The 140,809-nt window shown below is 44.1% G+C and overlaps 23 protein-coding genes across 23 annotated transcripts in view; 14 read left to right on the plus strand and 9 right to left on the minus strand.

Annotated features, from left to right (window-relative positions):
- Positions 1-2,822: 2,822 nt before the first annotated feature.
- Positions 2,823-4,028, minus strand: MYCFIDRAFT_109808 (uncharacterized protein; the record flags this gene model as incomplete). Its single annotated transcript, XM_007932968.1, has 2 exons — positions 2,823-3,699; positions 3,817-4,028. Coding segments are annotated over 2 exons (1,089 nt in total), but the record flags the coding sequence as incomplete, so codon positions are not given.
- Positions 4,029-4,944: 916 nt separating this feature from the next.
- Positions 4,945-6,311, plus strand: MYCFIDRAFT_178997 (uncharacterized protein; the record flags this gene model as incomplete). Its single annotated transcript, XM_007932969.1, has 12 exons — positions 4,945-4,969; positions 5,000-5,085; positions 5,118-5,190; positions 5,225-5,276; positions 5,301-5,335; positions 5,365-5,408; positions 5,442-5,737; positions 5,765-5,878; positions 5,922-5,978; positions 6,002-6,168; positions 6,216-6,253; positions 6,285-6,311. The coding sequence occupies 12 exons, from the start codon at positions 4,945-4,947 to the stop codon at positions 6,309-6,311; spliced, it is 1,014 nt and encodes a 337-aa protein (XP_007931160.1).
- A 2,731-nt stretch (positions 6,312-9,042) lies between these two features.
- Positions 9,043-13,194, minus strand: IPK (inositol polyphosphate kinase; the record flags this gene model as incomplete). Its single annotated transcript, XM_007933003.1, has 1 exon — positions 9,043-13,194. One exon carries the CDS (start codon positions 13,192-13,194, stop codon positions 9,043-9,045), a length of 4,152 nt encoding a protein of 1,383 aa, XP_007931194.1.
- Positions 13,195-20,910: 7,716 nt separating this feature from the next.
- On the plus strand, positions 20,911-44,420 carry MYCFIDRAFT_178999 (uncharacterized protein; the record flags this gene model as incomplete). The annotated part of the gene is made up of 18 exons (XM_007932970.1): positions 20,911-20,916; positions 27,784-27,789; positions 36,916-36,965; positions 37,016-37,064; positions 37,088-37,436; positions 37,465-37,686; positions 37,745-37,804; positions 41,390-41,474; positions 41,519-41,771; positions 41,807-41,918; positions 41,952-42,003; positions 42,033-43,554; positions 43,582-43,597; positions 43,626-43,807; positions 43,842-43,989; positions 44,054-44,115; positions 44,159-44,309; positions 44,341-44,420. 18 exons carry the CDS (start codon positions 20,911-20,913, stop codon positions 44,418-44,420), a joined length of 3,405 nt encoding a protein of 1,134 aa, XP_007931161.1.
- A 26-nt stretch (positions 44,421-44,446) lies between these two features.
- On the minus strand, positions 44,447-46,826 carry MYCFIDRAFT_179000 (uncharacterized protein; the record flags this gene model as incomplete). Its single annotated transcript, XM_007932971.1, has 23 exons — positions 44,447-44,493; positions 44,525-44,542; positions 44,582-44,655; positions 44,694-44,723; positions 44,759-44,783; positions 44,822-44,836; positions 44,887-44,955; positions 44,991-45,004; positions 45,039-45,106; positions 45,144-45,157; positions 45,198-45,392; positions 45,477-45,753; positions 45,781-45,813; positions 45,847-45,915; positions 45,948-45,962; positions 46,058-46,186; positions 46,238-46,296; positions 46,359-46,412; positions 46,452-46,486; positions 46,535-46,562; positions 46,592-46,658; positions 46,691-46,708; positions 46,740-46,826. 23 exons carry the CDS (start codon positions 46,824-46,826, stop codon positions 44,447-44,449), a joined length of 1,440 nt encoding a protein of 479 aa, XP_007931162.1.
- A 398-nt stretch (positions 46,827-47,224) lies between these two features.
- Positions 47,225-48,057, plus strand: MYCFIDRAFT_212491 (glycoside hydrolase family 18 protein). The gene has a single exon (XM_007932972.1). The coding sequence runs from the start codon at positions 47,230-47,232 to the stop codon at positions 47,947-47,949; it is 720 nt and encodes a 239-aa protein (XP_007931163.1). The 5' UTR covers positions 47,225-47,229; the 3' UTR covers positions 47,950-48,057.
- Positions 48,058-48,210: 153 nt separating this feature from the next.
- Positions 48,211-49,246, minus strand: MYCFIDRAFT_179002 (uncharacterized protein; the record flags this gene model as incomplete). Its single annotated transcript, XM_007932973.1, has 7 exons — positions 48,211-48,252; positions 48,281-48,326; positions 48,361-48,374; positions 48,412-48,680; positions 48,708-49,112; positions 49,144-49,183; positions 49,214-49,246. The coding sequence occupies 7 exons, from the start codon at positions 49,244-49,246 to the stop codon at positions 48,211-48,213; spliced, it is 849 nt and encodes a 282-aa protein (XP_007931164.1).
- A 163-nt stretch (positions 49,247-49,409) lies between these two features.
- On the plus strand, positions 49,410-50,954 carry MYCFIDRAFT_43675 (uncharacterized protein; the record flags this gene model as incomplete). The annotated part of the gene is made up of 1 exon (XM_007932364.1): positions 49,410-50,954. The coding sequence occupies one exon, from the start codon at positions 49,410-49,412 to the stop codon at positions 50,952-50,954; it is 1,545 nt and encodes a 514-aa protein (XP_007930555.1).
- A 2,074-nt stretch (positions 50,955-53,028) lies between these two features.
- Positions 53,029-54,012, minus strand: MYCFIDRAFT_200009 (uncharacterized protein; the record flags this gene model as incomplete). Its single annotated transcript, XM_007932974.1, has 1 exon — positions 53,029-54,012. The coding sequence occupies one exon, from the start codon at positions 54,010-54,012 to the stop codon at positions 53,029-53,031; it is 984 nt and encodes a 327-aa protein (XP_007931165.1).
- A 25,908-nt stretch (positions 54,013-79,920) lies between these two features.
- Positions 79,921-81,518, plus strand: MYCFIDRAFT_205205 (uncharacterized protein; the record flags this gene model as incomplete). The annotated part of the gene is made up of 2 exons (XM_007932975.1): positions 79,921-79,966; positions 80,043-81,518. The coding sequence occupies 2 exons, from the start codon at positions 79,921-79,923 to the stop codon at positions 81,389-81,391; spliced, it is 1,395 nt and encodes a 464-aa protein (XP_007931166.1). The 3' UTR covers positions 81,392-81,518.
- A 1,180-nt stretch (positions 81,519-82,698) lies between these two features.
- Positions 82,699-84,981, plus strand: MYCFIDRAFT_200011 (uncharacterized protein; the record flags this gene model as incomplete). The annotated part of the gene is made up of 3 exons (XM_007932976.1): positions 82,699-83,215; positions 83,567-83,579; positions 84,162-84,981. 3 exons carry the CDS (start codon positions 82,699-82,701, stop codon positions 84,979-84,981), a joined length of 1,350 nt encoding a protein of 449 aa, XP_007931167.1.
- A 653-nt stretch (positions 84,982-85,634) lies between these two features.
- Positions 85,635-86,429, plus strand: MYCFIDRAFT_200012 (uncharacterized protein; the record flags this gene model as incomplete). The annotated part of the gene is made up of 1 exon (XM_007932977.1): positions 85,635-86,429. One exon carries the CDS (start codon positions 85,635-85,637, stop codon positions 86,427-86,429), a length of 795 nt encoding a protein of 264 aa, XP_007931168.1.
- A 1,266-nt stretch (positions 86,430-87,695) lies between these two features.
- MYCFIDRAFT_43455 (uncharacterized protein) lies at positions 87,696-88,928 on the minus strand (the record flags this gene model as incomplete). Its single annotated transcript, XM_007932343.1, has 2 exons — positions 87,696-88,786; positions 88,838-88,928. 2 exons carry the CDS (start codon positions 88,926-88,928, stop codon positions 87,696-87,698), a joined length of 1,182 nt encoding a protein of 393 aa, XP_007930534.1.
- A 313-nt stretch (positions 88,929-89,241) lies between these two features.
- MYCFIDRAFT_212492 (uncharacterized protein) lies at positions 89,242-90,915 on the plus strand. The gene is made up of 5 exons (XM_007932978.1): positions 89,242-89,462; positions 89,517-89,651; positions 89,798-89,901; positions 89,992-90,095; positions 90,150-90,915. The coding sequence occupies exons 1-5, from the start codon at positions 89,437-89,439 to the stop codon at positions 90,876-90,878; spliced, it is 1,098 nt and encodes a 365-aa protein (XP_007931169.1). The 5' UTR covers positions 89,242-89,436; the 3' UTR covers positions 90,879-90,915.
- A 221-nt stretch (positions 90,916-91,136) lies between these two features.
- On the plus strand, positions 91,137-92,261 carry MYCFIDRAFT_88866 (uncharacterized protein). Its single transcript, XM_007932979.1, has 7 exons — positions 91,137-91,255; positions 91,308-91,382; positions 91,439-91,482; positions 91,541-91,555; positions 91,612-91,680; positions 91,734-91,869; positions 91,920-92,261. Exons 1-7 carry the CDS (start codon positions 91,236-91,238, stop codon positions 91,954-91,956), a joined length of 396 nt encoding a protein of 131 aa, XP_007931170.1. The 5' UTR covers positions 91,137-91,235; the 3' UTR covers positions 91,957-92,261.
- A 242-nt stretch (positions 92,262-92,503) lies between these two features.
- Positions 92,504-93,524, minus strand: MYCFIDRAFT_212494 (uncharacterized protein). Its single transcript, XM_007932980.1, has one exon. It carries the CDS (start codon positions 93,238-93,240, stop codon positions 92,968-92,970), a length of 273 nt encoding a protein of 90 aa, XP_007931171.1. The 5' UTR covers positions 93,241-93,524; the 3' UTR covers positions 92,504-92,967.
- Positions 93,525-93,757: 233 nt separating this feature from the next.
- Positions 93,758-96,456, plus strand: MYCFIDRAFT_216796 (uncharacterized protein). The gene is made up of 2 exons (XM_007932981.1): positions 93,758-94,509; positions 94,557-96,456. Exons 1-2 carry the CDS (start codon positions 94,154-94,156, stop codon positions 95,503-95,505), a joined length of 1,305 nt encoding a protein of 434 aa, XP_007931172.1. The 5' UTR covers positions 93,758-94,153; the 3' UTR covers positions 95,506-96,456.
- MYCFIDRAFT_53594 (uncharacterized protein) lies at positions 95,106-97,214 on the minus strand. Its single transcript, XM_007932391.1, has one exon. It carries the CDS (start codon positions 97,125-97,127, stop codon positions 96,081-96,083), a length of 1,047 nt encoding a protein of 348 aa, XP_007930582.1. The 5' UTR covers positions 97,128-97,214; the 3' UTR covers positions 95,106-96,080.
- A 426-nt stretch (positions 97,215-97,640) lies between these two features.
- On the plus strand, positions 97,641-98,422 carry MYCFIDRAFT_205210 (uncharacterized protein). The gene is made up of 2 exons (XM_007932982.1): positions 97,641-98,005; positions 98,056-98,422. The coding sequence occupies exon 1, from the start codon at positions 97,657-97,659 to the stop codon at positions 97,942-97,944; it is 288 nt and encodes a 95-aa protein (XP_007931173.1). The 5' UTR covers positions 97,641-97,656; the 3' UTR covers positions 97,945-98,005; positions 98,056-98,422.
- Positions 98,423-104,426: 6,004 nt separating this feature from the next.
- MYCFIDRAFT_83727 (uncharacterized protein) lies at positions 104,427-105,216 on the plus strand (the record flags this gene model as incomplete). The annotated part of the gene is made up of 3 exons (XM_007932983.1): positions 104,427-104,669; positions 104,723-104,917; positions 104,992-105,216. The coding sequence occupies 3 exons, from the start codon at positions 104,427-104,429 to the stop codon at positions 105,214-105,216; spliced, it is 663 nt and encodes a 220-aa protein (XP_007931174.1).
- Positions 105,217-105,582: 366 nt separating this feature from the next.
- On the plus strand, positions 105,583-108,438 carry MYCFIDRAFT_216798 (uncharacterized protein; the record flags this gene model as incomplete). Its single annotated transcript, XM_007932984.1, has 7 exons — positions 105,583-106,361; positions 106,458-106,777; positions 106,927-106,994; positions 107,044-107,446; positions 107,567-107,880; positions 108,287-108,366; positions 108,430-108,438. The coding sequence occupies exons 1-7, from the start codon at positions 105,786-105,788 to the stop codon at positions 108,436-108,438; spliced, it is 1,770 nt and encodes a 589-aa protein (XP_007931175.1). The 5' UTR covers positions 105,583-105,785.
- A 5,306-nt stretch (positions 108,439-113,744) lies between these two features.
- On the minus strand, positions 113,745-114,687 carry MYCFIDRAFT_179012 (uncharacterized protein; the record flags this gene model as incomplete). The annotated part of the gene is made up of 4 exons (XM_007932985.1): positions 113,745-113,985; positions 114,012-114,469; positions 114,508-114,547; positions 114,578-114,687. 4 exons carry the CDS (start codon positions 114,685-114,687, stop codon positions 113,745-113,747), a joined length of 849 nt encoding a protein of 282 aa, XP_007931176.1.
- Positions 114,688-139,045: 24,358 nt separating this feature from the next.
- The window catches only part of MYCFIDRAFT_216799 (uncharacterized protein), a gene marked incomplete at its 5' end in the record, with an annotated part of 7,819 nt that continues 6,055 nt past the window's right edge, over positions 139,046-140,809 (plus strand). Inside the window, 2 exons of the mRNA XM_007932986.1 lie at positions 139,046-140,359; positions 140,487-140,638. Of these exons, the coding sequence (XP_007931177.1) occupies positions 139,046-140,359; positions 140,487-140,638 (1,466 nt within the window). The remainder of the gene's footprint in view (positions 140,360-140,486; positions 140,639-140,809) is intronic.

Here is a 140,809-nt window from a genome sequence, read left to right on the forward strand (position 1 = left end):
AGCTCCTATCGCTTCCGATACGCTTACTACCTTTGCCCGCTCTATAGAAAAATACTATAGGCGCCTATAGATAATACTAATATAATACGACGGCAATTAGTATACGTACGCTTAACTTACAAGCTCTCTACTATATACGCTAGTCCGAGTTAGTAGCAACCGAGGTATACTAGCTTTAATAGATACTAGCTAAGGCATAGATCCGCGAAGCAACTAAGCGCTAGATAGCCTAGTAGTATCGTCTTTCCGCTACGGTCTTAAAGGAGTCGCTTACGCTATCGCTAACCTATCTTTACTACGATTTCTTACGCGTCGCGCTATAATAGGCAATCCCTATACTATACTTAATTAATAAGGACGCTTTTAAGCTACTCGGCGGCGTATAAGGCAATACTACTAAGGATAAGATCGCTAAGCTTAACGTATAGATAGCCGACTACTTTAAGCTATACGGTACTATACGCGACGCCGATACGCTACTATTACTAGGTACCGACTTCTCTAATATCCCTATCGATTAGTTAGACCGCGCTACTACTATAGCGGACGTAGTTAATACCTCGCTATCCGATAACAAGACTATAAAGACTATCGCGCCTTAGCCGTAGCTAAAGGCGGTTTAGACTATACCGACTAGCTTACGCGACGCCCTTCGTAACCGTCGCAACAAGTAAGTATAAAACCGACGCAGTTATTACTAGAGAGACACGATTCTATACCTAGTATTACCGTTCTAGTATACTGTTTAGGTTTAGCCTTTATACGACGCTATTACGCTCTTTTGCCTTAAACCTTCCTATAGTGCGGCCTACTAAGGACCTTTGTTTTAGGACACTATAGACAGTGCCGACCTTTTTTATAGAAGGGGAGGCTATTACGATATAACACTATTGTATATACGATAGCAGGCAGCGGTTACTATCGACCGCTACGGTCGCTATTGCTACTAATAGTAGGACTATTATATAGATAGCTTGCCTCGCGGCACCTTAGAGAATATATCAACTTTTGTACTGCATAACTGTTACGATACCTTCGTACTGTAACCGTATACCTAGCACTATTACTACTTACCGGCCTTAATAATAGCCTAGTAGTAGATTATACCGTTATACTAAGCAAACTCTAGTTTTCTATAGAATATTAGAAATTAAAACAGTCCTTACTAGTACGGTCCTTAGTCTAAGAGGCTTTAATCTTAAACTACGGCTCCTACTAGGCTATTAGTAAAGCGGCATCTAGGTAGAGCTAGGTAGACGTCTATATATAGGTTTAGAGAGTAGGACAAGTACGCTGTACCGTCTACCTACTAGCTATTTCTTTAGTATTATCGAATAAGCCTCTTCTATCCTCGAAGTATTAGGCTATCTATAGAATAGAAAGACGTACTAATAAAAGCAGTAGGCAGTCGTCTTCTTATAAGACTAGTATTAACGCTTAATATAGGTCTATAGGCTACGGAAGTAAGGGTTTAAGTTCTTATACTTAGATAGGAAGGTATTCTTCTTATCGAATTCGGCGACTATCTTAGCTTTAATATAGGCGTAAAAAGCGGCTATAAACGACTCGTAATTAGCTTAATCTTCGTTATATAGAAAGGTACCTATTTTACCGTTATAAAAGGCTTATTATAGTACTAATTTACTAGCCTATAGCTATATATTCTTAAAGGTATACTAGGCGTAGACAAGTAGAGGTATTAAAAAGCATATCTTGTCTAGTAGATTTATATAGCTATAGTCTTAATTAACAACCTATAGGCCTAGATCTAGTAGGATATTAACGTAGTAGTCTATAGAGCTTCTTAAAGGCTTTAAATGCCTATATAAAGCCGGTTTTATCTTCTTTGCTTATAGTAGCGTATTCTAATAGAACTATAGTACTACTACTAGTACTACTAGAGATATTAAAAAGAGGTCGGTTATAGTAGTTAGTCTTATATATACTACCGTAGACAAGGTATACTAGATATAGGGCGTAGAACTATACTATAAGTAGATAGATTATAAATTTATAAGTAATCTACTAACTATACCTTCGCTATCTAGGATCGTATCTAAGTCCTAGTCGTCGTAGTAGTAGTATCTACCTCTTTCTAGAAGCCGTAAAAGTATATTAGAAGCCGATATAATACCCTAGTAGACCCTTTAAGCTATCTTTTAGATATTATAAATATCTTATATCGTTTATATATCTATAGATAGTATATTATTAGAATTAGAATATAGTAAGAAGGGGAGGAACTAATAGTATAGAATCCGGCCGAAACTCGGCTAGTTAGTAACTTATAATCTTCCTTTTTCTATAGACGCGCTAACGTCGATATAGTACTTATATTCGCTATTAGATCTTCCTCCGATAGAATAAAAGTACCTTAGGTATTATATAGTTTAATATAGATTTGTAATATACGATAATATTAATAGCTGTAAGAACCTGTTTTGCAGCTCTAGGTCGAGGTAATGAGGTAATAAGCGAAGTGAGCAACGGAACCCGTTCGGCAGGGACGAGGGCCCTCACCGTGCGTCTCTCGATCAAGGCCGCGCTATATGCATGTGAGTCGCGTGGATAGACATGGGACGAGAGAGAATGAAAGACGGTGAGAGTATGGCATCGATATGTAGATCGAAGCCGCGATCTTGCGCATGCCTCATGAAAACATTTGGCGGTCTAGCCACCGTCGTAATGTACACTCGAACTCCTCGCTAATGCCACTCATGCCTTGATGGTATCCTTGATCACGTGTCTCGAACGCCTGCTCATGCCCCTGCACCCAAAGTAATCCGAACTCCGTACTAGTACCCATTCGCGCTCAATCGTCCAAGCACGAGCTGAGTAACACCTTCTCTGCACTCTCCGACCTGGCCTGCGACCTGCAAAATTCCCTCTTCGAAAATACGCAGAGTAGATGCAATCATGCGGACGCTGTCCTCGCCGGAGCTCTGATCGCCCATACCAGCTCCCTGTTGTGCCAGTCGCTGGGCTTGCATGACCGTCGAGTCTTCGATAACACGCAGATGGGCCTCGATTTCTGAAAGCGTGCCTGCGTAATTTGCCATCGTCTTTTGCAGTTCAGAAGCCATCGGCATGAAGTAGTTGCCGACCAGATCGGTGTCGTAGTTGCTTGGATCCTCGCCTTCGGGTGCTGTCTGTGGCTGCTGTAGCCGTTGCTGAGAAGCATAAATGCCGCCAAATCCACTCAAGCTCGAGTTGGGGTACTGATAACCTTGTGGCAGCGACAAATTCGTTGCTACGCGCTCGATTCGCTGGAAATCCATCTTGTCTTTCTCGGTCAGCTGACGTTGTGCATCGACACCTCGAGCACCCGAAGCGAGCGCCTGCTCGACATCCTCAGTCTTGTCCCTGATCAACTCGATATCCGGCTGCAAAGAGTTCAGATTCGCCTCGTGCTTTGGAAGGAATGCCTCGATCTGTCTGGCAAACTCTTCTTGTTTCCTGATCATCTTGTCGATCTCTTCTAGCTCTTGTCTGACATTGTCTGCGCAATCCTCGAATCGTGTGGTTGGCCGCAGGTTGTCGACAGTGACTTGCGATGCCGCTTGCGGCTGTGCGCCGGCTGTCTGTCCCATGCCGAGTCGACCAAAAGGGCCGGGCTGGGACATTTGCGCGTGCTGGGTCGCACCGAGTAACGAAGGTGTCTGCTGTGCAGGTCGTGTAGAAGATGATGCGCCAAAGAGACTAGCACCGCCGCTTGTGTTGGTGGTAGGATTCACCGATGCGCCAAAAAGGTTACTTGGAGGTGCAGGTTGTGCTGGTTTTGCGAAGAGATTGTTGGACATGCTGTTGTTGCCAAACAGGCTGGGCTGATTGTTGCCAAAGAGACTCGTCCCGCCTGCGGGTTGCGTAGTGTTTGACTGTGTATTGCTTGTGCCGCCGAACAAATTCGAGGCGTTTCCAGTCGTGTTTGACTGGGCATTGTTTCCGCCGCCAAAGAGACTCGAGGTGTTCGCAGGTTGACTGGTCTGCGCATTGTTATTCGTATTTCCGAAGAGGCTCGCCGTCTGATTCGTCGAAGATGCGTTGTTTGCAGTACCGAACAAGCTGTTGCCTGCCGGTGCCTGACTCTGCTGCTGTTGGGCACTGTTGTTGCCGGCATTGTTAGCTCGGTGTGCATCTAGCATGCTCTGCATAGCACTTGTCGACGTCGGCGCTGGGACCGAGCTTGAGGCAGCTGCGGAAGACGAAGCGGAGAACATAATAGATGCCAGAGCACTTGAAGCAGGAGTGTTGGTGAATGTGCTGCCTCCTACGCCGTTGTTGGCGACGTCTGCTGGCATTTCTGCGAAGAGAGGTTCTTCGGCCGACTCCCGGTCGAATCTCTTCTGCTCTTTCGCGCTCAACTTGGGCTGGCGCATCTTGCTTTTGTGGCTCATGCTGGGCAACGGGCAATGCAAGGGGTATGGCGAAAGATGCAGATGCGGACGGGTTCTGGTTTGTGATGGTGTAGAGAAATGAGATGAGATGGATACTTACAAGAGACTGTTCGTCGCTCCAGTGTTTAAGGAGAGTGAGTTTGATCGTCCGAATGCCATATTGTCGGTTTGCTACTGTGCTGCAGTGGTGGACAATGGACAATAGCTGCTATTGTTGATTGTTGATGCGCAAAGCTCTGAAGTGAAGTTCGCGACGCGAGAACGAACGCCTGCAGAAGCCGGCTTGGCATTCTTGGCATGCTAGGACTGCCTTGCCTCAACCTTAGGCAGCTTTCTCACCTTCTCTCCCCTCTCCTGTAAGCGCAACTCCTCCTGTATTGTCTCAAGGCGGGGCGTTTGCATACTCCGCCTTCCATACCATCTCACGCTCAACATAGACGTACACCCATTGTAGACCGTTGTTCCGCGTCCACATCCCGAGCGGAGTCATGCAATCAACGAGAATACAACTCGGGCACCGTCAAGTCAACGCATCATCAGAACCATCGGCATGAAGAGTACGACTGACCTTAGTCGTGCTCAGCAATTGTCGGAATGTTGTTGAGGAGAAGAGAAAGACTACCAAGCACTTCTTTGCTCATCCGGCGCTTCCGAATCTTCAACCCCTCTCAGTCAATGGGAGAACCAGACGGTACACCAACCTTCTGGTGCAGAAACTGCGAGGAGCTTCATTGTATGACACCCAGTCGTGTTGATGGCAATACAAAGCACTATCTACCATCGGGAAACCCGACACGTCTCGGCAACGCAAATGTAACAACACGATGAAGAAGGTTCAGCCGTCATGTTTGCGTATCAGTGCTTCTACAAGCCTCCACCTTTGTGACAGTTGAGGAATTTGCAGAGCATAGGCAGGTGGAGAACGCCGGCGAACAAGAGCGGTATATAGTATCGGCCGCCCTGTGGTGAGTTGTCTTCATCCGTATCACGACACACTCGTTCTTGCTCTCATTCGTTCAACGCTTAACAACAAGGAACACATTCAAGATGCAGTTCTTCGTTCCCCTTCTGGCCATCACTGGCATTGCAGCAGCTCTTCCGAATGGCGGTGGAGAGCCAGCTTACGGCAATGGTTACAGCAAGCCAGACTGCATTACCAAGAGCACGTGCTCCGCTGTCTACCACACCAAGACCAAGACAGTCCCATACCAGCACACCAAGACCTTGACTGTCACCAAGTACACGCCATTCTCCTATACCTCCGAGGAGAAGCAGTACATCACTCTTACCGACTTTGGTGATTTGAATGGCCCTCTCATGTTGACTCGTGCTGACTTTCCCCAGTCAACAAGGTCCATAATGTGACCAAGACTGTGCCATGGACCACCACCATCACCAAGCCAGTCGTCCACTCTAATGTGGTCTGCAAGACCCACTACTCCACCGACTACAAGACCACCTGCCTCACTACCCAGACTGAAAGCGTCTGCCCTGAGACCAAGAAGATCCCGAAGACCACGACGCAAGTACCTCATTGACAGCTACCCAAACACATATTGACTTCCATATAGATCGTGCAAGACTGTGCCAACTGTCATCACCACCAGCAAGCCATGCCCGGTCACCACCACCTCTGTATGCACTGAGAGCTCCACCACTGTCTGCACCGAGACCTCCAAGGAGTGCCACCCATACACCACCTGCGCCTCCAGCGAAAAGGGCTACCCAACCCACGAGCCAAAGTACGAGCCAAAGCCACAGTACGGCGATGAGGGTGAGGGCGGGAAGCAGTAAGCTACTGCTTGTCTGATGGGTCGCAAGGCACGAAGACGAGATCATGGCTCATGACTGAAGTCGGAGTTTCGGAGTAAGTGGCTGCGAGGAGGCCAGCCAAAGCGATTACTGCGAGACTGGTAACCAGAATGTCCAAAGAAAAACTAGTCTGGCTTTTAGTAGTATTAATAGCTAATAGCTAATTGGTAATAATAGCTCTCGACGAGCGATGAAAAAGCATCCATCATTCACTTCACGCTTCCTGGCTGCGTCGGCATGTGAGAGCACTGACCAGGTATTTGCCTCACCTCGATAACGCACATGCATTTCAAAAGACCTTACACTTGTACTCGCTTGCGCACTACACTTCCACGACACAACTCGACAGTTCGTAACTAGACCACACCATCAACACTCTGCGCACAATTACAGTCTTGCCTCTTTATACCGCCTGTCAAAGATAACTGCTTTCAAGGGTTGCCATCGAGTCGCCCAAGTGCGAAGGTGCGCACTCTCTCATTCTTCTTCTCGAATGCACTAACACTGATATTCAGTAAATATGGCCACCACGACCGCCTGCTGGCGCGTCATCCACGCCGCGGAACTACTCGAGCAGATCCTCCTGGACGTCGTCCCACTACTAGCCCTACCTCCATTCAGGCGCCCCGCTTTGTAGGCTTGTATGGACCTTCTACCCAAATTTAGTACCTTCTACCTTCCACCTTCTACCTTCTACCTTCTACCTTCTACTCTGTCTCTACGTCCTTATATCATCTCTCCGCCAAGCACACTAACACATATCCGGCTTAGCGGTCCATACCGAGCCTATAGCGAAGCGCCTAAAAGAAAACCGTACGGCTCCTATACAACCGTCTAGTATACAAACGAGAATTCGAATTTATAGAAGTATAACTATATATTAGATAGATAAACCCAAAAAAGCTGTTCTACGCAATAATACGATCTTTTAAAATAGCTATATAAAGTATACGTCAAAATATTAAATTAAAGCTATAGATACGATCTTCTAAGACAGGTCTTCCGGTAACTGCGTTTGTTCTACCCTCCTTTGTATTACTTATATATAAACGGTATATAAAACGCTAAGTAAATTACGAGCGGACCCTTAGATTAACCGCCGCTCGTACCTCCGACTCTTAGAATACCTATATTCTTAACCCTTTGCCTTTATCTTGCTACCGAGGGCTACACTATACTACTAGCATATATTGTAGTCGAGTCGGCTTAGCAGAATAGCGAAAACTTAACGCGCTAACGTCGTATAGACTTGTTTAATAGGTAGAATAAAGCGCAATTAGCAGGGCTACAACCTCCGCTATTTAGAATGTCTTATATACGTTGTAGTGTTATATTAGTGTTTAGCAGGCTAGTTTCGTACGGGTTTATATTAGGCTCGTAGGCGAAGAATTAGGTAGAGTGCTCGTAATTGGTTGTCGGTAAGTTCGGAAGCTAGCCCTAATTACTAATCTATCACGTGCACTCGGTCGCAATATAATCCCCATTCATCACCTTCACGCAACTCAATTCTTCATGCCCACGAGCCTGAATGGAGGTAGTACTAGCCGGACCCGACTAGAATCCGGACCCATTGCACCTCGACTTCATTGCACGACGAACACTGCTCTGCTCACAACGCGTCTGCACAGCATTCAGAGACACAATCACCTCGTCCTCAAAGTGACAAGAAAAGCTCCTCCTCTCACCACCGAAATCCCAAATTCCGTACCTCAATCCATTTTTTTTTTCACGGAGGAGTACTTCCGGACCTACAAATTCTCAACATTCAGATGCAGAGCCTTCTCGGACACGGCACACATTTTTTCTGCATTCGACTTCGTGGCCAGCAGATCCGCTACTGGTCATGGCAGCGACTCGTGATGCGTCTTTCTTCAAACTGCATCTTATTCTCAAAATCTTCGCTTATCTTCGAAGGGGGTGAGGTGACCGGTAGTGCTTCCGGTCACCATGTCTAATCGTTTGAGGCTGTTGGAGTGCTTCTGAAGAGCAGTCGAGAGATCGGCGAGGTTGAGTGTGCCAAGCCAAGGAGCCAGAGGTTTCGCAGAAGAGCGTCCGTCTGGTTTGAAGGGTCCGTGTAGGCTGTGACGTCGTATATGATGTTTGCTGATTGCACCGCGCACTTCACCACTCCGTGGTCTGCACGTCGTATGAGCCTAACGAGCGCTGAGCGATCGCTGTGGCGGCGATGAAGAGCAAGCTCTGGCGAAGGCAGCTGGAGAGAGGTTGTTGCAAAGGTAGCGCGAGCATTGACGAGTGGGTTGTGGATAGAACATGCGGCGCGGGTGGTGATTGCTAAGTGTCTTGCCAGGTGTAGTGTGGAATAGTGGCCACTGAACACCTACAACTTTCAGGCGCTAAAGCTGTAGAAGTGATGCCACTGACTCCGCAACATGTCCCAGGGCGCGGCGGCGAGAACGAAGTACAGTCGATTCCGGGGCGGACCTTCCTAAAAATCGCACTCCTCACAGAGCACGCATATCCATACATCCACACTACCTAATCGAATGAAGAAGCTGCAAGAGTGGTATATTCGCCGAGGAAAACGACGTCAGAAAAGCAGCCAGGTCCCAGTTTCCATCCATCCATCCATCCAATTCCAGTCCAGTCCAGTCCAGTCCCATCCATGCCGCTCTCAGAAAACAAAGCAAAAACACCGGCCAGCGCCATGCTTAAAAGTCCCGTAGCACTTCCCGAAGCAAACGCCTTCCAGAAAAATATCAAGTCGCGGCGAGCAGTGAAGCCCGCGCGCGACACCGCATGAGGACTTTTGGATGTCCCGTCTCTTACACTCTATTCCCGATCCCATTCCATTCCGATGCTTCCTCTTTCAACGCCGTTAAACACTGACTTCCCCCGGGTCGTCTTCCATGACGTGCTCGCTCCAACCCTGAGTTGACGTTGCGCCACTGACGCTCCTAGAGTCGATGGCCATGCCCTCTCCCTCGCCTCGCTCCACGTATTTCTGATAGTGCAGATCTTGGTAGATCCGCTGAAAGTATAGTCTCAAGCTTCGCAAACCACGAAGGTAGCCACGGTCGATGTGATCCGGATTGTGTGGCGGACACGGCTTGTGCTGCACGTTTGGAAGGCTCTCAGCCGTGACGCAGTTTGCGAAGTCCACGATCTTGAGTTTGATGTCCGAATATTGAGCTGGCTTGCCGTCAGCATTCCAGTCTTCTTTGACTTTACCGTTGCTATCCGCATCACCGCGGTCGTAGATCATGAGCAAACTGCTGGCATAGAGGCGGTAGCCAGGCAACTTGCGGATGATGCGATCCAGTTGGTTGATCCTTTCCAGCACAGTGGGTATGTGCTTGAGTGCGGAAGCGTGGCCGATGCCGTCGAAGAAGAACCGCTTCAGCGCATTTTGAAAGTCAGCACCAGCCTTGAGATCCCGTCCAAAGTACTTGTCTTCAAAGTTGTACTTCTGGTCGCGCACATTGTAGACCTGCATGCCACACACACGGACGCCGAGCTCACGGGAAGTGGTCATCTTGCACTTCATGCGCTGGGACTGCTGCTTCTTCTCTGTTGCTTCCACGCCGTACTGCCGGGTTCCCATCTTCAAGTCGAGCACGCACGGCTTCTGCATGCCAGCAGTGAGGTCTTCTAGCAGCAGGAAATGCTCGACGCGCTCACTTGGTTGCACGAGCGATGTTTCTGGATTGCGAGGCTCAGGCGGGCCGAAGTCAATGGCAGGGCCAAGGCGTGGCATTGAATTGCTGCGGGAGTCGTCATCCGGAGTCGGTGGCTCGGTATTCGTCGCACTTGCCTTTGCCTCATCCTGAAGCACCTTGCTATCGTGTTTGGCAGATAATTCTTTCTTGAGATCATCCATGGCAAAGACATCGTCCTCGGCATCAGCAGTGTACGATTCATTCTCATGAAACTCCAAGTCGCCGCGACTACCCTCGATATCTGTTGGCTTCCTCACTAGGCCACCACCAGAATGACGGCGACGATGAGCTCGCCCAGAGCTGTCGGGTTTTGGCAAGTCCTGCTCTGAGACTTCTGCGCTCTTGCTCAACGCCTTCCTACTCTCCTTCAAGACCTGCTCCAAGTCAGATGCAGAGCGATCACCATTAGTGAGATTTCGCCGCGACAATGGACCCTTTGCTAATCCCTCGCGTTTAGTACGAGAGACTTCGGCATTGCGCTGCAGCGATGAGATGTCAACCGAGTTTTGACGTAGTGTGTGACCCGGGTCGTCCTGCATGGGCTTCGGCACCTTTCGAACCGAGCGAGCTTGGTATGTGCGGGAACCGTGGCGGTGCTTATGAATGACCGGGGGTGCAAAAACTTCTCGCAGGACATGATCTCGTAGCTGGCCATTGACTGATGTGAATCCCCAGCTGCTAGCTGACTTCAACGATGGACGGCGAAGCGGTTTGTCGCCATCGCTGTGAGATTCAGGCCGGTCTGGTGATGACATGGTCCTGTTCAGTTCCGGACTCGGCGTCCTAGACCGAGGCATCTTAAACAAATTGTCTGGGATGAGGTGTCTGTTGTTGGCCAAGATGACTTGAGGAATGCCAGGAGCCTGTGACTGCATGGAGCGGCTGATGACACGAGCTTGGTCGATGTGCGCAGGCTTGGCTTCCTCGTTCGATGGCTTAAGGTCGTCAGTCTTACCGTCACTACCAGCCGAGGGCACTTTACCCTCTTCAGACGGTGCATGTTTTCGGCGCTTTTGGTCTTTACGGTAAGTTACGTTGAGAACACCAATGTAACGTGGCATGAAGCCGAGAAGTTCAGGGTGAGACTTTTCGACGGTCTCGTAGAACCTGTTTTCTTTGCTGTTAAGTTGCTTGCACACAGCACGCCGAGAAAACCTGTAAATGGAAGTGTGACCTCCAACTTGATGCTTGTAAGGCTTAAGCTCCACTGCTCCGATGGGCGCAGGTGCATGTTGTGCATGCTTTCTGAAGGATGACCGCCTGTCAGGTTGCGCCTTGACGAGAGGAGTGGCGGTGGGTGTAATTTGCAGGGCTTCATCGTCTTCCTCTTCGCCAGATATCGACGCGCTCGACCCGTATGCTTCACCCTCGGTAGGCTCAATGTCGTATTCGGAGTCAGAGACGAGCTCAGTAGTGTTGATCGCTTGCGGCAATTGCTTGAAGTCGTACTCGGATGTGGCTCGTGACATGCCCGACAGGTACTCTGCAGCACCTTCACCTTGTAAAGACACCTGGACGTCGTTGGCGCATTGGTTGTCCTGCTTATTTGTCGACACATCTGACTGGTCTTTGGCCTTTCGCTCCACGATCTGATCCTCGATGGGACTATCGCCGAGGGTGACAGCTTGGTGCGGATAGTAGGTGGCCGAAGAGATGTGCTCACGATCTGATTCTTCCTCATCGTCTTGCCCAACAATCTTGCGAAGCTGCTCGTGCATCCGCCGATCGTGATTCTGACCCGAGAGATTCTTTCGAGGAGTGCCTGGTTGTAGATGATGATGATTGCGGATATCTTCCAGAAGTTCAAGAGGTAGCTTCTTTGCCATGTCATCTCTAGAGACAGGGAGGTGATTTCCACCCTCAAGTGCCTCCACATCCTCGTCTATTGTTTGCTCTCCATGAGATTCGCTGATTGTTTGCGCTTCCAGGTGTCTCGATAATTCAGATTTGGAAGCATCCTTGCTTCTAGCAGCTTTCTTGCGTTCCACTTCCCTCTTCTCTTCTTGATCATTCTCCTTGAAGAGACCCAGATAATGGCTCGCTTTACGGCTGCGGGCATTCGCTGATGGTTCAGGCGGTGGAAGCTGAGCATCAATAATTTTATCAACATCCATTCCCTTGACGCGACTGGGCTTGCGCTGCGACTCGGCAATGGTCATGCCGTTCATCTTCGCCTTCCCTTCCCTCCACGAGCGATATAATTGTCGTTCGGCGCTAAGAGCTGAGTCATACTCGGGGCTCGTTGGGTCCGAGCTGGGGATAGATGGCGAGTACTCGTCTTGCTGGGGTGAATCTGTCCGCTCGGAAGTTGGAGGAGCGAGCGGTATGAGGTCATGTAGGTCGTACAGTGATCGACGTTGATGTTGCGGCGGTGGGTGGTCCCTGTTGATCCTTGGCCTGCGATTTGGCATGCCTTGTGGTAAAGACTGATTGTAGAATGACGGCGAGGTATATGGAGGAACATGCTTCCGCAGGGCAGAAGAAAGGTCGACAGAGCTGCTCCGCATGGTGGAGACTGCCATTGAAGAGTCTGAGTCGGTCCTTCCTGCTGATAATGGCCTGGTCTTGCCTTGACCGAGGGCTCCTGCCCGTTCGGGAGAGTTGGAGGCTACAGGACTGGCGGAATAGTGGGTTGCGAAAATGGAGTCTCTCTCACATAGTTGAGGCCGGACAGCATGTTGAATGTGAGAAGCTGCTCTGGCTGCGGCGGACGAGCGACGGTGAGGATGCGAGGGTTTCGGACGCTGTGGGCTCTTGGGCTGAGGAAAGTTGGAGAGTTGTGCTGCTGTCCCTAACACACGTTGTTCGTCGCCCAGTGATGCTGCAGCGTCGGCATCGGCATCGGTGTCGGGTGCGTGTGGCAGCACAGAAGCAGCATCGTGGCGCGGCGGCGAGATGTGCTTGGATCTCGCATTTATCGGTATGTCCCTGGCCATATGCGCTCCAAAACGTGCCATGTAAGGCGGGTCATTGAGCCTGCTACCGCGCCGTGGCCCAATAACGGAAGAGGTATGGCGGAAGTCGGGATTCGCTGCAGCATTCAGGCCGTACCGTTGTCGCGCGAGGCCCGCGGAAAGGAGGCGGTTTGGGGCTGAGATGGGAGATGCCTGCGGGAGGCTGCGGTGTGCGGTGTGCGGTGTGCGGTGTGCGGTGTGCGGTGTGCGGTGTGCGGTGGAGGAGGCAGTCGGGGCGCGGCCACGTTCAGAGGCTTGCGATATGTGTGGTGCGTTGCGCAGGCGTGGGCGTGGGCAAAACAACCGCAATGAGGTGAGACAAGTGCGCTTGACCACGCTAAACGCGGAGTTGACCATCGATGTAGGGATCCGTAGACGCTAAAGCGGGTGCGTCCCGTACGCGAAAGTTTTATTACGCTAGGATCTTTTATTACGCTAAGCGTTACGCGATATCTATACGCGTATCTTTGCGCGTATACTCTCTTCCTTTCTTTCTATAATATACTACTAGTACGTATCTACCCCTAGCCCCTACCCCTATTCCTTTATATATACCTATATATATACGCGACGAGCTAATAAGGCGACTTCGATGTCGCAGCTAACCGAGTTCCCCTATACTACTATACCTAAGCCTATAGCTCTATATATACCTCCTAATATACCGCAAGACATTAAGACCGTTACCTAAAACAATACTCTACTAGAGCAATCTATAAGTATAGAGACTAGGGCATATATCTGCCTATACTTATGCCTATATAGAGCTCCTACCGCAAATATAAGAAGCGCCTCTTATAGGGCGAGTTATTTAATATACCTAAGATAGAAATCGTAGTATATAATCTCTCTTCTACCTATATAATAGGCTAAACTAATACCTATAGATCTACCTAAAGACTAACTAGGAGGCCGTACGTACCTATATAGGTAAGGTAACTTATCGCATACCGGTAGGATCTAAGAACTTCGGTCGCTTCCTAGCTATCTAGAAGAATCGCGATAGGTATATACAGTATTATGCCTATATTACTAGTTATTGCTAATACTATAATAGAAAAGACGAAGACGAAGAGACACTAAAGGAGTTATACGAAGAGAAGGGCTTCTATAGTATATAACTCTATCTTTGCCTATACGTATACCTAAAGCTAACACCTTATAGACTATCTGCCGCGACACTTCGGCTCTCGCTATATACATTATCTATAGTATACGTAGCTCCCTGCCTAGAGCTTTGCCTATACTAACGTATATATAGTATAAGGGAAAAGTCGAGCAGCCTAAGGAGAAGGACCGTAGTAGTCGGTATACGCCTAAGACTAAGACAAAAAAGTGCATTAGTAGGTTTAGGCAGCTCTATAGGCAAAGCTTTTTACTAATGTATCCCTTAGATTTCTTCGACAATGCCTAGGATCTATACGAGGTTAAGTATAGCTATATCTTTACCCTTACCTTTGCCTATACTAATCCGTATACAGCCCCGACGCCCTAGGTATACCGAGCAAGGGCAAAGCTAAGGGCAAAGCACCGGCTAAATCTGCCGAGACAATCGAAGACTTAGAGACTAAGTCTAAGTCTAAGTCTAAGAGTAATAGCGAGGTATATATGCCGATCTATGCCTATGCCGCTAGTTATATACTAACTTAAATAGGCCCTTCGTCGTCCGGCGTAGCAAGTACGGCAAGGTATAAATAGTTACGTATATACCTTTGCCTATACTAACGCCTATACAGATTAATCTAACTAAGGCCAACCGCGAGTTCCGTGCCGAGTTCCCCGAGGCTATAGTGCCTTGCCTAGGTTACTAGGCTAAGAAGGCTAAGAAGAGTAAGTCTAGAGCTTTAGCTATAGCAATGCCTATACTAACGCCTATAACAGACTGCAACCTTAGTGCCGATACCTGCAACTACACTAAGAACTACAACGTCGTTATCCTTATAGGATAAGGGCATAGATATAGGCATAGGCACGGGCATAGGATGAATATAGGATAATTATTGCCTATATAGGCACGTATATAAGCATAGAACTAGCTACTAGTTGAAAGCCCTAGCTATAGTTAGACTTGAAATCTAACTACAGCTAAATCTTCTCCGCACTCGTAACTTCCTATATGCGCCGTGCTATAGCTATAGGTCGCCCTTTATAATATCGTAACTGCTTTCGAGGCTTCTAGAGTCTAACAAAGGTAGCTTAACTAAAAAACAAGGGGGATAACGAAAGGCTAGCGGTTATATCCTAAGAATAATATAAGCTATACTAGTACTAATAAGTACTAACAGCTAGAAACTAACAATAATTATATATATACTAGGATTTATAGGTAGTAGAAGCTACAGTTTAGACGAATTAGTATAGAAAGTTTGAAATAATAGGGGCTATATTAGTAAAGTTACCTAGATCAAAATAATTAAAACTAGTATATAGCGGGTAGGTCCTTTTTAGTATAGATACCTAGAATTTTATAACTGCTAGTTTTAGTCTAAAAGACATAGAGATACCGATCGATATTATACTATAGCGTTACTAGTAGGCTGGTTTTTTATATAGGACAGATGCTACTACTAGTACTATACCTATTCTCTAGTCTTTAGCTATAGCAGTAGGGCGTTATTATCCCCTACTGTTAATAGAATAAAGGTATAGTCTTTAAAAAGTAGGTTTAGGTATTCTTTTTAAGTTAGCTATATACTAGCGCTAGTACGTATCTTATAATGCCCTAAGGCCTATATACTGTTCTATCGAATACGTTATACATATTGAATTACACAAACGTACAGAAGTAGTAGTACTCTAGTTTAATACTACCCTATTTTGATTTTTATATATATATATATATATATATATATATATACTACCGTATAGGCCTATATACCGACTAACTAATATTAAACTATATCTTAATCTCTAGCGTAGCCTAGTATCGGGTCTCGTATTACTCGGGAGATAATACGCTACTTACCCGCTTTCCGGCTAATAGTGCTATTCTATCGGGTATAGTCTACGGATCTACTAGTAACCCGCTTTTTTAGTTTAGTATACTAAGGTCGGCGAGGTATGTTTCTAACTAGTATCGAATTGCTCTAATACTATGCTATACTTTTAACGTAGCAAGCTAGATATATAGCTAATCGTATAGATATAGGTACTTTAGCTAGGTATTACCTACCCGCTCGCCTATACTAAATAGGACAGTATAGGCTATAACCTAGAGATAATCGGCTTTCTATACTAGTAGGCCGGGAAGGGTAATAGTACTTATATCTACTACTTTAAAGTCGGTAGCAATCGCACTACTACTAGTGCCTATTTCGATTTTACAGGTTAGTTTAACAACAAGGATTTGCTACTCGATCGTATATATCTAGAAGACTAGTTTGTATACCTGCTATACGATCTAATTCTAGCTAATACTAAGGTCGCCGACTATATTATATTTCCGAATTGTAGTATATTAGACTAGGACGCTAGTAAGGCTCGTGCTATTACTATAGTCCGCGGCGTAGACGAGTAGCATATCGATAGTATCTAGAGAAGCACGTTTTACTATAACTAAAATATTTAGCTACCGCCAACTAGGCAACCCTAAGCAGTACTATAAACGTTTACTATAGTCGGCCCAAGATAGTATTATATACTATCGCAGGTTAGCGTACCAGTATTGCTATACCCTATAGTAGGTCGGGTTAGTTTGGTTTAGTTTACTAAGCCAAAATTCTAGGTTAGTTTAAGTTAGTTTGCTAAGCAACTATACGAGTAGCAGGTTAGAACTATAGAATTAGTCGGTTTCTAACAAGTATAGGAATATATACGTAACTTAAAGCAAGCCCTTTTTAAGACTAGTACTAATAGAATTTTCGAAGACTTTTATTTCGGACGTCTAATAAAGCATAATATACTATATATATACTTAGAGAGTATTTATCGCGCGCTATATAGCGCCGTATAATAGCGGCATATTTTGTATATAGAAACGCTTATAGAGGATACTAAGAATATCTATCCTACTAGAATATCTATCCTACCTACTACTATCTCGAATTTAGATATTCTAACCCTTAAGAATCTAATCTAGGGCTTTAAAATCCTTACCTATAGTCGTAACGCGATTCACGTAGATAGCTATAAGGACAATAGCTAAAATAGTATTAGTATGGTTCCAAAAGAGGTAGTAAAATTTAGTAGGAAATTCTACCTAGATATCTTCCGCAGTTACTACTTTAATAGTAATAATACTACTATATATAGTCTAACTATCTAGTATAAAGACCCGGCTAGAGGTACTAGCTACAGTAATCTTATAAGTAACCTAACTCTATTACTAGGAAATATAATAAATATCTATACTACGGTAGGCTATACTAAATAAGTTAGCTATTTAGTAGGAATAGGCCTACTACCGTCTCTATATACCGGCTCCGAGTGCCGACTATGCCTCTAGATTTAACTCCCCCCTATCTCGAAGGCTAAGGTACCGAGTAGAACCCCTGTACCTTATGTCTGCTCGGTTGTCGCGGAGCGCTTATAAGTAAGATATTAAAAAAGTATATAAAATATACGAGAAGAGCATCCTAGGATATAGGTCGTTAGTAAATAATAGTAGTACGCCTAGTTATTTATATAGTACGTTACTCTAAACGACTATGAGCCTATATTATCTCGTACTTCGCTTATAAGACTATATTATATACGACCGGGTAAGTATAGTAGGGAGGTAGAGGTAGTATCTTAGGACGAGGCTTCTATATATCTTAGAATCTCTTATACGGGCTATACGTTCTTCTTCGTTAGACTCGTAGGTAGAGTCGTCGCTAGACTCTACTAACTTGTGCTATCGATCTCCTCCCTAGTTATCCTAGCTATACGAGTAGCGGTAAGCGATAATACCTAGATCGTATAACGATCTCTCCCCTTCTTTAGTTATATATACTTCTACTTCTTAGTATAGTTAAACTACGAATACTATTAAGGCAAGCCGGGATATGGCAAGAAACTAGTCTAAATATAGCTCGTCTCCGTAATAATCGAGTAAACATAAGGCGCTAGGTTTCTACTTCGTACCTTATATCTAGGTATAACGCGGGAATAAAACTAGGAGTATAGCCGGTATATATAGCTAGTAAAAGGATGCGAAAGTGTGCCTCGTCCTAGGTTAATGTGGCGGCTAAATACAAATCCTAATTAATCCGCTATAAACCGACGCCGAATCTTAGCTAGAAGCTATATATTTTTATATTAAAGAGCAACCCGCTTCGTATAGATAGTAAGGAGGTTAGAAAGCTTAAACTCGGTTATAAGAAATATCTAGGGTTGCGTTGGTCTACTTTACCCCTCGCCTACGTTCGGGGATTTAAACTATACGTAAAGTCGCACTTTCTTAGTAGGCTATACGTAAAAGTCGACGATAGCACTATTATAGAGTAAATATAATAGGAAACTGGATATAAGTGCGATAAGAGATGAGAAACAGTAGATTTCCGCTATATTAGTAGCTAGTAAATTGCGACTAAGGACCTTAATCCGGCCTCTTAGCAAAACTCTAGTCTACTATATAATCGATTACTTTATATATCGGCCTATATATCTATTATGTAATCTACTACCCTCTCCGCCCTCTCTACCTTAGTTAACCGCTTAGTACGTACCCTCTTTATATTTTCGCCCTTTTTACGCCCTATACCGAGTTTTCTATACTCTTTGTATACTAGAAAGAAAGAATACGAAGAATACGCGCCTTAGAATAAGGTAGACTAGCTTGCTAAGGATTATATAAGAAAACGGCGGTAGTAAAGTCTATAGCTATAATATACTCGGATAAGGCTATATATATAATATTTAGACTCGCGGTTCCTTACTATACCTACCTAGATATCCGAATAGGACTAGAATATACGATTATATCGAGGTTTACGTATAGCCTACTAAGAAAGTGCGATTCTATATATAGTTGAAATCCCCGCGACTACGGGATAAAGTATAACTAACGAAACCCCGGATACCTTCGTAGCTTTCGAGAGATTACTAATCGCTATAGCCGTAAATTATATACTAGACTTAAAATCTAATATAATTACTTAGACGAGTCGCTAGAAGGGAGTTATAGAGATTAAAAGCTCGGTCTACCTTTTATCTTAGAATAGCCGGATCTCGCGAAGGGTAATAGTATCCGGTCTAAGGCGCCGCTTTTTTATCGTCTAAACCTACCTTTTACCCTTTTTTATAGAAGAATAGCTTTTCTTCGTAATAGTCTTCGTCTGTCTACCTTTTTAGCTACTCTATCCTTCTTATATCTACCTAAAGTATTCTTATTTCGTAGTACTGTTTTCCGAGTAACCCCCTTCCCTTATATATACTATATATAGTATTCCTCTTCCGATATTTCGTTCTCGCTACGGTCTTCCTATACTTAGCTTACTTTACTCGTACTCTATTCTAAGTTCTAAAGGTATCTTTATATACGTTCGGGCGACGAAGGTATATCGCTAAGACCTAGAAAAATTAATAAGCCTATAAATGTAAAGAGATATTTATACTTCTGATACTCTAGACTAAATAGTCTTCTATTAAACCGTCCTAGTCGGTTATCGTTAGATTCGTAATTAGGATAGTCCGTATCCTTACTAGGAAGTGTTATAGAATATCTCTTTACGATTATAGGCTTATTAATTTTCTAGGTTCTAGCGATATACCTTCGTCGTCTAAGCGCATATAAAGATACCTTTAGAGCCTAAAGGGCAAGGGTAAAGCAAGCTAAGTATAGGGAGACCGTAGCGAGAACGAGATATCGGAAGAGTAAGACTCTCCGTAGTATATATAAGGGAAGGGGGTTCCTCGGAAAACAGTACTAAAAAAACAAGAAGGCCTTAGATAGATAAGAGAAGGCTAAAAGGAGTAGGTATACGAAGACTATCGTAAAGAAAAGTTATTCTTCTATTAAAAAAAGGGTATAAGGTAGGACTCGACAATAAAGAAGTAGTACTTTAAACTAGGTACTATTACCCTTCGCTAGATCCGGCTATTCTAAGACAAAAGAGGGACCGAGTTTTTAATCCCTAAGACTCTCTTCTAGCGACTCGTCCGAGAAATTATATTAGATTTTTAGTCTAGTATACGATTTACGGCTAAGGCGATTAATGCTCTTTAGGAAGCTACGGAGGCATTTCTTATAACCGAATTTAAGCTTTATAACCTCCTTGCTATTTATACGAAGCGGGGTACTCTTTAATATAAAGATATATAGCTTCTAGCTGAAATTCGGCGTCGGTTTATAGCGGATTAGTTAGACTTTGTATTTAGTCGTTAGATTAACCTAGGAGGAGGCCTATTTTCGCATCCTTTTACTAGCTATATATACCGGCTATACTCCTAGTTTTATTCCCGCGTTATACCTAGATATAAGGTACGAAGTAGAAACCTAGCGCCCTATATTTACTCGGCTATTATAGAGACGAGCTATATTTAAATTGGTTTCTTCGTATATCGCGACCGAGTAGATAGTTAGCGAAAGGGCGATAGAACGTTTATAATACGTCTCTATTTAGACCTAAAATACAAAGGTCCTAAGGAGCCCTAATATACTAACTATAAAGAGATTCTTTAGTATTAGCACTTTAATCCTCTATACTACGAGGCAGATAGTAAGCCTACGAGAGAGAAATTTTAATAAGAGATTCTCTATAATACGTAGCGCTATTATATAGCGACAGATACGTACTAAGTCCGGCAACTCGAAGAAGAATTAAGATAGCGACTAAGGAAGATTTAAGAGATCGATAGTATACTAGTAGAGTCGAGGTCTTATAAGCGAAGTACGAGATAATATAGGCTCTAGGTCGTATAGAGTAACGTACTATATAAATAACTAGGCGTGCGACTCTTATTTACTTACGACCTATATCCTAGGATACTCTTCTTATACTTTTTATACTCTTTTCTAATACCTTACCTATAAGCGCTCCGCGATAACCGATTAAATATAAGCTATAGGGTTTCCGCTCGGTACCTTAGCCTCCGAGATAGGGCGGAGTTAAATTTAGAGCGATAGCCGGCACTCGTAGCCGGCATACAGAGATGGTGGTAGGCCTTTTCCTACTAAATAACTAGCTTGTTTAGTATAGCCTACCTAACATTTCTCATATTTCCTAGTAATAGGCCTAGGTTATTTATAAGATTACTATAGCTAGTAAGGGAATTACTAAAGAATATCTATACTATAGTAGGATACTATTATTACGCCGAGTGTTTGTTAAAAGGAGGCTTTTGCCTATTACTATACCGGCTATATATACCGGCTATATTTCAAAGTTTGCCGCACCTGCCTTTTTTAGCCGTATCTAACTTCTTTTCTTGCTCTAACGTTACTATAATATAGGCTTGCGCGACGCTTACTCTATTACCTAGCGATACCGCGATACTACCTCTCTCGCTATATTTAACCTTCGTATCGATACCTATATCTCTACGCTCTATATCCACTACCTCCGTACTAATATCCTCGCTCCGCGCGCGCCTTCGTATACCTTCGTAACGTACTTTCTTTATTAATTCGACGACTTTTGTAATACCGAGTCTACTTAACTAAGTTATAACGACTCGTACGAAGGGACCTACTACTTCTACGGATTATAATAAGACCGGAAGTAGTAGAACGAGTATAGTATATTAACGCAAGAAGGCTACTACTACTACCGCCAGCTCTAGCACTAGAAAGAGCGTCGCGAGTAAGGCTCCGCGTAAGACGACGGCAGATAAGGCTCTAGGCAAGACGACGACTAGCGCTTCTACTACTAGTAGCAATAATCGTACGAAGCGTCGATAGCGCCTAGGAAGTAAGTCCTATCTATAGCCGGTAGCGTAGCCGGTAGCGTAGCCGGCATTCTTACGATTCTTTTACTAATCCTTCTTTAGCCGTAGCCCTTCGTTAGATTCGGATATATTAGAAGGATACTAAACTCCTAATCCGTAAAGCTCCTTTCTAACGACTTATTTGTAAAATTGCCTAGTATATTATATAGGACCTTCGCTTCTAAGCCTCTATAATAGATACCCTTTAAGAGGCTTTAGAAGCCTACCTTATTTGTATCTACGAATATATATTTCTCTTCTACCTCTTTTCGAACTATACTAATACTATTTTAGCTATTGTCCTTATAGCTATCTACGCGAAGCGTATTACGATTATAGATAAGATTTTAAAGCCCTCAATTAGATTCTAAAAGGCTAGAATGTCTATATTCGAAATAGTACTACTAGGTAGGATAGATATTATAGTAGGAAGAATGTTCTTAGTGTTATCTATAATCGTTTTCTATATACGAAATAAGCCGCTGTTATACGGCGCTATATACCGCGCTCTAAATACTCCCTAAGTATATATATATATATATATATATATATATATATAATATATATATAGTATAGTATACTTTATTAGCCGTACGGAATAGAAGTCTTTAAAAATCCCGTTAGTACTAAGGAGTAAAAACGCCGGCTACGCTACCGGCTACGCTAATAGCTACGCTACTAGGTCTTTTAAAGAACTAGAAGAAGATAGATATTTTAGTTAATTTGTATTAGTTTATATTTTTATAAAAAGAAAATAGGGAAAAAGAAGGAAGGTTAAAGAGCCTAATACTTATAGTTATAGGCATTATCCCTGTTTTCTAGACTATATTATATACCTGCCTTCGCAACTCTACCTAATACTTACTCTAAATATCCTTATACTCTACCTACTAGAAATTTAACTAGATACCTAGACCTATAGCTGCCTCTATATCTTTTACTATCTTCTATAGGTTAAAGGACTCCTCTATAGCAGCCTCTATATCCTTATATAATACGAAGTTACTACCTACCCTACCCTTTATATCTACTAAATAACTAAGAGTTCTAAGGAACGAACTAGCATTCGGCCTTAGTATAGCGAGTAACTAGTAGAACGTAGTATAGAGCTATTTTATAGCTCTTTTATATACTATACCGATACCGAGGGAAGAGCTATCCTATTACTTAATATTAGAGAATAGTTTAGTAGGAAAGTGTTAGAACTTCTTAAAGAGGGCTTCTAGGGAAATCGATAAGTTCTACCTAGATATAGATAATAATATTCTACCGAGTAGTTAGGGAATCAAATAGCGAGCGAAAGGATAAAATTTATACCTAATAAGTGTAGTTTCTAAACTAACCTATAATAGCTTGTATATATATATGCTCTTAATTAGTTAGTGCCCTTAGCTAATTATCTATAGATTTAGGGTTATATAAGTACCTTCCTATAACTAAAAAATGCCGGCTACGCTGCCGGCTATACTCTCGTGTCTTATAAAGGGCTTGCTTCGAGTTACGTATACATTCTTACACTTCTTAGAAACCGATAAATTCTATAGTTCGAACTAGCTACTCCTACAGTTGCTTAGCAAACTAACCTAAACCAAACTAGATCTTTAGCTTAGCAAACTAAACTAAACTAAACTAACCCAAACTACTACGGGGTCTAGTCTCGACTCGTACGAGTTCTATACTACTTTAGGTACCGCTACCTAGCTTCCCTATTTTTTATAGTATCCCGTTATACTTCTTAGTAGATATAATATACAGTTTTCGTCCCCGTTGTAATTATACCGTAGTTAACTAAAGCTAAGGCGAATAACGCCGTAGGCCTAGAGCTAGTACTCCTATACTAAAAGGGCACACAAGGCTATAGTTATTACTAAGTATATTATCTCTACGAATACAAAACTAAAGAGCTTACTTACGAGTCGGGCAGAATCGAGTATAACAACGCTTACTATCGATAATAACAGTCATCTTCGGCCACTTCTCCTTACTACCGTAGAGCTTCGTAAAGGCCTTTTCGAAAGACGGTAGTTCTATCTATAGGACTAGTTTATACTAGCCTTCCGAGACGCTATTCCGGTAAATAATAACTTTGTTTAGTAGAGAGCTATTCTTCTTATACTACAAATTTAGACGCTTAATTACCGTTTCTTCGAGCCTATTAGCTATTTCTTAGCGGCTATCCTATATACAGATCGAGCCTAGCTATTAGAGTACATACTTATTAACGCTAGTAATAAGCGTAGCTATTAATAGCGTACCTTCGAGGAGCCTAGCGACGGGTAGGTAATATTAATACTAAATAGTAGTATTATCTCGTTATTAAGCAGTTTACTACTAAAGGCATTTAGTATATAGTACGCTACGCTACTACCCTTTACGTTAAACTTAAGTACTAGATTACTAATATATATGCCCTATCTAATAGGCTTCTAAAGCTTCGATCCTAGAGAGTAGATAGTATATATACTAAATTTAATATTACTAAATTATTTAATACGAGCGTATAACTACTTATCGGCTTCCGGAATAAATACAATGAGGAACCTAATACCTATACTCTCCTAGGCCGCTATCGCGAAGATATTAGTATTATATAACGTAGCGAGCGGTTACTAAAGTCGCGATTCTATATAGTAGTAAGGGTCTCTAGTAAGATTTCCTACGTAGGCTTAATACGCTAGCCTATACTAATACTATATAACTTTATATACTTTTTAACTCTATTAATCAAGTTTTAAGATTACCTAGGTCCCTATATAGCGTATTGCCTCGATTGCCTTTACGGTTAATAATTAGAAACGACTACCTATTAGATTTTCTAGGTCTAGTAAACTTAACGCCCTATAAGTTCTAGGAGCCCTTCTACGGCGTAATAGGTTTCGAATTCGAACTATAGCTTACGTAAAGAGTATCTAGGATATAGTCGGATACTATAATTATACTAGGACCTACCGAGAAGCTAAATAGCCTTATAGAAGTTAACTAAGGATTACTATTAGGATTAGTAAGACGGAAGAGTTATATACTATTCCTAAGTCTAGTACCGGGAGTTCTAGTAACAGATATAGCGTTAAGATTTAAAAATCTAGCTACGAATTTAAGTATCTTAGAAGTCTAGTTGCTACTAAGTAGGCGTCGACAAGGCTAGCTAGGACGGACTATATATAACTTTATAGGCAGATATTAGTAATTAGCGCACGTACCGACGTTAAGTACTAGACGATCTAGGTACCTACTAGTAAGGGCAATTCCGTAGTACTAACGGAAGTAATTATTAACCGTAATCTATCGTAGTATAGTATTTATAGGGTCGATAAAGCAGAATATAACCTAGTTAGTATTACTTAAACGCTAGACCTAATTCTTGTCGGCGACCTTCGTAAAGCCGATAACAGTCCTAATCTTAACTCTAATTAGCTCTTACTAGCTATCTTTTATATCGGCGGTATCGACCTTTAATATATAAAAGAAAGCTTTAAGCTAGTTAAGATTACTAGTACGCGCGTTAGCCTAAAGCTAAAGTAGAAGTCTAGGTTAGTAAAAGGCACTAGCGGTAACGTTTAAATTAACTAGTAGACGCCGGTTAACTACTAGGCGAATAGAGGAGTAGTAGCCTCGTAGTACTTATAGCCTCCGCCTAAATCGGAAAGCTCCTTCCTAGATAGCTATAGTATAGATAGAATTTGTTTTAGCCTACGTTATAAACGGTATTAGTCTCGTCTAGCGCCCTAGTTTAGACGATGTTTATAAGTAGTAGTATAATTTAGAGTATTAGGTAGTTTAAATATTTCTTTAAATATTCTCCTATTCTTTTCTAATATTATACTAAAACTATCGTCTAGGCCCGTCGTAGTACTATAAGCTTAATAAGAGAGTAAATTAGGCTATAAAATTAAAACAATTCTAGGACATCCTATTAAGTAGTCTTCTATTACTAAAATTTACCCTTATCTTCCTAACGGGTAGATAAAGTATTATTTGTTTATATATATTAGTAGATACTAAGATAATATTAACAGAAACTACTATACCGTTACTACTAGACAACTTAGTCCTAAATAAAATTAATATATAGATCGAAGACGTACCTCGAATCTAGCGCGAATCTAACGCCGCTTTCTATCTAGAAAGTAAAACACGTTTAATTAAATTTCTCGGCGGTCTCTTAATATAACCTAATAAAAAGTATATCGTTAGAACCGCGCAATCTTATTCTATCTAACACAAAACTTTCGTATAGGTCGAGAACGTATCTCGAATCTAAGACGAATCTAACGCTGCCTTTCTAATCGGAAAGCGGTATACGTTATTTAGATATCTAGGCGGTCTCTAGATATATTTTAGTTAAAAGTACCTAGTTCGAACCGCGTAATAAGGTTCTATATTCTAACTAGCTCGATACTATCGTACTACGAGCGGATATTATACTACTTGTAATTAATATTAGCTACGTTAAATACTACGAAAGGGTCTAAGGGAGGTACTTAGGTTATTGCCTCGCCCCTCCTAGTACCTAGACATATATAGCAAACCGGGCCTATAGTCTCTAAAAATAGGGGACGTTAGGCTATTCCCTATACCCTAGGAACTCGCTTAGCTAAACTTAATTTTTCGGATTTTATATATTATAAGTTAAAACCGTCGGTATTATATATAATTATTATTAATATATTGTCTTCTAGACGCGGTAAGGTATAATAGTACCCGCTAAATTCGGATTTACGTATTTCGAGGTATAGTTGTTGCTTATTATTATAGTATCGTAGTATTATCGTTAGTCTTACTAGTATACGTTAGAATTCTCGGTTAGTCCTATAGAGTATCTATACTAATAGTTGCCTATATAGCGATAGCACAATAAGGAACCTAGATATACTCTAAATTACCTTACTCCCTATACTTTATACTGTGAGAATTCGAATAGTATTAATAAAGGCCTACTATAGGCGGAAGAGAGGGTTCTAAGAGGGGATTCTTCCCCCTAGTATAGCGCTAGGACTTGTTACTAGAATACAGACACCCTTATTAACCTAGTATAATATACTATTCCTATATTATTCTAATAGAGGTGCTATTATAGTGCGCTATATACTATAGTATAAATTATAAGTAGACTCTTCTAACTACTAAGTATAGCTATATATACTACGATAGGTTATACTACCTATAGAACCTTATACTATTATAGCTAATAGTAGTAGTAGTAGTAGTAGGAGTATTAGCCTCCGCTTAGTACTACCTACTAGAAATCTAATTTACTAGTAACATTTAATTTGCTATATAGGCCTCTAACCGTATACTAATTATATAGGTTAACCTACTATTTGTCGAGATATAGTTAATACTATAAGGAGCTATAACTAGCTAGCAATAGTTAATACCTAAATAGTAACTACTCGCCTATCGGATTAAGTATATACGTTATATTCGCGTTAGACTTTGCGATACTCGTTAAATATTATTATAAATCTAAGCGTTTATAGAGGCAAAATATGTAGCTAGAACTAGGCAATAGTTCAGATTAATATACTATTAGTCGAGGTATAGCTCAATTTAATTTACTATATAGTATTATATTTAGTCTAGTAGCTATTAATATACTAGGTATCTATCTTAGATCTTAGGTAGATAAAATATTTAGAAGGTTATAATTGTAACTCTTAAGCCTATAGGTAGCCTATATAGACTAGAATAGTCCTTAGGTTGCCTTGTATTCTCCTATATAGAAACCCTTTTTCTTCGGGCCTAGAGGCTAGTAGATAAAGCTTAGGTCCCTTCGTATTAGAATACTAGTTATACTCCTAGTGCTTATTTAATAGGTTTTAAGTTACTATCTATAAGATACTACTAGTATTCCTATAAAGTCGTCTAGTAATATGCTAGCTCTACGTTCTTTAGTACTCCTAATAGTATAAGGTTTTATTCTATTTTTATAATAGACTATTACTAGTATATATTAGTAGGATAACGAGTCGAAGGCTAATTACAAGCATACGAAGATATACCTAGTATATTAGTTTAAGTATTATATATAACGAGATTATAGTAGAGTACTCTATTAGAGTCGAATAAGACATACTAAGTGTATGCGCAGACACATAGCTATACGTTTGCGCATATCGGATCGGGAGACCGGCAATCCCGGATACGAAGATTCTATTATGCTAGGATTATATATTACGCTAAGTAAGGATATGATATCTTTGCGCTTTTCTATGCGCTCGAACCCTCTTCTTCTTTCTCTACTATAAACTACTCGTACGTATTAGACCTAGAGCCCTCTGTATATACCTATGCGCATTCCTAATCCGCTTAGTACTAGAATCAATTCTAGTGTTTATATATATATCCGCACAAAGCTATACGTATAGCAGTCGACTATGCCGTAGGATATTAAGGGCTACGTATTCCCGAGCTCGCTCGTTAACGGTAGCGTAAGTATATTCCTGTAGCTATACGTCGCTATATACTAATGCGTAAACAGAGCAGCTACCGCAAGTACAAAAAGCGTCTGCTTAGTAGCGAGCTAGTCCCTCTACTAATTCTAGATGTCGTCGTAAGCATTCTTCTGCCCTTTCCTATCTATATACTTATATATACAGACATGCCTAAAGAAGAAAGTGCCTGCTGTTCGCCTTTTTATAGGTAAGGTCGTTTGTCGTATGCCGGCTAGTGCTAAAAACTAGAGTCGATTTATCGACGCTACGGAGGATAACGGGTATAGTTATACTATTACGTATATCTATATATAGCACTAATCTCTATAGTGATAAGAGTTTAGAGGATATATACGACGAGGAGGGCATATATTATATATAACCTAGCCTTCGCGCATACCTATATGTTCTACTAATACTTGCGTAGATAATATACCGCGATATAAGGACACTCGCGACGCATATTTAGCACGGGGTATATATTGTCCCCGAATAGATCTGCTTATACTTATGCCTTTATAGTATAGCGGCGTCGTCGAAGAGGGACGTAAGGAAGATAGCAAGCGGGATACCGGCGGTCGCTATACCCCGGAAGACAAGTTAAAGCGCTATATAGGTATAGCTATACCTATACATTTGCCTATTAATTCCTATTAACGAGCCTTAGAATTCTACGACCGCCTCTAGGAGATGTACGAGGACGAGGCGCGAGAGTATACGTAAGTCTACGATTATAGATATACGCATTCTAATACCTATCTAGCAAGGGTCCCTCTAAGGCGACCTCGAAGAAGGCCGATATAGGTAGCGACGAGGGCAGCGACGAGACTAGCGACGAGGCTAGCGACGCGGCTAGCGACTAGACTAAGAACGAGGCTAAGAGCGAGGCTAAGAACGAGGCTAAAAGCAAGGCTAAGAACGAGGCCAAAAACAAGGCTAAGAACGAGGCGAAAAGCAAGGCTACCGATATAGCTACCGATAAGCCCTCTACCAAAGGTCCTAAGACCCCGACCGTAGTTATTAAGTCGTCTACGGAGGACGAGGACGAGGACGAGGAAATAGATTCTAGGTCTAAGCAAGGGTATATACTTAGATATAGTTATAGAGACTTGTCGCTGCTAATATATATAGCAAATTCGAGCTTATACTTGCCTCGAAGTCTAGCAGGGTAAGCATAAGGCTAGCCTTATCTATACTTATACTAATGCGCGTAGGTTAATAGGACGCTTACAAATAACGACTTTAAAAGGCGCTTCCCTAATATAGCCGTACCCTACAATACTTATAAGGCCGCCGGTACGAAGACGAGTATACCTATCTATCCGTTTTAGTCTATTAGTATACTAACGGATGTATAGACTACAAATAGGGTAACTATACCTACGAGAATATAAAGGCATACGTACTCTAATCTATAGCTATACCTACGCGTATAGATAAGAGTACCGTAGGGCTCGTACCGGGGAGAGGGATTCGTTAGGGAATTAGATAGCTATACGCATACAACCGGTTATAGCTATAGCTCGCGCGTTGATTTGGCTTTGCGCTAGCTAATGTTTAGCTTAGCGGCGGTAAGAGTATATAGATTGACATCCTATAGCGTTTGGTATGCAGTAATTTATATACAAACCTATACGCCGACCTATACGCATAGCGAAGTTTATACTACTACTTATAGCATAGCTCGTATATAGAGGCATAGCTGACGTTATACCATTTTCCGCAACTTCTTTAATCGCTAAGACGTACTTTAGCTAGCGTCGACCGAGCTAGCGGCGGGTAGCGGGAGTTTTATACATACGGCTATCGCTATACTTATACGTCTAGCTATAGCTCTATTTACTCGATACCCTCTCGAACGACGCGATAGCAGGCAGCTAAGATGTATTAGCATAACTATAGACATATCTACGCCTATAACTCTGCTTACCTAGCGGACGGCTATTGCCGGGGCGCTAGCCCCTTTACCGAACGAACAGAAGGAGCGCTATATATTTGGCTAATGTCTCGCGTATATCCACGCATAAATAATGCTCTAGATCTGCGTATCTTTGCTATTTCTTTAATATACAAAGTATATAGTTTAAGTTGTATTCCTATATAGTAGAATACCCTATACTATTTTTTATTAATTCCTATTTATATATATTAATAATACTCTATACTATTATAATTTGCGTTGTTACTATCTCTCTCTCTCTCTAAATTTTCTCGTTATATATATATTAATAGAAATATAATCTCTACTACTATTATTCTAGTTACTGCCCCTCTCCTAGCATACAAATGTCTTTAGGTATGCGCAAAGGCAACACTATAGCTATGCATCCGTTCCTCCGTTTTAGTAATAAAGGCTTAGTATTATTTAATATTAGTATAAGACTATTACGCTAGTGTAATATAAAGTAAATAGTTTAACTTGTTTACCTATATAGTAGAAGACCCTATATATATATAGCTAAAAAGATCTTTTTATTTTTTTTTAGATTTATACTTATTAATAATACTCTATACTATTACAATTTGCGTTGTTACTATATCTCTCTCCCTCTAAATTTTCTCGTTATATATATTAATAGAAATATAATCTCTACTACTATTATTCTAGTTACTACCCCTCTCTTAGCATATAGATGCCTTCGGGTATGCGCAAAGGCAACGCTGTAGCTATACATCCGTTCCTCCGTTTTAGTAATATAATTATTATAGTTAAAGCTTAGTTTTGTCCTACTTTATTATCCCTTTACGCATACCTATGCACTAGCGATTAGGCACTCCCTATTCTATGCGAGACACCACATAGGTATGCACATATCTCCTACTATAGATATGCGCCCCTTCTCCCGTTTTAGTAATAAAGGCTTAGTATTATTTTATATTAGTATAAGATTATTACGCTAGTGTAATATAAAGTAAATAGTTTAACTTGTTTACCTATACAGCAGAAGACCCTATATATATATAGCTAAAAAGATCTTTTTATTTTTCTTTAGATTTATACTTATTAATAATACTCTATACTATTACAATTTACGTTGTTACTATATCTCTCTCCCTCTAAATTTTCTCGTTATATATATTAATAGAAATATAATCTCTACTACTATTATTCTAGTTACTGCCCCTCTCTTAGTATATAGATGCCTTCGGGTATGCGCAAAGGCAACGCTGTAGCTATACATCCGTTCCTCCGTTTTAGTAATATAATTATTATAGTTAAAGCTTAGTTTTGTCCTACTTTATTATCCCTTTACGTATACCTATGCACTAGCGATTAGGCACTCCCTATTCTATGCGAGACACAACATAGGTATGCACATATCTCACGCTATAGATATACGCCCCTTCTTCCGTTTTAGTAATAAAGGCTTAGTATTATTTTATATTAGTATAAGATTATTACGCTAGTGTAATATAAAGTAAATAGTTTAACTTGTTTGCCTATATAGTAGAAGACCCTATATATATATATAGCTAAAAAGATCTTTTTATTTTTTTAGATTTATACTTATTAATAATACTCTATAGCTATTATATTTTATGTTATTACAATATCGCTCTCTCTCTAAATTTTCTCGTTATATATATATTAATAGAGATATTATCTCTAATATAATTATTATAGTTAAAGCTTAGTTTTATCCTACTTTATTATCCCTTTACGTATTATTGTATATAAGACACTACATAGGTATGCACATATCTCACGCTATAGATATGCGTCTGTTCTTCCGTTTTAGTAATAAAGGCTTAGTATTATTTTATATTAGTATAAGATTATTACGCTAGTGTAATATAAAGTAAATAGTTTAACTTGTTTGCCTATATAGTAGAAGACCCTATATATATATAGCTAAAAAGATCTTTTTATTTTTTTAGATCTATACTTATTAATAATACTCTATAGCTATTATATTTTATGTTATTACAATATCGCTCTCTCTCTAAATTTTCTCGTTATATATATATTAATAGAAATATTATCTCTAATATAACTATTATAGTTAAAGCTTAGTTTTATCCTACTTTATTATCCCTTTACGTATTATTCTATATAAGACACTACATAGGTATGCACATATCTTACGCTCTAGATATGCGTCTGTTCTTCCGTTTTAGTAATAAAGGCTTAGTATTATTTTATATTAGTATAAGATTATTACGCTAGTGTAATATAAAGTAAATAGTTTAACTTGTTTGCCTATATAGTAGAAGGCCCTATATATATATAGCTAAAAAGATCTTTTTATTTTTTTAGATCTATACTTATTAATAATACTCTATAGCTATTACATTTTACGTTATTACGATATCGCTCTCTCTCTAAATTTTCTCGTTATATATTAATACAAATATTACTTATCTCTACTACTATTATTCTAGTTACTACCTCTATTCTGTATACGGCTGCGTATAGGTATGCGCATACCTTACGCTTTAGGCATGCGCCTGCATTCCCTTTTAGTAATAAAGGCTTAATATTATTTTAATATTAGGGTAATTTTAGCCTAGTTTATCTACCCTTTGAATATACCTATGCGCTTACGATAAGGCTCTCCCTCGAGTTATGCCTATATATATATGCTCGACTATGTCTATATACGTAATATATGCCAAAAAGATGTTAATACAACCTATATATATAGCTATCTCCGACCCTCTCTTAACTAGCGAGCTATCTCGTCGTATACCCGTAGCTGCGCCCGTAGATACTCCGCCTATAAACTAGCGATCTCTACTAGTATTAGCGGATATATTGAGGTAGGTTATATAACCGGAGGCATTAAGGAAGGCATTATCGCGGCCATTAGTATAGCTATTAGGGGCTGCATTAGCTGTCCTATCGGTAGCTGTATTAGCTGTCCTATCGGTAGCTGCATTAGCTGTCCTATTAGGGGCTATATTGGCTGTCCTATCGGTAGCTGCATTAGCTGTCCTATCGGTAGCTGCATTAGCTATCCTATCGGTAGCTGCATTAGCTGTCCTATCGGTAGCTGCATTAGCTATTCTATCGGTAGCTGCATTAGCTGTCCTATCGGTAGCTGTATTAGCTGTCCTATCGGTAGCTGCATTAGCTGTCCTATTAGTAGCTGTATTAGCGGCATTGTTAGTAGCTATATTAGCTGTCTAATTATCGGCTGGTTATAGCTAGGGACAATTCGGGTTTGATCTTAAAGTTGAATCCCGTCTCGAGACATATCTATAGGCGTACCTATAGGCGTTCTAATGCGGCTAGGTCCTAATATAGCGGTATTAGTAACTAATCTCTAGTTTCCCCTTTCTCTAGGCGTAGGAACGCGTAAAGGTAGAGGCATACTTTCCGTACTCGCTCGCTTTCGTCGCCGGCTAGTAACCTCTAGTTTAGGATCCCGGATAGGGATTATATATAGGCGAATCCCGGGTAGTAGGCTTAGGCGTTGTAACGGTCGTAGGGCGGGCGTAGGGCTTAGACTTCCGGTTAGGCGTTGTAACGGTCGTAGATATAGCGGTAGGCTAGGCTCGATATCCCGTAATTGTAAACGTGTTTCCTATTCTAGGAGGGTCCTCCGGGTAGGAATTGTTCTAACCTAAGCTCTAGCGGCGCGATGCGCATTATTAACCCTAGTAGTACGCTTATCCTTACTATTACTCCTATGCTTATAGAGATTGCTAGAGGCCTACTCTTAGTACGCTAGCCTTATAGCCTTTTCCTGTTTATATCTAGTCTTCTTTACAACTACGGCCATTAGTACGGGCATAAATCTGCTAATAGGTAGCTCTTACCTTGCTTCTATAGTGCCCTCTCGTATCTAGACTAGATAGAGACATTTACTAACGTATACTTTACGCGGTAGTCGGTCTAACCCTAGAACTAATCGACATCGCGCATATCTATAGTCGTAGCTCTAGAAATACCTATTATTAAAGGTAGGTCGGTTCCGAATAAGTATAACTTATATCCCGTCTATTCGTTAGCATTTGTATCCGCCCGTCTGCTTCTATATATATCCTTGTTTATAAGCGTATACTCGGGGTTAAGCGCGGCTGCAATAACATCGTTTTTCTTATTCGTCGCCTAGTTACGGAGATCTTTGTTCTAGGACCCTGCATATATTAGCGAATGTCTATAGCTATATATATAGACGTACGTTAGAGGATGCCGATAATCGTATAGTACTCCTATCTACTCGGAGCGTCGATAAGGGATAGTATATCTTCTCGCTCTTTTGTAGTAACCCTACTACACTATTTGCTTATAACCTTGTCTACGTTCCTAATAAAGTATATACGATAGAGTATAAGTATATACTATAGGTAATACTCCGCTATATAGAGGGGGTCGATTTCGTGTAGGTAGAGACTAAGGCCTATAGGTTAGCATAGGTACGGGCATAGGCTAGGGCATAGATACTAGCATATTAGTACCCGAGCTAATCGACTGCGATATAGTACTACCCGTCCGTATCCCCGTAGATATATGCCTACCTATATCTGCCTATACCTACGATAGCCGCTAAGGTCGTAAATAGGCGCTTCTATACGAGATAATATATCCGATTAGTATTCTTCTCGTTGCAGATAACCCGAGCTAAGGTAAAGACTATCTTGTTAGCAGGTATATAGCTATAGGTTAGCCTATATATACGCTTTCTATTCTAACCTAACTCAACCGTAAAGATAACCTCGTTTATATTAGATCCTGCGATACGTTTATAGGATATATCGACGTCGAATAACTAGAGAGACGTAAAGATCTCTGCTTATTCCCTATAAAAGTATACTACTGTCTATATGCCTATAGGGGAGATATATACGTCTTAGATATATTGCTACTAAATTAGCGTATATTAGCATCTATAGCTATAGATAAGGACGTATAGTCTTCGGGTTGAGTTTCTGCTATTTGTATGCCTATTCTACTACGTTAATATCGCGAAGGTGACTATACTCCGTATGCTTAAGCTTTACTATTATCGCGGTTAAGCGCGAAGTATTGTTTAAAGCAATATAGAGCTTAGCAAGTAATAGTACCCCTTTTTTATTAAGGAACTGCTGCAATATCGGATAGACCTAGAATCGGGCTAAGGACTACGTAAGCGGAAGTCTATAGGTATAGCTATATACATACCCGTTGTTAGGTCCGGCGAAATACACTTCTTAATTAATTCCTTTAGCTCTTCCTCGATAAGAGTAGGGACTTTCGTCGGAGGGGGTAGTATATACGTATATTTGCCCCGAGATACGATTATTATATAGGGCGTCCTTATAGGATCGCGCGGGACGATAAAATCGAACTTAACCTTATACTCTTACGTAACGAGCTTACCCTGCCCTTATAGGTAATCGACTTCTACGCGGTGTTAGCTAATCTATGCCTATAGGTCTAGACGTACCTACGGCATATCGTATAAACTACCTTTATCGGCTTAATAACCGTACAAACGTTAGTCGGACCTGCTAGTAGATTTTAGAAGAAGTCCTTAAGTATATCGATTAACTATTTCCCTTCTTTTAGAATAACTTAGCGGAAGCATAATAGTCGTAGGTATATATAGTAGTTAGTACATACGAGTAAGTACTAGTAATAACTAGCTAGCGTCTATACAGTTAGCTATAGATATGCCTATATATATAACTAATTACTTATAGGCGTCTCTGCCTCCTCGTACGTTAAACTACAATCTTCGCGTTAATCGTCGTAGGCTTTTCTCGACCGGAATCTTGCTTATGCTATATACTAAAGCCTATGCCCGTAGGTTAGTACTCGGTAAACTATCTAACTACGGATATATATACGTATGTGAGTTCTCTACCCGGTATTGCGTCTCTTCTCCTCTTAGTACGAATATCCTTACGAGCGGAGGTATAGAATTAACCCTCTAGTTTAGGTACTCGTCCGTAAGGCGATAGTGCGTAGCGCCCTCCCGGAGATATAAGTAAGTATATTGACATATCTTAATACCGCTATAATTCTTCCGTACCCGAATATAGGATACGCTATTAAAGTACGACGCTTTAGTTTCCTTCGAGGAATAGGGCTACCTTACCCTATATTGCATCTAATATATATTAGCATATATATAACAATATATACGCCTATATATACTCTATATTTAAGAACGGCCGGAATCTTTATAACGTTCTCTAGGATAAGATCGGTATAGTTATAGTAATCCGTAAGTAGAACGATATATATATAGCTATAGTTATAACTACTTAGGTATTCTAGTATCGTAGTAATATATTCGATATACTTAATAGAAAGCGGGGCATATATAGCATTTGTAATAAGGGTAGGCCCGGGTCGAGGAAGTAGCTAAGTCTTATTAGAAAGTATAGGCATACTATTAGCTATAGCTAAGCCTATAATGTTGCTTTCTAGCTGCTTATCTTCTATAGCCTCTAAGGCGATGCGATCTTCTTCCGCAAGCATTCCTAATATAAAGACATTAGAGGCCTATATCTCGGTAAGCTAAAGGATATGTATATCTATATACTTATATATACGCGCTCGTTAATAGACTCGGTATACGAGATAAGCTTATTAGAATATTTATATTTATAATCTTCCTATATATAGGGAAGAAAGGTTAATAGAGTCTCTATAGCTTTGGTCGGTGCTTTAGATAGTAGTTTTGTTCGGTGCTCGTAATCTATATAGTCTAAGAAGCGGGCATTCGTATAGTAGAAGGAAAGGGAAGGGAAAGAATTAGTCGATTAGTAGGAAAGTAGATACGTAGGCGCTAATTTACGGCTAACTATATATACGGTTACGTACAGACTCGGCTATACGGACGTTGGTTAACTCCGCTTTTAGCGTAGTCAACCGCAGATTTCTCTGGCAACATTGCGAGAGGATGTGAGAAGGTTGCGCTAGCGCTAACTTAGAACTAGCGGCTGCCGTCCGGACGGCCAAGCATTGACATTATTGATGACAGCATTACGAGGCAGCGCAGCGCCGACGACGTTGAAACTTGACACCACGAAAGAATAATGCAGTGCAGTATGCACCTGTACACCACCCTAACACCGGCACCGGCACCTTCAAGCCGCCCGCCCGCCCGCTGCCCGTCGGCACTCGATCTTCGCGCCAGGCACGACGCCGCCACCTCCCCATCACCATCGCTCCCCGCCCTATCACCGCCCCTCCTCGTGCCTCCCGCCTGCGACTTGGATGGTCGCTCCACGCCTCAGGCTATTCTATCTCTGCAGGCCTGGCAAGCGCTAGTACGATAGGACACCGCCTCCGCCTCTGCCGCGCACACTCGGCAGTCTTGATTTTTCGCTCAATGCCATCATCATCATTCTGCCAAATAATGCCAACACAGACACCATCGCGTTGCACAATCCTTGCAGCAGGCGCAAGCCGAACCACCACCAATCGTTCAGGAACGTGTTCATGCGCAGTGCTGCGAATTGCGCGGTAGCTTGGAGACTGTCGCGCGCATGCATCATGCCCGCCCAACAAGTCGGGAGGCAGGGTATCGCAAGGACACGCTGCAGCTCATCAGCATATACCGCTCTCGCCCACCCGTCTACAGTATCCTCGTGATCGTCGTTGTGCAGTGTGAATGGACCTGTGTCCGTGGTGCCAAATCAAATACCGCATGCGTAATAGGCACGTGCGCACGGCGTCGGTGAGTGAGTGAAGGTCCGGCCGACACCTCCTCCGCGCGACGCGTTCTTTGTTTTGATCGCTGCTTTCCGTGTCGCTGCCCTAGGTTTAGTAATCGTTTGTTGTTACTAATTTTGTTAGCACTTATCGATCTCGTTACCCTACTACTCGATATGTCTACCTCTTTATTAAATCCGTTACCGCCGCCGGCGGAGGATACGCTAGCGGAAGCCGCCTAGGGCGATTTCGCGCTCGAGAGCGACGACGATACCGCGGACGCGTCGGAAGAGGACGAAATCGACGAATCTAGTAAGGAATCTAGTAATTCTTCCTCCGAAGAAGGTCCTCGGCGTAATACGAAATCCTATATCCTTAAACTACTCGAGAACTCGACATTCGCCGCTCTTCCTACCGTCGATAACCTTAAATACTAGCGCTAGCGATATATACTTAGTAACGCGCGCAACTCGTTTACTTTATCGGTAAAGGAATAGTATCTATTAAAGCTATATATCGATAACATTTAGGTAGTAGATAAAGCGTTATATATCGAGCGTAATAGTACGGAAACTACGCGTTACGCGTATCGCTTTCGAAAGAAGGAAGATTAGAAGGCAAATAAGTCGACGAGCTAGTATATAAAGAAGATAGAGCGGAAGATAGAGCCGGCGCGTACGTGTCCTATAACTATAAAGGTTGTTAGTATCTATAGCGAGAATAAGAAGATAAAGGAGGTTAAGATTATCGGATACCGCATTTAGCGCGTTAGTCGTAAAGAATACTATACTAACTATACGCTAGACAATTTTAATAACTTCCGTTAGTATAGCGCGCTTCTAACTACCGTAGGGTATAAGATATACTATAGATATCGACCGGCTTCGGTATACCGCGCCTTAAAGGTATAATACGACCTAGTCGCTTATAAGAGGTTTAAAGCCGCTAGCGGGTTGTTTTTACGCAAATACGACGTGCTAAACTCTAGCTGCTCTTTCCGGAAAGTATATAAGTCTAGCAAACTCGGCGGCGCGTCGCTAGCGTAGGAAACATAACGAGATAATATAATAAAGTAGTACAAATAAGGTATATTAATGTTTATATTCCTATCTAGATTAGTAAAGTAAGGTTAGAATTAGCAGTACGGGAGCGACGGTCCGCGTATCCGGACTCCGATTAACTAATAGATCGATACGGAATATTACTTATCTCGACCTCGAAACCGAGGAAGATATTAGGCTCGATGTCCTCCGAATAGAGGACTAAAAAGCTAAAATCTTATAAATCTTCGAAATTCTCGAAGTTCTCGCTTAAGGCGGTAGCGCCGTAGAGCCTTAGCTTCGAGCTAATCAAACATTTTAGATGCTATAGTAACACTTCGGCTTAGCTTTAGCGAGCCTTAGTAACCCGAATCCGGATTTCCTAGATTCCGTAGGATTCCTTTGTTTTAATTCTTAGTTTTCTATTATAACAATTACTAATTTATTACTTTAGAAGGTTACAAATGCGAGATAGTATTAGTTAAAAGGCATTGCGACGATTAATTAATATACGGCATTATTTACGCGTTTAAAAGTAGCCTAGACCTACTCCGGAAGTATTAAGTAATCGCTTTTATAGACGCGACGCATAAGACTAATTATCTTAGTTAGTACCTCTATACTATTATAATTAAGGACAAATATAGCATGTCGCGTATAGTCGCTTATATACTATTACCTATAGACGACGGCGATATTATCGCTACGTTTCTACGTACAATATACTACTAGAGTAGGTAGATACTAATCTATATCCTAACCGACGACTCGGTAGCTAAGCGACGCGCTATTCGACTAGCGTTTCCTTCTACTAAACACCTCCTTTGCTACGTATACGTTTAGCGTACTATCGACCGTCGCTTCGGTAGTAAAGACTATATAAAGACGCGCTAATACCTTAAAGCCGCTATAATCTATCGTAGGTCGCTCGAAGGCGCGAAAGAGTCGCTCTAAGCCGCTATTAACGACCTGCCTCGTAACGGCGATTATAGTAAGAATAGGCTCTATTTAGAGGTCGACTTTAGTAAGGACATTGCTCTATAGGCAAACTACTATTGCGTCGTCGATATACCGCCGATAGTTAAGTAGAATAAGACAACTAATATAAACGAGAGCTTCTACGGTTATATTAAATTAGACTATAAGTCGCTAATAGTAGTAGACTTTACGCTTCTCGGCGTTATAATATACGTCTTCTAAGAAGTTACTAATAAGGACCTACGCTCTTACCTCGTCGAGCGCTAGTAGGTAGTAAATATATACTCTCTCGCTCGTAGCGACGACGATAAGCTAAGAATATACCTTCTATAGCTTCCGTAGCCTATATAGCGTAAAATTAGCGCTAAGATTATCGAAGCGAGCGATACTACGGTATTCTATAACCTAGTCGCCCTCGCAAATTGCGACGAGGCTAGTTAGCTAACGTATAACTACAAATTCTTCTACTAATATTATATACTTTGCGCCTGCCTCTAGTACTATTATATTACTCTTTATCGCGTCGTTATTAAATAACGTTACTAGTAGTACTAGATCGATATGTTTAATAGTCGCGTACTCGAGGTTTATAAGATATACGAGGCGCGCGCTCTACGTTAGAAGGACGACTCGGCGCCGGCAATAGCGCCTAATTATAGTTACTAGCTCGAGATAAGAGAGACAATAACTAACTATTATAAGATAATCTTCTAACTCGAGCGATAATGCGACAAATAAGGCCTCGAAGACGACGATCTAGCGAGAGCTTCTTATATTGCTAACGCCGTCCGCATCTTCTATAAGGCCGGCAACGATATAAGGCGCTAATTTACTGCTTTATAGATACGCGCGTTTAATTAATAACGACCTAATCGACAAGTTATCCCTTCGTAGAAGCCTAAACTATTATAATAAGCGCTTAAACAAGGCGTATTATCGCGTTATTTTAATACTTCGAGTAAGGCGCCGTAGGACGCGATAAAGAAGTATAAGAGGTCGCAGAAAGAGCCGGAGAAGGAACATATACTAAAACGAATACTACTAGCGCTAGTAGCACTAAACGCTTACTTAAATACGCGTGTATTTAGTCCTAAGCCGCGGCTAGAGGTTCTAGTAAGTATAGGCGCGTTCTCTATGCTATTGCCTATACCGCCGGCTTTATATACCGCTATAGAGGTAACTTATAGCTAGCATATGCTAATAGCGACTCCGCCGGCATTCTATACTATATTATCGCACTTAAATAAGTAGCAAAATAGTCTTCTAAGTGCGATATAGGTCTTAGGCGGCATGCCTTATATATTGCCGCCCTCTAATATATATTAGCGTTATTAAATTAGCAAGAACTGCTAACAATACCTCGAATTTGGCTATATTACTAATCTCTTAACAAACTTTAGCTTTATTTTTAATATTATACCTAATACCTATTAAACAAGCATGCGGAGCTATTAAAACAGTGTTAATTCTACTTAATTTATTATTAAACTAATGCCGTACGAGCTCGTACGACCGGACGACTTAATACTAGCGGAAATCGCTAAAAAGTCGTATAAACCTACCTATATACTATCGACCTAGTAACGACAACGCGTAGCGATAGCGAGGTTACGCTTTCTAAACAAATACAGTAGACGGACGGACATTGAGATCTTACCGAGTCCGTTGCGGCAGGCTGACGGTATGTGGGTCCATTCTTATGTGCACCGTGCATGCGGTATTTGATTTGGGTCCGTGTCCGTGTCCGTGTCCGCCCGGGAAGACTAGGCTCGCACCTTTGCGGGCCGGAGCCGCTGTTATGGCATCGGCGACATTTCTCTACAACCTTCAAAACACACATCTACAGCCGCACATGAAAATGGTATGAACACTGCCCGCCAAGCCACCGACAATACCGTACATCGGTCTCGCCTGATCGCCATGCCACCGTCGTTGCCGGCGCCCACAGTCACAATGCACTCATCCCTGCTGTTCCTGATCACTGCTCGAATGCCATGGCTATTTCTTCGCAGAGCGCATTCGAAGACACTATCGCCTTCATCTGTGCTCCCCCAGGCCCTCACTGTCGATGCGACCAGGACAAAGATTGGACTTCAACAATGCTCTTGTTCTGTTCACTTACGCCTAGACAAAGGCTCTCCCTTTGGTCTTTCGCACAATGCTTCGTCAGCTTCAATGCGATTGTCTCAAGTGCGCTACCTAGTGCACTTCTTACTCTTATAGGTATAGGAGCAAGACCTTTGCTCTCGTTTCTCCCCTTGCTGTATCGCATCCCGTGCAGAGTTCAAATTGTGCTTACCTCAGTCAACCACTGTCCTGGAGACATTCAACCGCTGACAGAAACAAGCCACCAATTTCGGAACTTTGCACTCTCTTCGATCACCACTGTCCTGGAGCCGGTCAAGCGCTGAGACAGATGCAAGGCATCAATTTCGGACTTTGCATTTCCTTCGATCACAATCTCTGCTGCCGGTCAGCATTGCGAACTGACGACATGCAGAACCAACCCCAATCAACAATGCCTACAGGCACTCCCCAGCCTTTCAACTTTGGACACCCAACATCCGAGGGGCAGCCTAGCTCTCAGCAATTCTTTCCATTCTTTCAGCTGGACGGTATGCAACCGGACAGGTACAGGTTCCAAGAGAAGCTCTTCAACCTGCCGCTTGGAGACCTAGGGAACGTTCAGCCTCTGACCTCTCTTTTGAATTCCCTGTGGCACAGCGGGAAGCTCCCACCGCTCGCGCTGAACTTCATGACACGCCTCATACATCTGGCACTCCCATTCTGGCATGCTCTCTTAGTAAGTACACCCGTCGTCTATCCATCAGAAGCATGTCCAGCTCCCAAGGAAACACTAACAGATGCAGAGAAATGGGACACCATTGCCAAATTGGAAGAGCTCGCGCAGGCACTCACCATCACCTTCGGCGAAATAGGCGAAGGCGTCAGTGGTGAGACGAGAGCATCATTACGCACACTTGCCACAATGCCCGGTCGCGGAGCAGACATCATCATCAGCCAGGAATATCTCAACGAAATCAATGCGACAACAGAAGCAGAAGACGTGATCAACTTCCAAATTCTCTGTTTTCGCGTCGCGACCACCGTCGTCCACGAACTTGCCCACGCCGCAGCACTAGCCAATTCCGGCATGCCTCAACCATTCCCCAACACCTTCATCGGTGACTCCCAATCCAACGAGATCGGCTTCGAAATCGAGAAGTACCTCTTTGGCGGCGTTCTCGACCTCGAAACCTTCTTCGGACCGGAATACGGCGACATCCCATACTACGCTCACAACAACATTACCTCGCGAGTCAACTACCGTCTCATCCTCCTGGATTGGCCCGACAAGGACGTCATCGACATGTACCGCGAATCTGGCGCCTCCTGCGCATGTCACGCGAAGTTACCCCCCGCTCGAATCTCCTGGACCACCTCCTTCCTCCACATCTCCTGCGTCTTTCAAAACTCCTACTGGCAAGACATCGTCCCCCAATTCGGCCGAGCAGCCCTGCACTTCCCTCGCCATTTCGGATCTCTCAGAGCTGACGATCTCACCTGGAATCCTTGGGACTTACTCCAAGCCCTCATGCCCGGTAATCTTTACGTCATAGACCAAAATATGTTGGTTTACTTCGTTCAGAAGGTTGATGATCCGAGTGCCCAGAAGGTACGGGAGTTTTGGGATCAGCGAATGCCGAAGAATTCCAAACTTCACGAATGGTTGGCGCTGACTCAACAGGATTTTGGCCTGAGTCCGGATTTGAAAGCTGCCATGGAGAGGGTGCTTGCTGTCATGGACTTTGATCGCACGATTGGCGTGCTGCCGATTGCTGCGAGGCAATAGGGGCTTGCTTTCAGCGGTTAGGTAAGTCAGTGCAGGTAAGTAAGTCATCAAACTCCAATCCCTCGTGTTCCCTATGCTTCCTCAAATATCTGTCTTCTTGAATACAAAACCTCCTGCTTTCCAACCCTCCACTCTTCTCCCCGTCAATTTTCCACTATATAAAATTGCTTCCTACCGTACCCTCAACCTTACCCACAAATTCCCGTCCGTGCCCTCACACAGCATTGTTCTCTTGGATTTTTTTCACGCGGAATTCGCAGCCAGGACATGACGCACTCCAGATAATCCCTATTGCTCGCAATACTGATACAAAGTTCGGGGTCATCGTCCGCAGACGGGGTGGTGTAAAGAGCAGAAGAAATACTCCGTGGATTCCAAGACAAATGACCCCCGAATGTACCGAAAGCAGTGATCAAGATCGAACAAGGGACATAGATCTCCTTAAACAGCTATCTAAGCAAAACATATTGAGAAGGTGTCGTAGTTCCCCTCTCGGCAATGCCAAGCATTGCTTACATAAGAGGTGGCATCCATGTATGTCCTCCTCCTTGCGCTCCTACTTCAAATTGCCTTCCAGGGAGCCTGCTGTACAATGAGATTTCCGCTACGCGCGAGGAACTCCGAACCACCGTCTTCCAAAGATTTGGAAGATTCGGACCAAGCTTCGCAGTGGAATAGTACCAAGCCGTTGGCACATGCCGCGTCGCTTAGCCGGGAATGCAAAGACGGTGAAATGCATTGGCCTTGCTTCACTCACAGCTAACGACAAGGATCGCGAGGAGAGGGATGAGATGAGATCGATTCTGTTTCTAGGCCCTACCCAACACGCTGGCTCCTAATGGGTCTGGCAATATCCCTTACCGAATCACTTGGTCGGCCTACCACACTTATTATTCCAGCGCAGATGGATCTCTATGATGTTTGCAACAGCTTGAGTTGTCACTGTGATTGCTCACAGAAGCTGTGGCGTTGGTCAGTGGAGATAATGAGATTCATTGACTGTGCTCACGCTGAACGGCCAAGGCATCTTCTCGTCCGAATGTGACACCCAACAGGCACTCACGGTCAGCCAGTCTAGGTCGGGCTTGAACGGTCTTAGTCGGGCCTCGAACGGTAAGTAAGACAAATATAACAGTGGTGCTCTGAAGCAGTTGGTCAACACTTGACGATGTGTCACAGATTCAGCTTCCAATGCAAGTTACCTTACGTCAAGAAAAGCACTTGATAACACTGTTTCCACATCGTCTCCGCTGAGCTCAACAGTGACACTAGTGCAAGCAGCCATCTAGTTCAATCTCCTGGTACATCCCCCAACTTGACAATTTATGCGACCGACCACTAGCCAAGGATCTTCCAGCATTACCAAAAACCTCACTAGCCGTCTCATTATCAAGTTTAGGACCGACCACCTTCGACTTCGGGACTGAGACTGTCCAGTCGTCCTCCCTAGGTTCTACGAGTACTCAGGCATCCATTTCCAACGAGCTTGTGCTTTTATGTCCTCCAATCGAGTATCCATCGGCTGCTAACAACTCAAAAACATGCACTTCGGCATACGGCACTTCCTTCAATGTCACTTGCGGAATCAAACTACTGAGCTCCGTTCTTCGCCGGACTATTACATCTAGTCTCAATCCGGGATTGATCGTGGCCACCAACATTTTCGGCAACCGCATTGCCGTTGTCATCAGCTTTGAGTTCTCCTGTATCTTCAACTAGCGCAACTAGCTCGCTGGTATCCCTTCCGGCTGTCTCGACCTCTTCCACCATCGATGCAAGGTAGGTGAAATACGCCAAGATATTGAGGTTCACTGGGCGTTCGATCTGGCCACGAATTCGTATACTAATCTAGGGGAACAGTTCTTCAAGCTCTTCGCTTGTTCTCTCTCCGCCACTTACGACATCGATCAGCTCGACATCCTCAACACCGACCAGCACGTTTCTTTTGACATCATCCAGTGCATTCTCTCCAACATCAAACAGCGCTTCGTCCAGCCACACCAGCAGCAGCATTTCCATATCTAGTGGTTCTTCGACCGCTACACCAAGCACATCCAGTTCTTCGATAACATTAGTCAGCAGCAGTGGCTCATCGGATGCATCCATTTCTTTGACAGAAGCATCAAGCAGTGACAGTGCAGCATTAAGCTCTTTGTCAACTTCAAGCCATGTCTGGTCGAGTATTTCCAATCACTCAACAGAATCGAGCAGCAGCAGTGCGGCATCGTGAAGCTCTTCAACAGGCAGTGCGAGTACTAGCAATACTCTACCCATTACGTCCACCTCCTTGATAGGATCGAGCAGTAGCAGTACTGCTTTAATTTCCTCATCAACCTGAACAAAAGTCGCCACAAGCACTACTACACGCACAACTTCAACCACTACTGCATTGTCTACATCGACCTAGTAGTTCGAGCATAGATAGCTCATCTCTAGCACCTGTTAGCAGATTATCGACTACTTTGTCGACGAGCACCGGCAGCTTTTCAACGACCAACTTCTTTCCTACGCCACGAACTAATTCAATAAGCACAACGAGGACAATTGGAAGTGGGTCTACTGCGTCGAGTTCTACTATGAGATCGTCTTGGTACAGACTTCCTCCCTTGCACCAAATATCATGACATTTGCTAACTTGCTCTAATAGTTTATCGACATCTATTTTTGGCGTGAGCTCGCAAGTCACAACGTCGTCTTTGTCCTTGAGGTAGGATACTATTCAAATGCGGTATGATGATAAAAAAGATTGACAAATACAAGCATATTCTCTACTACACCATTCATCGTCTCGATCTCAGCATCGTCATCTTCAACACCGATTGGACCAACGACTTCAAGGTAAGATACGTACGCGCGTACGAGCAATCAACTGCACCACTGACCCGCTTCATAGCTCATTATCAGGCTCCGTCAGCTGCTTCATGCCTTCTCCAACGAGCACGGAAGTAATTACATCGAGTTCAAAGTGGGTACAGTGGTGTCTGAAACTGTATGTCGTAGGCTAATGTACATTGGTAAAGTTGCGCCACCAGCTCTTTGACTACGTCAACTTCACGCAGTTCAAGCTTCATCATCAGCTCAAGCTGCACTAGCAGCTCCTCGACTTCACCAAGTCAATCCAGCTCCTCTACCTCTTCGATCCAATTGTCCTCGTCCACATCGTCTCCGCTAACGTCGTCTTTCGCAAGAAGAAGGTACGTCACTCTTTCATCTAGGATGTTGGAACGCGAACGCGCTGTCTGCATTCCACTAATCACCCTAGTAATGCATTTAATGACATTCAAAAGTCACAGGTCCACCTCAAGATCAACCAAAACAAGCTTCGCATCGACCGCAGTACCTTCGTCACTCACATCAAGCTCTGCAACCAGCTCCATTCCCAGCGCAACCTCAATCCACACATTGAACAAAGCAGCCCAAACAAATTTGGCAGTCTACTGGGGTTCAAGTCCAGCCACAACAAACGGCGGTCTCCTCACACTATGCCGGAATCCCAACGTGAATATAATCATGATCGCCTTCCTCGGGGCATATTTCGGACCCAACGGTTACCCAACCCTCAAAATCGGCGGTCACTCCTGTCGTGCAGCAACAACAGCACAAAAAGCCACAGCCCCCGGCCTAGTAAACTGCGTAGCAATGGCACCCATGATAACCGAATGCCAGCGCATCGGCAAACCCATTCTCCTCAGCATGGGCGGCCCCTCGAGCACATCAAACTTCACCTCCGCCACCCAAGCCACAGAATTTGCATCAACCCTCTGGTCCCTCTTCGGAGCAGATCTCACCAACACAACCACCCTCCCCATCCGTCCCTTCGGCCCCGATGTCATTCTCGACGGTTTCGACATAGATTCCGAAAACGAAATGCCCGACCACTACGCAACCTTCGCCTCAGCCCTCCGAGAGAAATTCTCTGAAAATCCCACCCCCTCCACAAAACAATTCTACCTCTCCGGTTCCCCCCACTGTCCCCTCCCCGACAAAAGCCTTCCGTTAGACGCCATGTTGCAATTCGACTGGGTATGGCCCAGATTCTACAATGCCATGCAATGCAACTTAAACAGCGAAGCTTTTTTAGATTCGCTCTCCGCGTGGTCGAAGCAGCTGGGCACAAACGGACCACGTCTCTTCCCCGGCATCGCCGTGTCAAACTTGAGTGCTAGTGGGAATGTGCCTGGCTCGGAGCTGGAGGGTTATATTGCGAAAATCAATCTTACGGATGTCGGGAATTTTGGGGGGTTGATGCTTTGGGATGGGAGTTTTGCTTTGGCGCGGGATGAGGAGGGGGAGGATTTTTTGGGGTATGCGAAGAGGGCGCTTGTCAATTTGGTGAGTGGTTGGAGTGAGGGTTTGGGGATTTTTTGAATGAGAAGGGGGGAAGATTGGTTTGTCTTGATCTACTGGGAAATGAGATTGCTTGTAGCGGATCAGGTAGCTAGTCTGTCGATACTAGTAATATATCAATTTACCCCTAGAATACAAACCCACATCTAGATCCCTGTGCGTATCATCACGCCAGCACCAAGATCACGACAACAAGCCCATGATCGAGACGGTGTAAGAAGCGAATGGTCCAGCATCCACGTCGATGGCTAGAGAAGCACAGTATTTGTGTTTCACGACTGCTCATCCACGTTCCCACAAGCTTCGGAGAGACGACTTCCTTATCTGAGTAGGCCGATGATCAAATCATCACGGTACTAGCGCATTGTGAAGAGTAAAACGCAGCCCTCGCTCTTTGGCTGGCAACGTTCACAACCGCGCGCCCGCGGTCACATACTAAGCTCGCCCTATTCGCTTATATCTTATAATACTAAGTCGCTACACCGTCACATGCTGATTCGGTTTACCACGGAAGCTCATCTCGTGGCCCTTGCCCTCTTCATTCTCGTCCAGCAGCGCATCCCCCTTGGCTGTCTCCTCGAAGCGCTGCTTCTGATCCTCGTTGATGAATCCGGGTGCGTTGTGGTCGGGAATGTTAGCCGGGTACTTGCCACCTCCCACGCGCATAGCAAATAGCATTGCCGACAGCGCGGCCTCCTTGATGCAGATGTAGCTGTAGCGAGTCTCCGGGTCTGAGGCCTTGCAGTCTCGCACTCCCTTGGTCTCGCACACCTACGGACGTTTGTCTGCATGGTTCGAAAGTTTGCAGGTCCAGAGACAGGCGGCTTGGCTGAGCAAGCGCAGGCTTGTAGAGGAATCATTGAGCTGGATAGTAGAATAGAGAGATCGACTTGCGATGAACATATCCTGTAAGCAAGGCCGCATGTCGTATCTTGTGGATCCGCGTCCTGGGGGTTTCGATGTGTATGTGCGCTTGAGCGAAGCCAATGGGGAACGATGCAGACGACTACATAATGTCTTGGCTGCCTCTTGATGACCATTCGGACGTACTCGTGCGGAGGTAGTGTTGTGTTTGTTGTTGTGGGTGCAATGAATTGGATCCTTGACGGAGGCGCCTCTAATATTTGATTGGAATTCCTCGAAATTGAAGGGGCCGCGTTGATGATGTAAGTGTAACATCGTGCCTGCATCAGGCGAATGTTGTATGTTGACCACGTAGAATGTCAATTTTGATCATCTCGACCTCTTGCATCTCCTCTTAACCATTCACCCCAGTCGCTATCACATGAAAGCCAACGTGGTCTAATCCCAAGGTCATGGTTAGAACTAAACGATAACCACCGGAGCCATGTCCGGAGCGAGCTACATCTCCAAACTTCGGTCTCAAGTGTTGATCCTGCATCAGTACGGTCCTCTCCGTTGATATATTACAATGCCACAATTGAGCATGGCTCACATCAAAACTGCAGAACCACGCCAAAATGATCAATTCCTCACCGGCCGAGTACGCGTTCATTCGCGTGTGTATCTTTGGCCTACAAGCGATCACGCCTCTCAGCATTGGCTACACGGCCTACTATACCCTACGATGGGTGAAGCGGCGAAGTGACTGGCCAGCTCTGCCTCTGGCTCTCACAGCATGGTGTGCCGCCGAGACACTCTTCTACTTCGCAGTGCAGCTACCTCTGCAATACCAGATTCAGAAGGAAGCCATCCATCCACCCCTACTATCGAAGACGAAACGAATTCAGCTTTTCGAAAGAGTCATAAAAGATGTCAGTCCTGCCGACCTAGAGCGTCATATTCGGTGGTGGTTCAGAGGTTCGCCGTTGTCAAGCATTGGCCGTGAAGGGCTCAAAGACTGGCTGGCCTGGGCATTCTTTGAGGGTCGCATAGACAAAGACGGTGCAGGAGATGAACTGGAACGTTATACCAGTCATTTTGAACACATATTGGACACGACTTTCGCAGCCGGCCACGGGACTGCGGTACCGATAAGATTGACTCTGGACAAGGTCGACTCTAGCACCAGGAGCTTGGCATGGTACCTCTGTGTTGGCTTTGTAGATTTCTTGGTGTACAATCGTCTATGCTGGAATGGCTTTCGGCATTATCGACAGCCATTCGGACGCTTCTTTGGCCTATTTCCGCTGCGACCGATTGCTCTCACCGCGAAGCAAGTTTCTCCGGTCAAGCACTTGACCTATTGGCATCGTCCACACACTGCAAAGGATAGGCTACCTGTGCTCTTCATCCATGGTATCGGAATCGGTCTCTACCCGTATGTTGACTTCCTCAAGGACCTGCTACAACATGTCGACAACGACAACGGGCAAGCTTCCCACAAGGACCAAGGACAAATCGGCATCCTCGCTCTGGAAATAATGCCAGTCTCTTTTCGCATAACACACTCTGCGCTTTCAAAGCAGGAGATGTGCGATGAGGTCAACAAAGTTCTGGAGTATCACGGCTGGGATAGATGTGTACTCGTCGGCCATAGCTACGGCACAATCATCGCCACCCACATGCTACAGACTGAGCTTCTCCAGCCAAAAATCGCTTCGGTGCTCCTTATTGATCCGGTCTGCTTCCTGCTTCATCACCCGGACGTGGCATACAATTTTACGGTCCGCAAGCCAACCCATGCCAACGAGTGGCAACTCTGGTATTTTGCCTCTCAAGATCCCGGAGTTGCGCACACTCTTGGCCGAAGATTCTTCTGGTCTGAGAATGTCCTCTGGCTTGATGATCTCTCCCCACTGATGCAAAAGTATGGCATGCGGGTCACCGTCAGCCTGGCAGGACGCGATCTGATCGTGAAGACGGATACCGTGGGACGATATCTTGCTGGCGCGAAGCCTCAAAAGGATGGCAAATGGGATGATAATTGGATGGAGAAAGAGTGGACTAGCGAAGGGCTTGAAGTTATCTGGAATGAGGACACGGATCATGCACAGGTCTTTGACTCGGCAAAGAAACGCGCCAAGCTGGTAAGAGTGGTAAGGAAGTATTGCGAGCTGGAGTGAACGGGCGTTGTCCCGAGTCCTTGGAAGCGGTCTTGGCTTCACATGAATGGTCCAAGCACTAGATAAGCAAGCCTGTGACGTAGCTTTGCACCCTCAAAATACGCGACATGCCTACCTGGAAACTTCAGACTTCTCAACCACCTCGACACAGTCACTGCACTACTTTCTACCCGTCAGCAGGTAAATCATCTAGAAGTCGAGGTTTCAGTCGACCATTTACTGATAATATCCAGGCGCCAAATTGGCCTCAGCTGCCGCGCGCACATTCGCCATAGCAGAGCTGGCTGACTATCCAACTCGGCTTCTTACCTATTATTATCGCCTATTATTATAAAGGTTAGGAGGTATATTCCCAGCTTGGCGGAGCGCAGGCTTCAGGAAGAGAATGATCGACTGCGGGACAAGAATGATGCACTGAAGCAGCGGATCGAATTTCTCTCGGCGGAATCGGAGAGATACTGTACACTCTACCGTGACTTGCTGCAAGGTCGCACTTCTCCATGGGGCGCAACCCGCAGGATGAAACAAGAACCAACTACAGAGTTGAAAAGCTACATGCGGCCTACCGAGTCTTCGAAGCGACGCCAGAGCATCAAAGTGTCCACGCTGCCATCAATAGTGGAAAACCTGGGTGTTGCTGACGAGCCGGAGGAAACGCTCGTCTCAGAAAATGATGCCCCTGCGTCATCATTATTACTACCATCAGAACTTGTGCAAACGCCTGAGAAGCAGTTACCATGGTGCAAAGCCTGTAGGAATTTGGCTTGCGACGGCAGCGATGTGGACGGCTCAGGATGCACCAAGATGCCTTGTACGTGCCTCCTCTGTGCCCATTTCAGTATGAAGAGTTGGCAAGGACTATGCAACGACCTTTGCCAACGTACGGCGACGCCCTGTGGCATGCGCTCCGAATGTATTGGCCGAACTTGCAGCAAGAGGAGTTCAGATATGGCCCGTTTCAGGTACGACTCGGTCTTAAAGAGCTGAAGAAGACTACAATCGCTCACAGCCACCGAAAAAATGCAATGAGATGTGCGACATGCCACCTGAGACGGTCAACAAAGCTATATTGCACTTGGTCTACTTGAGGAACGCCCTGGCACATCCCTCGACTTGGGCCCCGGAACGTGCCGATGAGCTCATATGCGTGACGCTCAGCAACTGGCTTGTGTTCTACGCGATGAAGCACGCGCGCACCAGATTCGTCAATTGCGCGACCGACTGATTGACGCTGTTCCGAAGGAGTACACTGAGATTGTCACTCGTGCTCCGCTGTCACTTCTGCCGAACGGTCCGCGCTGGTCGCTACACACACAACGTTTCTTCGAAGGAATTGCGCACTTCATCAATGCCCACGAACGACAATTGGAGTGGAAAAGGTCTTCGCCAGACCGTGCCGTGGTCGTGGTCACCCCTGAGACGCGCTACCATCCAGCTGTGGTCCAAGCCGACATCGATATATATATTTTTTTCTGCTCCTGCAGTGACCAAAATGCAGACTTCGACGAAAGCTTGACTCAAGCAGTCTGTAACCGCAATGGCGGCGGAGTATATCGGGTCGTGACCAAACTTCATATCTGAGCGGTGCTGGGGTTGAGTTATGGTGCAGTGAGTAGTGCAAAGGCGTATCGATGGTAGAAGATTTGATGGTGGGGCTTTCGTGTTTCACGAACCGCAGATGCTGCTCTTGTGAGATGTTTCTTGTGCGAAGGAGTCAAGAAGGACTTTGTTGCCAGGGAAGGGTGGAGAGTGATTCGTAGTGTTGTATGGGAGATCCGACGTGGACTTGAGGGGGCTCATGCTTGCGGCTGGGTTGTTTTGTTATGTCTCCGCCGATACTCTGTCAAATTTGCAGAGTTCGGAGCCAGAAGCTCGTGAATAGAGGGACGAAAATTCGCTCGAGGAAGTCGCGGAATCTAGGACATTGTATAGCCGCGTACAGGACTGAGGCCAGATTCAAAAGCACAGCAAGCCGACGCACGCCTGAAACGAGAGAGCAAACCCTATGCTGTGCCCGTTTGCATCTGCTTAAGGCGGCCAGAACTCGGAGAGAAGTCGATTCAAATGAATTTCCTCAAGGCGCTTCCCCAAACTCCAATCTCCTGACATCTGCCTTGTGAGTCTCCAAAGGCATCACAATCTTCTGCCAATCCTTCGGCGGTGGTTTCTTGCTCGGAATTCTTTCCAACACCCATGGATCATCCTGCGCCGAGCGCGACCTGGAGAGTGACACTACGCTCGACTTTCTCCTCTTGACATTTTTTACATTGCCGTAGATCGAAGGAGCGTTCGCCACGAATGTCGCCACAAGAACTTGGATGGAGGCCCAAAAGCTTCGGGCTTGCTGGACGGAGCCGGTTCTGTAGACGTAATGGATCCGAAGGCCGATGACGATGATGCAGACGAAGCCGAGGATGTAGAGCACGCCGAGTTGTAGGTTCCGAGGGAAAGCTCGTGCCTGGGCCTGGAGGATGGGGAGCGAGATGATGAGCAGAAGAACATCGATGGCGGCATTCGCTATGCATTGGAGTAGGATCTGGGCGAATGCCCGGAGGCACTGTGGCTGTGGTGAGTGTGGCGTCCAGTACTGCTGAATCGGGCGGCATTCGAGGAATGTGGCCAGGATGACGGCGATGTAGGTGAGTGCAATCATGCACCAGCCAAGCCTGATGGCGCGATGGGTCCATGAGATGTGATTTAGGATGCTGTGGTAGAAGATGAGAAGCAGTGCGCTTTGCAGCCAGTAATACGTCGTCACCAAGCCTCTCGCCACCAGAGTCAGTTTGCTGCCAGTTCGAGCGCGGCTCGATCGCATGGCTTCTTGACCTAGCGAGGGACTGTTGATGCTGCCGAATTCCAGGATGAGCGCATTGCAGATGGTCCGGCTGCAGAGGATGACCATCGATGCAATGACCACGTAGGCTGACTTGTCGAAACTCCGGTTCTTGCACCAGTGCGTCGCCAGGCGTAGGCACAGAATGGTCAAGGCCAGAGAGGCACAGATCCAATTCGCCAGGTTCGCGCCATTCTCACCGATGGTCTGCGCAGGAGGCGACATCCTGTCACTCCATGAGTCGACACGAGCCCGCCTTTCACCGGATGTGCTCCAACTATTCTATGCTTCGACCTGCTTCCTGGCTGCGAGGACCCGAATGCCGAAATCTAGAATACCAGACTGCTTGGTTCTGCGCTGTTCGACGTTGTTTCTTGCGTCTTATGCCACCTCGTCAGGTCGTCCTTGGACCGCTCTTTGTCTGGAAGTCATGGCTGCTGTTCATCAGGATAGGAGCTTGCGGGTGGCAGCCTGGCACGTGTCGCTGTGCGAGGGTTCCTCCCGCAGTGGGAGACAAAGGAGCGTAGGCGAGCTGGTATTCTCATCTCGCGAGAGTTTATGACAACAACAACAAAGAGAGTGGTTCTCTTTCTCTTTCAGCCCCAATGCGAGGGACCCTTGGAACTTATTCTAGATCCCCCGCCGCGGTCTAGTATACAGCACATAGAATACACGTCGGCTTCAGGACCAAGACATTACTTAGGTTTGATCGAGGCGCGGTATACACATACTGTATTCTACACGAGCTGGCCCGGCTATGGCGACGACGATGGAGGGTGCCAGCCGACGTTGCGAATTTTTTTGGACATGTTTCCTGTCAAGTGACGTGGTATCGGCAGGGACCGACGATGCGGTACAGTCATTCACTGGGTCGTCGTCGCAGTCGTGGAAGTCTGTGAAAGATGCCGATGTTTGCTATTAGATATCGAGGTTGGTTGTCTCTCTGCCCAAAGAGCAACTTCGCTAAGGTTCTAGAATACTATATCGGTGCGAGAGTCTACCTTTTATCTATGTTAGTGTCTCTAGAATGCTTTCTATTAATATATATATATATTATAGAATAGGAGATCCTAAGGACTATCTTTAATTCCGACCTTCTACTAGCCGAATTAGGAAAGGACTTAGCTCTAGTATAGTTTCGGTAGAGGTACTATCTAGCGTATTACAGGGTAACCCTCCTATTCCTAGTTGTAGATGCCTTAGGCATCAGTTCTTAGCGCTACGACTTTTACGCTTCTCGCGCCCTCTCGTAGATAGACTATCTTTAAGAACTCGTTTTAAACTATTTAGTTACCGCCCTTAACATTTCTCGAAGATCCCTAAATAGGTCGAGATACGACTATTATTAGGCTAATTAATCGTATCCCGATCCTACTCGAACGTAGAAATTTAACGCTTAAAGTCGCGTCGCTATATAAACGATATAGTATAAACGTATATAGTACTTAGATAGACTCTTCTTAGATAGAAGACACCTTCGCATATATTAATAACGGTAAGGATAGTAATATATCCTAGCGGCTATAGGCGAATAATATGCCTCCGCCGCTAGCTCTATAGGATAGTAGTACCTAAACTTAGTCTTAAACGCTCTAATAGTAGTCTAACCTATAAGAGCCTAGCGACGATAAGTCCTTCGACTTTAACGTAGGCCTTAACGATAATTTAGAATAGGAAGGTAGCGTAGACGCTCCTATCGGCGAGCCGAAGCTAGGTTAGTATACCTAGGAAGAGCTAGATAAGATTATAGGAGATAGTTAATATACTAGCTATACTAACCTAGATATCGATAACGCTCGTTTCCTAGAGGACGACTCTCTAACTAAGAAGCTAATAAAGCGTAATCGTATACCGGATATCGAGGGCTTCGATTCCGAAGGTAATCTACTACGTCGTAGCCGGAAGAGCCGATAAGAGAAGGAACAAGGTTCTTAACTCCTATCTCCGTCGTACTCTCCGCGTTTAGTTAAGTTACTAAGGAATAGGTCGAAGCCTCGCGGTACCGCCTTAGGTACTAGCTCTAGTAGAGTTATTCCTAACGTAGAATAAGGTACGAGAGCTCGCCTAGGTACGTACCTCGACCTCTTAGAGTTTATTTTAGGTAACTATACCTAAGCCGGTAAAGAGGTTCCTCGTTACAATCCTAGACACTTCCGCGATATTATAGATACAGACGACCTAGCTTTACGCGTATAAAAGTACCTATTAAAGTAGCTTAACTTGTTAGACAACATTGTCCTCCTCTTCGCTAATTAGCTAATTATTCTATAAGAAGCTATTAACGAGATTAAACAGACAAAGAAAGAATTAGATAGCGCTATTACCCGTAATAGTTACCTTAAGAATGCTAACTGTACTTTCGCCGTTTAAGTTAAAGAACTAACTAAGAAAAACAAGCGCTATAAGCTAGCACTTAAGACTACTTACGACCGTATTACTAGATATCGCAATATCCGAGAGACGGATAAAGCAGACATCGATAAGCTCTAAGACAAGGTTAAAGGTTTAGAAGCTTAACTTACTACTACTAAAGCTAATATAGAAGCTCGCGCTAACGCCGGTTATACGCTAGCTAAGCGTCGTAAGAAGCGTAGGCTATAGATAGATAATAAAGACCTCCTCGCCTAATTCGAACGAGACTTAGACGATAAAGACGTCTACTTTACTACGCGCTAGAACAAGGGCGCTAGCGGTACTAGCCGTACCTAGAAGATTATAACGAAGAGCTCTTATAATACTCTGCTTAAGAAGCGTCTTAAGCGCGCCGAGCGCGACCGCTTAGAGAACGCCTACGGCGCTACTAATAACGATAGTAATAATCCTAGCTCTAACTCTAGTACGTCTACTTCCGAATCCGACGAATACGATCGAGACCGTCGAGGCCGCCGAGACCGTTGTTACGATAGCCGAGACCGTTGTTACGATAGCCGAGACCGTCGTTACGATAGCCGAGACCGCAAGTATAAGCGTAAGGACAAGTTAACTAAGCTGCCGGCTATATATGCAGCTAACGACAAGGCTAAGGATAAGGATATACCCTTCCGCGAGTAGAAGAGTAAGATACTATTCGCGCTTAGAGAGAGTAAGAAATCCGAGCGAAAGAAGATTAGGGCTGTTCTTAACAATACTACTTCTAATGCTTTTAACTACCTCGAGCCGGTAATCTATACCTTCGCTAAGCACTAAGAAGCCCTTTAGTTTATAGAAGAGTATTAAGGCGATTAGTACTAGAAGTATACGAAGCGAGCCGAATTTATAGGACTAAGATAGGGCAAAGACGAAGCCTTCTCTTCCTTCTAGCTACGCTTTATCTATTACTAGCCTTTCCTTAGCTTCGGCAAGGATAACGAAGAAATAATAGATAACCTCCGCGATAAGCTTAACGACAACTTCGAGTATTCTATACGCTTTAAGTTCTTCTCTTCCCTCTTAGAGATACGCGACGAGCTCTATATCTACGATATTAATACTACCCGCTAGAAGCTATAGAAGAAGTCTACTAGTAGCGGCGGTAGTAGTAGTAGTAGGAACAATAAGGAGAAGGATAAGGAGAAGGATAAGGACGATAATAAGCGGTTATCGAAGATACTATACTAGACTAACGAGGATATACGCGATAACTACGACTAGCTAGTTACGGTTAACAGCAAGAAATACGAGTATAAGCCCGTTAATAAGACCCTCTTCGAGTCGAGAGAGACCTGCTTTGCCTACCGCGAAGGAAAGTATAGGCGCACTAAATAAGTATGCCCTCTCTTCCCCTTCCGTAAGAACCGTTATAGCTAAGGTAGGAACAATAATAATACTACTAAGCTAACGAATGCGGCGACTAGCATTAAGAATCTACCTACCTACGAGGATTAGTTAAAAGAGTAAGCTCTAAGTGTAAGCATACTACTTAGAGTAAACCTTAACTAATCCGTATACTTAGAAAAGACCCTCCTACGCTCCCGCTAGTACCTTCGGAGCGAAGCTTATCCCCGAAAGCATAAGCGCTTACGTCTCCTAACGCATTACCTAATATTATCGATTCTTCTTCTATCTACGTTAATGCGAGCCTCCTTCTAAAGGTAGGTAAGCATATCGTCGTAACCGGCCTTACGGATAATAGGCTCGCTAGGATACTTATAGATCCTAGTTACATATCTACCTACTTATACCTACGATAGGCTAAGCTATTATCTACTCGTACCCGACTTCCTCGACTACTCGGCATTAATAACTATAAGCAGACTAGTAGCGGCTAGATCGAATAAGTCTTATATACTAAATTAGATCTTAATAGAATAAAAGAGAACATTAACGCGTAGATTACCGACATTAGTAAGTATAACTTTATTCTCGGCATTAACTAGTAGACTAGGTATAGGCCTAGTAATATCGACTAGGCCGTAGGAGTCGTTACTCTCCGTTCCGGTTATTAATTTAAGTATAAAACGGTAGACTATAGCTCCGCCTTTACGATACCCTCCTTTAGCTACGAGCCTTCTAAACCGACTCCTACCGGGCTATAGATCGAGGTCGCCTCTATAACTATTAGCGAAGCCTATTTCGAAGAGAAGGAGGAGTCTACGTACCTTATATAGGACTTTATAGATATATCTTACGATACAGACGATATACTAGCTGCTATAGCAATACACGCTTATGCTATATTACTAGAAGACATAGATATCTATATAAAGGGCAAGGCACCTATAGACGAACAAATAACTAGGGACCTCCTACCGCTAGAATTCTAAGAGTTCTAGGATGTATTCTAGTAGGACCGTACTAAACGCCTTCCTCTGTACCGTAAAGGCTTAGACTTAGCTATTAACTTCTAAGAGGGTGCTAAGTTGCCCTACTCCCGACTAAGACCGGTTAGTATTAAAGGACGGAAACTAATACTACTACTACTACTACTAGTAGTAATAGTATAGGCTACCGAGGGTAATATAACCTATAGCAATATAGGCAGCTATGTTTAGTATAATAGGATAATAAGACGGTTGCTTAGGCTAATAACTAGAGCCCTGCAATATAGGTATTATAGAAGTGTAATATAAACAATGTGCTATATAAGGTTAGTGCTCTATCTATAATGTAGAAGGAGGCTTCTTATATAGGCTTAAAACTTAGCCTAGATATATAGGGCCGGTTACTAGCTAATATCCCTCCCTTTCTTCGTATCTAACTAGACACGCTTTACATTGCGCGCTTAAAACAAACAAACAGTTATATAGGGCACCTTAGGCATCTGCAATAATACCCCTAGGGTAGCATTATTCCTAGATTCTATTAATATATAAAAACAACTTCCTAAGCATACAATCTACTACGCTAACTTACTACTGCTTTAATGCACCGTAATCCTTACTAGCAATAACCTTATTAGCTAGTCGATTCTCCTAAACTCCTCCGTAGGTATTAAAGCTATTAGTACTAAAGTACTCTACCTCGAAGTAAGCTTAATTAACGAGGAGGTTAGTAGCCTTATCCTATATAGCCTTCTCCTACTCGCGCAGATAATCCTTAAGCTCCTCCTCGCTAAACTAGAGGACTTGTTTAACTTCGTTCTAAATAACGTAACTTAACTAAGGAATTCTACCGACTAGGGCATCGGAAATGTAACTAAGGCCTTCGACTAAGATAGCGGTAGGGAAGGCGAACGGTACGAAGGTATTAGAACCTAGAAGGGTAGTTAGATTGCGGTGCGCCTTAGCAACCTTAGCGACGGTTAAGTTGTCGTAGCCCTTAATCTTAGTGCTATCGATAACGCGAGAGTAGCCTAGGTCGATTAATATACGGTCGCTCTCGGGCTTTAGATTACTATATAGAAAGTATAGTATCTAAATAGAGACCTCGCATTCCTTTAGAGGGTTAAGGATCTACTAAGCTGCCTCGCCTTCGTTAGGCTAACTATCGAATATATAACCGAGGTCGTCGTTAGTAAGGTGCTTATTAGTAAGCTTGCTAACCTTATTTAGCGGAACTAGGCTACGGGCATTAAGCTTTTCAACCTAGTTCTCGAAGACCTCTAGTTCGTATATGCCCTCGATAATAGTTAAATAGGCGGTCTTATCTTTAGATATAAGAGAAACCTTAATACGCAGATAGCTAGCACCCTTACTAGCTACGAGCTTAACTATATCTTGTCCGAGACGAGAAGTCTCCTTAGTAGGGCAGTTCTTATAACTACTATTACCTACTTTAAAGTACTTAGTAGGCTTAGGGACGGAGATAAGCTTATATACGTAATTAGGTCGAAGGGCAACGGCTAAGAGCTATAAGGCGGGATGCTAGCGGACGATTTAGTTGCTTACTCTATAGGTTTAAAGGGCATTACGGCCTTCCTACTTAGACTTAGGTAGTTTCCGTATATACTAAAAGAATATGCGAAACTCCTCCTATATTAGGTCGACGATAAGAGGAAGGTACGCTCTACGAGGCGACTATATCTAACCGAAGACCTAAGAGAAGATAGTATTGCTAGTCTAATAAAAGCGGTCGAAGGAGGTGCCTTAGCCGAGAATGCTAGTAATTAACTTATACCGACGCTTAGTTAGCGTAAGATCCCGAGTAATAGTACTAGTAGGGTTAAATGCGTAGAGTCCTAGAGAGGTCGGGGCGGTAGTAGGACGTCTAGGAAACTAGTTAGTATAACTAGTCTTAAGGGTAGTAAAGGTATCCTAATTAGCAACCTTGCGACTAATCTTTAATAGGCGACCGACGAAAACACTCGCCTTAGCACTAGCGTAGAGACTATAGACCTTAGTAGCCTTCTTAATATAGTTAGTATATATAGTAAACCGCTCTTCTCCTAGCTTGCTAAGGTCGTCGAGCTATTAATAGATAGATAGGGCGGTAGGAGCTTTACCTATATTAGCTTTAGAAACTATATCGATATTAGTAATAAGGTACGTAATAGAGTCGCCCTTATAAGAACTATAGATGTTCTTAGTTAATAGGATCGGCGAGAGGCCTCTATCTCTACGCTCGCTAAAGGAGCCTTCGGAGGAGACATCTTCTAGTAGTATATCTAGTATATTAATATCCGAGTTACTATAGTCGGTACTATAGTTAGTACTATAGTCGGTACTAGAAGGAGTGCTATACTTCTTAGTAGCCTTACGGAGGGCCTAGCGAGTATATAATGCCTTTTTACGCGCTGCTTCGGCCTTAGCGCGCTCGTCTTAAACTTCTTAAGGGACCTTATAGTTACGGGTCGAGCGACGATCTTTAGCCTACATTTCTATAGCGAGCGCAAGACTAGTAGCCGTATCGGCCTCGGTTTCTAGGCGAAGAGCCTTGCGTTTAAGGACATTAACGATAGGAGCCTCTTAACCTTTAATAATAAAGCCTATACTATTAATGCGATAGCCCTTCTCTTTTAGTAGATCCTTAGTTGTCTATACGTTAAGATCGACCTAGATAATCGCATCGTAGTACTTCTTCTAGTAGGCTATCGTAAAGTCGTTAAGTATAAAGGACAAGTTAAGTAACTGCTTGCCTACCTTCTTACTAGTAGTAGATACGCGATAGATTATAGTATAGGAAAGGTACTCGGCGCCTTAACGACGGACCTTGTACTTATTAACGAACAAAGAGACCTACTTAGTACGCTCTTGTCTATCGTAGGCGAAGTTAATAAGGCTCTTAGGAAGACTACTTAGTCCTCCCTAATATTCGAAGGCCTATTCGAGGGTCTTAAAGCGTAAACGAATCTAGGTACCGGCCGTCTCGAGGCTATAGACGATAGGAAAGGCTTATTCGATATCTATATCGTTAAGAACCTCGCGCTTAAAGATACGCTTACCGATAGACTAACGCAAGTTGTTTATACCGTACGCAACTAAGATAGTAGCCTTCTTAATATTCCTATTAATAACGCGTAGTAGGGTACGAGCGTTCTAGATCTTCTCTTAAGGGTCTTTAAGGGCGGTAACGATCTAGAAGTAGTGCTCGAGGCTAGTTATAGCAGCTAAGGCGCTATCGGATAGGGCTTCGATCGGAACTAGGGCGGCTAGGCTTAGGTTAATAGAGGCAGGTAGGTCGTTGCTACTACTAGCGCCTAGCGGATTCGGGACGCCGGAAGACATAGTCGACCGAAGCGGAAGTAGGCTATAAACGAGTTTGCAAGTGTATTCGTTGCTTAACAATAATAATTAAAGGGTTTAGATAGAAGGGAGGGGGGTAGTTAGGCGGCGGCGAGTTAGCTAGCAATCGAGTAGAAGAAGGAGCTTAGGAAGCTCGCTTTAAATATAGTACGAAGGTAACGTAGTCCGTATATTCCGCGCTAGTAAAGCAAACGGATAACGGCTATATATAAAAGTAAAGCTATATACGAGACCTCTTTATTATTAGAGGAGGCTAAAGTTTAATAATCGACCTAGCTAATTACTAGTAGCGACTACGCGCCTTTATTAACCTTTAGCTATCCTAGATTCTCGCGCACTCGAAATATAACTAGTTAGTTCGAGTCCTTAGTAGAAATCTATAGTAGTAAAGCTAGCGGGACTAATAATACCCCCGGGGTAGTATTAGCTTTTCTCTAGAGATGCTCGGTAACGAGGAGTAAGTCGCCTAGGCCTAGCGTAGCTAACTCGTTAGTGCGTTAGCCTATAGCACTACCGTTATAGATATAGCATTACCTTTTATATTAGCAAGTACTAGACCCCGTAGTAGTTCGGTTTGCGAACTATAGAACGTATATAGTTTGGTTTCTTAGCGGTACCCCTCCGGTTTGGTTCCGGTTTGGTTTTTTACCCCGCTAGTCTAAGCTAGTTTCCGAGAAAATCCGACTAAACTACGACGATATGCGACGACATGCGACGACCTCGGATTTAGTCCTAGACGCGATAGGGGCCCTATATTGTACACGCTACACGATTGCATCTGTATTTCGGGCTATTTAGACGTGTTTTAGGATAGGTTTTTGTCCGTAGCCGGCACGTGGCCGGCAAACCGGTCCGTGCACCGGTTGCTTAGCAAACTAAACCAAACCAAACTAGAATTTCGGCTTAGCAAACTAAACTAACCCAACCTAGACTACTACGGGGTCTAGCAAGTACGTAAAGGTAGTCTATACATTTACCTTCTTCCTTCTTCTAAATACTAAGCTTAATAGCCTAAGGTCCCTATTCTTAGAGGCTATAGGCCTAGGTTGCTATATCTATCTAAGAGCTAGGAAGGGAGAGGGATCCTCCCTTTCTTAGTATCCTACGTAACTAGTACCGATTATAGTAGGAACATCCTCTAGTAGAGTATCTTATTATCGTTGTTACTTAAGAGTAGTCGCCGGAGTCTAGGAATCTAGAGGGAAGTAGTCCTAGAAGGGTAGAGGGTTAGGTTCGGCTATTTTCCTAATACTACCCCCGGGGTACTATTAGGAAAACACGCCTTATACAGTTCTATCTAAGGAAACAAGAGTAAAGGAATAAAGTTATAGTAACATCTCGAAGGCTAAAGAGTAAAACAATAGACAAAGTAAAAGCAAAAGAGGGTAATAACTATAAGTATTAACACCGTAGGAACAAGTAGTAAGGACTAAAGCTATAGGGCGGCACTATATTAATAGCGCGGAGAAGGCAAGGAAAACAACGTAGTAGAGGTAGGGAACGATAGGCAATTATTTAGTCTCGGGATCTAGCTATAATTCTAGGCGGTCTTCGTCGCTAGACTAGTCGAGCTCCTCCTCGGAGTTAGAGTTAGATAGCTAGAAGTCTAGTTTACTATCGGAATTAACATCGGAAATGCTCTACGCGCAATTAATACGTATATAACCCTCCCTTTATTTATAAGTTATTCCTAATAGCTTACTAAGACGTATCTAGGGATATATATAGTTATCGGGTAGAATAGGATCTATAATCGCGGTAGGATCCTCCTCTCGATAGGTATCTAAGGTAGGTAGAGGGTCTATAGAGGCATTAACTTCCTCCTTAGTTAGGAGAGGGCGGGTAGGCTCTCTTAATTCGACGATCTTCTTTAGGTTAGCCTAGGGATGCGAGTGCTTTAAGGTAGTACTATTAAGTTCGTAAAGTCGGTACGTAGAACTATCGTAAAGGACCTCCTACACTCTATAAGGCCCTTTCTATTTAAAGGCTAGCTTATAGGAGTAACTATATTCTAACTCGGACCGGTATAAGAGAACTATATCGCTAACCTTTAGAGGCTCCCAATTAATAGCATTATAGTTATCAAAATACTACTTAGCCTCTTTAGGGAGGCGCCGTTATCGAGTAAGACCCTCTTAAGAAGTCGTAGTTATATCCTTAAGAGCCTTAGCCTATAGGGTAAGAAGATCTACCCTCGTACGAACAGACCCCTAATCGTAAACGCTATACGTACGATAGGACAACTTAATAGGAAGAACGGCGTCCCTCCTAATTATAAGCTCTACTAGCGTAAGTCTAGTCGTATCGACAATAGTAGTTCGATCCGCCTAGAGAAGAGCTAGGACGCGGGTAGAGATAGGGACGGACCTATCCCCTCTATTAGTTATCTTAGATAGGGCATTAATTAAAGACCGATAGCTACGCTTAATAATAGTATTCGACTAGGGATAGTACGGGGAGATGCGAACGTTTTTCGCCCTATACGAAATAAGTAGCGCTTAAACTTCTTTAGCTATATTGTTCGTAGCGTTATCTAAGATAATCTCGTAAGGTATTCCCTAGCGGCAAAATAGATCCTTAAATAGGAAAGTAGCTATATTACGAGCATTAATAGCGCCGTAGCCCTTATAGAAATAATAAGCCTCCGGCTATCGAGAAAGACCCTCTCGAATAATATATAAGCTATTATTGCGACTAAGATAGACTCTATCGCTATACTATCGCTCTCCGACTAATTAGGTAGTAGGAATACGTAGCTCTCCTAGACGTCGGTAGCTATTCCTAAAATTGCACTTAGGACAGCTCTTATAGTAGCGGGAGACATTAGCCTATACGCCGTCCTACTAGTAGCGCCGACGAAGGACATCGAAGGTGCCCTCCGCCGCCTAGTAGCTAAGCTTATCGTAAACGGAACGAAGGATCTCTTGTCGGGCTACTAGGTCGTTAATAATACGCTAGAGAGGTGCATTAACTATCGCTTATCGCTAAAGGATTCGATCTTTAACTAGGAACCGTCGAGAATAGCGAATAACCCGACAGTATTAACTCTTTAATAGGCTAGGCGCTTTCTTCGTATAGGTTAGGAAGTAGGCGATATAATAGGAGTCGTCGGAGTAGACCCTATTAAGGATATTATCCCTCTCTAGTTTATCCGCCTTAGCTTTAGCCTAGTCGTTATCGTTAGTAGTAGGGTTCTCGTCGGGCTAGTTACTACGTTAGTCGCTAGGTTAGTCGTCGGTAGTAGGCCTAGTAATCGCTAGTATAGCGTTAATATAGAAGGTAGCGAAGAAAGTACGGTTAATTACCGTATCGATATCCTCTTCTTCTATTATCTCGGCGATATCCTCTTCTATAGCGGGCCTTCTAGAAAGGCTATCTAGTCGAGTATACTTCTTACTAGGAACGTAGAAGACGTCGAAGTCAAACAAATAGATCTAGGCAACCTACCGAGCTATCGTAGAGTTTAGTAGGTCGGAGGCTATACGGTTAAGCTAATAGACTAGCGTCTAAGCATCGATTTCTAGACGAAAGAATATACTAAAGAGCTATAGCCGGAACTTCTTTAGAGCCTTGTAGACTCTAAGGCATTCTCGCTTACTAGTATCGTATCGGGCCTCGATCGGTTTCTATAGTCCGGAGCTGTACCTAATAGGATAACGTAAGGATAGCTCCTTACGGTTATACTATATTAGTATCTCGCTATAGCCTTCCCCGCTCGAGTCGATAGTAACAATTATTAAACCCGCACCCTCTAAGTAGTTAATAGACGTAAGTGTAGGTACGCTAACGAGTGCCTTAGTTACCTTATCCTTAGCTGCTTAGTATACGGGGGTCTATTCGAACTTAGCATCCTTCTTAAGCAAGGCGTATAAAGGCTTATATACTAATATAAAGTTCTCGACCTAGATACGGAAATAGGAGACTACTCTAAGCTAGGTTCGGATATCCTTCTAATAGGTAGGATCCGGCTAGGATACTATCTTTAGGACCCGTGTATTATTAGGATAGCGGCTATTCTTATTAGTTACAAACCCGACAATGTTTATTCGTTTATATAGGAGCTAAAGCTTCTCCCTATATACCGTTAGGTTAGCTCGCTCTAGGTCGTAAAGGACACTATCGAGGTTCTAAATGTATTCGAGAAAGAACCTACGGATACTAGGCTCTACTTCTTTATTGTCGTACCTAGTTTTAGGGCCCTTAATGCCGATATCGTCGAGGAAAGGTATCGCTATATAGGAGATATAGGCCGCGAGGACTTAGTTTATAATGCGAACGAACTAGGCTACGGAGTTAGTTGCCCCTTAGGGAAGGGTAGTTTGTCTATATAGCCTAAGAGGTATCTCGAAACTAGTAAGGTCTCGGCTATTAGGGTAGAGAGGAATTTAGTCGTAGCCCGAGAAAACGTTAACTAGTAAGGCTATAACATAGTTAGCAAAGGCTTCCGAGAACCTATTAGTCTCCGGAGGGAGGTTAGTATCCCTAATCGTAACTACGTTAAACTTTTGTATAGCGTTAATTAGACGGTACTTCTTTAGTTCCCTAGGAGCTGTTTTCTTTTAAACTAGGAAGTATAGATTACGATACGAGGCATAGGAAGGCTTAAGTGTACCGGCCTTTACGCGCTGCCGTATTATATCCTCGACTATACCTCGTAGGCTTAGGTTTAGCTTAAAGCCTAGGTAGGCCTAAGGTTTATATTCGATCGTTCGGATCTTTTATAGAGGGGCAACCTCCGGGTTGATTCTACCTAGGTAAGTGAAGTTATATACTAATACAGCTTCGCGATTATATAGAAGCTTATATAGTAGGTCAAGCTTAAGATCCGAAAGCTCTATACTAGGTTTAATCTTCGTAAGCCTTTCCGGTATTAGCCTTAAACCCCTAGGAATAGTAGAGAACTTTTTAGTAATATATCTCTAGTCGTACGGACTATTCCTAGGTAGCAATATTGCTTCCTAATTAAGACACTTTTGTCGCTAGTTAGGATTTCCGCTAGGATTAGACCTATCGGTAATATATACGCTGCCCTTTACGGGCTTAATCTTGTCGGCTACCCTTTTATATAGGGTATATATACTAATCGATTATCGAACCCGAGCTCGCTCTCTTTATCGCTAGGCTTAGAGATTTACATAACAAAACAGCGCGTATACTTCTTTAGAAGTTTCCTTAAGTCGATAGGTATGTAGCTAGTAGTCCTAATTTATAACGCCGGCGAAAACGTTAGATTCGTAATAATACCCCCGGGGTAGCATTAGACTCGCGCTCTAATTAGTTAGTTCGGATAGACCCGCGTCCGGTAGTAATGCCTCCGGCGACGATATATAAGATAGTATTATTACCTTAACTCGTATAGCAGGTATAGGTAGTCGTTATATTATACTCGCTATCGCTTCGAGCATTCGTCTTCTTAGTATAGAACCTAGAAACTTGCCTTAACGTACGGAGCGGCGCACTTCTAGAAATAACCTATTTAAGCTATACTAACTTATAGCGTAGATTGCTAGTCTTACAACCGCGCCGTAGCGTTTCCCGAAGACCGTCTAGAAGCAGTAAGGATATCCTCGTAGGACTTATAGCTAGTATTGCCGATATAACTAGTAAACACGACTCGGTTGCCCTTCTAGTTAGCAATAGTTCCCTCCTAGAAGCTATCGTCGCAGTTGCGCTAAATACCTCGGGTTATATAAGACTATAGTCGACCTAGAATAATTAGCGTATTTAGGTCGGCGGCAATCTAGAAGGTAAAGGAAAAGCAGATACCGAAGGCGTCTACTATAATATTATAGCAAGTACCTACTAGCGCAACCTCCCTATTTACTCCCTATATACCGAAGGAAATGTCTCTATTTATTAGTAGCCTAAGTTGTTTAGCCTAACGCTTACTTATAATAAGTAACTCCGAACTATTATTAAGCATTGCTAGTATCTGCTAACTATAGCTCCCGATAGTAACTTAAATATAGATAGCGGGAACGACGGCGAAGAAACGGGTAACTGTAGAAAGGTCTATATTATTAGGGATAGAATAAAGTTCCTTAGGTCGAGGAGGTCCTACTCGACCGATTTATTAGCTAGTAAACCGGACAGCCTTAATAGAGACTAAAACTAGAGCAGGGTCGGGATTATTACTATCCCCTCGGCCTATCTCTTTAACTCCCTCTTCGTTAGTATTATCGATAGTCTCTTAGTTCTCGTAGGTTACCGATTCGCCTTCTACTAACTCTTAGGCACCTAAAAATTTAGGAAGGAACTATAGGGAAGAGACGTCGATATAGTCTTCTCGCCCCTATTTCCTTCGAAGGGTAGCGAGGTCTTTTATAAAAGTAGCATCGTTAGGGATTCGGCTCTAGAACAGGTTAGTAGGCAAACCGTATACTAGTAGCTCTCCTATAGATATATTAGACTTAAGGTCTAGGAACTATAAAGCCTAGAAGAGAGCGTTTGCCTTTATATCTAAGGAGTCGGCTAGGCTAGTACTATACTTTTTTATATACCTATTAAAGCGAAAGCTCTTTAGATCGGATAACTTTCGCTTATAGGCTAGTAGGTTAGCTAGACCTAGGGTACTACTAATGTCGGTAGCAATATCCTCTATATCGACCTCTAGAGTCTCTAGGACGACTAGGCTTTCTATAGGTAGGGTGCTAGGTGCGGTACTAGGTCGGGTAGTACGGTCTATAGCTGTCTAAAGAGTCTTAGTTTTAGCGGTTGACTCTCGCTATTACTTAGCCTTGTCGGCCGCCTTGTTCTTTAGTACCCTAGTAGGGGCTGCCGCACTAGGGCGAGTAGGGTTCTAAGGGCTCTTACTCTTGTTTTAGGACTAGGTCTAAGACCGTATAGTAGCGTAGACATCTATACTGTTCTTAGTAACCGCGTAAATATTAGTAACTACGTCTAGATCCTAAGAAATAAAGTTAACCTTAATAGGCTTAGTAGTACTATTACTGCTCCGCTCCTTAACCTGCTTTGCCCTAACCTTCTAAGTTTTACGTTTAGTAATAGCGGCGAGGGTACTATTCCTAGTCTCCTTAAACTCGATCTTGCCGCTATACTTCTTTTCTAGAAGGGTCTTTAGCTAAGGTAGCTTCGGGGCTCTCCGATCCTATTCGAAATCAATCTTGTCGCTAGTGTCTATATAGTAAAATCGGCTATTTACTTGCATAATAAGCTTCCTTTTAAGAAGCTCTTTCTAGATAGGGTAGGACGATTAGATATGTTTAAACCCGCTACACATCTAGTACTTACTATCTAAGTTAGAATAGATCTTCCGTATAGCGTAGATATCTACTAAAAGGGCTTTAGGGTAGTTAGGATCTGAAACCTAGTAGACTAGTAGTATATCGCCTAGTATAGTAGTATTAATAACCTCCCTAACTCGCTATAATGCTTTCGCATTTAGGTTTAGCTAGGCTAGGGATTTAGCTAAGTCCGCGATATCCTAAGAGTGCTTAGTAATAGTAGGAGTTACGGTCTTAGGACTACTTTACGATTTAGGAAGGAACTTAGGTCCCTTGCTTCCTAAGGCTTCTTTCCTAACCTACGCTAGGTTATTCCGGTCTTCGCCGTAGATAAACTTCCTCGTATCGGCTATACTATTAATATCGGCCTTAATACACACTAGGACCTCTTTGTATTTCCTAAAGCTCTTAGGATCGGCCTCGCTAAGCTTATAGCGACGGAAGATACGCTAAGCTATAGGCTACGGCAATCCCTAGAGGAGTAGCCGCGTTCTCTAAGAGTTCTCGAGGTTACTTTACTCGATACCGTCCGCTAACTCGATAAATTCGCGGATATACCCCTTTAGGTCGTTATCCTTAGTGCGCCTTACTAAGTAGAGGGTCTCGAGCTACGCGCGACTGCCTTTAATACGACGGCTATCGCGCTCCCGATACTCCCTTAGAAAGGCTAACTTAAAGACCTCCTAGTTAGCATTAGACTTGTCGTCCTTTTCTAGGTAGCTAACTAGGGTTCTAAGGGTTCGGTAAAGCTTAGTGCTAGTAGTCCTCGTAAGGGACCGGATCTTATACTAGTCGGACTCTCTATCGAGCTCGTACTTAATTAGGCCTTCCTTAAAACGCTCTATATATGCTATAGCGTTCTACCCTTCGAATAAGGGGTTTATAGTACTCCCTAGCTCTAGCGGGCGACGCTTGTTTTAATAGAGAAGTTTAGTTTGCTTCTCTATTATCTTTATAATAATATTATAGAGCGCCTCTAGCGTAAAAGGCGTAGGAGGCTTACTTATATTAACTAGTCGCCGCCTAATTTCTTCGTTAATAGGATTAGGGGCGGTTTCGGATTTAGAGGATTCCGCTAATTCTTAATGCTCGTTTTCGCTAGAGCTAGAGCTTATTCGATTATTAGTGAAATTATTAAAATGAAATACTATATAAAGTCGCAATAAAATGCTATATAAACGTGTTTTTAGTATGTTTAGTTTGTTTAGTTTGTTGTAATGTTGCTACGCGAGAGAATAGTATATTAGGCTATTTCTCCTAGTATTACCCCTAGGGTAGTATTAGGATTTAGCCTCCTAGGGGTCGCCTAACTACCTCTAGGAGCTTAGTTTAGTATTAGACGAAAGCCGCTCGGAGGGAGAGACTGCAATCTCTATTTATACCTAGATCCTAGAAACTAGCTTGTATCTCCTTTAGCTAGGTAGGGGAGGCGGTAGCCTTCTTTTTCTAGTAGAAGGCTAAGTACTGTCTAAGCGAGGCTACGAATCTAGGAACGCCCTACCCGATTAATAGGGGACTCCCCGGCTATCCGACCTACAAGCCGTATTTGCTATTAATTAATAGTCTTAGCAAACTAAGCAAGGCCGATAGGTAATTAGTCTATCTCTTCCTTAGGCGGGGCTTATCTCGAGTAAGCGGTACTAAATAGGTCTTCGACCCGGAGCCGAGTCCTTAGAAGCTAGCTATAGCTATAGACTAGGCCCTAAGCTGTAATAGTCCTAAGGGTTTATAGCTTTTTAGGGTTAAAGCGATGCCCTCGTTAAGAGGTTTCTCTGCTTATCGTAATAGCCCCTTAAGATACTTCGGTATCGTCCGTATTATAGGCTCTTATCGTGCCCTCGCTTCGGTTATAGCTATTCGTACCTAGAGACTACCTTTAATATACCCGAACCTATTAGATATAAAGAGATAGCCCTACCTTCGGCTCTAATAAAGGACGGAAACTAATACTACTACTACTACTAGTAGTAATAGTATAGGCTACCGAGGGTAATATAACCTATAGCAATATAGGCAGCTATATTTAGTATAATAGGATAACAAGACGGTTGCTTAGGCTAATAACTAGAGCCCTGCAATATAGGCATTGTAGAAGTGTAATATAAACAATATGCTATACGAGGCCTAGGTATATAGAGCCGGTTACTAGCTAATAGTATATAAGAGAATATAGTTATTAAGAAGTATATCGACGAGCAAAAGGCTAATAGCACTATCCGAGAAGCATTACTACGAGTAGCCTCCCTAGTGCTTATCGTTAAGAAGCCTAGTAGGGGCCTGCGTATATATGTCGACTACCGAGCTATTAACGAGATTACGCTTAAAGACCGATATCCTATTCCGCAAGTCCGAGAGACGATAGTACGTATAGCTCGAGCTAAGTAGTTTACTATACTAGATGTTATCGCTGCGTTTAATATGCTTTATATTAAAGCCGGAGATAAATAGAAGACCGCCTTTACTACCCGTTATAGCATATACGAATACCTAGTCGTCCCTTTCGGTCTCTATAACGCGCTAGCGGCATTCTAACGATATATTAATAAAGCTCTCTTCGAATATCTCGACGAGTTCTGCTCCGCCTACCTCGACGATACCGTAGTATTTATAGATAGAGAGAGAGATCTCTACGTCTAGTATGTTAAGGCCGTACTCTAACGCTTCTACGAATACGAGTTGCCTATTAATATCTTTAAGAGCAAGTTCTTTACTAAGGAGGTTAAATACCTAGGTATTATTATTACTTAGGAAGGCATTAAGATAGATCCTAAGAAAGTAATAGCTATACTAGAATAGGCTACGCCTCGCAATATAAAAGACGTGCTCGCCTTCTTAGGTATAGCGAACTTCTATCGACGCTTTATTAACAAGTTCTTAGATATAGCAATGCCTATAATAGCTCTTACTAAAGGCATAAACGCTAAAGATCTAAAGCAACGCATACCGTTCGTATAGACCGCTATATACTAGTTAGCCTTCGAAGCCTTTAAGCAAGCCTTTACCTAGGTACTAGTCCTTATATACTACGATTCTAAGAAGCCGTATATAGTAGAAGCCGACTCTTCCGACCGAGTTACCGGTAGTATACTCTTATAACCGAGTGCCGACGGAACTCTCTTGCTAGTCGCATTCTACTCTAAAAAGATGTCTCCTACCGAATGCAACTACGAGATTTACGATAAAGAACTAATAGCTATTATTAAAGCTTTCGAGGAGTAGAGGCTAGAGTTAATAGGCAGTAAACATATTATTAAAGTGCTTACTAACTACCGCACCCTCTAGTACTTTATAACGACTAAGCAGCTAAATCGTCGCTAAGTAAGGTAGAGCGAGTTCCTCTCTACTTTTAGGTTTAAAATCGACTATAGGCCGGGTAAGTAGAACATTAAGGCTAATACCCTTATACGCCGAGCTTAAGATTAAGATACTACTAATAACGTGCGCAATAGACAACAAGTCGTCCTTAAGCCTTATAACGTCTCCGAAGGTATAACCCTACCGTAAGTCGCCTACTTAATAATCGACACTTCCGAAGCAACGGATCTCGTATATAATTAGTATTATCTCGCACTCGCCGTATTAGAAGTAATCGACATCGGCGATAATGCGTTATTAGAGGAACTTATTAAAGCCGCATATAATAACGACCCTCTAGCTATAGCAATACGCGAAGCCCTCTCTACCGACAAAGACCGTATTAGTCCCTTAGTTCTTGCTAAGCTTAATATAGGCATTTCCCTAGTTAACTACCGAATCGATAACAAAGGTTATATACGTATCTGCAATAAGATCTACGTGCTAGACAGCGACCTCCGCTAAGAGGTTATACGCGTATACTATAACGAGCCTACTATAGGACACCCGGGCCGTAAGAAGATATACGAATTAGTTTTAAGAGAGTACTATTAGCTAGGAATGTATAATAACATCCGTAGATACGTTTACGCCTACGCTACCTGCCGCCGTATTAAGACTTAGCATAATTAGTTCTAAGGCAACCTCCGATAGCTGCCTCTTCTAGACGGCGTATAGACACAAGTTACGCTAGACTACATTGTCGAGCTACCTAAGAGCCTTAACCGCTTAGACAATAATATTTACGAGAACATTCTTACTAGGATATATCGCCTTTCTAAACGCAAACGCTTTATACCGGTATTAAATATAACCGTAGAACATGCTAGCGACCTCTAGTACTAGCATATATAGAGAGATATAGGCTATATAGATATCTTCTATTCGGATCGAGGCTCTTAATAGACTTCCGCCTTCTTTAAGAGACTTATAAGGAACGTCGGTACCGAGTAACGTATGTCTATAGCCTTCTATCTAACTATAGACAGACAATCTAAGAACACTAATAAGGAGCTAGAATAGTATCTCCGCGCCTATGTCAACTATACGTAAGATAACTAGGTTAATTAGATTCTAAACGTAGAATTCGTAGCTAATAGTATATAATTAACCGTTATAGGGGTTAGCGCGTTCTTTGCTACTACTAGCCGCAACCTACGTACTCGATCTGCTAAGTATATAAAACTAGACCTACCTGCGGCTAGACCCGTACGCACGTCCGAGCTTAAAGCTAACGAATTTGCTAAACAAATAGAGCTTCTTTATAAATACCTTGTTACTTAAATACGATATACTTAAGTACGCACCGCCGCCGCCGATAATAAAGCACGACGCTACAGCGCTATACGCGCTTACAAAATTAGGGATAAGGTATAGTTAGATACGCGAAACATTCAAACTAAACGCCTAGTTAAGAAGCTCGATTACAAATATATCGGCCTATTCGAAATCACTCGAGTAATCGCGCTAGATATATACTAACTAGCTCTACTAAATACTATGCGGATTTACGACCGTTTCTATACCTCCCTCCTCCGACTCGACGATAGGAAACTATATCTAAATTAGACCGATACCGAGCCGCTACCCGAAGTAGACGAAGAAGGCAATAAACGCTAGGAAGTCGATAAGATTATAGCTAGTCGTTAGAAGAATAGCAGGAGCAAGAAGGAAGTTATCTATATAGTATAGTAGGCCGGCGGGGCCTTAACGGATAATAAATATAGTAAGGACTTAAAGGATATAGCTAAGGACGCGATTATAGACTAGTATTATAACAATCCTCGAGCCGCCGGTCTACTACTAGGATAGAAGAAGCTATTAGACTAGGTACTATATAAGCCTATCGAGAAGCTGCCGCCGCTAGCCGCGCCTCGCCGCTTAGTACGTAATATACCCTCTACTTAACCCGTCCGCTAAAGTATTAAACGCCTTACCGGTATAGCCCTCTAGTATAGCTCTTATAAGAGACCCTAGCTAAGGCTCTAACTATAATAGAACTATACTATACTACTCGTATCGTCCGTAGGATATCGTATTACGCGCACTTACCTCTACTTAGCCGCTTAAGCTACCGCCGCTGCCGTATACTATCGCACTCTATAACGATTTGTATAATACTCTTCTGCTTTTACTAGCGTCGTAATACCTCCGCTTAAGGGGGGGGTAGTATTACGGGGTAACCCTCCTATTCCTAGTTATAGATGCCTTAGGCATTAGTTCTTAGCGCTGCGACTTTTACGCTTCTCGCGCCCTCTCGTAGATAGACTATCTTCGAGAACTCGTTTTAAACTATTTAGTTGCCGCCCTTAATATAGCGTTCTTTACTACTACTATTATTTTATCGTTACGTTCCCTTAATTATCCGACGTTTATATTCTTTAGACGTAAGATTATCTAATAGACGATATAATTAATTATAGTACTAGTATATACTTATAATTATAGATAGTCGGTAAAGCTATAATTAAGGGCCTTAAGGTAGTAAGTAGCTACTTCCTCTACGCTTATATAATAGAAGAGAGATAGAGGGTAATTTAATAGATCTTATTTGATATAGGAGAAAAGAGTAAAGATCATTCCCGAAGCTAACGCTTCCTCGCAGACGAAGAGCAAAAGGGGCGGATCTTCAAACGCTTCTCTTACGCAAGTCCTCGTACCTATACGAAATATGGAGGCTCAGGACTCGGTCTCTTCATCAGTCGAGAAATGATTGAACTCCAGGGCGGCGAAATCGGAGTGGCATCTGTTCCAGCAAAGGGCGCGACCTTCGCATTGTATCAAAATACAACATCCTAGTTGTTGAAGATCATCTGGCAAGCAAAATGATATCGAGGCCACCACAGACCCGTCCGGCTAACACTTCGTACCTCAGGTCAACCAAAAAGTCCTATGCATGCAACTACAAAAACTCGGCCACACTGTCCACGTCGTCAAGCACGGCGGCGAAGCCTTGTCGTTCTTGGAAAGTACTTCGTGTTCGACGGAACTATCGGTTATCCTCATGAATATCGAAATGCCGGTTATGGGAGGCATGGAATGCGCGCGACGGATTCGCGGAGGGAAGCATTGTGCGACAGATTCCTGTTATTGCGGTGAGTGCAAATGCGAGGGATGCGCAAGTTAGGGATGCGTTGGAGATGATGTGATTTCTAAGCCTTTTCGGGTTGGGGATTTGATGCCTAAGGTTGAGAGGTTGGTTGGGAGATAATCATCGATGTCCTCCTCTACTTGGGTTGATACTGTACTGCACAATCTGGCTGGGCGTGTTTCGCATCCTCGGCCTTTGGAACTCATATGGCTGCTTTCAAGGTCTTGGATTGCGACATGGCACGTACAATGCTTAAGCATGGGTTCTGCCTCAGGTAGAGCCGCTGTGACCGGTGTCTGTAAGAATTGCAAGCGATAGTATCGATTCGTAATTAGGAGTGCTTTTTACTCGTAATAGCCTTAGAATAGGAGGAGCTTGAGTTCAGAAGCGTGCTGTCCGAGTGCTTTTTAGTAGCATTACTATATCGCCGTAAGAGATCGGTTAAATAAGGGTCGTCTCTCTTTCGGCTATATAGTTACTTCTCTATCCGGTTAATGCAAGTCTCATTTCGTAATAGCTATAATATCGACCTCTAAGGTAAAGGACTCCTACTCTAGACGTAATCTTTACTCTAGATCTACTATCCTTTTCTAAAAGGTTAAGAATACTAAGACCTAGGAAACCCTACTAAGATTTTGCTAGTAAATCGACCATTTTGTCCTATTCTTTAGCTATATAGCCCCAAACACGAGAAAATACATATTGTTAGTATAGCCGTTAAATATATAGTCTAAGGTATTGTTATTAGTATTATTCTAGCTCTTCTACGCTATACGCGCCCTCCCTACGGCCCTGCCTACCGATACTACGCGACTCGCTAAGCACTATTTTAACGCCGGTTATAAGGTGGTTAATATCGTATTAAAGACAGATACGAGCTAGTCGACTATATATCGTTAGAAGTTCTATTATAATCAATTTAGTAAGGTATTCTTACCGTCGAAGCGGTTTAAATCGAGTCGTAAGAGGAAGATAACGAAGGAGATAGAAATCTATCTGCTTAAGTACTTATCGAAGCGACCGGAGGCATACCTCGAGGAGATATATATCGTACTATTCGATCGCTTCGATATCGAGGTAGACCCGTTAATAGTATAGCGCTGTTTGTATAGTACTAGATAGATACGTAAGGCCGCTCGGAAGATCGCGAAGGAGCGTAGTACGCTAGCAAGAGCCGCCTAGCACACTAGGAGTTAGAAATAGCCTATCGATAAGTTAGTATTTATCGATAAGACGGCTTCTAATAAGAAGACTAGACACCGTAAGTTTAGATAGTCTCCGAAGGGTATAGATTGCTACGACTATTAGTATACGTAACAGCAAGAGCGAATGTTAGTACTTCTAGCGCTTACAATCTATAGCTATTTACTGTATACGCTCTATGTCTAAGGCGCTATTAATTAAGTTACCTTTAACGACTAGATTAAGAACAAAGTACTACCGCTTCTAGACGAGAAGATGATTATTATAATAGATAACGCGTTAATCTACTATAGCGATAAGGTTAAGTCGATAATCCGGTTAGCTAGACACACGCTCGAGTACTTGCCGCTATACTCTCCTAACTTAAATCCTATCGAACAGACCTTCGCGCTGCTTAAGAAATAGCTTAAGAAGAATAGAGACCTTATAGCCGACTTCGAGACCTTCTAAGAGTTCCTTATATAGGCGCTAGACTATATTAGAAAGATAAATATAATAGGGTTGTTTAAGTATAGTAGATATAACGTAAACGGCTTTAATAAAGCTAAAGCTAAAGCGGAGATTAAAGCGGAAAGCTAGCTTACTCGGAATTTCTAGTCGCTTCAAATCTAACTACTACAACCTTAATTATATATCTTAGTATTTACAGGATACCAAGATAAGATAGATATAAAGCTCCGTTATAATTTTTATATATATAGCTAGCATAGTGTTAGTATAGCAAAATTAATAATAGGATTGTAGGTACTGCTAAGCTTTATATATTACCTCCGCTTTCAACTCCGAGAATAAAGCCGGAAAGCACTCTCGAAGCAACGATAGTAATAGAGATATACACAACGGAGCAAATAGCAAGCCCTTAGATTCGTAGTTTGTATATAAACGCCTAACTAAACTAAACAAATAGAAACAGCCGTCGCTCCGTTACGAATATCGTTATTATCTTACTCTCTCTCGGATAGTTTCTCCTTCTAGAAGCGCTTTAAGTAGTTACGTAACGTACCTAAGTCGCCTTTATAGAAGCTAAGCTCCTTCTAATCTCTTATAGGAAGTTAATATAACTAATCGCAGTTATATCGTTTAGTTATAAAGTATGCTTCTATCTTTAAGAGCTGTTCTTTATCCTTAGCTTCCTTCTATTCGTACTAAAGAGCGGCCTATTGAAAGAACTATCTTAGTAGGCTTCTTAGCGGTATATTTAATTGCTAAGCAACGTATCTTAGAATAGGCGACTCTTACGACTAAGCGTCTTTAACTAGTACGGCAGCAGCGGCGGCGGCGGCGGCACCTAGCTTCTAGTTAACTAAATTGAACATAGTCTATAGAAGACTAATATAATTAATAGCTAGCGGCGGAGCTAGATATATAGGCGCAGAGCGAGCCCTTGCTAGTGTCTGTACTTAGAAGGGCTCCTTCGCGGCGGCAAGTAGACTGTTTAGTTTACGAGCCTGCTGTTTCTCCTTATATAGCTATATCTTCGCGAATACACTATATAGCGGCTTCTTAAGAGTTACACCTTCTTGCTTTATAGCAAGGGTATAAGACTATAGCTTTGTAGCCTTACTATAGAACTAGTAATAGTAGCGATCGATATCTAGCAATCCTTTAGGCCTATAATAGTAGTTACTATAGTTCTCGCAGCTAGGAAGGGTATATATATAGTTAGCAAGAAGCTTAGTAGTATAGTTGCCTTCTTTCCGCTCCTTAGTAATAAAGGTAAGGCTATCGATATTCTATTAATTATTCGGCTTTAATTTGCTAACCTTAAGGATAGCTCTAGTTCCGGCATCTTTTATAGTAGTCTTAAACTCGATATCAACCTTAATCTTATCTCGAGTATTATTTATTAATTCTATAGCGTAGTCGAGAGCCTTATTATAATCTTCTACTATAGAAGGAATTAGTATAGGTTAAGCGGAAGAAGCCGTTAGGTAAGAGCGATAGTAATAGTAAGAATATCGTTACCTTACCTTTCTTCTAACTCTACTTAAACTAGTTACCCTTCGATACCTTCGCGGCGGATACGACTAATATATAGTTACCGACGTAGAGCTGCTTCTTCTACGCTTCTTCGTTAGCCTAATAGTACGCATCTTTAGCGTATTAAGTGCTAGCACTAGTACGGTTATAGTTCTCGAAAGCTAGCTTATTATTACTAGTAAGAAGGCGCTAGGTTTACTTATACTAAAGGTCCTTACGAGGGTTATAAGATAGCGTAGATATATCTTCCTCGTTTATCTACTAACTATTAACTAGGCGCCGCGCCGGCGAGGCATTAGCTAAACGCGTTAACTCGCTAGCCTTAACCGCTATATTATTATCTTCTACTATAGTAGTAGCGGCATTATTAACCTAGAAGTCCTTATACGTCGCTGCCTCGAAGGCCGACATATTACTAAACTTCTCCTACTACGCCGTCTTCTTCTTTCTACCGCTACCGCTACCGCTACCGCCGACCGCTTTCTTCTCGACTACCTTCTTCTCGACCGCTTTCTTCTCGACTATCTTTTTCTTACCCTTCTTAGTAGGCGACTCGCGCCGCTTAACCGCTTCCTTATACGCTAGAAGGTCCTTCGAGGCCTGTTTCCGCGATCGAGACGCGCGCTCTATAGCTACTAAGTATTTAAGATATAGGCGCTATAAATTAGTTGCTATCGATATAGCGATAAGAATAGCAACCTCTAGCGGCAATAAGGCGTAACAATATATATTAAAGAGGCTGGATTAATAAGCGGTGTGATAGTAACCACAACAGGCCTAAGGAAGTCTAATCTTAGAGTTCTATAAGGCTTAAAAAACCAGGAGTCTTGGCATTCTCAACCTTCCGGAAAAGCACAGTACACGCCTGAGGCACGTTTCAGGTGGCTTGCCGGTCCCTTGGGCTACTGTTGGCGGGCAGATGCGAATGGTAGTTGTTTAATCTGGGGTGTTTATGATGGGCATGCCGAGTTGATGAGTGGACAGGGGAGAAAGTGCGGGAGAGCGCGGTCAAGGGTCTTGGCGGGCATGTGACAGGGTCCGGGGCGCGTGCGCCAGCGACGTCACTGTTTACTCCGGATCTTTGTTTCCTGCTGAACTTCGCGATCTCGTCCCCATCACAATTCCCATACACCCTTCCACGCAGGCAGTCGTCCGGCTCGAAATGAGTGAGCTTCTCGAATTCCTCCGCACTCACGATGAAGCATTTCGTAGGTGTGGCATCAGCCCAAACCATCCACTTGGCGCTGTCCTTATCCTAACCTTTTCTCAGCCGCTCACGCCTAGCATCTCTCTACTCCGATTTCCGCTTCCAACGTAATACGAACCCAGATGGCTATCAGGCAAACAGCTCAGCATGGCTGCGCGCGCTCACCTCCGCCGTGAAAGCTGGTTTGATTCCTTCTCAGACCAGCGGCAGCAATAGCCCATTCATCCTCGAAAGCAGCCCAGAACTTCTCAGGGAATTGCAGACACAAGAATACGGCCAGCCTCTTGCGTTGGGCGCAGTGCTAGAAGATGCGGTAAAGAGCAAAGCGCTACTTCCGCTGAAGGAGTTCTTAGAAAATAAACAGAGTCTATATCATAAAAGCTGGATACCTACACCATGGCAGCTTCTCGCGTGGGCACTCAGACAGGCGGGACTCGGAGGAGGAGGGGCACAGGATAGGCTTGTACGCAGCCAGTTCGTGGTTGTAGCAAATGTCGAGAATGCTGCAAAAGTGCTTCTCCAGCGAGCAGGCAAGATTTCAGCCAGCGAGGCGGATCGGATATACTCGAAGGACCTTTTCGCAAAGACCTTCTCGACTACGCTTGGCGTGGAATCTATCAACCCTCTTGACTTGGATGTACTGCTCATGCATCTTTCGCGTGATCTCGGTGCGTTGGCATTCGAGAAGGAGTCCGGCGTAGTCAAATTCAAGACTGCGGCCGAACCACAGCCACAGCCCATCACATCCGAGGACCGAAGTATTGCGTCTTTGCGGACACTCATCTCAGACCTGCAGCCACAAATTGAGTCCCTCACATCACGAATTGCAGAGCTCGACATAGCTGCGCGAGAGGCAGTATCTGAGAAGCAGACTATCAAAGCCAAGACGTCTCTGCGGCAGAAGAAGATGGCGAATACCAAGCTCCAGCAGCGCTCAGATATGCTTGCACAACTTGAAGGCGTGTACGCGAGCATTGAGCAAGCTTCTGATCAAGTGCAGATCGTAAAAGTGCTTGAGGACTCAGGCAAGACGCTGAAGAGCCTTAACGCTCAGACTGGCGGGGCGGACAAGGTGTCGGAGGTCATGGATGATCTCAGAGAAAGTATGATGGACACGGAGCAGATTGGGAACGCTATTAATGAGGTATCAGCTGGCGAGATCGACGAGGGAGAAGTTGAAGATGAGTTGGAGGCGCTTGAGAATGTGGAAAGAGAGAAGATTGAGGCGAAGGAGCGTGAAGAACGGGAGAAGAGAGAGGCTAAGGAGAGGGAGGAGAAAGAGAAGCTAGAAGCGGAAGAGGCGGAGAAGACGAGGTTGCGTCTTGCTGAATTGGAAAGTGCACCGAAAGAGGCTGGGGAGAAGACTGGCGAGAAGACTGACGAGGAGGAGGTCGCTGGAAAGGTTGCTCAAGATTCCGCTGCTTAGGTGGTTGGTAATCTGCTTTGTGGATTGAACGACAAAGGTTCGGACGAGACCAGCGAACATCATGGAGAGTTTGATATCTAGCCCGCAGCTACTAGACGTCTTCAAATGAGTCCCTATCGAATCCATGAAGCACGGATCCTCAGTCGGTTCTTGGTCACCATCTCCCTTTCCATTGTGTCTCATCGACCAACGTCGTAAGACTCCCATGGCTATCTCTCGTATATTCCACTCTTTGATACGTCCGGGCCGTAGCAATCCCCCATTTCAATATTTGAGCTGTCATTCGATCTTGTGGATCTACACGACACGTCTCGGGGCGGCTTAAAGACGTCTATTCGTAACGTCAAAATTCGTCCACGGAACAAGAACACGGCGTCCTGAATGTCGCGTCAAAAACTCCCGCCCTCGCCGGCGACTTTGAAAGCCTGCAAACCGATGCAGATATCAACACAGCCATTTCAGAACTCCCAGAAACTTATCAACGCCGAAGAGTCAGTCGCATGCGGAGTTACCTAGAGAGTTTGAAACAATCGTATGAGAGGATAAAAGAGATCAGCGAGCAAGAGCTAGCTAAGGTTCTGGAGGAGATTGATGGTGGGGGATGTGGGAAGGTTGGGGGGTATGATTGAAGAGGTTGAACGTAGACAAGGGGATCTGGAGAGGGTTGTTGGGATGTTTGGGGAGGGGCGAGAGGTAAATGTTTGGGAAGGGGGTGACATGAATGGGGGTTTGTGTTTGTTGATGGGATTCATGGCAAACGGAGCATGAGGTGACCTTCTCGTGCAATTTTTGACTGTTCCTGTTTGTCCTTGTTTCTCTCGTTGTGAGATGTTCACTCTTTTATACTCAGATGCTGTGATTTTATATTCACTGGCTTGTAAGTCCTTGCGTGCTGTTCAACGCCGGCCGATGCAGCGGTTCACCCTTGCCAACAGTATTTGAAAATCTTATTCTAATCATCCTCCAGATCTAAGGCTCGGTGTTCCTTCCCGAGACGGAAAAGCAGGCTACCAAGTTGTTCGTGGGTATCCATAGAAGCCAACTCCAAGCGTTGGTGCGATGAGCTTCGAGCTCATCGTGCTGAGAAGGGCATACAGTTGTCTCTCAAGGGCACATCCTTTCGATCAACTACAACACTCAAGTGTTGAATTCCAAGACGATCGAGAAGCTCAACGACACCAGCATCCAGTTGGAGCTCTCGGAGTACGTATGAGTCGAGTTTCCCTGAGCTTCCCAACATCGCTTTTCTAGAAGATATTGGAACCTACAATTACCTCCGATCTAACCCCCGTGCGGCACACAAGACTATGCATACCCCAACAGCCGAAATAGGCTATTTCGAGATACGTAAAGTCGTCACTGCTAGCAGTATGGATTCTTACCACGTCTGCGACATTACGATGAACAAAGGTACTACCATTGTACACGATCACGCGGACATGCCACATCTTGTCACGGCCGACGGGGCCATGGTCATTGAGCAAGACAAGACATTCTGCTCGCCCCCAAATGTAGAGATCTCTGCTGGTATCAACCTGCCTAAGGACCCCGAGAAATACTTTGTCAACATGCGCGCCATGATTGCCCTCTCAGGCGGCGCCGGCACACTCGACTCCAGGCAGAACGTAAACGATGCCGCCGACTCAAACATCTCAGACGACAGTATTCAAGTCGAGAAAGTTAGTGAGTTCTTAGAGGATGGAGAGACTCTCACTCCAGCTGCCTCTGACAACGATGCACCTTCCGAGGCCAGTAGCGACATCAAGGACATCATCGATGATCAGATCCCTGATGGCATTAGTGCGATTGACGAGAGCATCGCAGGTGAGGGCTGTCGAGAATCTACTCACTCCAACTGAGTTCCAAATCGGCTCTACTCTTTCTGATCGAACGACTGGTAACAACAACGTCTCGCAACAACAAGGTCCCCTAGCATGCCCAGACGCGGCAAGAAGTAGCCGCCGAAGGACGACGGCAGTCGTGCTCGGGGACTCGCTGAGAATGGGCATGGAGCAGAGCATGAGGTCGCCAAAGAAGCCGAGAGCGAAGGTGATGGAATGGCGAAAGCCGAAGCAGAGCTAAGCTGCAGAGGACAGTATCCATAACGGCGAGCAAAATGTTCAGATCATAGCGATGGCGCACAAGTTCGCCTCTGCTTATGACTTCTTCGACCAGGTCATCAAGGAGGGTGAGCCGATAAGGTTCTGCTCGAGGAGAAGGAGGAGCTTATAGCCATTCGCGCGAGGGCCAATTCGCGAATTGACTACGGGATCGAGGCGCTTGAGCAGAGGCGCCAAGGCTTGCTCGAGAAGCTCGTAGAGGTCCAAGCGAAGCATACTCAGATCGTGAAGGTGAAGGCGAACGCTTCCTAGAGGACAACCGAACTCACGACTGCATATCTGCAATTTTTTGCTCTGCTCGGTTTGCACTGGATTGGTCATTGTTGGAACAGAGACTCCAGCAAACGTGTAGCAAACCAGCTTGCCTATAGAATGAAGGTCTTCCTGAGTGAAAGATCGCTCCTTACGCATGTGTTCAACAGTTACTAGCGTTCCGTCTCTTATACTCACATGTCAGAACTATATATTCACTGACATCAAAGTCCGTGCGTCCCGCTCGATGCGGGCCGAACCCGCTCGCCAACAGTATTTAAGCTGACGTTTCGACCTTCTGCTCTTCTTCTCTTTCCACTTCGCACCTGCAACACTGCTCGGAATCACCCCCCAAGACAACATCCGCTCAGGATCACACTAGACTCAACATCATACAGAGGAACACGGACGACCAAGATGGTTCGCAACACCACCATCCGCACCGACGGCGACGTCCTCAACTACGACCAGTCTATCAATACTGACGCCGAGTCGGACTTCGCAGACATGCCGCCTCTCATGGTCGCCAAAATGCCAACTCGTAGCGAAGCAAAGGAACAAGTTGATCTGGATCACGAGGTCGCCGTGGAAGACGTCAATGACCTTTCCGAGGAGGACTGGGTGGTGCTCACACCAATTTCCTCCAATGCCGACACCGAGAGCATCATCGATGGCCTGATCCCCGATGCCATCCCTACCATCGACAGCGGCGCCATCGCAGGTGAGCTCAGCATCTCCAACGAGGCACTTATCACTCCAACAGAAACTGCTGCCGACTCGAGCCCAAAGGAGGGCAACAAGCACACAATTGATGAGACACGCCAAGCTGAAGCCAACGAGGGCAATGGCGTGAGCAATGTGCAGGCTCTTCCCATCGCCAGCACGCTCATCTCTGGACAAGATCTCATGGACAAGCTTCTCCAAGAGGCCGAGCTGATTGCGACTCTGCTCAAGCAGAAGGCCGAACTCGAGGCTTCTCGCGATCGAGCGAATGAGTCCATCGACAAGCGAATCGAGGCGCTCGACGAGAAGAGCCAGGGTCTACAGGAGAAGTTGGCAGTGGCTCGGGCGAGGCGCGGAGAGATCGCGGACCGGAACTGTGCCTGGATGGCGAGCGAGAAGGGGGCCTCGGAGGAAATTGGCGAGGACGATACCGAGACTGAGCGAAAGGAGGTCGATCTGTCGTGGCTGCCTAGCTACCAGTGGCTTGCCGAGTAGAGGAAGTTCTCAGATTTGCATGCTGCATGATTGAGAAATTGCCAGAGCCAGAGATGGGCTCGCTGAGCTGAGCACACACAAGAGGCTCAGTCATAGCTGAAGTGCTCTGAAAGTGGAGGGAGTTAATACAATGCGAATGATACCATCATACCATGAACCCTTTATCTCCTCCTTTCAGAATCTCATGGTCGTGATTCCATTGTCCAGAACTCCCTTGTCGTCGTGTTTGTGGCTTCTTTGTTGTTGGAGCTAGACAGCAAACACATCAGCAGTAGATCTTCACATGTTCTTCTCCAACCGTTACCGTCCCTTGCAAATTTCCTCGTCTTCTGAAAACTGTTTCCTCTTCTATACTCACATGCCAAGAATGTATATTCACTTACACTCGAGTCCGTGCGTCTGCGGGCCGACGCGTTGCGGAGATTAATTTTAAGCAGACTATTCGCCCCTAACCTGTTTCTCAACTTGACACCCTCGACATTTCCTCGAAGTCCGCATCCCCGCGACAGAGCACTTGAGAATCAAAGCTACGAAACGAACGAGATTCCTTCCCGACACAGCTAGAAGCTGCGCAGAAAGAAATCGCTACTCTCCAAAAGCAACTTGGCACAAGTAGAAGACCGACGAGTACGAAGCCGCAGTTCAGCCTGAGAATGTCGCCAAGCTACGCCCAGCCCACAGTACACATCAACAAGTCCTCTGCCAACGAGTCTGCCGGCCTCGACCTGACACAGCATCTCTCTACCATCTTCCAAGATCCGCCCATCATCGTCATGCCTCCTCTCTTTGACGACAATAGCAGCATTGTCAAGCCCACTCCGCGTGTCATCTCTGCTGAAACCAGCTTGTCCAAAAACGATGCGAAGTACAACATCAACTTTCGCGCGTTGGAGAAGCTTCCTGGTGGCGTGACTACATTCGAGGCGAAGCGCGAAGCCGTGCACGCTGGTGCGGAGGTATCAACAAAGGTGGATACGTCCAACGGCGAGACCAAGGTCGGAGATGTCAGTGAGGTTTCGGAGGATGGGGAGGTTCTCACGCCAAAGGCCTCTGCTGTTACTGAGCACCGCATCCCGAACGGCAACGAGGAGCTCGCAAGCACATCGGGTGATCCGAACGACAAGTTCACTCCAGCAGTCGGCTCGATTGCTGAAGATAACACTGAGCGGACGGCTGATGGAATTGGCGATGCTGGACCTGTAGAGAATACCGAAGAGGCTCGCAAATCTGCCTATGCCCACTACGTTCAAGATCAGATTGATCTGGCCGAAGAGGACTTGCGTACGGCGCTTGAAGACGCCAAGGAACTTCGGGTTGCGCGGGCGATGATGGAGAAGAATTTCGAGGAGGAGCTTGCTGTGATCGAAGCTAGAGAGAAGGAGTTGATGGAGAAGTTGAGGAAGTGTCGTGAGAGGGTGCGGAAGTCGGTGATGATCGATGAGGATTAGGTGAAGGCTAAGGAATGGTGAAGAAGGATGTCGATCTTCGCGAGCAGAAGCCTGAAGAGGGATCGGAGGGGGGAGACAAGGTTGAGGAGGTGAAGAAGGATGTCGATTCCCCTTGGCATTCCTAGCGAGCAGTGGCTTCATGAGGAGTAGGATGGCTGATGAGTACCATGACGGTCGACTGGTGGGTCGAACAGTCCAAGAAAGTCTGTCCTGGTTTGCCATTTGGAAGTGGCCCGACACTGACGAGATCGAAATCAGATTATAATGTATGGGCTGGAGGTTAATGGTGAGAAAGTGCGCCAACACACAGAGCGAGCTGGATATCGGAATGTAGCTCGAAAAATTCATGCTGATGCCGAAGAATCTCTTCCTTTAATCGTCATCAGTCATCTTGTCTAGAACCTACTTGTCGCCTTGCGTCGTCTTCACCAACTTCTCATTGATTCAGAGATCTGGAAACCTGGAGTTTCAGCAAAGTTTCTTCTGCCTCCTTTAGGTCTTTCGGCAAGGTCGTAGTCGTCTTCGGCCAGAAGGATATGCGGACTGAAGACGGCTCATCTTAAACATCTTCTATTACCAGAATGATAAGAATTCCATTTCCGATGGAAGTAGAGACAAAGCTTCGGTGTCTTGCCAGCAGTTCCAGAAAAGTGATGCCTCGTATTCGGATCCAGACACTTATGCAATTTGCAAACCATAGTCATTCTGCTCATGAATACCTGCTGCGGTCCAGCAGCAGCGTACATCAATCAATGCAGTCCTGCGATGGGGATCACTTTCAAGACCTGTTCGAGAATGTGTGAGGTGCACTTGATCGATCTTATAAGAAGACGCGAGGTACAACCATTTCGTCGGCTGGCTCGAGTCGAGAAGCATGATCCCAAAGTCTCTGAATCTTGCAGGTTGGTGCTGATCTGCCCATCTAGAAGTCTCTTGTTTGTCTGATGATGTCTCCACCGATCCAGGGAATTCTTGTGAGCCAGCCATGAAAAATTGCAGAGCTGATTCTGGTCGCCCTTGACCGGCTTGGAATGCTGCTGCATAAATCCGCCGCGGATTTCTTGAGGAATCATCTGAGAGGTTTGCTTGGGAGAAGAAGTGATGATGTTGCAGTAGAAAGGTCGATGTTCCGCCACACCCGTAAGCGCCGAGTGATAGGCGAGCAACACAGGCATTCCGAATGCAGGCTGCGCCATTGCTGAGGAAGCAGCCGGAAAGATATTCAAAAAGCGAATGAGTGCGCGAGCAAGTATCGTATAATCGATCTCAGCCCAGATAGTTAGACCAAAAATCCTTCTTCCAAGCATTGACAAGCTGCTTAACCTTGCTGTCCGAGAAAGGATGAATCTGCGTAGCAAAGAAGCCTGCCACACCCTTCTCTCTGCAAATCCACCATACGATATTAGATGCGCCTCCCCAGCACAGGATATTGGCTGGTTGACCGATCTCAGGAGTCTCGCCGCCGTGAACAAGCAGTCCTCCGAGACCGTGATTGACGTACTCTTCTTTCACGGGCCCCGCGACCATGTCCCAAGCTGGTTTGAGTTGCATCAGCATTGGAATCCCTGGCGAGTCTTTTGCGAGCTGCGGTTCGAACATCATGTCGATTGTGGAAGGGTTGAGCAGTTTGGGGGAGTCGGAAAGCAGATCCGCTAGGACAGCGGTGTAGTCTGCCATGGTCAAGACCAATCCGTGGCCGCCTTCCTCGTCTTCGTCATTGTCGCCGTAAGCATAGTCCCAAGGCTCTAGTTTGCGGGAAGATTTTCTCTGCGCGGCTTTCATCAAGCGGGCTTTGTATTCTGGGTGGTGAGACACATGAAAGGTCGGGAAAGGAGGCGAGCGGCCAACACGTTTCCAGATGTTCTCAATCATGTAATTCTCCAGTGTTGTGTTGTTGAGACGTGCTACGGCAAGTCCTGCCCAGTCTAGACCAACGCCGTAAACCCAACCTTCTCCGGGCTCGAAGAGAAGAGGGTAGCACATTTTCTCGGCGATCTTGTTGGAAGAAGTTTTCGCACCGGTAGCCTCCCAGGCCGTAAGCAGAGGGCTGAGAAAGGGATAAGCCATGCCGGACATGTGCGATAAGAGGTGTCGAGGTGTGATGGCTTTCGATGCCGGAGTGTACTCTAGCTCTCCGGCCTCCGTTTTGGAGATGATGTTCCGGTTGTCGAGCTCGGGAAGCACGCGGGTGACTGGCTCATCGAGGGCGATCAGACCTCGCTCGATACATTGAAGAATCGCTATGCTCGTCACGAGCTTGGTGGCGCTGGCCATCTTGAGCACAGCATCTTCACGCAAAGGTTGGGCGTCAGATTCAATGGAATCCCAGCCTACGGTTTTGCTGTAGATTTCCTTTCCTGCGTAGAACGTCAGCCAGTCTTTTCGTGGTTCGTAAAGGAGCGAGCAACCATTCTTGTCGACACATTTCGTCAGCACACCATGGACGACTGGCTCTGCCTTGTTGGTGTACTCGGAGAGCAAGCGGTCGAAGTCGGCCATCGGGGAGAGCTGATTGAGCACAGATTCGGAGGTGAAGTCATCAAATATATGCAATGAAATGAGCCCAGCCTCTTTTCAGCTGTATCGGGAGTAGCGCTTTTACTTCCAGTGAGGCTGTACTGTATGGGCGACGAAAGGATGAAGTCGAAGGAGGAAAGCTTTCCGTCGAGCGTAGGAGTCTTGGCGGCGCCCAGACCAGAGGCGACGAATGCATGGAACATTGAGCATACCACATCGGTTACTAAGCAGTATTGCCCGATCCTTCACCGCGCATCTTTAGTACAGCCCACTCCCATATCCCAAGTCCGTCCATTGCATCACAAACTTCGTGAGCTCATGCAAGCCGGCCGATTGATCTTTATCTGGCCTATCGCAGGACCCATAATACACCCAGTAACACCCGTAGGGCGTGCGGACCAACCGACTCTCCCTCAACATTCTATTCTATCCACCATCACATATCCTCCTCCCTCCACATCCCCTCTCCCCCACCATCATTCTTCTCGAAATGTCCTCTGACATCGTCGTCCTCGGGTACGTACGTCACATCCCAACGAATCTCCTTCAACAAGTACTAATAGAGCAAAGAGCCGGAGTCACAGGCCTCACAACCGCCTTGATCCTCGCTCGTCAAGGCCATAAAATCACCGTCGTCGCTAAACATATGCCGGGAGATTACGATATCGAGTATGCGAGTCCTTGGGCGGGGGCGAATTATTTGCCGTAAGTGTTTACAATATAGTTCTGCCAAAAAGAAAGAGAGAGAGAGAGTGTGTGTGTGGGGGTTGTGATGGGAGGGGGTTTTTCCCCCTCTTTTGGTTTATGTTATGAGATGTTGTTCCGTCGCTGATTTTCTCGAACCACAAAAGTGTGTCTGTCAAGGGAACGGAATTTGCGAGGTATGAGGAAAATACTTGGCCTGAGTTGGAGAGATTGGCGAGGCATGTTCCGGAGGCGGGGATACATTTTCAAGGTATGTGTTTACTACGCTCTTTCCTACTTAGGCGAGAAGTGTTAGAGAGAGAGAGCGCGCGCGAATTGGGCATATACTGATATGCAACAGAGACGTACGTCTACCGAAGAGCGAAAGATGTTGGGACGCCGGTTGGGGATTGGTTCAAAGAGCTGTTGAGGGAAGATGCGTGGTTTAGTAATGTTGTGCCTAATGTGAGTGAAGTGTTTGGCAGCGTTGGGGAGATCAATACTGATGCCCGCATGCAGTTCAGAGTTCTTCCTACATCTGATCTGCCAAAGGGCATTGAGGGTGGGACGGCGTTCACATCGGTGTGCATTAACCCGGCCATATACTTACCTTGGCTGGTCTCGGAACTCCTCAAGCTTGGTGCTGTGATGAAGCGTGGAATTGCAGGCCACGTTGCGGATGCAGCGAAACTTCATCACACCGGGAAGACGGCTGATGTTGTTGTGAATGCCACAGGTCTGGGGTCTCTGACGCTCGAGGGTGTAGCAGACACGAAGATGTATCCCGCTCGAGGACAGATTGTGCTAGTGCGGAACGAAGCCGGGGTGATGGCGTCGACATCCGGCACAGACGATGGACCCGATGAAGCAGTGTACATCATGCAACGAGCAGCAGGTGGCGGCACCATCCTTGGAGGATGTTTACAGAAGGGCAATTGGGAATCTCAGCCTGATCCGAATCTGGCTACTAGGATTATGAAGCGTGCTGTCGAATTATGTCCGCAGCTGGTGCCTGAAGGAGCAGGTATTGAAGGCTTGAGTGTGATTCGACACGGTGTTGGACTCAGACCGATGCGAGACGGTGGTATTAGAGTTGAGAAGGAGGCTATTGCTGGAAGGGATGGGAGGAAGGTGAACGTGGTGCACAATTATGGGCATGCTGGCTATGGGTACCAGACGAGTTGGGGTGTCTGCCAAGCGGCTGCTACGCTTGCGAATGAGGCACTGCAGCAGAAGGCGAAGCTATAGATCGAGTGGAGAGAATGTCGCCAAGATTCTGCATGTGCTTCAGTATTGCAAGTGCTCTACCGGTACCTCCGTGGCACAGACTGCGAGTGATGAGTGCTGGCCGCGTGGTTGTATTGTATTGTATTGGCGGGCGCGTGGCAGTTCACGGGTGGGTGACGTCGGCCACGCGCGCACGGTTCGCAGGAGCTTCCCAGCCTCTCAGGTGTGAGCTCCACGAGCCCTCGGCCGTGTTTTGTTCTCTTCTCAATAATCACCCAACACAAACCATTTCCCTTTGCTCCGTACCAACGTCTCCCGACGCAAATAATCACCTCCACTACCACCTCCGACCCCATTTGAGCGCCAACGTCAATCAAGATGGACTTCTCCGATGTCTTGTCAGTAGCTATGCGCCTGGCCTGGCCTGGCCTCCAGCTAACAACGAAACAGTCGAATCGTTAACCTGGTCGTGGGTGTGTTGATGATATTGGGCGGGATTGGACAATTCTGGCCAAGCATCAACGTGTAAGAGGTGCCGAATCGAAGTCCTGGGGACAGACAGGAATTGATGGCAGAAACAGGCAAAGTGTCATTATTGCGGTATATGTCTGGATCTTTGGTCTTGGTATGCATCGAGGCGCGAGTCCATGATCTGTGAATCGTGCTGACCCATTGATCTACAGCCACCGCTGCGCTCGGTATAAACCTCTTCCAGGCCTGCCTGACGAATGCGACCTGCTTACGATTGGCGCAGAATTCCAGATCCCACCTCAAGTCGCCCGATATGCCTCGTTCATGTTCTCCTTCATCGGCCGCGGAGTTTGTAAGAGATGCGCAGGAACAACGAGGCAGGGGCTGGAAGCTAATGGGAGATAGTCTACATCTTCGTGGGTTGCATAATAATGGGTGACAACTGGTGGAAGTACCTCTCCGGCGCTCTCATCACCTTTGCTGGAATCGCATACGTTGCAATGGAGTTCATGCCCAACATTGAGCCCCCGGCTAATATGAGGTGAGAGAACTATCGCATCGGCACGGAGGATTGGCTGACAAGCTTTGCAGAGACGCTGATGCGGGCTGGGGCGCTGAGCAAGTCTAGACAATGACACGGAGACCAACAGAAATGATCTGGGCTTCGAGGAGTCCATGATGGGGTTAGAGAGTGGAACACGCTTTGCACTTGTATGGCAAGCTTTCGCACGAGTTCAGACCCACAAATGGAGAAGCAGACGATATACAACGAGCGATAGCGAGCGGTTTGCAGCTGGAAAGCGAACTGCATTGATCGATCGACGACGAGCCTGCGATTAGACAAGCGAAGGCGTAGAGGCGCAAAGAGAGCATGTATAGTGCAATGAACTTTGAACGTTAGCATATGGAACGCGCCAGTCTTGCTCAAGCAGTACTATATCCGGTTCCCGTGACAAGATGGGGTGAGGTGTGATCTGGATCCAACAAGCTGACGGAGGACACAGGCACCAGGCTAGGCCTTCACTACGCCACATGATTCGGATTGAGCTGCGAAGGGGGGTACTCTACGCTGAACCAGGATACCGAGACTTGCGGATGGTAGTATGCGACACAGTGGAATACGCACATCGTCACGTAATGCGCCAGAACGCGACCACTTCTTGCAATGAGAGTCTCGGTTGGCTTGCCATTCAGCCCAAAACGCAATCCTACCAGCAACCATGGTATCGATGACGAAAAACAAGCTCCAGATACGGGCCTCCTCGACACGCTCGACCTCCAACGCACAGGCGACTTCAAAGTAGTACCTCTTAAAGACGACGGGAAAGCTTCCGTCTACTGGTAACCAGCGTCAAGTCACCGTTTCTCGGAACGCAACGAATGTTTTGCTTCGAAAACTCCCTTCCCTCTTCGTACTTACTTCATGGACGCGTTCGAACCGTATACCCCCCGCACCTTCTCACACTTCTAATCGACCCCTATCATCCCCTAGGCTACGCTCAATGGAACTGTGCCGCTCTTTCGTTCCATCAACCGGAAATCGAAGGAAGAACCAAAATCCTCCCACTACTCAGACTTCGGAGCTGTTTTGACCACGGGTGATCCCGATCGGCCTAAGCGCACTCAACACTTGGTCCTTCTAGCCTTTCAAGTAGATCTTCGCGGAGGGATTGATGTTGGAGATTTTTTGGGAGATGCTAGCTCTTTCATAAGCACGCACGACTTTCGCTCGGCTCGGTCGGAGTGCGTGTCTGGATTTTTGTGTGAGAAAGCGCCTTAATCCAAGGTCGCAGGGAGATCGAGTTGCACGTCCTCGAATTCGCTTGTGTGCTGACGAGGTCTGTCGGCTCCGACTCGTTGCGAGGAGGTAGTCTCTGCTCTTATGTGCTCGTAGGTCGTGTTCTTCTTTCATCGTTCTGGAGGGAAACGAATCGTTCGTCTTGACCGGACTGAAGTCGGCAGGACGGGTGGCATTCTCGAAGGCGAGACGGGAAATGGAGTTGGTGTGGCCAGTAAGGAGGCCTGGAGATGATCGAGAACGATGATCAACGGAGACCGATTATCTAGATTTTCTTGGAATGGCTCGGTGTAACTGTGGATAGTCCTGTACAGTGAGCCTGTCTGCTCCCGGTATGTACATCTCCCACTGCGACCTGTCACCTGCATATTCGTTGTCGCTGCATCCGAGTGCCGTGGGAGTGCAGGAAGCGTGAGTGGAGCGAGGGAGGCTTGCTTGCAGAAATCGTCGTGTGTGGTTGGCATTGAAGTGCGTATAGGAGCCATAGCCGGCGTGTCGATGTCACCGACCCGATAGTGTTCAGAAAAAGGGCGGACCAATCAGCGAGATTGCAGTGGTAAGTAACTAAAATTGCATGCATATCTGCTTACCTCTCCCGGCTTAGACTGACCTCTCGACGACTTGCCGTGCGCCGGTGACACGCATCGTCTCTCGGTCAGATCATCGAGAAAGACTCAGCGAACGATTAGTTCTACGCCTGCACACTGGACCAGCCTGGATGACACGCTCTCCGGACTGGAAAGCAGCACTGTTCACCGCCTACGCCTCGCCTCCCCTTTCACGCCTGCCTGGCTCTTACTCGGGATTCATTCCAGCCAGAGATCGCCGCACTGCCGCAGGAAGGACGGCGAGGTGAGGTGTGATCGAAATATTATCAGATCGAACCCCATCAGATAGACTCCGCACCCCCCATCCACCACACCTGGGAACTCGTGCGCCCGTCGTTCAACCACACCACGCCACGCCACGACCGGGACACCCCATGCGGCGGTAACGGTACCAAAGCAGTGCAACCGCTGAAGTAACAATGGCAACTTCGCACGGAGAAAGTCCAGCTCCTCCCTCAAGACCCAAACCACTGTCACCGACCATGTCTGTCCTTGGACTTCAGCGAGAGCATTCCCAGCAGGAGGTCGAAGCCGCTCGTCAGCTGCTCGAGCACTCCCAGGCCAGCGCATCGCATGCTCCCGTGCGAGATCCTGCCCCGAGTACTTCGAGCAGTCACGCACAGCCCTCTCCATCAAGTGCACCTGTATATCGCGATACCTACACCATTGCGCGGCATGCTCAGAGCTCCCCTCAACCCTCCACCGTCACGCCAACGCTCAATCCCGAGCGGCCCTCACCGCCAAGCAGCAGTGCGCCAGGGGCTCAAATGTGCAGGTAAGATGTATCATGATGTTGATGAGATATGTTCTGACATTGTGCAGCAATTGTGGAACAACCAAGACACCGCTCTGGAGAAGATCCCCCGCAGGTGCTGTCATCTGCAATGCATGCGGTCTCTACTACAAAGCCCGCAACCAAATGCGACCTGTTGGCCTGAAGCGAGGCTCTGTGGCTTCATCTCAGGAAGGAGGCCAATCCCACGACAGACAAACCTCACCCTCAACATCTTCCATCCACGGCGGTGCCACTTATGTCTCTGCCGATCAAAGCGTGAACGGCACATGTCCTGGTGGCGGACGCTGCAACGGCACCGGCGGCCAAGAAGCATGCAACGGCTGTCCAGCCTACAACAACCGAATCGCAAAAACCGCCCAAGTCGCTCTCCGCTCAGAACCCAACGAATCCGCATACCTGCGAACAGTAGTACATCAACCCACCCCTCAAACCCCGCAACCACAAAACGTCGTCGTCGCCTGCCAAAACTGCGGAACCACCATCACACCCCTGTGGCGACGAGACGAGCAAGGCCATACCATCTGCAACGCCTGCGGCCTCTACCACAAACTCCACGGCTCCCACCGCCCCGTACAAATGAAAAAAGCCGAAATCAAACGCCGCAAACGCGTCGTCCCCGCCCATCAATCTGCCATCAATCAAACAGACCCCACCTACAACGACGCCATGAGCGACCACTCCGGACCCTCCGATCACCGCGCCACTCCCGATCGGCCCGGAGCTCCTATCCCGGTCGACTTCACCGAAGCGTTCCGGCATCGCGATGACGTGGGAGATGGCAAGAAACGCACCTTCTCCGAAGCAGAGGGACCTTATTATCCTCATCCTCAGAATTCGGGGACCGAGAATGTTTTGGATCATCCTGGGCTGCCGAGTAAGGAGGATCGGAAGGCGGAGTTGAGGCGGAAGGCGGAGATGATGAGGCGCGCCCTGGAGGAGAATGAGAGGGAGTTGGCGGAGTTGGATGATGAATGAGAGCTGCTGGATGATGCAAGGAATTGTATACTGTCCTGTGGCCTGATTATTGCGTGCGAGTATGTGCGTGTGCGTGGAAATGGAATGAAGTATGATTGACGCGATACGATTTTGAACTTTTTCTTTTTACAAAACTTTCGGGAGAGGAGGAGAAAGAAGCATGAAGAAGGAAGGAAGGAAGGAATGGGTGGAGGGTGGATGTGTTACTTTTTTTTTGTTTCGATTGTTGATGATTGATGGCTGAAGCGAATGTTTCACGCTTCTGTGGCTATATGTATGCTCTGTGGGAGAGGCGAGCTTAGCTCAGCTCAGCTCAAGTTTTCGCGTCGTGGGTATGAAGAGAAGACGCGATGCTGTCTCTCGTCTCGTCTTTTTCTATCTTTCTCTCTGCTTTTCATCCATGCTTCTGAAACGAGAAGCCTCTGCTTGCTTTCGATGTATGCCCCAAGACCTGCAGCAGGTTCTTTCTTTCGCCATTTGATGCAGCCGCTGCTCACGTACGTTTCTGCTTTCTTCTCGCCGAACTCCTCTCTCTCTCCGTACAACTTGTATCCATCCATCTCTCTCCCTCCTCTTCAAAACCAAATCTTAATCAACTCCTCACTCACCGCACTCGGCAACAAAACCCCAGACTCGGTAATAATCCCACTGATCAAATCCGGCGGCGTATAATCCACCGCCTCCTCGATCCTCCATTCCCCACCCCGCCCTCTCGACAACTCCATATCCTCCACCCCCTCATCCTCCCTCGACCCCTTCCCCTCCTCCCCCCTCGCAGTAGTACTCGAAGAAGTCCGAAACTCCACCACCCCCTGCCCAATCCCCAAATCCCTCTGTCCCAACGGAAACACCCTCACAAACTTATGACTCTCACTCACCACATAAAACGGTTTTTTCCCCGCTTTCGCCAAAATCCCCATCTGATACGTTCCCAATCTGGAAATGACGCCCCCGTTTTCCACGACGCCTTCCGCCCCGACGAAACATTGCGTGACCTGGTCGAGACAGAAGGCGATGGCGGTGGGAGGGATGGTGGCGACGGGGATGTCGCGGGCGCGGAGGGCGGCGATGTTGGAGGTGGATTCGGAATCGGAGTTGGAGTTGGTGATGATGTAGATGACTTTGAAGCGGAGATTCGGGCTTTCGGCGGCGGATTTCAACAGGGCGCCGACGACGCGGCTGCCGCCGTTGGTGAGGATGACGTTTCCGTCGTTGATGAAGTGGCGGCCGAAGGAGGCGATTGTAGCGCGGGCGGCTTTGGCGCGGTCGACGAAGAGCCGGCCGTTTTGCACGAGGTGGTTGCGGACTTGGTCGAAGTCTCGGGCGCCGGCGGCGGGGCGTTGGAGGTTGGTGATTAGGTATTGTTGGAAGATGTCGGTGCCGGCGGAGAGGGAGATGGAGTTGGGGATGCGGTGTTTCAGTTGTGCGGTGAGGGTTTGGATGAGGTGGAGGGTTTCGCTGACGGTTGTTGCGGGGGTTTGCGCGAGGCCGAGGATCAGGGCTTCGATTGCTGCTACGGGCATTGTGAGGTCGGGGTCTTCGAGGAGGAGGCGTTTGTAGGTTGAGACGACGTCGAAGGGCTGGTCGTCTCCATGTGTGCTTGTTGGGCGTGAGGATGGCATTATTACTGCTGGGTGGAGTTGGGGCAGCGCGCGCGTGCTGCGACTTCGAGTGTGCTTCTACATGTTCAGTTGCACGCGATGCAGGACAGCTTTGTCGTCGTGGAGAACAGCAAGAGTCATTTGCGGGCCGCGAAAGCTTGGCATGCATCACATGCGTTAGAATAGGGTTGGCGAGTGGCGACGCCGCATACATATATAACTTCGTTCGATTCATTCCGAACAATTTCGCCTGCCTCCCCTGAGTAGTGGTTACTATGGCCCTATCCTGCTGTGGCCGTGGGCAGTGATGCGTTGTCCTGAGCCAGATGGCGGCCAATGGCGATGAAACGCGTGACCGGTGAAGGCAGACCGTCTGCGCGTGCATCGCCCTCCGAGCTGCCTTCGAAATGCCTACCTACGCGCTGCGGCGTGCATCTCATATAAGGCTGGCGAAGTCATGCCATCCATGCCGCTGGACCGCGCCTAAACCCCGCCTCAGGTCTCGTCGAACAACGAAAGCCGCGCGCTCGGACTCACTTATCTGCGCACGATGTCGGGCTCTGGTCCGTCCCAGTGGCAGTGGCATCAGCAGTTCGGGCAGTGGTGCTACTTCGACCGTGCCACGCAACAATACCTTCTTCAAGACGGCCGTCGTTTCGCCATTCGAAACCAGCAGCCGAGCAGACCATGGGTTCAAGAGGCTGTGGCCGCCTATCGTCTACGCCAATCAGTCCTGGAACAGTACTTGAGGCGCAAGTTTCCCGAACGCGAGTACGGTCGACGCGGCTTTGCGATTGAGCTGTGGCGAACCCTGCTTCTCCTGCCGTCGTCGCGCTGAGCACCATTTCTAGTTCGACGTCGATTCTTACAAGTTTCAAGTTCCGAGGCAGCTGCAGCCAGTATGTACAGATCTCAGCGCGCACGGCGTACGTCTGCTTACTTTGAACAGCACGAATTGGTGCAAGAGATCAACAGCCTCCGTCATCCCGACTCGGAGTAGTACGGGCGCGCAAGGTACTGACGGCCGAGGTGACTAAGGCAATCGAACCGTCCGTTCGCGTTGCACTAGGGTCATTTTTGAACCGAGTTGGAGTGCCGCAGCAGGGCGACACAGTGTTCATTCTGCCTCCCAAGCTGCATATGGGCGCTATGCTCGTGCGGGAGGGAGCTAATATATAGTCGGCTGCGTATGAAATGCTTAGCTACCCAAAGCTGCGGGGCTCTCTGAGAACACTATCATAATCGCTCTTATACGCCGCCAGCAGTGCTTACACGAATAAATAAACTTGGGTATGCTCACCTTCTATACACACTGTTCTATAGACTCTAAATATCCTCTAAGATATAGATTGCTTAAAGTTTCTAGAGAATGCTATCCTCTACGCTAATTAGTATCCGGGCAACAACTGTAGCATAGATATGTATAACTATACCTTACGAGCAATAAGGAACTAGTTAGATAGGAGGGCGACGGACCTTTTTAGTACTAGCCTATCTGTTAATTTACTAGAGCTATAGAACGGTAACTAGGGTACGATCTGCCTACTTCTTCTCTTAAAGCTAAGAACTAATCTTTATAGAATATTATAAGGTCTCCTTAAAGGACTTAAGCATTACGAAAGCGCATCTTATACGATTAATTATAGTATACCGATAGGATCCTCTTTAGAGACTTTTATTAGTATCTCTCCCCCGATAAGTCTTCTCTCGGCTAATACTATACTTGTTAGATTTATCGGAGCTTAATACTTACGTATACCTCTCGATATTAGCTAGCAAATGCTTCTAGAAATTCTTATATATTAATAAGTGCCTCCTACATTCCTCGAATTCGTATTCCCGTTTAGTAACTAGTACTACGTCTAGGATCTTTATTTTAGTAGGTTCCGTAGCGAGATCTACCTTAAATCGCCGCAAACTAGGCTCGAATGTCCTATACTAGGTAGAAGCGGAAGACATATCGATCTCTACTATAACCTAAAGTTAATCGAGGCTATAAACGATAAGCGACAGCCCTAGTCGATGTTAGAATACTCGGGAATGTACGAGTCTAGTTGGATTTATAAGCAAGAGAAGGAGAAGGAAGTTGCGAGGTTATTCACTTACGGCTTAGTAATAGCTTGTGATTCTTAGCGCTAGGGTATATAAGTAGCTAGTGAGTCCTTTGTTCGAATAGCAAGCAATTCTATCGGTTTACCGCTTATCTATAACAGTTATAAGCCCGGAACGCAAGTGAAGAAACAAGAAAGTTCGAGAAATTACCCGATCAGGCAACCCGCTTGCGCAAGGTTAAACCTTATCCGACGTCACTCCGTAAATCGAAGAAAGCGACCAACTTCGAACAACAATAAGATAACGGTTATTGCTCCGCTATAGACGCCGGTCTATAGGCGAAAAGAACCGATTAATACGAATTAAACGATCTAAAAATATCAACGATACGACCGTTACGAGTCGAGAAATCTAACGATAAAGATGTCTACTACCGAGACGACTATCGGCGCGGTAAAGGGAATTCCGCAACTTACTACCGAGAATTATACTATCTGGATCGATCTAATTCAAGACTATCTATCCGGACAAGGCCTTTGGAGGTATAGGTACGGTATACCGGAATCTATAAGCTAAGATACGGCTAAAGCAAGAGAGGCTAAAGAAGAAGACGCAAAAGCGGTTGCGTTTATTAAGTCTACGGCCGGGGATAAGCGTATACACCTCCTAGGACTACGTACGACTAAGGAGGTAATCGATAAGATAAAGGAAGTAAGCGAGGTATCGACAAAGGAACGGGTTTCGACGCTACTCTCCCGTTTCTATTCCTTTAAAGCACTTAAGGATATCGATACTACGGCTTCAGCTCTTACGCAAATCCAATCCGAGATTAAGGCCGCGGATAAAGACGAAGTTCCCTCGGAGGCCTCTAAGAAGGCAGTCCTTATTTCGTCCTTAGGAGAAGAGTATTCGTCTACCGTATTCGCCTTAAAGGCGGCCGGTTTATCTACTCTTTCCTACGAGGAACTAGTTCAGCGACTACGGGACGTTGAATATACTATTACTACTTCTAAAGGCGACGAAGTAGTAGCCCGATATACTAAGGAAGCAGCGAAAGATAAGGCCGGTAACGGAAAGAAGGGCAATACGACTAATACGCCTAACAAAGCTAAAGGAAAGACGTGTTACTATTGCCAAAAGGTCGGGCACTTTAAACGGGACTGCAGGAAGTATAAATGGGACCAAAAGAACGGAAAAATCTAAGAGAATAATAAGGAGGAATCAAAGATCGCGGCTTAGACAGCTATCGATTCTACGACTCGACTATCTAATAAGAGGGATTGGATCCTAGACTCCGGATGCACTAGACATATGTCTAACGACAAGAACTACTTTACGGACTATAAGGAAATAACCGGAAAAGTTACTCTAGCGAACGGTAAAACAATAAAGGTCGCGGGATCCGGTACAATCCTCGTCCGGTTTAAGGGAATTCCGACTACGATTCCGGACGTTATATACGTACCGGAGATCGGTTATAACCTGCTTTCGATAAGCCAACTCTCGGAACGAGGTATTACGACTCTATTTACTAAAGAAGGGGCTATACTTCGAAGAGGAAACGAAGAACTAGCAAAAGGAGTACGCGTCGGAAGGTCCTACGTTCTAAAGGAATCCGAGTCTATCGGGACTTCGAGAATAGCTACTACTACGACTAAAGGTACTACGCTACTTTGGTACCGACGCCTAGGACATCCGGGAGACGAAAAACAACGAAACGTACATAAAGTACTACTAGGAGTCCCGGAGCTTTCGACGTTAAATAAGTCTTGCGAGACTTGTATTACTACGAAGTCCGATAGACGACAAAGTCGAGAAGAACCCGAAAAGGCAGACTATTGCCTAGATAGGGTATATATCGATTTTTAGGGTCCGTATAAGTATAGTACCTTAGGAGGAAACAGGTATATACTAACGATTACGGACGACGCTACGAGACGGTTAGATATCCGTCTTACTCGCTATAGAAGCGACGTATACGAAGCCTTTAAGGCTTGGAAAAACGAGGCCGAACTCGAAACCGGGAGAAAACTAAAGGCCGTAAGAATCGACAACGCTCCGGAGCTTATTAAAGCTCTTAAGGCCTATTCGGGACTACGAATCGAAACAACGACGCCCTATACTCCGGAACAAAACGGAGTAGCAGAGAGACAAAACCGTACTATTATAACTAAGGTACGGGCAGCTTTAGAAGGGTCCGGATTACCTAAACGATTTTGGGGCGAAGCGGCCTATACGGTTACCTATTTACATAATAGGCTACCTATTAAAGGAAAAGATATAACTCCCGAGGAGCTCTATACCGGAAGAAAGCCTAGCGGAGAACACTTACGGGTATTCGGCTGCCTAGCCTATCCGTTTATTCCTAAAGAGAAAAGGAAAGACAAGCTAGAAAAGACGGCATTCCCGGGAATCTTCGTCGGATATACGAAGTCTACGAAACAGTATAGGATCTATAATCCTAAGACGGACGCTATCGGGATCTATACTAGCGTTAAATTCGACGAATCGACTAAGGGAAGTAGCCTACTATCCGGAGAAGAGCTACCTACCCTACGGCCTATTACGGACAACGACGACGGAGATATCGATATCCTAGATAAAGGAGAGTCTCGAGAAGTAGAGGAAGTAGAGGGAGACTCCGAAGCCGAAGATAATACTACGAAACCGCAAGACGAAGAAGACGGTTTAAATAAAAACGACGACGAAAGGTCTACTACTCCTACGGCTTCTACTACTACGGATTTAAACGAAGGGGAACTACGAAGGTCTACGAGGGTCCCTAAAGCACCTAAGAGACTAAGGGACGAAATAGGGCTAGCAGCTCTAAAAGTCGACTATCGAAAGGCTTTCGAAATACCTACCCCCGAGACCTATACGGAGGCTATTATCGGCCCTTACTCCCGACAGTAGAAAGACGCTATTAAAGAACACATCGAGTCCTTAACGGCTAACAATACCTACGAGATTGTCGACTATCCTAAGCCGAAGGACGGAAAAGGGCAAACAAACGTTATTACTCCGAAATGGGTTTTTAAAGTAAAAATACTACCGAACGGACAAATCGATAAATTTAAGGCGAGATTAGTAGGAAAGGGCTTTACGCAACGCTACGGAATCGATTACTTTGAGACGTTTTCTCCGGTAATACGTCTCGAAAGCCTACGCCTTCTCCTAGCTATCGCCGCTAGTAAAGGACTTGCTATATTCCAAATAGACGTAGTAAGTGCCTACCTACTAGGAGAACTAACGGAGGAAGTCTACCTAGCTATCCCGGAAGGCCTAGATGTTCCCGGAACTAATAAAGTACTTAAACTCCTAAAAGGAGTACCGGGACTAAAACAATCCGGACGGGTTTGGAATAAGACTATTACGGCCTTCTTTGAAGAATACGACCTCTACGCTATACCCGCGGATCAATCGGTCTTCGTTAATAGCGACTATACGCTAATAGTCGCGTTATACGTCGACGATCTTATTATACTAGCGAAGACAGAGGCGGAGGTTAAACCGCTAAAGGACGGGCTTATACAGAGGTTCGAAATGAAGGATCTAGGTCCCGCTAAGTTTATACTAGGCGTACGAATCGAGAGAGAGGCCGACGGATCTATACTACTAGATCAAAGGCACTATATCGAAAATACGCTTAGAGAAGAGGGCTTAGATCTAGACGAAACCTTCCGAGTATCGACTCCGGCAAACGGATATACGAATTTACTACCTATAACAAAGGACGAGGAGGTAGTAGACGTCCGGAGATACTAACGACTTATCGGAAAACTAAATTGGACCGTACGAGCTACGAGGCCGGATATATCTTTTCTAACGCAGAGACTAAGCCAATCTACGGTAAATCCGGCTAGGAGACACTACGACGGAGGTATCTACGGCCTTAGATACCTAGGGAACACTCGGGACTACTATATAAAGTATAGTCCTATCCCGAAGAACGAAAACAATACGAGTACTCTAGTTACTCGTCTACCGGTTATCTATACCGATTCGGATTACGCGGCGGACTCAACTAGGAAGTCAACGATGGGATATATATCCCTACTAGCCGGAGGACCTATATCTTAGTCTACTAAACTACAAAGGTCCGTAACGACTAGTACTACGGAAGCCGAATACTTAGCGCTATCCTACGCCGCAAAAGAAGCTATTTAGATCCGAAATTTCCTCGAGCAAGTCGGATACCTTACGGAAGACGACTATAAAGAACCTACGATTATCTACGGGGACAATAAGGCGGCTATCGCTTTAGTACGAAATCCGGAATTTCATTCTAGAACGAAACATATCGACGTAGCGGCACATTACGTACGAGAACTAGTCGAGGACAAGCTAGTCGATATAAAGTATATTCCGACAAAGGACTAACTCGCGGACTTCCTTACTAAGCCCCTAACAAAAGGGAAGTTCGAAGAAAACGTAAAAAGAGTCCTAGGGACAATAAAAACGATTAAGAAGGATTAGGACTTAGCTATTTGGTTTACGGCTAAATAGCTAAGTAGAGGGAGTGTTAGAATACTCGGGAATGTACGAGTCTAGTTAGATTTATAAGCAAGAGAAGGAGAAGGAAGTTGCGAGGTCATTCACTTACGGCTTAGTAATAGCTTGTGATTCTTGGCGCTAGGGTATATAAGTAGCTAGTGAGTCCTTTGTTCGAATAGCAAGCAATTCTATCGGTTTACCGCTTATCTACAACAGTCGATACGTTAATACTTAATATATTATCGATTCGACTTTGCTTCTAAGCAATCGACTTAGATAGTACTAAAGGCAAACAAGGTCCTATAAAAAGCGTTTTACCGCGAACTCTAAAAGATAAAAAACATAATTTCGGTATCTACGGGTCGATAAGCAATACCCGGATATAGTTCGATTATAGCGACTATAATACTACATCAGATCGTTACTCTATGGGCCAGCGAGAACTGGCATTGGTATATCCGTGATCTGGAAACTTTGCTCCAAGACAAATCCCGACGCCTTTTGACGATTTCTCTCGAGGAGGCCAGGAGTAGCAATTCTGGCTTTATTCCCTCTCCTCCGGGCAAAGGACCCCCCAAACGAAGTACAACTTTGCAATCTCTTGGACGACCATTCCGACGTGTAACGTCTTTCACCACGTCACGAGACGACTCCACCTTGGTTGCCAGCGAGGCAAGCTTGGTGCTTGAGCCAATACCAATCGAGAGTCCTGCTTTGCCCGTAGTCGCTGCGATCGACAGCTTCTCTTTCGTCGATCTGCAACGTCTCCAAAAGATGGAAGAGCAGGTGAACGAAGCACACCTCGTACTGAAGAATAATTCCAGGGTGATTGGAGAGCTGTCCAAAGCATATGGATCCTTACTCGACGCACGCGGTGCGGCAGTCCCAGTTGTGGACGAAAGCATATTCGCAATCGAAGAGTTTCAAAGGCAGCTTGCTGGAACGGTGCAAGACCTGATCATGCATCAGTCGCGACTTGAGGCGCTGCTGAAAATGTGTGCAGACCGTAAATCTCTGGTAAGTTTGGCAGCGTGATTGACAAATGACCGGATAAATCTGACGCAGTGCAGCTACAAGGTGCATTGCAGTTCCGAAGCATGCAATTGTCCCGCGCGCTCGCAGAGCGGACTCACCACTCTACCATCAACATGGAAGGTGTTACTGTACAGATGCACCGAATTGCTCGAAAGACTTTGGTCGAGACGGTCTCCATGCGCATTATCACGGTCGTAACACTTCTATTCCTTCCCGGAACATTCATCTCGGTATGTCGTTCCTCGCTGGGGCATGGGCACGCACTGACGTTTGATAGACACTGATGAGCACCCCGATCGTAAAGTTTCCAGACGGTGCAACTCGCTTCTCTCAACAAAATATCGGAACGGGTGCTCTAAAGCTATATCTGCTGGTCAGCCTACCATTGATGTGCCTCACGCTCGTCGCATGGGCTATCATGTATGTGCGTGAGAAGAACAGGACGAAGGAAGACATTCATGATGTACGCATGATCGAAGCGGGTGAAGGATTTTCCATACCCACAACCAGCACTACGAAGGGCCGTTGAGACCGGTCGGACGATGCTTGAGAGCGTGGAGTGATCGTGCTGATGTGCCTTCTACGCGGAGCAAGCCGCTATTGATAATGCTGGAGCGCCGACTGGGCACATGTGGCTCTGCATGATCACGGGTAGTCATATGCAGGCTTGCGTAGCTGCGGCTGGGCGGCCAATACTACAATACACCGGTCGCGATCTCGAGGCTAAGCGAAGTGCGTGCCGTGTCATAGCTTCGCACCTCTGCCTCCCGATGGTGTCCTTGTCGTCGTCTACATACTTTCGCTCCTACATTTGTACAGAAGAGGGCGACCGTCTTGTAGAACAGCGTAGACTGAGGCTCTTCGGCAAAATACGGTATACCAATGAAGCGGCCGCAGCCCACAGCCCATTCCCCTTGCATACAGCATACGCATCCTTACCCTTCGCATTCCGTGGTTCACATGCTCGGAGAAATTGCAAGCCATACCTCACTCCTGGACCTGCGGCGCCGGTGCTGGCCACGAGACGTCTAAACCAATCAGCGAAAGCACGACGGACGATTCGCTCGGCATCCAGGCAGTGCACATGAGGCGCCAACAATGTCAGGATCATCGCAGCCGGACCATGAACGCGACCTCCAAGCTCTCCTTCAGTGGATCAAGCGCAATACCGTCGAGTCTCATGATGTGACCACAGGCGCTGTCCAGCCTGGGGGAGAGTTCATACCTGCAGCCGCCGTCGAGGAATACCTGAGCGACGGAGGCACTTACGGCCGAACGAAGAGCATCCTCCGTAATGTCTTCTTCGGCAACCCAACCAAGATTGAGAAGACGGTGGCTGAAAAATGCCCTCGCATCCTTTGCATCCTGGCTGAGTTGGGTAGCGCCAACCTCATTTCTGAGTTCGTTCGATATCCCAACTTGCACGATAGGCGACTGCCATTCGACTCGCCTCGAGTGGCTCCCAAAAATTTCCCTGTATCGACCAAGGACCCGGACTTCTATGAAGCTTTCTACAAGAAGCAATGGAAGTACTTTGCCCCTGAGCTGTATCCCGAAATCCAGGCAGAATTGCTCGACGAATACGTGCTCCCGTTCGAAAGGCTGGAGCTCAAAGGAAAAGGCCATGACGCGTGGGTGTATCGAGCAACTGTCCACAAGATGCACGATAAGCTTGTATGCGAAATCTTTCATGCTTGGTGGATGATATGCTAACGACTGCAGACTGACCCAGTTCCGGCAAGCCATTGCTATGCCCTGAAAACTTTCAAGACCCAAGGCTCTGGCTCAGCTACGAGATATACCCGTGAAGTGTTGGCATTTGAGCATGTTACGAATTCCGGTAATCGGGATATGGTCGGGCTTATTGCTTGCCACAGCAGCTTCAAGTATCGAGACACTTTCAACATAATCCTGGAGTATGCAGATCACGGCAGTCTACAGGACTTCTTCGATGAATTTTCATCACCGACCTCTGGGGAGATGATGATCGACTTCTGGGAAAGCATGTTCGATACTGCCAGAGCAATGTACAGCATCCACGAGCACTTCCTTGGCACAGACTCGAATGGTAACCGTACGGATGTTCAAGGGTAAGTGAAGCTGCCAAAAACGTGGACGCAGAGCTGACGATTACGAGCTGGCATCACGACCTGAAACCCGCGAACATCCTAGTTACCAACAGCGACGGCCGGTTGAGCTATCCGTACTCTTTCAAAATCGCCGACTTAGGGCTATCCAGATTCAAGCATGTGATGGAAGGTGAACCAGAAGCCTCCGTAAAAGCTGCATTTGGAACTCGAACCTACGGTAATCCCAAAGCGAGAGCATTTAATTCAAAGCTCTAACGTTTTTCCAGGTGCACCGGAGTGCTATGCAATCTCCGAGCACACAATGCACGCGAGAAACGACGTCAAGCGGAGCACAGATGTATGGTCCCTCGGCTGCATTTACAGTGAAGCTGTGGTATGGGCTGTGAAAGGTCCAAAGCAGCTATCACAATACAGACGGGAACGAGGACTGGAAAACTCGTACCTTAAGACTGACTTCCGAGACGGTGCTTGCTTTCACGACGGTCAGAGAGTGCTGAAAGCTGTTGGCATTCAGCACGATGATCTTCGGCGGCATTTCATGGATCGCGACTTTATCACTGGCAAGGTTATTGACAACTTGATCATAGAGATGCTTGATCATCGCGCTGCTCGACGCCCGTCGGCAGATCAGCTTGTTGGAAAAGCTGAGAAGCAGATTGCACTTGCAAGGTCTGAGCATCTGAGGTTTGCCTTACCCACTCCGCCATCGAATGGGAAACGTCCATATCCAACGCCCTCTCAATCGCCGGGATCCGCTGCTTCGGACCCGCCAGCTGTTTTTGACAACAGGATAAGCGGCGGATCAACATATACCGACCACCACACAGTCCTGAACGAGGCCGGTAGAGTATTTCAAAGTCCAGATCATTCACGGGCGAACACTGTCTATCCGTATCCTAATGGTCTTGATATCGGGCCTATGCTCCCAAGTATTGCAGATCTACAGGAAGTCGGGAAGGGACCAAGTCATGGGCTCAATAGTCAAACACTCCCCGTCATCGCTGGACCTTCTACACATCATCCGCCACAACCGCCGCCTCCTCGACCACCACCTTTGATCACCCCGGCAAATCTTGCTCTCAAACATGGCAGAGCCGTCGAAGGTGAGGCTCAAATGACTTCGGGAGCACAAAACAAAAAGCAGCCAAAATCGGAGCTTCTAGAGTGCAGTCGAGATCAGGCCATGGCATATTACAACTCTAGGAAAGATAAGAAGCTTAGCGCTACACTTCCGCACCCTAACCTTCTAGACTTCCTAAGAGACCGGGACTATGTAAGACTATTACTAATAACGAGGTATGTAGTATAATAATAGCAATTATAGGTATTTATAGTCGACGATTCTAATTCTATAAAGCCGCACTAGAGCGATGCCGTCGAGCTAATTAAGTATATAGTATACATTACAAAAGACATAGACTAGAACAAAAAGCTCGAGCTAGCCTACCTTAGCAAAAGTCCCGGCGGCGACTTTAAATCCTCGAGGGACCTAGCAGATTATATTGCTAGCTATATTAGAAGAGGTCGGACAAGTCTTAACTAAACTTTCGACGACTACCTTCGCCGGTACCGCCGAAGTATCGAGAGGAGTAAGCGAAAATAGTTACCGTTCCCTAAAGTTGAAAAGTGCTCTATCTATATCTTTACTACAGGCATCCTAGACGGCGGCAACGATAAATAGGGCTATAACGCTATCAAAGTTGTCGTAGATAAGCTCGTCGCTTACAAACTTCCTCTAGACTAGATCGGAATTCAATTTATTAGCTTTAGTAGCAACAAGGGAGTATAGTTATTAATTGTTAATTGGATTAATTATATAATTACTTACAATTACATTGATTGTAAATATAATTGCTAAGTATGTAATTATAATTATAATTAGTTAATTACTCGGTGTTTCTTAGGGAGAGAATAGCAATACTACGGCGTATATAGATCCTACAAATTATCGTATTTCTACCTCTTTCCTTATACAATCTCGTACTAACGATAGGTTAGAAGCGTATAGAAGTAATCGAGGTAGGTAAATAGCGAATACTAGCGACTACTATAGCTAATCGTATAGCTATCGGATAGCGAGCCTAAATCGGAGGTTATAGATACCTTATTATCGCTACTGCCGCTGCCGCCGCTATAGACTTAGACTTAATTAGTAGATAATAAGCCGCCTATCGAGAAGTCGTCTATCGCTAACAGTATATCTAGCGCTTCTAATAAAGAACAAGAACAACCGGTTGCTAAGAGGCTTCGTTAGAACCCTAAGAAGACGGTAAAAGGTTAGGATTAGCTCGATTAATAGTATAAGGAAATAGGGGCTTAGTAGACGGTTATAGAAGGGTTGTTATAAGAGTCTCGCCTTATTCTAAAGGAATACGAAGGCGTAGAACACCGACTAATTGCGAAGAATACCGAGCTCGACGTCTTTACTAAGAAGTAAGAAGCCTTCGATAATTATATCCGCAAGAAGGGCAACTATATAGCCGTATATCTAACCGACTGTCGCTACGAGGTCTGTTGTAAGCGTATATAGAGGGTCGAAGAGAGGGCGAAGCACTTTAGATTTAGTAACCCCTATACTTGCTAGTCGTATATACTACGTATAGGCGAGGAATGCGAATTAAAGGTCGAGCTCGCTATATAACGTACTCGTAATGCCTTAGCTATTAAAGCTCTCGGAAAGGAGTATATTAGTAGTAGTAATAGTAGTATTAAGGGTATTATAAAGGATTAGAATAGTAGAATAGTAGGAATTATCGGTGTTCTAGTTGCCTGTTCCTATTAATTGTATTATTTAGGGTCTTTAAAGCCTAATAGGAGCCTCCGGAGTCTACTAACCGAGCGGCTTCGGCTCGCGCCTTAAACCTTAGTAAGCACTATTAAACTCAAATTTTCTAAACCTCTATTCTTTTATAACTTCTACTATTTCCTTACTATAGTAGAGACACGCAAAAACCCTAAGCCTTTATAGCGGCGCTTAGAAAACTTCCGTAAGAGCTAAGAAACACAACGGGAAACGTACGATAGACAACGGATACTATTTATACAAGATTCTAGCGATCTTAGCGACCTCGAAGATAATAAAGCCGGAGAGGTACTAAATCCTACGCTACTAAGTTAACTACTACCTCGACTAACACCTAACCTATTATTCCTTCCTATATAGTTATTATCGTCCTTAGTAATACCTATATAGCTAATACCGACCCCGACCCTATTAGAAAAAAGGAAAAGAGCGAGCAATAGGCGCGATCCGGAGTTATAGTCTTATTCGCGGCCTCTAAAGGATAAGGAGCCTAAGAGACTAAAGAACAGCCGCTATAAGGTGTTCTATTATAGACACTGTTTAGACAACGATCTAGAGCGCTTTTAGTTACAATCTAGCAACGCCGCTAAATACCTATTCTATAAGCATTAGATTATCGTTAGTCGTATAAAAGAGAAGGAAGACAATAGCAAGAAACAGATATAGCTTAACTTCTTGTCTATCTAGCGGAAGAACGAGGATATAGAGGCTTAGAAGACGATTAATATCCTTAAGAACGCTATCGATAAGAAGGCCTTCCGCTATACCCTCGCTCGCTTTACTATAGGACTTAGCATCTCTTATAACGCCCTTGTTTCTAAGGAGTTTAGAGACCTTATTCTAACGGCTAATCTATAAGCCGACTACGCACTTCTGCGCTCGTATACGTCGCTATATGCCTATATTCTTTACAACTTCGAGAGCTAGCGAGAACGAGTTAAATAGCGCCTTTTTAGTACTATAAGCTGTCTCTATTTTAGTACTAATACACAGAAGGCTTAATATAGCAAGAAGCACTTCTAAGCTATTAATTACTAGTATATAGACGAGAAGGGCAGGCTCGTTTAAGTACTATTAGATTTGCTACAACTTCCGGTCGGCTTATATATAGGTAACTTCCTCGCTTAGCTTATTATACCTTGCTTCTAGGTCTTTAGTATAACTAGCAAGATTAGCTAGTTAACTACTAACAATGCCTCTACTAATAGTACGCTCTATAAATCTATCGAGGGCTACATACGATAGGCTAGCTTTAACTACTAGAAGGACCGTTAACTCCGCTATATTAGCTACATTATTAATCGGATAATACAAGCCTTTATATTTGCTAAGGATAAGGAGTCTACTAAGAGTAAAGAGTTTAACTAGATAGTAATAGAGGATAGCGATACTATGTCTATTTCTAGGCAGTCAGACATAGACGTAGACTCCTCTACTAAACAAGGGCTATTACAACGGCTATTCGCACTCGCTAAGCTATTACGGACGAACGACAACTTTAACGTCTTTAAGGAGGTATATAAATCGTAGCCTTAACTGCCTCATTTAACACCTAAGATTCTAGGAGAGACGCGCTAGAATAGACAGCTTCTTATAACAGAAGAAGCCCTTTAAACAAGGCCAATTCTAAATAGCTTCTTCGATAGGATGCCGTATCTACGAGAGGCTTAGCTTACTAGCGACGAGTACTCGGTTCTATAGTATACTTATAACTTCCTTATGCCCTTTAAGGAGGTCACTCTTAAGCTATAAGGCTATACTATTATACTAGATATATATTAAGAAGCTATAGAATATATAAGAAGCTATCTTACTTAATTAGCCGAATATAACGTACGGCGTAAGCCTCTTGTCCGCTTAATCCGCCTTATAAGACAGCTATTTAATAAGTACTATAGTCTCAACTAACAGACAGCCGTCTATATAATAGTAGTACTTCTATATCTAACTCGTCGACTTGCCTAGCTTAAGAAGCGCTCGGAGGTAGATATTAAGACCTTATTAGACCTTAGGAGGTTGCTATAGAAAGACTATAATAGCCGCTATAGAAGCCCTTAGCCGTCTACTTCTAAAGGCAATTTAGAAGGTCTTACTACTCTCGAGCGATAGCAAATTGAGTTACAAACTAACCTAGTTGCTACTAACGAAGACCCCTTCGAGACCTTTATTTAAGCGATACCTACTATATTGCCTATTATAGGCAAGGACAGCAAGAACAGGCTAGTCTATATAACCGCTATTAAGTAGTAGCTACAACAACGACCTTTAAACCGAGCGCTCGTATAACTAGCTATTAATATATTGTTAGCCTTTAGTATATTAGCCGAGTTAGAACGGACCTTTAGTTAGAGCCGCCGCACTATATTATAGGAGCGCTCACAACTTAGTAGTAACTATATTCGGATAAGTGAGTGTTTAAAGAATTAGCTAAGAACAGGCCTCGTTATAGATATACTATTACAAGAGCTAGCATTATTAGAAGAGGCGGAAGACAACGACCTAGCGGCTAGATATAGTGTATCAATCGTTAACTACGCTAAGAGTATATAAATATACCTCCTTCTTAACTATAACGACTACTAGCACTAATTGTATAATTTGATTATATAGTTAATTACTTACAATTAGTTATAATTGTAATATTCGCTATATTATTGTAATTAATTAACAATTAACAACTATGCAAGGGAGGCATTTAGCGACTCAATGCGCTAGACTATCTTAAATATACTTTGAACCTTAGCCGGTAAGATTTTACGCTCTAATACCGTATTTTTTTTACTCCCGCTTACAATTCATTTATAGGGATATTATCGATACCGAACCTGCTAACGGAAATTTTTAGAAAATGCTTCTTAGAGCTATTAATCCTAAATTCGATAATAATGTTCCGGTTTCTGCTAAGGACACCTAAATAAAGCTTATCGGCCTATAATTCTTTAGGAGCGGTCTAGTTAATTGAACTTGCCTATTAATAATTATATAGTAAGCCTATAGCTAGCACAGGCCGCCGCATTAACACAGCTCGCCGATGAAGCCCTACGCCACTCTAGAACGATTCGTCTCGAATAGCCGGTTTGCCGGCTATACTAATGCGGTCCGTTCGAGCGGTCCCTAAATTCTTTATATATAATAGTATAGCACGGTCCGATGCGAGATAGGAGCTAGAGTTACGCACCGAGAATTAGATTGCTAACACTACCCGATAGTATATAGCTCTACTATTATACTTAAGATACCGAATAATAGATTATATATAATAGAGAAAGTATAAACGGGCAAAGGATCGCGAGGCTCTTAGCCGTAAGAGAAGAAGCGCTACTAACGCAGATTCTAACAGCTCGTACTGCGATACTAAAGAAGTTAGGCTAAATCGATAGGTAGTAAAATATTAACGAGTATAATAAGAAGAGCGAGTATCTAGTGCTAAAATATAGTAGGTATATATTAATTATTCTATATACTACTCTTACGCTCGATTATTAAAAAGCTTTATTATTAATATACTCGATATAACTATTAAATTTCTCTTATGTATTTTATAGCCTTAAAAGTTAAAGCTCTACTTCTTTCTATATTATAGTCTATCTTAGTAGCTAGCTTAAGCCTCCTCTTTACTAGCTACGAGCCTACGATTTCTTAAAGATTTTAGTTAAGCCCGTATTACCTTCTCTTATAAATAGGAAGTCGATCTCCTCTAAGCTAAGATTGCTTGTCTCTAGATAGCTATACTAAAGTTAGTAGATATATATAGCCCTCGTTCCGTATACTATACTTACTAAAAGTATATAAGAGGGACAAATGTAAAGTTTAGTACTATAAAGAGCAAGTATCCTTTCTATTAGAGATTATTAATCAAGGTCGGCGTGATTATAACTACGAAATAGTTCTATAGCTAGTTCGAAGAGATACTAATAGCACTGCCTTTTGCTCTCGCGTGAAGTTTCGCCGTAGCTCCAAAAATCAGCATATAAGTGAAGAAGAAGGCAATGCTGGCCTCGGAAGTCCTAGTCTGGAGTCCTTTAGAGTATGGCGGCGAGTGGTAGCTAAAGCTAGCCGACGAGAAGACTGAGGTTGCATGTGAGGCCAACATTTTCCTAGAGCGCGGAGGGAACGAAGTAGCTGCATCGGTTGGTAGAATCCAGAGAAGCGATAAAGCTAGACTTATACGACCAGGTTGATGCCTCCCATCTGGTTCATGAACTGCATGCCCCAAGCGAGGAGCACACGGCGACCAGTTTGAACATCATCCCGCTTGAAGATATCGCGCCATCGGTATTCGCCATGCTTGCGCTCGAGATCTAGAGCCGCAAGAATTTCATCCTGCATCTTTGAAACCTTCTCACCTTCTGCTCCCGTACCCCATACATCGCACATAACCTGCATGGCTTCCTCGTTCCGTCCTCTGGGGCATACGGCCATCTCGGAGACTCTGGCAAACCAAAGACAAGCACGATGACCAGAAGCGCAAAGACGATCTGGCATCCGATCGGCACCCGCCACGCGACACGGCCTGGCACAAAGCTCATACCGCAGTCGAAGAAATATGCGATCACAATCCCAACGCCCACAAAGAGCGGCTCCGAAGAAACGAGTCGATCGCGCTTGTCGGCATCGCATAGCTCGCTCTGGTACATGGGAACTGTGCTGGTCTCGATCCCCGTGCCAATGCCCGTGATGTATGGCGCGATGATGACCTGGGCGACGGAATAGGAAGTGCATTGGAGTAGGGCACCCACGATAATCCAGATCATGGCGAAGCCCATACAGAGGCGTCTGCCGAGTCGTTCGCCGATGAAGAATGTCAAGGTGCATCCTGAGAAGGCTCCGAGGTTGTAAACCGAGACAGTTCTTCCTTCTTCTGCACTGCCTGGATGGCCGAAGGTGTTCTTGAAATCCTCGTTTCCGACTGTACCGGAAAATACACCTCTAGTTCATTGATCCCCGTGAGCATCTTTTTTTTGGATCTGATCGTTTCCGCTTAAGTTGTGTTTCACTTGCTGGTTGTGGCCGAAGAGGACGAAGGCAAGCTGACATCCAAATGTGATTGCCTATGGCAAGCTTCTCTCCTACCTCCATTCAGGCGCCCCGCTTTGTAGGCTTGCATAGACCTTCCACCTAAATTTAGCACCTTCTACCTTCTACTCTGTCTCTACGTCCTTACATTATCTCTCCGCTAAGTATACTAATATATATCTAGCTTAGCGGTCTATACTAAGCCTATAGCGAAGCGCCTAAAAGAAAACCGTACGGCTCCTATATAACCGTCCGGTATACAAACGAGAATTCGAATTTATAGAAGCATAACTACATATTAGATAGACAAACCTAAAAAAGCTATTCTACGTAATAATACGATCTTTTAAAATAGCTATACAAAGTATACGTTAAAGTATTAAATTGAAGCTATAAATACGATCTTCTAAGATAGGTCTTCCGGTAACTGCGTTTGTTCTACCCTCCTTTGTATTACTTATATACAAACGGTATATAAAACGCTAAGTAAATTACGGGCGGACCCTTAGATTAACCGCCGCTCGTACCTCCGACTCTTAGAACATCTATATTCTTAACCCTTTGCCTTTATCTTACTATAGAGGGCTATATACTATTACTAGTATATATACACCTTCACTCGTAGTAATTCCTTTATCTAGTACGTTCTTAGACTCGACTAGGCCTAACGAAGGGTCTAGAGAGTCCTTTAGATACCTATAGAGTGTTTACCTTATCGTAGTTATATATTGAGGTGTTTCTAGTAGTGCAGCTAGCCGCCTAGCAATCCGGACAGCTATAGTCGAGTCGGCTTAGCAGAATAGCGAAAACTTAACGCGCTAACGTCGTATAGACTTTTTTAATAGGTAGAATAAAGCGCAATTAGTAGGGCTACAACCTCCGCTATTTAGAATGTCTTATATACGTTATAGTGTTATATTAGTGTTTAGTAGGCTAGTTTCGTACGGGTTTATATTAGGCTCGTAGGCGAAGAATTAGGTAGAGTGCTCGTAATTAGTTGTCGGTAAGTTCGGAAGCTAGCCCTAATTACTAATCTATTACGTACACTCGGTCGCAATATAATCCCTATTTATTACCTTTACGCAACTCAATTCTTTATACCTACGAGCCTAAATAGAGGTAGCTTCTCTCCGTACCGAAGAAATTGTACTTTAGCTTATACCTATCTTAAGAGCCGCTAAGCGTTAAGCCCTAGAAAGAAAAGCTAAGAGAGAAGAAGACTTACTATAAGACGATATACTTACTATTACCTCTCGCAAATAATACGGCGTATACTCCGTCGTTATACTAGTATATATAGCTATTAAATATAAATCTAAATACGAGGTTACTAAATATTCGAATATTTAGTAGATTTAGTCGGCAATTCGACGGTTATACTATAGCGTACGTAGATCTCTTTAATCGTGCGAAATTAGGTTGTTTATCGCTTGTTTCTTACTAAAAACTAAGCTCTTTCTATAGGCTCGGAGGATAGACCGCTTCGAGGTAGGTAGATAGAACTAAGGTATACGAAGGTCGCTAATTCTAGTAGGTTGCCGAGTCGCTAACGGCCTCTTAATACGAGGTTATTATACTATTACTATATTCTTTAATCTACCGCTTATCCGAGATATAAGCCTTCCTCGCTCTATAGGACTAGAGGCTTTAATAATAGCTAAAGAATATCCGCTCGGTCTATCTACCTCTTATAAATAATAATTAGGTAAACGATTACTAGGATAATTCGGACGATATTTCGTTTATCGAGTACGTAGAATAGGCGGACTTCGAGTAGTATATTAGGGAGGCGGAAAGAGAGGGCTTATAGTTGCCCTTTCGAAGGATTACGAGGAAGACAATAAAGAGCCTTATCTACGCGGCGGAGATCGTTAAAAGGGCTACTATCTATTAAGAGCGCATCGCTAATAGCCTTTAAAAGGTTTATAGGGGTATAGAGCGCAAAGGAAGGCCTATTCTTCTACTCGGTTCTCGTCGTTACTTCGAATTTAGGAAGAAACTATACTTCTACTTATTCGAGTATAGTTAGGGGCTAAAATCGTAGTGCTCGTAGCGGTAGATATACTTTAGGCGTCGAATAGATAGGGTACTATACCGATTAATCGATAGCGAGGCCGCTAGCGGCGGTAGTAAGGTTGTTATTATTAATTAGGTAGATAATTAGTCGAAGGTCTTTAGTATTCTAGTTTCCGTATCTGCCTCGAGTTTGCGTTATAAGGGTTACGCTAAGCCTAATTAGACTCGCTAACCTATATTCTTAGCTTTCGGATAGCTTTACCGAAAGCGGGCCGCACTTAGCCTCTAAAGTTAAATTTCTAAATCTGTTGCTTCTAATTACAACCTAACTATCTTCTTCCTTATAATAAAGATATAAGAAAATCGTATACCGACCTAACGAGCGCTCGAAAGTTTCCTAAATACCTAAGAATCCGAATAGGAAAGCTAGAAACTACGAAAACGTAAGCGTACGGATAGCGTAGACGAACTAGTACTAAATCCGACTCTAGACGAGCTTTAAGATACCTAGCAATCGATACCTTCTTTAGCCTTCCTTCTAACTCTAATACTAGCACTAAGGCCTATACTAGCACTAAGGCCTATACTACCGACACTCGCTTAGTAGAAGAAGCTACACTTTATAAAGAATAAGATAGACCTAGTATTATAGTCTTATACTCGAGATCCGTAGGATAGCGAGCCTACTCGTAATAGATACGGTTATAAATACTTCTACTATAAGCACTATCTAGTAGATAGTCCTAAGGCATAGAAATTAGTATCTAGCAACGTAGTACTAAGCAGACTACCTTCTTAAGACATATAGCATTGTTATCTATCTAGAAAAAGATCCGCTATAAGGCCGTATTAATATCGACAAAATATAGGCAGTAAGCGAGGGCAACGAGGCAAGGCGTACGGCTACTATTCTAAGGAATATAGCGGAAGCTAATATAGACAAATTTAGGTAGGCAATAGCTCGCTATACTATAGCATATAGTGTCGCTTATTCTTCCCTTGTTTCTAAGGCCTTTAAAGAGATAATATTAGCGGTTAATCTATATATAGATAAGGCTCTTTTAAAGTTATATACTTTAATAATAGTACGAGTATAGTATAACTTCGAGAACTAGCGAGAGAGGGTTAAAATAGCGCTTCTTAAGGCTATTAGTTGCCTCTATATTAGCACTAATATATAGAAGGCGCAATACGGCTATAAGCACTTCTAAGCGATTAACTGCTAGTATATTAATAAGTACGGCAAGCTTACTTAAGTCCTTCTTAACCTACCGCCGCTATAACGAGGCTCTTATACTAGCGACTTTATTGCTTAGCTATTAATCTCGTACTTTAAGACCTTCTTAATAGCTTATAAGCTTAGCTAGATAACTGCTAACAATGCCGCTAATAATAATACCCTCTGCGAGTCGATTAAGCTCTATATATATAAGAAGGGCTATATATACTAGACTAAGTAGAGCCGTCGTCTACGCTACTTTAGCTATATTATTAACCTTATTATACAAGCCTTTATGTTTGCTAAATCTATAGAAGTAGCAGAATTAGCCGATTAAAGAGCGCTCTAAGCACGGCAAGTGCTATTTAATAACTAAGCCGAGAGCGATAGCGACAAGGTCTCTATATCTAGGTAGTTAGATCTTAATATAGAGTGCTTTGCTAAGCAATCTCTACTATAGCGTCTCTACTAGCTAACTAAGGTCCTATAGCGAGAGAACGACTTCTATAACGCCTTTAAAGAATTAGCTAAGGTATAGCCGAAGCTGCCCTCTACCTATCCGAAGCCGCTAGGTAAGACTCGCTAGAATAGCTAGTTACTAATAATCGAGGAGGCCCTTTAAACAAGACCTATTCTTAACGCCTTGTTTATTAGTATGCTACAGATTAATAAGTACCGGCTTACCGAGTTAGACTAGCTTATTCTTAAAGAGATACGCCTATTCCTTACACTATTTAAGGAAGCGACTTAACGTTTATAGGGCTATAACGTTACCTTCGACTGCTTCTAAGAGACTATAGAATAGTTGCTTACCTATTTCGAGTGTACTAAGAAGCAGCATACTAAGCGAGAGGCTATAATAAAGGCTATTTACGTCTCTTAGTACCTATTTAATAAATACTATCGTCTAATCGACGATAGCGGCATCTACGTTACTATAATACTATTATATCTAACTCGCCGTAAGGCATAGCTTCGTAAGCGTTAGTCTAGTAGCAAGAAGAAGGACTAGTAGCTTATTAATAGTCTAGTAAAAGCAAGAGCCCTATAGAATAAATATTAAGTACGCTATAAGCCTACTTCTAAGGAGTCTACTTCTATAGCCGCTATAGAAGCTATAGGTTATTTAACGGACATAATAGCGTAGCAATAAGAGCTTAAGAACGACGTACTTACGACTAATATTAATTACTTCGAGTCCTTTATTACCGCTACGCCTATTAAGCTACTATAAGTTAGTACTAATAAGCGGATAAGCTAACTAATCTATATAAGTCTACTTAAATAGTAGTGCCTACCTATATAACGGACGGCCTATCTATTAAGATATTAATTAAATAGCTATCTAAATTAATAACGAGTTAAAGAAGAAAGAGAGAGAGGCTCTCTCGCGGGAGAGGCTTTTATCTACTCGGCGGATGCCTTAGGCATTAAGTTATATAACCTTTAGTTACGTAACCTCGAATTGTATATACAAGACGCTAAGATCGTAATAGCACTCCCTCTTTTCGTAGGCGACGTCTACGGCGCTTTATCTACTCGTTACTTATATAGTATTACGATTATAGCGACTAATAATAGTACGCTCGGTCGTATTAATATCGCTAAGTTAATAATACGTAGTTACGGCTTACGCGGGTAGCGCTTATAATAGTCCTTTACTACTTCTTACGTATTAGTAGCGTTCTCGGCGGCTTCCTATATCGGTTTATTATATCTAATCTATTTTACTTTATACTATATATTATCTCCTTTGCCTTTTATATCTAGTATTCTTTCTACCTCCTACTCCTTATTACCGTCGATAACTAGCGGCGGCGGTAGCTCGTATCGTTAACTAGGTATACCTATTTTAGGTACTAGTATAAGTAACGAAGTATAGAAGACGTTATAGATATATATTAAATTAGGTAGCTTTAGTTAATACGCGTAGGGCGATATTACCTTAGTAATCTTATATAGTCCTAAGTTCTTAACGTCGAGTTTAATATTAGGTCGATCCGTACTTATACCTTTAAGCGATAGAAAGACTTTATTACTAATACGATAGGTAGGAGTAGGTCGGCGGTATTAGTTAGTCGAGTCTTCTATACGAGACTACTAATACCGTATCTATTCGATAAGATATATTTCGAGGCTCTATAGGTAATCGATCTAGACTTAAGTATTATTATCTAATAGTAAATCTTCTTCTAGTAGGGTTAAAGGTTTACTTCTAAGACGAGGATTGTAACTATAGCTAGCTTAAAACAGTAATAATCCGGTAGTTTCGAAGGGTACGTTATTTATTACGAATTCGGCGATAGGGAGCTAGAGGCTCTAGTCGTCTTACTCGTAGTTTATATATAATCGGAGATATCTTTCGATAACTTTATTTAAGCGTTTAGTTTATTTATTAGTCTATAGATAACGAGCGGTCGATAGGTTACGCTTAATACGTAGGCGCTTATATAAGTAGTTCTAGAATTTAGAAATAAACTATATACTACGGTCGGAAGTAATAGTATTTAGAAGACTATAAAGCTTCTAAATATAGGTAAGGTAGGTATCTACTACTATTTAAGCGTTCGAGCGTCCTTCCTTATATATAAATAGAATAAGGTATTATATCTTAGTTAGTCGATCGACGACGATAAAAATCGAGTTATAACTAGAACTATTAGAAAGACTAGTAATAAAGTCTATTATTACGCTTTTCTATCGAGTAGTCGATATAGATAGAGGCCGAAGAAGTCCTTATTTAGCTTATCTTAAGGATTTAGTCTAGAGGTAGGTATAGTAGGTACTAATATATCGTTCGACGTTCTTATATATTTATAGCTAGTAGTAGCTATAGCTAATAAGATAGAACGTCTTTATAATACTAGGATAGCTAGTAGTAAAATAGTCGTAGTATATATAGATAATATTAGTATAGAGCGACTTATCCGTTTCCTTAGCTTCTAGTATATAAAGATAGTCGTAGTAGAATAGGAAGTTATTATTTTTAATCTTATAGTTTAAGGGAGATAATAGGAGATTATTAAAAGAGTCCGCTTTACTACGAAGATATCCTTTTACTTACTAAAAGAGAGTATCCTTAATCGAAGTATCGCGAATTCGCTTAGTAATATTCTCGGCGTCGATAAAGGTCTCGGCGCTAAGAGTTTCTATAGTAAATATAACCGTACTATTACTCGTAGTATTAATACAGGCTTTCGTAAATTAAGGTTCGTCGTAACCCTTACCCTAACCCTAACCCTAAGGGTTATCGTCGTAAAAAACGTAAAAGTCGTAAAATTGTCTGTTTCTTCGAGAATTGCAATTATTTACCTTAGGGTTACGTAACTCTAACCCTAACCCTAACCCTAACCCTAAGGAGAAGATTTTATATACGGCGGATTAGAGGCCTATAGCTAGGTTATATAGCTTTAATACGAGCTAATAGTTGTATTTAATATATAGGTTCTTAGCTAATAAAGGTAGGTCGGTAGAGCGGTATATAAGCGAGTTCGGCTTAGCTCCTTATCTACTAAGATAGTATATAATCTCGAAATTAAACCTACTAAGGAATTTACTCTAGCGAGCTTAGCGGCGATTAAGTTACTTAGTAGATATATAGAACTATAGATTGCGGTAATCGGTAATAACTCGGATAGGCTCCTCGTTAGAGTAGTAACTCTCTAATTCGGATCTCTATAATTTAAAGGCTTTAATAATAGCGAGAAGCTCTTTATCGTAGATCTCGTAGTTATATTTAGTAGGCGTTATCTTCTTCGAGAAGTAAGTAACGGGTTTCTATACGCTATCGGTATATAGTTAAGATATAATACCGGTAGTAATATAATTAGAAGTATTAGTCTCGATTATTACGGATAGGTCTAGGTTATAATAAGCTAATACCGGTATAGAGATAAATATAGCTTTAAGTCGTTCGAAGGAGTCTTAGTAGGCTATCGTCTATATAAAGGGCGTATCTTTATATATTAGTAGGACTATAGGCTTAATAATATATACGAAGTCGCGGATAAAGCGTTAATAGAAGTTTATAAAGCTAAAGAAGGACTATATATCTTTAATATTAGTAGGAATAGGCTAGTCGCGTACGGCTTCGATCTTCTTATCGTCTATATAGATACTATCGGTACTAATAACGAGGCCTAGGTACTTAACTATTATTACTTTAAACTCTAACTTTAATATATCGGCTTATAGGCCGGCTTTAAGGAGTGCGTCTATTACTTAGCGAACGTAATAGCGATATTCTTCGATTAAATTAGAGTAGATAAGTATATTATCTAGATATATAGTATAGAATACGTCGAGGAAGGGTTAGAGAGCGTTATTAATATATTACTTAAAGGTTAATAGCGCGTTATAAAGCCCGAATAGTATAACCTTATATTCGAAGAGACTATAATAGGTACGGAAGGCTATTTTCTACTCGTAGCCTAGTTCGATACGAAGTTAATTAAAGGCCGAGATAATATCGAGTTTAGTATATATAACTACTTTACTTAATCGATTAAGTATCTCTTAAATAAGAGGGATAGGGTATCTATTCTTTACTATAATCTCGTTTAGCTTACGATAGTCTATATAGAACCGTAAACCTCTACCGGATTTCTTAATAAATAGTACTAGCGAAGAGTACTATAAGGTTAATACTTAAATAAAGCCCTTATCGAGGTTGTCTTTTAAATAGTTATATAGGACCTCTAATTCCTCGTACGATATACTATAGAGCGGGCTATACGTCGTTTCCTTACCTTTAATAATATCGATACGGTAGTTCTATCTAGGTCGGTATAGTAGTAACTTCTTCGTATCCTCCTACGAGAATAATATTAGCCTACCGTAATAGTACTAAGGGACTTTATCGGCCGGGTTAATATACTTCTTCTTAGCTATTTCTTTTTCTATATCCCGTAACGACGCAGCGAATACGAATAACTCCTTCTTCTTTATTTACTAGTCGAAGACCTATACGCTTACTAGAGCTATAGTTATACCGGTAATATAGATAAGCAGTAGTAATAAGCGTTTCCGTACTAGTCGAGGTAGCGGAATTAGCGGAGGTAAGGGCGGAGATAAGAACTAAGTTAATACCGATCGGCGCGTAGGACAATCGCGCTATAAGTAGTACTTTCGTATCGAGTCGATAAGCTTTACTATATCGGTATCGTCCGATAGGTTATAAGCTAGTTATTATTAATAGTACTACGTTACTATAGGTTCGGCGTAAGCTAGTATATTATTATCTTCGCGGTCGGATAAGCCGTAGGCGCGAACGATAGTATACGAGTTATTATAATATTCCTTATAGTAATCGGAGTTAAACTGTACTCGGTTAAGCTTCTAGTCGATACGAGGGTTATATTTATTAAGCTACGGACGGCCGAGGATAATAGGATAATATCCTAATATAGTAAGGTAGTAAAGGACGGAAACTAATACTACTACTACTACTTATAGTAATAGTATAGGCTACCGAGGGTAATATAACCTATAGCAATATAGGCAGCTATATTTAGCAAGATAGGATAACGAGACTATCGCTTAGGCTAATAACTAGAGCCCTATAATATAGGCATTATAGAAGTGTAATATAAACAATATACTATACGAGGTTAATAATCTATCTACTCTATAGAAGGAGGCCTCTTGTATAGGCTTAAAACTAGCCTATAGGTATAGGGCCGGTTACTAGCTAATATCCCTCCCTTTCTTCGTATCTAACTAGACACGCTTTATATTACGCGCTTAAAACAAACATATATGCATCCTTAGCGCTCTTAGCTAAGGCTATCTTTAGAACCCCGTAATAATACCCCTAGGGCAGTATTAATCCTAGATACTGTAATTATATAAAAACAACTTCCTAAGCAATACTATATAGACTTACTGTTGCTTTAACGCGCCGTAATCCTTACTAGTAATAACCTTATCTACTAGTCGGCTTTCGAAATCTCCTCCGTATACGTTAAAGCTATTAGTACCGAAGTACTATCCCTTATAGAGAGCTTAATTAACGAGGAGGTTAGTAGCCTTTTCCTTCGTAGTATTCTCCTAATTATATAGATATTCCTTAAGTCCCTCGCTATCGAGCTAGAGGATCTATTTAACTTCGTTCTAAACAACGTAACTTAACTAAGGAATCCTACTAACTAGGGCGTCGGAGATATAGCCGAGGCCTTCGACTAAGATAGCCGTAGGGAAAGCGAATAGTACGAAGGAGCTAGAGGCTAGGAGGGCGGTTAGATTGCGGTGCGCTTTAGCAACCTAAGAGACTATTAAGTTCTTATAGCCCTCAACCTTAGTGCCGTTAATAATACGAGAGTAGCCTAGGTTAATTAATATACGGTTACTCTTAGTCTTTAGATTACTATATAGTAGGTATAGTATCTAGGTAGAGACCTCGTACTCCTTTAGAGGGTTAAGGATCTACTCCGCTTTGCGCCCCTTACTATTAGGCTAACTATCGAATATATAGTCGAGGTCGTCGTCGGTAAGGTACTTGTTAGTAAGCTTACCGATCTTACTTAGTAGGACTAGGCTACGAGCCTTAAGCTTCTTAACCTAGCCCGTAAAAACCTCGGGCTAACACACACCTTCGATAATAGTAGAGTAGCTAGTCTTATCCTTAGACATAAGGCAGACCTTAATGCGTAGGCAACTAGTACCCTTGCTAGCTACGAGCTTAACTATATCTTATCCGAGACAAGCAGACTCCTTAGAAGGACAGTTTTTACAAGTACCGCTAACCTTAAAGAACTTAGTAGGCCTAGGGACGGAGATAAGCTTATATACGTAATTAGGTCGAAGGGCGATAGCTAAGAGCTATAGGGTAGGGTACTAGCGGACGATTTAGTTGCTTATACTATAAGTTTAAAGGGCATTACGGCCTTCTTGCTTAGACTTAGGCATTATACGTATATACTAAAGGTACATTTTAAACTCCTTCTATATTAGATCGATAAGAAAGGGAAGATATACTCTACGAGGCTCTTATAACTAACTAAAGACTTAAGGGAAGATAGTATTACTAGTCTAGCGAAAGCGGTCGAAGGAGGTGCCTTAGCTAAGGATACCGGTAACGAACTTGCTCTAGCGATCCGTTAGCGTAAGAGCGCGAGTAATAGTACTAGTAGGGTTAAACGCGTAGAGTCCTAGAGATATTAGGGCGGCAATAGGGCGTCTAGGAAACTAGTTAGTATAGGCCTAATTAGCCTTAAGGGCAGCGAAGGCATCTTAATTAGCGACATTACGTCTAATCTTTAATAGGCGGCTAATAAGGATACTCGTCTTAGCACTAGTATAAAGACTATACGCCTTAGCGGCCTTCTTAATATAGCTAGCATATATAGTAAACGGATCTTCGCCTAGCTTGCTAAGGTCGTCGTACTACTAATAGATAGATAGGGCGATAGATGCTTTGCCTATATCGGCCTTATAAACTATATCGATCTCGGTAATAAGATATACGATAGAGTTACCCTTATAGGAACTATAGATGTTCTTAGTTAATAGCATCGGCGAGAGGCCTCTATACCTACGCTTACTAAAGGAACCTTCGGAAGAAATACTATCTTCTAGTAGCGCATTTAGTATATTAATATCCGAGTTACTATAGTTAGTACTAGAAGGTATAGTAGACTTCTTAGCGGCCTTCTAGAATGCCTAGCGAGCCTATAACGCCTTCTAACGCGCTGCTTCTACCTTAGCGCGCTTATCTTAAACTTCTTAAGGGACCTTACGGTTACGGGTTAAGCGGCGATCTTATACCTATATCTCTATAGCGAGCGCTAGACTAGTAGCTATATCGGCTTCCGTCTTAAGGCGAAGGACCTTGCGTTCGAGAATATCTATAATAGGAGCCTCTTAACCCTTAATAATAAAGCCTATACTATTAATACGATAGCCCTTCTCTTTTAGTAGATCTTTAGTAGACTAGGCGTTAAGATCTACCTCGGTAATAGCGTCCTTATACCGCTTCTAGTAGGCTATCGTAAAGTCGTTAAGTACGAAGGTTAAGTTAACTAATTGCTTACCGTACTTCTTACTAGTAGTAGAGACTCGATAGATTATAGTGCGGGAAAGGTACTTTACTTCCTTACGACGGACCGGATGCTTGTTAACGAACGACGCAACCTGCTTAGTACGCTCTTGTCTATCGTAGGCGAAGTTAATAAGGCTCTTTAGGAGACTACTCGGACCTCCCTACTACTTAAAGGCTTAATTGAGGTTCGTAAAGCGTATACGAATCGTAGTGCCTGCTATCTCGAGGCTATAGACGATAGGAAAGGCTTAATAAAGCTCTATATCCTAAAGAACGTCTCGCTTAAAGATGCGCTCGCTAATATCCTAGCGTAAGTTATTTATACCGTACGATACTAAGATAGTAGCCTTCTTAATGTTTCGATCGATAACGCGTAGTAAAGTACGAGCGGTCTTAATCTTCTTTTAGGGGTCGTCGATAGCAGTAACGATCTAGAAACAGTGCTCGAGGCTAGTTATAGCGACTAAGGCGCTATCGGAGGGGGCTTCGATTAGGACTAGTACGCCTAGGTTTAGGGCTTGTAGGTTGTTACTACTACTAGCGCCTAGCGGATTTAGGGCGCCGGAAGATATCTTAGTCGACTAGAGCGGAAAGGAGTTAGTAACGAGCTTGCAAAAACGTTCGTAGCTTGTTAATAATAATTAAAGGGTTTAGATAGAAGAAGGGGGGGGGGGGGGGGGGTAGGCGGTAGTAAGTTAGTTAGTATTTAAGTAGAAGAAAGAGCTTAGAAAGCTCGCCTTAAATAGGGTACGAAGGTAGCGTAGTCCGTATATTCCGGTAAAGCAAACGGATAACGATTATATATAGACCCTAAAAAGTAAAGCTATATACGAGACTCCTTTGTTAGTAGGGTAGGCTAAAGTTTAATAATCGATCTAGCTAATTGCTAGTAGCGACTACGCGCCTTTATTAACCTCTAGCTTTCGTAGATTCTCGCGCACTCGAAATGTAACTAGCTAGTTCGAGCACCTAGTAGTAATCTATAGTAGTAAGGCTAGCGGGACTAATAATACCCCTAGGGTAGTATTAGCTTTTCTCTAGAGATACTCGGTAACTAGGAGCAAATCGCCTAGGCCTAGCGTAGCTTATATTAGCCTATAGCACTATCGTTATAGATATAGCATTACCTTTTATAGTAGTAAGCATATAAACGTAGCCCGTACGTTCTTCTTTCTTCTAGATACTAAGCTTAGCGGCCTAAGGTCCCTATTCTTAGAGGCTATAGGCCTAGGTTGCTACGTCTATCTAAGAGCTAGGAAGGGAGAGGGATCCTCCCTTTCTTAGTATCCTACGTAACTAATACTAATTAGGGTAGGAACAATCTTCTCTAGCGGAGTATCTTGTTATCGTTGCTACCTAAAGGCGGTTGCTAGAGACTAGGAAACTAGAGGGAAGTAGTCCTAGAAGGGCGGGAGGTTAGGTTCGGCTAGCTTCCGAATACTATCCCCGGGGTATTATTCGGAAGTCATTCCTCGTATAGTTCTTTCTAAGGAAAAACAAAAAGAGTAAAGCTATAGCAATATTAATCGAAGGCAAAAGACAAAAGAGTAAAACAATAGACAAGGTAAAGCAAAGGAGGGCAATAACTAAGAGTATTAACATCTATAGGAACAGGTAGTAAGGACTAAAGCTAAAGGGCAGCGCTCTATATTAATAGCGCGGAGAATAGTTAATAGAGGCAAGGAAAGCAACGTAGTAGAGGCAGGAAAGGATACACGATTATTTAGTCTCGGGGTCGTCTAGCTATAATTCTAGGCGGTCTTTATCGCTAGACTAGTTAGGTTCCTCTCCGTTAGAGTTAGATAGCTAGAAGTCTAGTTTACTATTAGAATCGGAATTAATATCGGAAACGCTCTATATATAGTTAATCCGTATATAACCCTCCCTTTGTTTTTAAGTTATTCCTAATAGCTTACTAAGACGAATCTAGGGATAGGTATAGTCCTTAGGTAGAACAGGATCTATAATAGCGGTAGGATCCTCCTCCCGATAGGCATCTAAGGACGGTAGAGGGTCTATAGAGGCACTAACCTCCTCCTCGGTCGGCGGAGGGTAGGTAGGTTCTCGTAACTTAACGATCTTCTTTAGATTAGCCCGAGGGTAAGTATGCTTTAAGGTAGCACTATCTAGCTCCTAAAGAAGGTATACGGAACCCGAGTAAAGGACCTCCTTTACTCTATAAGGACCCTTCTACTTAAAGGCTAGCTTATAGAAGTAACTATACTCTAGTTCGGACCGGTATAGAAGGACTATATCGCTAACCTTTAGAGGTTCCTAATTAACAGTATTATAGTTATTAAAATACTGCTTAGCCTTTTCCCGCAGCCGACGCTATCGAGTAAGACCCTCTTAAGAAGTCGTAGTTATATCCTTAAGAGCCTTAGCTCGTAGGGCTAGAAGATCTACCCTAGTACGAATAGACCCCTAATCGTAAACGCCGTACGTACGATAGGACAATTTAATAGGAAGAACGGCGTCCCTCCTAATTATAAGCTCCGCTAGTATAAGTCTAGTCGTATCGATAATAGTAGTTCGGTCCGCCTAGAGAAGGGCTAGGACGCGGGTAGAGATAGGAACTAACCTATCGCTACTATTAGTTATCTTAGATAGGGCATTAATTAACGACCGATAGCCGCGCTTAATAATAGCATTCGACTAGGGATAGTACGGGGAGATACGAACGTTCTTCGCCCTATACGAAATAAGTAGCGCTTAAACCTCCTTAGCTATATTGTTCGTAGCGTTGTCTAAGATAACCTCGTAAGGTACTCCCTAGCGGCAAAACAGATCCTTAAATAGGAAGGTAGCTATATTATAGGTATTAATAGCACCGCAACCCTTATAGAAATAATAGGCCTCCGGCTATCGAGAAAGACTCTCTCGAATAATATATAGGCTATTATTACGGCTAAGATAGACTCTATCGCTATACTACCGCTCCCTAACTAACTAGGTAGTAGGGATACGTAGCTCTCCTAGACGTCGGTAGCTATTCCTAAAGTTGCACTTAGGATAGCTCTTATAGTAGCGGGAGACATTAGCCTATACGCCGTCCTACTAGTAGCGTCGACGAAGGATATCGAAGGTGCCTACCGCCGCCCGGTAACCGAGCTTATCGTAAATAGAACGAAGGATTTCTTATCGGGCTACCGGATCGTTAATAACACGCTAGAGCGGTATATTAACTATAGCCTATCGCTAAAGGATGCGATCCTTAATAAGGAACCTCTAAGAATAGCGAATAATACGACGGTATTAACTCTTTAATAGACCGGGAGCTCTCTTCGTATAGGTAAGGAAGTAGGCGATATTATAGGAGTCGTCGGAGTAGACTCTATTAAGGATATTATCCCTACCTAGTTCGCCCGCCTTAGTATTATCCTAGTCCTCGCCGTTAGTAGTAGGGTCTTCGTTAGGTTAGTTACTAGGTTAGTCGTCGGTAGTAGACCTAGTAATTACCGGTATAGCGTTAATATAGAAGGCAGTAAAGAAGGTACGGTTAATAACCGCGTCGATATCCTCTTCTTCTATTATCTCGGCGATGTCCTCTTCTATAGTAGGCCTTCTAGAAAGGCTATCCGGTCTAGTATGCTTCTTGCTAGGAATATAGAAGACGTCGAAATTAAACAAATAGATCTAGGCAACCTACCGAGCTATTATAGAGTTAGGTAGGTCGGAGGCTATACGGTTAAGTTAATAGACTAGCGTCTAAGCGTCGACTTCTAGGCGAAAGAATACTCTAAACAGCTAAGGACGGAACTTCTTAAGAGCTTTATAGACACTAAGGCACTCCCGCTTGCCTATATCGTATCGGGCCTCGATTAGTTTCTATAGACCGGACTCGTACCGGATAGGGTAACGTAAGGAGGGCTCCTTACGATTATACTATATTAGTGTCTCGCCGTAGCCTTCCCCGCTCGAGTCGATAGCAATAATTAGTAGACCTACGCCTTCCGAGTAGTTAATAGAGGTAAGCGTAGGCGCGCTAATAAGTGCCTTAGTAACCTTGTTCTTAGCGGCTTAGTAAACGGAGATCTATTTAAACTCTATATCCTTCTTAAGCAAGGCGTATAGAGGCTTATATACTAACGTAAAGTTTTCGACCTAGATACGGAAGTAGGAGACTACTCTAAGCTAGATCCGGATATCTTTCTAATAGGTAGGGTCGGGCTAGGATACAATCTTTAGGACCCGTATATTGTTAGGATAGCGGCCGTTCTCGTTAGTAACAAACCCGACAATGTTTATACGCTTATATAGGAGCTAAAGCTTTTCCCTATATACTATTAAGTTAGCCCGCTCTAAGTCGTAGAGGATACTATCGAGGTTCTAGATATATTTAAGAAAGAACCTCTAAATACTAGGCTCTACTTCTTCGTTATTATACCTAGTTTTAGGCCCTTTAATGCCGATATCGTCGAGGAAAGGCATCGTAGCATAAGGAATACAAGCCGCGAGGACCCAGTTTATAACACGTACGAACTAGGCTACTAAGTTAGTCGCCCCTTAGGGAAGAGTAGTTTGTCGGTATAGTCTAAGAGGCGTTTCGAAACTAGTTAGGTCTCTACTATTAGGGTAGAGAGGTATCTAGTCGTAGCCCGAGAACATATTAACTAGCGAGGCTACTATACAATTAGCAAAGGCTTCCGAGAACCTATTAGTCTCCGGGGGAAGGTTAGTATCTCTAATCGTAACCGTATTAAACTTTTAGGTAGCGTTAATTAGCCGGTACTTCTTTAGTTCCCTAGGAGCTGTCTTCTTCTAAACTAGGAAGTATAGATTGCGATACGAGGCATAGGAAGGCTCTAAGGTGCTAGCCTTTACGCGCTGCCGTATTATATCCTTAACTATACCTCTTAGGCTTAGGTTTAGCTTGAACCCTAGGTAAGCCTAAGACTTATACTCGATCGTTCGGATCCTCTATAGAGGAGCAACCTCTAGGTTAATCCTGCCTAGATACGTAAAGTTATATACTAATACGGCTTTACGGTTATATAGAAGCTCGTATAGCAAATCTAGTTTAAGAGCCGAAAGCTCGATACTAGGTTTAATATTCGCTAGTCTCTCCGGCGTTAGCCTCGATCCCCTAGGAATAGCGGAGAACTTTTTAGTAATATACCTCTAGTAGTATAGACTATCCCTAGGTATTAATATCGCTTCGCGGTTAAGGTACTTTTGTCGCTAGTTAGGATTTCCGCTAGGATTAGACCTATCGGTTATATATACGCTACCCTTTACGGGCTTAATCTTGTTAGCTACCCTCTTATATAGGGTATATATACTAACCGCTCGTAATACCCGAGCCCTCTCTCTTTAACGTTAGGCCCGGAGATTAGCGTAATAGAACAGCGCGTAAACTTTATCGGAAGTCTCCTTAAGTCGGTAGGTATATAGCTAGTAGTCCTAATTTATAATTCCGGCGAAAACGTTAGATTCCTAATAATACCCCCGGGGTAGTATTCGATCGGCGCTCTAATTAGTTAGTTCGGATTCGGGCTCGGGTAGATCCGCTTCCGGCGGCGATGCCTACGATAGCATTATTACCGAGATTCGTATACTAGGTAGTTGTTATACTATTATACTCGCTATCGCTTCGAGTATTCGTCTCCTTAGTATAGAGCCTAGAAACTAGCCTTATCGTACGGAGCGGCGTACCTCTAGATATAACCTATTTAAGCTATATTAACTTATAGCGCAGATTGCCGGTCTTATAACCGCGCTATAGCGTTTCCCGAAGAGCGTTTAGAAGTAGTAAGGATATCCTCGTAGGATTTATAGCTAGTGTTTCCGATATAACTAGTAAATACGACTCGGTTGCCCTTCTAGTTAGCGATAGTTCCTTCCTAGGAGCTATCGTCGCAGTTGCGCTAGATACCCCGGGTTATACGAGACTATAGACGACCTAGAATAATTAGCGTATTCGGGTTAGCGGCAATCTAGAAGGTAAAGGAAAAGTATATACCGAAAGCGTCTACTATAACATTATAGCAGGTACCTACTAGCGTAACCTCCCTATTTACTCCCTATATACTAAGGGAAATATCTCTATTTATTAGCAGTCGGAGCTGTTTAGCCTAGCGCTTACTTATAATAAGTGACTCTAAACTATTATTAAGCATTACTAGCAACTGCTAACTATAGCTTCCGATAGTAACTTAAATATAGATAGCGGGAACGACGGTAAAGGAACGGGTAACTGCGGAAAGGTCTATATTATTAGGGATAGAGTAAAGTTCCTTAGGTTAAGGAGGTCCTACTCGACCGATTTGTTAGCTAGTAAATCGGACAGCCTTAATAGAAACTAAAACTAAAGCAGGGTCGGTATTATTATTATCCCCTCGGCCTATCTCCTTAATCCCTTCTTCGTTAGCATTATCGATAGTCTCCTAGCTCTCGTAGGTTACTAATTCGCCTTCTACTAACTCCTAGGCCCCTAAAAATTTAGGAAGGAACTATAGGGAAGAGACGTCGATATAGTCCTCTCGCCCCTATTTACGTTAGAGGGCTATAAGGTCTTTTATAAAGGTAGCATCGTTAGGAATCCGGCTCTAGAACAGGTTAGTAGGCAAACCGTATACTAGAAGCTCTCCTATAGACACGTTAGACTTAAGGTCTAGGAACTATAAAGCCTAGAAGAGAGTATTTGCCTTTATATCGTAAGAGTTAGTAGGCCCGGTACTATACTTCTTTATATACCTATTAAAGCGAAAGCTCTTTAGGTCGGCTAACTTTCGTTTATAGGCCGGCGGGTTAGCTAGGCCTAGGGTACTACTAAGGTCGGTAGTAGCATCCTCTATATCGATATCTAGAGTTTCTAGTACCTCTAGAGTAGCTATACTAGCTCGGGTTGTACGGTCTTTAGCTGTCTAGAGTGTCTTAGTCTTAGCGACTAATTCTCGCTATTTCTTAGCCTTATTAGCTACCTGCTTCTTAAGTATCCTAGTAGGGGCTGCCGTACTAGGGCGGGTAGGGTTCTACGGGCTCTTACCCTTGCCCTAGGACTAGGTTTAGGACGACTAAGTTTAGGACCTTATAGCAGCGTAGACATCTATACTGTTCTTAGTAACCGCGTAAACATTAGTAACTGCGTCCGGGTCCTAAGACATAAAGTTAACTTTAATAGGCTTAGTAGTACCGTTACTACTCCGCTCCTTAACCTGTTTTGCCCTAATCTTCTAAGTTTCTCGTTTAGCAATAGCGGCGAGAGTACTATTCCTAGTATCCTTAAACTCGATCTTGCTACTATACTTCTTCTCTAGAAGACTTCTAAGTTAAGGCAGCTTCGGGGCTCTACGGTCCTACTCGAAGTTAATCTTGTCGCCGGTATTAGTATAGTAGAACCGACTATTTACTTATATAACGAGCTTCCTTTTAAGAAGCTCTTTCTAGATAGGGCAGTCTAATTAAATATGTTTAAAACCGCCGTATATCTAGCACTTGCTATCTAAGTTAGAATAGATCTTCCGTATAGTATAGACGTTAACTAAAGGGGCCTTAAGGTAGTTAGGATCGGAAATCTAGTAGACCGGTAGTATATCCTTTAGTATACTAGTATTAATGACCTCCCTAACTCGCTATAGTGCTTTCGCATTAAGGTTGAGCTAAGCTAGGGATTTAGCTAAGTCCGTAACGTCCTAAGAGTACTTAGTAATAGTAGGAGTTACGGTCTTAGGACCGCTCTACGACTTAGGAAGGAACTTAGGTCCTCTACTTCCCGAGGCATCGCTTTTTACCTAAGCTAGGTTATTCTAGTCCTCGCTATAAATAAACTTCTTCGTATCGGCGGAGCTATTAATATCGTCCTTAATAGCCTCTAGGACCTCTTTGTACTTCCTAAAGGTCTCGGGATTAGCTTCGCTAAGCTTATAGCGACGGAAGATACGCTTAGCCGTAGACTATAGTAACCCTTTAAGGAGTAGCCTCGTTCTCTAAGAATTCTCGAGGTCCTACTAGTTAATGCCGTCCGCTAACTTAACAAACTCGCGGACGTACTCCTTTAGGTCGTTATCTTCGGTACGCCTCTCTATATAGAGGTTCTTAAGCTACGTATAACTACCTTTAATATAACGGCTATCGCGATCCCGATACTCCCTTATAAAGGCCTACTTAAAGACCTCCTAGTCGGTATTAGACTTGTCGTCCTTTTCTAGGTAGCTAACTAGGGTTCTAAGAGTTCGGTAAAGCTTAGTAATAGTAGTCCTCGTAAGGGACTAGACCTTGTACTAGTCCGACTCTTCTTCGAGTCCGTACTCGGTTAAATTATCCTTAAAGCGTTCTACGTGCGCCGTAGCGTTCTACCCTTCGAATAAAGGGTTCCTACTACTTCCTAGCTCTAGCGGGCGACGCCTATTCTAACGAAGAAGGTTAGTTTGCCCTTAAATTATCTTTATAACGATATTATAGAGAGCCTCGGGCGTAGAAGGCTCGATAGCCCCTAGGTCGACGGCGCTTATAACAACTAGTCGTCGCCTAATTTCTTCGTTAATAGGGTCCGGTAGATTATTAGATTCCGAAGATTCCGCTAATTTGTAATACTCGCTTTCGCTAGAGCTTATTCGATTGTTATAAAGTAGTTAAAATAAAATGCTATAGGAAAGTGTTTTTAGTATATATTATAGGTTTGTTTCGATATTGCTATACGAGAAAATAGTGTACTAGGCTATTTTCTTCTAATGTTACCCCTAGGGTAGTATTAGAGTTTAGCCTCCTAGGGGTCGCCTAGATACCCCTAGGAGCTTTAATTTAGTAAATTTAGACAAAAAGCCGCTCGGAGGAAGGAACTGCAATCTCTATTTATACCTAGATCCTAGAAACTAGCTACTTTACTAACTATCGTTATCTCCTTTAGCTAGGCGGGGGGCGGGGACCTTCTTTTTCTAGTAGAAGGCTAAGCACTATCCGAACGAGGCAGCGAATCCCGAAACAATCTACCCGGTTAATAGGGGAACTGTCTAGGCATCCGACCTATAATCTAGAAATTGCTATCGTATAGATAGTCTTAGCAAACTAAGTAAGGCCGATAGGTAATTAATCTATCTTCTCCTTAGGCGGGCGGTAGCTTATCTCGAGTAAGCGGTGCTAAATAGGTCTTCGACCCGGAGCCGAGTCCTTAGAAGCTAGCTATAGTTATAGACTAGGCCCTAAGCTATAACAGTCCTAAGGGTTTGTAGCTTTTCGAGGTTAAAGCGATGCTCTCGTTAAGAGGTTTCTCTACTTGTCGTAACGGCCCCTTAAGATACTTCGGTATCGTCCGTATCGTAGGCTCTTATCGTACCCTCGCTTCGGTTATAGCTATTCGTACCTAGAGACTACCTTTAATATACCTAAACCTGTTAGATATAAAGAGATAGCCCTACCTTCGGCTCTAATAAACGACGGAAACTAATACTACTACTACTACTTATAGCAATAGTATAGGCTACCGAGGGTAATATAACCTATAGCAATATAGGTAGCTATATTTAGCAAGATAGGATAACGAGACTATCGCTTAGGCTAATAACTAGAGCCCTATAATATAGGCATTATAGAAGTGTAATATAAACAATGTGCTATACGAGGTTAATAATCTATCTACTCTATAGAAGGAGGCCTCTTATATAGGCTTAAAACTAGCCTATAGGTGTAGGGCCGGTTACTAGCTAATAGTAGAAGGCCCTATATTCGATATAGCTATTAATATTAATAGTCGCTCTAGTATACTAAGTAACGTCTACTACGAAACTACCGTCGAAAGCAGTTAATCTATATAGCTCCTTTAGGCTATAGATAGGAAGCTAGTATTAGTACGCGTAATATAAGTTAATAAAAGATAAACTAGTATAACCGCAATCGACTATTACTAATAATTAATATTCGGTATTCTACCCTACGTCTAATATACTAGACTAAGGTTTATTATAAGCCGTTAAAGTATAATATAAGACGAGATATTAATTATCGCCCTCGGGTATAATACTTCCTAATAATACTAATAAACTAATCTATAAATCTTTCTACTATCGATATTTCCTTCTATAATAGTAGCCTAGGTTCTTCGGTAATAACGGTATAGGTAACTCTATCGGTATAGGCTCTTAAACGCGACTTTATCTAAGAGCTATACTTTTCCCTCCTTATCGCTACTATAAGCGTCTTTATTATTAGTAGAAAGTAGATCGACTAGAGCGGCGGCGGCGGTACTAAATACGGAGATATTAGTATTTAGGCGATTACTACGGCCTTAAGCGCGGCGGATAAGCTCTAGATAGATAGTATCGGAGTAGATATAATTACTACTATAGAAGCGATATAGTCTTTCGCGGCGGCGACGATCTCTCTCTTCGAGCGTTATACGGCGACGATTACCCTAACCCTAACCCTAACCCTAACCCTAAGTAGCGGAGAGGTCTATAGCGTCTAGGTTACGGACAGTCGTAGTCGTAGTAGTAGTAGTACCGTTACTATTCGCCGAGGTAAACTATCCTTAGTTGTTATATAGAACGGTATATCCTTATAAAGGGTATCTATTACTAGAGCCGCTAGCGTTATTACTATAGCTACGGCTAGTATTAGGGCCTTAGTTAGCGGTACTACTAGATCCTAGCTTAGTATTATTACGATTGCTTTCTATACGGTACTAACGGAGCTAGTTATTAATAATAGTTAGTCGGCGATAGAGTAACGAAAAGTTAGTAGGCTTATTATATATATTGCTAAGCGCTACCTTTAATTTAGAAGACAAGCTACGCTTAAGGGCGTTAACTTAAGCTCGGCCTTTATAACTAAGTAAGGCGTTAAGTCGATTAAACTCTACGAGATAGTAAGCAAATTCCTTATTCTTCTACTTTAAGTTATCTATCTTATAGCTAGTAGTAGCGACCTCGTTAGGATTACCGAAGGCGTTAACTAATAGGTTACGGAAGTCGTTAAGGTCGTTAAAGTCTATAATTACGCTATATTCGTCGTAACGGACGTATAGTTAGACTATAGAATAGGCCTTGCTAGTAGTACGACTATACGTATATATTAGTCGGTCCTATAGCGTTAGAAAGCGATTATTGTTAATTATTAACTTAATCGTAAGCTTAGTAAGGAAGGGTTTTAGCTTTTTACGGTCTCTATCGTATTTCTCGGGATCTAGATACTTCTCGCTCTTACTATATCTAGTATAGTTATTATTATCGTCGATACTATAGTTAAATCGAGAACGTCGGAGAGGCTTAGATTAGTCGCGAAAGGTAAAGGGGTCGAGAGGTCGACGGAATAGAGATCGGCTATTATCTAATATAGGTCCTCGACCGATTAGATTATATAATAAAGACGCTTCGGCGTCGCGACGAGCGCAAGCGGCTTATTTACTAGCTCGTCGGGCGATATCTTCTATAGAAGACTATTATTATTATAGGCGAGCGACCTACTAAGCTAGGTTATTACGCTACTATTGCGTAATAACTAAGGAGTTACGTACTAAATCGGCAGCTCGACGTTAGTATTCTACTTTAGTCCGAGCCTATACTAGCTCGCTATTAAGATAAGTATTAGTCTTATAATAAGCTTATTATACCTATTCTAATGTCTTTGCCTCTTACTAGTATTACTAACGAAGTGTAGCTACTAACTAATATAGCTCGGTTATACGCTAGAAGATATATTTAGCGGCCTCCTACTCGTTTACCCTATTAAAGAACTAATAGAAGTCTTAGAGGCTACTAGGTAGCGGCTATCGTAGTACGCTATCGATATCGGCGAGACTAGGTCGTAGACCTTACGGTAGTTATAGTAGTTCTAGTGCACTATTTAACGGGGCCCTAGCTATTCCTATATAGTTAGGCGTATTCGTATATTCCGAGCCGCTACCGCGATCGGTAGGCGGTCTTAAAGAATCTATAGCGAATCGGCGGTATTACTATAGTCGGGTAGCTTACTATATCTAATATAGATTAGTATATAGGTCTATTAGCACTATCGTATAATAGGGAGTATAGAAGGGCGATAGCGATCGCCGGCGGCGTAATTCCTTATATAGGCGTATGCGATAGCACCTACGACGTTATCGTAGGTAATAAAGGAACTCGTTATTCTATTAAGATATTAATTAAATAGCTATCTAAATTAATAACGAGTTAAAGAAGAAAGAGAGAGAGGCTCTCTTACGGGAGAGGCTTTTATCTACTCGGCGGATACCTTAGGCATTAAGTTACATAACCTTTAGTTACATAACCTCGAATTGTATATACAAGTCGCTAAGATCGTAACACTATCTAACGCTCTCGCAACTAGCTATCGACTTATTATCCGCTTTCGCTATATCCGTAGAGTCCGAGCGTACCTTTAGTAGTAGTAGACGTATAGTTTTATAGAACCGAGCCTCTCTTAATAGTAATAGTATCCGAATAAGCGAGTATTCTAAGTAATAGCAACGTACTAGCATAGCGGATTTACTAGTAGATATACTATAACTAAGTATAGAAGCGGAAGATAATAACGAGTTATATAAATAGCTATAGAACACCCTCCTTCTTAACCCTAAGCGTTACTACTACCCTTACTATCGCTAAGATTGTATTTGAATATAAATTGAATATAAATATTTACTAACATTCATTAGTGAATCTGAATACGAGCAGTGAATCTTGAATATTTAGTATTCAATAGCTATGCCAGTGCGTAATGTGACTAACTACGCAAGATACAGCAATGATCCACGTTTTCCTGCATGACAAGGTGGCGGTCTATTACTGTATCTCGCCGGCTGAATTGCACGCGAGAGATGGTGCTGAGCACGTGAAGCGATGCCGTGTGCCGAGAAAGGGAGGAGAAATGTTCACGATGAGGCCGATACGAAGGAGTATGGATAGTTTTTGATGCATGTGACGACTGTTAATGAATAACACAGCAGGTATGGAGGAAGCAGTCCTGTTGACGCTTTCCAATACAGCTTGACATCTTGAACATGCCTCAGCAGCAACAAGTCGAGTACGATATGGTGGAATACGTGGCAAACGCAATCGAGGGAACGTGAAATGAGCCCCCCTGGACCTCGGCTCTCCGGAAGGCAGTTGTTCTATCGCGTTGTTGCGCCCACTCACTCACTCATCAACACGCACGACCATAATAAACACTGCCTCAGCTCACGATCAGGTCAAGAGCACTGACTGCCAGTCTCATCCTCATCAGTGCAGCAGCGGACTCAATATGACGACTCTCAAGGAGGCCAAGAAGTGGAACCAGCCATACGAACTTCCAGATCCAGAAGCATTATCGGCATACCAAAGAGACATCTACGGCTCTTTTGCAAAACCCATATTCTCCACCAAGCCATCAGAATGGGAACAGCTGGCCAAGGAGAAAGTCCCCGAGGCGAACTTCGGCTACGTCTATGGCTCGGCATCGGGCTTCAAGACTTACCAAGCGAACCTGGATGCGTTTGACAAGTACAGGATACGTCCACGGGTGCTTGTGAACGCGACCCGCAGAGATTTGAGTGTGGAGCTCTTCGGGACGAAATACAAAAGTCCCATTCTGGCAGCTCCGGTAGGCGTGCAGAACATCATGCACCAGGACGCCGAGGAAGCCACTGCCAGAGCTTGCAAAAATGTCCAAGTCCCTATGGTTCTCTCTACAGCTGCTACAAGAACTATCGAGGAGGTTGCAGCAGCAAACGGAGATGGTGATCGCTGGTATCAATTGTATTGGCCAAGGCCGCAGGAAGAAGCCATCACCGTATCCCTGCTCAACCGAGCCAAAGCGAATGGATTCAAAGTTCTGGTACTAACAGTGGACACATTTTCTCTTGCATGGCGACCTGAAGATCTCGACAACTCCTACTTGCCATTCCTATGGGGCGATGGCTGCCAAATCGGCCTTTCTGATCCAGTCTTCCAGGAGCGCTATCAAGAAATGCTCCAAGAGGACACCAGGTCTGCGGGACAAAAACTTGCCGAGCTATGGAGTATCATGAAGCGACCCGGAAATCCGCTCACGGCAATGCAAATTCTGGCCAATGCTCCTCGCATAAGAAAAGCAAGGGCGTGGACCGAGATTCTGAATTCTGGCACTTATCGGCAGTGGGAGCATCTGGAGACGCTCAAGAAGCTGTGGGATGGGCCGATTGTGTTGAAAGGCATTCAGAGTGTAGAGGACGCGCACAAAGCGATTGAATATGGTATGGACGGCATCATTGTCAGTAACCACGGAGGGCGACAGGTCGATGGCGCCATCGCATCTCTAGATGCCCTCGCCGAAATTGGTGCCGATGACAAGGTCAAGCGATCTGGTATCACGATCCTCTTTGACAGCGGCATCAGGACAGGCGCCGATGTCCTGAAAGCCATCGCACTCGGCGCCAAAGCCGTCCTTGTCGCTCGGCCTTATATGTACGGTCTTGCAATCCGCGGCCAGGCGGGCGTTGAACATGTCCTCAAATGCATCATGGCTGATACGGACAACATGCTGGGCAACATGGGCAAGCGGTCTCTGAAGGACCTGAGTAGAGATGACCTACAGTTCGTTCGTGATTCCAAGCTGTAGGGGTTTGGCTTGCAATCTGAAAGTATGCATCACACTACATCCAAAATTTGTGGTATCTAATAAGTCTAATGTCATGTGATACTGACTGTATTCCCTATTTCAATAGAAAGCTAATGCGGGCACAGTCAAGTCGCGAAAGGCGCGAAACGGATCCCGATTCTTCGAGTTCGGCTCAGAGCGCTGGGACTTGCACGGACTGGTTCATGCTGACTTTGTTGGCGGTTGTCCCAAAGCAAGCCGAGCAGTTGACGATGAGTAGTGAGACTGCACTAGACCGCCTATCAGAGGCCGCGTACCGAGTACGCACAGGCGAAGGCGTTCTGCTTCACGGTACGGGACGTGGCTACAATCCGCGGTGTCAAATGCTCGGCTATGCGCGACGGATCCGCTTCACCTTTCCCAGTCCCACTACAGCTGTCCTTCTCAAGA

This window comes from Pseudocercospora fijiensis (assembly GCF_000340215.1).
Source record: "Pseudocercospora fijiensis CIRAD86 unplaced genomic scaffold MYCFIscaffold_9, whole genome shotgun sequence".
Lineage (NCBI taxonomy): Eukaryota > Fungi > Ascomycota > Dothideomycetes > Mycosphaerellales > Mycosphaerellaceae > Pseudocercospora > Pseudocercospora fijiensis.

Excerpts from the sequence above, each read along its gene's own strand:
- MYCFIDRAFT_212491 (XM_007932972.1), top strand. The coding sequence starts at position 47,230 with ATGATAACCGAATGCCAGCGCATCGGCAAACCCATTCTCCTCAGCATG.
- MYCFIDRAFT_212492 (XM_007932978.1), top strand. The coding sequence starts at position 89,437 with ATGTCCTCTGACATCGTCGTCCTCGG. Across the intron at positions 89,463-89,516 it reads TCTGACATCGTCGTCCTCGG|AGCCGGAGTCACAGGCCTCA; the intron begins GTACGTACGTCA and ends AATAGAGCAAAG. Across the intron at positions 89,902-89,991 it reads GGCGGGGATACATTTTCAAG|AGACGTACGTCTACCGAAGA; the intron begins GTATGTGTTTAC and ends GATATGCAACAG.
- MYCFIDRAFT_88866 (XM_007932979.1), top strand. The coding sequence starts at position 91,236 with ATGGACTTCTCCGATGTCTT. Across the intron at positions 91,256-91,307 it reads ATGGACTTCTCCGATGTCTT|TCGAATCGTTAACCTGGTCG; the intron begins GTCAGTAGCTAT and ends ACAACGAAACAG. Across the intron at positions 91,383-91,438 it reads TTCTGGCCAAGCATCAACGT|GCAAAGTGTCATTATTGCGG; the intron begins GTAAGAGGTGCC and ends TGGCAGAAACAG.
- MYCFIDRAFT_212494 (XM_007932980.1), bottom strand. The coding sequence starts at position 93,240 with ATGAAAGAAGAACACGACCTACGAGCACATAAGAGCAGAGACTACCTC.
- MYCFIDRAFT_216796 (XM_007932981.1), top strand. The coding sequence starts at position 94,154 with ATGGCAACTTCGCACGGAGAAAGTCCAGCTCCTCCCTCAAGACCCAAA. Across the intron at positions 94,510-94,556 it reads CCAGGGGCTCAAATGTGCAG|CAATTGTGGAACAACCAAGA; the intron begins GTAAGATGTATC and ends GACATTGTGCAG.
- MYCFIDRAFT_53594 (XM_007932391.1), bottom strand. The coding sequence starts at position 97,127 with ATGCCATCCTCACGCCCAACAAGCACACATGGAGACGACCAGCCCTTC.
- MYCFIDRAFT_205210 (XM_007932982.1), top strand. The coding sequence starts at position 97,657 with ATGTCGGGCTCTGGTCCGTCCCAGTGGCAGTGGCATCAGCAGTTCGGG.